The 144179-nt window shown below is 40.5% G+C and overlaps 2 protein-coding genes across 2 annotated transcripts; one reads left to right on the forward strand and one right to left on the reverse strand.

Moving 5' to 3' along the window:
• Nucleotides 1-2216: 2216 nt before the first annotated feature.
• On the forward strand, nucleotides 2217-102216 carry dock2 (dedicator of cytokinesis 2). The gene is made up of 51 exons (XM_008278326.1): nucleotides 2217-2366; nucleotides 4229-4312; nucleotides 4791-4831; nucleotides 5027-5082; nucleotides 5182-5278; nucleotides 5368-5516; nucleotides 5804-5939; nucleotides 6604-6761; nucleotides 8240-8321; nucleotides 8524-8659; nucleotides 9645-9720; nucleotides 9932-10008; nucleotides 11700-11950; nucleotides 12308-12406; nucleotides 12572-12644; nucleotides 12955-13058; nucleotides 14385-14586; nucleotides 17069-17166; nucleotides 17265-17354; nucleotides 17615-17715; nucleotides 22096-22230; nucleotides 26844-26952; nucleotides 27383-27453; nucleotides 29408-29514; nucleotides 45055-45197; nucleotides 50167-50262; nucleotides 83563-83661; nucleotides 83766-83860; nucleotides 85483-85561; nucleotides 85697-85797; nucleotides 86141-86199; nucleotides 86600-86748; nucleotides 87084-87169; nucleotides 87396-87552; nucleotides 89961-90001; nucleotides 92099-92189; nucleotides 93663-93773; nucleotides 94300-94389; nucleotides 95382-95486; nucleotides 96113-96254; nucleotides 96743-96824; nucleotides 96981-97065; nucleotides 97482-97568; nucleotides 97822-97998; nucleotides 98514-98597; nucleotides 98705-98842; nucleotides 99279-99406; nucleotides 99569-99776; nucleotides 99919-100024; nucleotides 100697-100845; nucleotides 101959-102216. The coding sequence occupies exons 1-51, from the start codon at nucleotides 2324-2326 to the stop codon at nucleotides 102019-102021; spliced, it is 5526 nt and encodes a 1841-aa protein (XP_008276548.1). The 5' UTR covers nucleotides 2217-2323; the 3' UTR covers nucleotides 102022-102216.
• insyn2b (inhibitory synaptic factor family member 2B) lies at nucleotides 51403-62659 on the reverse strand. Its single transcript, XM_008278325.1, has 3 exons — nucleotides 60389-62659; nucleotides 57091-57165; nucleotides 51403-52702 (listed from the first exon to the last, which is right to left on the reverse strand). The coding sequence occupies exons 1-3, from the start codon at nucleotides 61945-61947 to the stop codon at nucleotides 52519-52521; spliced, it is 1818 nt and encodes a 605-aa protein (XP_008276547.1). The 5' UTR covers nucleotides 61948-62659; the 3' UTR covers nucleotides 51403-52518.
• Nucleotides 102217-144179: the final 41963 nt, after the last annotated feature.

A 144179-nucleotide genomic window follows, 5' to 3' on the forward strand; every position in this document is an offset into this window, starting at 1 on the left:
TTGTGAGCCAACCTGCCAAGAAGCCTTTTATATGCTGAATCCCACACTAGGTGTCCTAGAAATAATACTGGCTGATTGAAAATGCTATGCATATAAAAGAACAGTCACATACAGTGCTTTTTGTTATTTTGCTGTTCTCTGGATTCTCCTGCTCATCCATATCTTTACTAATGGGGACTAGAACTGAAGTTAGACTGCAGTTAAAACTATTAAACAGTAAAAACTGTGTTGAAGAATTAACCTAATAGGTTTAAAGATTTGGTTAATTTGGGACTGTCATGCTGATGCTGAAGTTTTTAAGGTGTGAAGGATGATTAGATGATTCGTGTTTGAATGCTGAATCTTCCTCTCTGGTCTCAAATATGATAAATGAAAATGGACTATTTACTATTCTTAGAGTGTAGTTCATGATTAAAGTCAAGAGTAATATTCAGAAAGGTCTCATCTATCATAGATGATTGTTGCCACTTGCTGTGCTAAAGATGTTCGCTAGAAGGCGGATAGTTACCGTGGCAGCGTCAGGATGATGTAGGACGTTCAGGGAAAATACATATTTTGTGAGGGAGTAATTTGTTGTTTGAGGTTTACAAAGAAATGAAGAAACACCTACATCATTTTATGTCCCTCATTGTCTTTATACTTGTGGAAATACCAGCTGAGTGCCCAGAGCTGCCGGTGTGTTCCTGCATACTAAAAAGACAGAATCTTACCACACATAAATATTGGGTTGTCCTAAAATGATGACAGTTTGCTGCCTACAGGATCACAGCTGCAGTCCTTTATGTGTCTTTCAACTAGAGTTGCAACGATTAGTCAAAAAAAATGAATGTGCGATTATTTTCATAATCATCACCCTTCAGTAAAATCTGAAATAATTTGTTCGTCAACCTCCTCTAATGGGAAAATGTGCTGCTTTTCATTTTACTTGTCATTTTTGCAAATTAAACGAACTATCGGCGGAGTTTGAACCGTTCGGCCGAATAAAGGATGATGATAACATCACGGCGATGGGGCATTTTTCATATTTTTCTGATCTTATGAAGGCAAAACAAAATAAATGTTAATATAGAAATTACAAATACTGCACAGCTGCAGTGTGACTTGACATCTTAACAACAACAGCAAGACAGATTCTCAGCAGGGCCATCTCTAAAGTGCCCCATTTTCAAGACAAATATCTCTTTATAAGAAACTCAGATTTTAACCTACTGTACTTTGCTCTAAATATGTAGTCTTGGATAGACTATTAGCATGTAAAACTATTGCAGTGTGGGCCAGTCCAACATTGATAATCAGATGACAAACACAGTGCATTAGAGTTTCAGGATTTGACTTCTTTTCTTCTAACCAGACCACAAAGACACTTTAATTTACTATATCTACAGTAAGTTAAATGCAGTTTAATTATAATAGTGTTAAAACTTTTTTGTCATTTTAACCCTGTGTGTCATTGATGTAAGCATGTTATTTGAGGTATTTTGGGAAAAGTTCTGACATTGCCTTTTTTGAAACTGAAAATCGTAAAACATTAATGTCCCAATGTATTCCCTTGAATTCAAATTTTTCTGTTTCATCTTTCTCGTTCTTCGGACAGGAAAGATGGGGGTGAGCTACAGTCATCTAGAAATGACAGCCATTTCCTCTGATGCTTCGTCTTCTAAGTTTAAAACACTTCTGAGTTCACAAGCTTGAGGGTGACGCACCAAAGGGAGAAGGTGAGGGCACACTGAGTGTGAGATGACAGTGTGAGCTGTCACACTATCAATTTAAGTCATATATGGTTCACCGGCTGGATGCTGCTTTTGTGCAAACCAGGATATTTAGTTTTTTAGATTTGAGAAGAGATGAAAAATTTAACTTGGATTGTGGGTCATTTTATTGTACTTGTATTTAAAAACTTTAAATGTACAGGTCCAAATTGGAACCTATGAGAAAGAAATGCTGTGTTTTAGTTTTCTTAGCACTTCTGTAACTGACATATGTTATTGAGGTTTTATATTTAGTCAGAATATAGACACACTAAGTTTAAATAAACCACAGAAAAAAAAAAAAAAAAAAGAGGCGGCTTTGCACATTGCAAAGGCCTGCGGGCGCTGTAGGCCTCCACCTTGTTGTACTCACTCACTTCCTCTTAACCGCCTGAAGGCAGGAAGAGAGAAGAGACAGAAGAGGAAGAGCAGCAAAGGGGGCTGGCCTTATTGCTTTCATTTAAAGTTAAAAGAAAAATGCAGAAGTGAAAAGTTTAGGGAGAGAGGAAATATCGGAGGAGAATCAGAAAGACAAGACTCAGAGTAGAGGGTGGATTAAAGAGCAGCCTGCAATCATGGCTCCTTGGACGAGGACCACCACAGAGCGGTACGGTGTGGGTAAGTCAGCGTGTGCTCACTTGTGTCTTTGTGTATGTGGCCATGAACATACATGTCGCTATCTCTGTATGTATCTTCCGTATGATGGTGAACTATCCATGCAACGAACAATAATGAAAAAATGAGATGCCGATCACTTCCTGCTTGACAGGATGTGAGCAGGTGCTTTAGGAACTTTAGGATGCACACATCAGTTTTAATCCTAAAATCATAGTCATCTTTTCATTTAAAGGCAACAAAACTCACAAGAGCTGCAGTGGAACGAGAGAGAGAGAGAAACTCATGAGCAAAATTTACAGTCTGATGGAGAAATAAGCAGCAGTTAGTCTCCACGCGTGACTTGTGCAGCACGTAAATACAGAAGCTCGGAGACAAATTATTCCTGAAAATGACAGTTATGAGCGTGAAACATTGATTTTGGCCTGGAAACAAATCCTGACTGTGCAAGCGCAGCCTCTCAGTACAGTCTGCAGTTTATCTGCTGTGTGGGTTTAATATGGCGGCACTGATCAGTGTGTGCTGCCATTAGATATGCAGTGCAGTCACAAACTTGGCAAAGACCACAGATTCCTGACTTCCAATACAGACTGTTCAGAGGTTCACCGGCCTGTTGCAGCCTTTGTGTTTATTTATCAGTTAGTTGCAGTGAGTTGTGGAATTGTGCAGAATGAGTGGAGACAGTTGAAAGTGCTTCTCATCCCAGTAGCTCTACCAGCTTAAAGTTGTCAATGAAAGTGCCAGTGAATTCAAACTTGTGATTTAAAAGCAATTACTAACATAATCACCCAGGGAACTGTTGCATATCAATAGTATTGACAGTGACTGTCTTCCTCGTCTATGTAAGACTATAACACAGGAAGTGGGGGGAAGAAGGAAGTTTGTACGAGTCTGAAGCTGTGCGGCTGAATACTGTATAGAAATTATTGAAAAAAAAAGTAGACTACACATGTACACGTATTGTTTGAACACTTTTTGGCTAATGGTGTGCCACCCTTTACACAGTAGCAACAATGACTGCAATTACCTGCCATTTCTTAGCTGTAATTACTTGTTTGGAGTCCATAATATCTTTAAGCACAAACTGACCAAAGAAAGCCTGTAAGTCATTATCGGCAGACTAACTAATGTTCTGTTTACAACGCTCTGCCCACTGGTTTGCTCTGCATTGCAACTGCTGTTGTCCCTTTTTCCTGCAGCATGCATTGCTACAACTGCTGCGTTTACTCATAAACTATACACTAAAAGCATCCTCTGATTATTTAGACTAACCTATCAATAAATTAAATTCTGACATACAACTAACATCATTAGATTGCACATTTTGTCTGACTGTCAACCACCCCAAATCCCTAAAATACTGTTTAATGGCACATGATAAGTATAAGCAGCCAATTCTCACAACTGACAAGAAGGAACGAGACAATGACATAACACTTCTCGCCTTAAAAAGACTAATGTCGCCCACTGGAATACACCTTAGGTTCAGTAGAGAAGTTTAAGAAAAGGAAAGGAATAGTTGCTGCCTGCTACCGATGAAAATGTTAACCTGACGGTTTGTTTGTTCCATTGTCAGTCAGTAGTTGCTCAGATTGACAGCTGATCCAGGCCTCCCTTCTGCATAAGCTAAACTGTTTTTTATTTATTTTTCACCTAAAGATATTTAGCGTCTTTCTACCATTGAAAGACGGAGACTTCTCAGTTTTCTCCTTGGCTACATGTTTCTCTAGCTGTTGACCAAAATGTGAACATGGCAGCTGGACACCAATGACTACTGTTGGTTGTTGCTGCCATGGTTGTTTTATGTAACGATCTAATAAATGACTCCTACATCAGACCATAACTTTTTTTTTTTTCCTTTTTAGTGAAGTGGAATTTTGTTGGCAAAGGAGAGAAACATCTTTCCCTGGAGGTAGGAGACACGGTCCACATCCAGGAGGTCTGTGATGGTAAGACGGTCTAATTATTATCTTCAATTTGACATTACCTTTCAACATTGATTCATTATTAAGAAGAAAGTCTGTCTATTATGTTTTTCTCTCACTGATCTTCTCCCTTACAAATCTACCATCTGTTGTTGGTGCTAATAAATAATCATGTAATCCTGTTGAAATACATTAACATTTTGCATTGAAACAAAGTCATACTTTTCTTATTTTAGAAGCAAACAAGTCTGTTCTTGTTGCAAAAACATAAATTTGAACAGTTTGATAAACAATGCTTTTTCTCAGTTAAAAATGTTAGCTTCCTGTAAGTGTCGTTTTATTCTATGGAGTATTTCACAGAATTAAGTATTGAAAATCCATATACATGACAGATAACAACAATGTTGCACAACTGTTACTACTAAATAAAGATGATATGTAATTGTACTTTCCTCTCTAGGTTATAGTCTGATAGTAACATGTAAGCTGATTTGTGTTTCAGGGTGGTACAGAGGATACTTGGTTCGGAACAGAACCCAACAGGTAAGAGATCACACTTGAATAACATTATATTATTACAATATATTGATATAAAGAGAGGAGTAATAACACAAGCACAGCAGTCTGCCTTTATTCAACTGGGAGATTTCTGCACTAGTGTTGTGTTCTGAAATGTTGTGAGCTATGACTGAATTTCTTCCTGTATTCATCTCCCCCCCGCATTAATTCTTCTTAAAGGGAGTGTTCCCTGTCAGTTTTGTCCATCTTAAGGAGGCCATCGTTGAAAAACGAGGGTGAGTGGGGGAAAAAAACAGCTCTTCATCAGTCTTCAAAAGTTACACAAGTTCTTGAATTTGTTCCATTTTCAAGTGTGTGTGTTTGTGCGATTACAGAGATGAGGAGGTGGTGATGTCTGCAGAGATGCCCTTGGTGAAGGAGGTGACCACCACACTGAGGGAGTGGGGAAGCATATGGAAGCAGCTATTTGTGGTATGAACCAAGCAATCAAAACACAATATTTGTGTTGGCGAATGTGAGTTTGACTGAATATAACACAGTATGTCTATACTTCTGTCCAGGCCAATAAAGAGGTGCGTGTGAAGCAGGTTCAGAGGCTGATGTGGGAGCTGATGGAGTGGCGTTCTCAGCTCCTGTCTGGCACCCTGCCGACTGACGAATTCAAGGAGCTCAAGCAGAAAGTTACTTCCAAGATTGATTATGGCAACAAGTATGTCTGGACTGAAATCTTTCAATTTCATGTTCACACTTAAATACATATTGATACGTGCCCATTGTTAAGCCTCATCCATCAGCCAGCAAGCTGTAACTATTAATCACTTAGATTGATCTCCTTTGCAGAACTCTCTGCTCTTTTTCTAATTACTTTGTCTTCTCATCGCTTCTTTTACACCCTCCTCCTCAATATCATGTTTCACCTTCACTGACTGCGTTTCCTCTCCGCTCCTCTTTCACCTTTGTTCACCTTCCATCAATCTTCACAATACTCAACCCCAGGATCCTGGAGCTGGACCAGGTTGTTCGAGACGAGAACGGAAACATCTTGGACCCAGAGCGAGCGAGTGTCATCAGTCTCTTTCGGGCCCACGAGGAGGCCACAGCCAAGATCAATGAACGCATTAAAGAGGAGCAGGTACTGGACAGAATGTAGGAAGGAGAGGACCATCCGCAAAGTCTTTTAATTGAAAGTGGATGTGATGGCAGATATTGGAATCTTCACTGATTTATTTGGCCACTTTGACACATTGCTTTGGTTTGAGATTTGTCAGCACTCGATTTGGAATAATTCCTAAGAAACTTTTTGACGGGTTAATATCAGTATATAAAAACAGCTCCATGAGACATGGGTGGAATCACAATTTTGTCTTTCATTTAGTTTTTTTTCTTTTTGATAAGGAAGTCGTGAAATGAAACTTTGCAGGAAATGGATAATAAGTTTTACTTGCCAGTCATGTCTGCCAGCCAAGACTAATTAAGAATTCACGTCCTTACAAATTGGCTTAACATCACTTCAATTCCACGCAGCTCATTTTGCATTTCAACATCGATTCATCAGCAAGAAGAGATTCTATCTATTATTTTTTTTCTCACTCACTGATCTTCTTCTGCCTTACAAACCCGCCATCTGGATGCTGCAGCTGGTGCATTTCAGAATAAGTAACCATTAAATATACGATATTGTACCAGCCAACTGCATTTGTCAGGACCTTGCCAAAATGAATGCTTTTGGTTGGCATTTTATCTTGTTGAATCATCACCTCTACTTATCCTCCTGAAACTAATGTCCTCTCCTGCAGTCCAACGTCCAGACAGACCACAGTGGGATCTCAGCACGGATCCAGTCCTCCCCCACCCACAGCCTCTACGTCTTTGTCAGGAACTTCGTCTGTCGCATCGGAGAGGACTCGGAGCTCTTCATGTCCCTCTATGATCCCAACAAACAGTGCATCATCAGGTGACACTTGTCTTGTCCTTCGGGTTTAATTTTAGATGGTGGTCCAGTGTATGCACATGTTTTGAATGTGAATTCTTGTCAGGTAGATTTTAAGGATTTGAAGTCCCAGACTCCTCTGAAAGATGAAATGTCTGTTTAGACTTTAAATTATTTACTTATTGCTCTTGTTGAAGCCTGGCAGATTTCATTTTCCCCCTTTCCATTCATCTGAAATCAATTTTGTGGTATCGTGCTGAGTCAAAGAGACAGAGAAAGTCATAAAGATGAAACTAAGTTGTATGGAAAAAGCAGTATAGGTTATATTAATGTGACTTCTATGAGTTTGATTTTCTTGTGTCAAGAACTGAGATCATAAAACAAGTTAACTACATCTATAAATGCCATAAAAACACGGGAAAATTGAGATTAAGGAGGTTTATTCGCCTCTGAAACTCTCTCAGTGGCCATTTACTGTCTGAAATGAATAAAAAATAACTTGAATTGGTGTTTAGATCTTTTCACCTTCCCTCCATTCCTCAGCAGTCTGAAACATTTATGCACACACACGCTCCAGCTCAGGCACACTCTCCTACCTTTTCCACTATTTCCTCAAGTCTGTATACCTTTCCCCTTTTTCCTCTCTTCTATTGTGGAGACCAACTAAATTAGAGCAATGGTAAGCCAAAAATAAACATACATAAAATACAAATTATAGGGCAGCAGCAACTGACTGGCAGCACTACATGGTGCCTGACAGGGCTGATTTTAAGCTCTGTTGCTCACTGTCATACTGGATGTATCTATTTCTCTGCCAATGCAACTGCAAGTATGAAGATAGACTTCAACATATTCCCACCCTTATTAGATTTACTTTTTTTGCAGTTTGTCCTGATTTATAATTCTCTTTTGTCTGTTCTGCTTGTATTATGTTTGTCTGACTGGCTAAATGCTTGTCTCCACACCTTGTTAATCCGTCTGAAAAACAACTGGCAGATATTAGGATTTTTAAATATATTGTCATTATTGTAAGGAATTAACTTTTCCCCAGCTTTGATTTACCCTCAAGTACCCACCGACATTTACTGTATGTATGTGTCTATCTTGCTGTCTGTTTTTCTATTCATCCTTCCGTCAGTGTCTTGTTCATGCCCGTGTGTCGGGGAAATGCTTCTGGGAAAAGAAGGGTATTATGCAGATGCTCAGCGGTTCCATGTGCCTGTCAGAGGATGACTGAAACACTTGAACTGTAGTTTCCTTGACATCATTTAATGTCAAATCATTAAACTGCCCCCACTGTGCTCATGTTCAACAGCCAAACTGTTGTGTGCAGAATTTCCTTTTTGGCAGGCAGAGTGTCCCTGCAGAATTCAGTTATGAGGGATGAGATTCTTTGTATTGTTGCTGCCATTTCTGAACGTATGTTTGGTTGTGTGCTCAGTACTGTATTGATTAATAAGGTATGGTGCGTGCCTTTTAACTCTTTGCCATCCTTTGTGCAGTGAGAATTACTTGGTGCGCTGGGGCAGCAAAGGTTTCCCAAAAGAGATTGACATGCTCAACAACCTGAAGGTCGTCTTTACAGTAAGTGGCCACAGGAGGGCACTGTCACTCTGTCTCTAAGCTCTAACTACACTGGAATACAGGCCATTGGAATAAATGAGCTTATTTCATTTCAGAGAATCGCATTAAAATTACTTTGTTTTTCCCATTTTTCCCTCCAACTTCTCTGATGTCCACTCTCTATACATGTTTTACTCACTTTATCGCCGTCTTTGTCTGCCAGGACTTGGGGAACAAGGACCTGAGCAGAGAGAAGATTTATCTGATCTGTCAGATAGTGAGAGTGGGCAGGATGGACCTGAAAGAAACAAACAACAAGAAGTGCACTCAGGGCCTGAGGCGGCCATTTGGGGTGGCAGGTACTTCAAGAGAAGACAATGCCAATGTTTTTGGTCTAAAGTGCTGCTAAATTGCTAATCCAAGTGTCTAAGCGATGTATGGGGTAGCCATTGGGCTTACCAAACTGCTAATCAAAAAGATTTCTTTTCATTGTCTATGTATCTGCTACTACTGCCTTGATTAAAGGTTCCCTTAGGACTCCTATAAACTAAGGAGCAATCCCTGTGCTTCTAGCTTTGGGTGATGCTACGCACAGTTCAACAAATGGTTTCACACTTTCCCACTGATCAACAGATGGCAGTATATGTCAGGAAACACACTGAAGCACCAACATATGTAGTGAAGAACACTGCAAGCTTGTAGGTGTAAAATTTTTACCAAAAAAATTGGCTTTTGTAAATACTTCATGAGAAAGGAAATGAATTCAACATGGTGGACCTTAAGGGTACACAAAGTGTGTCTGTTTGAGTAGCACTAAAAAAGGAACTTTTTTTTGCTTGTTTACAAGAAAACTTTACAGGGCGCCTTTATTCTGGCTCTGAAAGCTGTAATGTATTTTTTGACAGAAAAGACTGTTGTCTCTCATTTCCCCAGTTTTGCCAACTATAATGACTTTTAGTACCCTTTCAGTCATTTTCGTTCCCTAAAGGTCAGAGTAATTCTGTTTGATTCGTCAGCTGCAGCTGCAGGTATTACTGCTCATATTTACACCAGGGAGCTGTGAGGTACAACCACAATCCTTTGCACGAACAAAACTAAAAAATTAATTGTGACCATCAACTACTTTTCCCTCCCTACCTTTTAGGCTATTGTTGGTCCCACTGGCTCAGAAAAGTGCCCTTTATCCTCATATAACCTCCCACAACAGCTATCAGGGAGTGCATTTAGGCCAGTTCTGCTGGTGTGTTCTCTGTTGTGCTGATGTGAATCCACATTGCAAATTACTGTGTAATACAGTCTTTGATTTTGTCCTCACAGACACATTTGTTTTTCTCTTCTTGGCAGTGATGGACATTAGTGATATCATCAAAGGGAAGATTGAATGTGACGAGGAGAAGCAGTTTTTCATCCCCTTCTTCCCGTATGTCCTATTTTCCTCCCGTGTTACTCCATCTCATCTGCCTCTCTCCCACCTGTTCTCTTTTATCAAACTTGTGAATTTTTTTCCTCCATATAATTAAATTAGCATGATTGCAGTTTTGTGTGTGTAATAGTTTCAGAATGTGCACAGTTTTAAGAATAAATGGTCCTTCTGGTGTTTTTCAAGTGTGCCTTTGTATGTTTGTCTCCAGGGTGGTTGCTGAGAACGACTTTCTCCACACCTTACTGAACAAAGTGACAGCGTCGCGAGGAGACAGTGGTGGCCAAGGTACTGTTTCACATTCTTTACTCTCCGTTTTCTAGCCACGCGACAATTCTTGCAAAAGTAAGTGGTCCTGCATGCACTGAAGGTTCCCACTGGACTGTGCATGCTGCAGTCATTTGTGGTCAGATAAAATGGCTATTTCTCATTGCATCCTCGCCTCTTCTCTCTGCACTGTAGGTGAGAACGAAGGACATTATCCTGATGGATAGCACCCGCCCTTGAGCCGATGTTTTCATATTACTTACCCTTTATTTCTCCCTCACCAGCCTCCAGTCTTGCTGCCCACTCCCTCATGTTTATGGCTGACTTTGACAACCCCAATGGGTGACACTGTCTTGTTTCACATAGAGTAACCCTGCATGTTGGACTGCACTGCCATATCGCTCAGCTTTTATCTTCCTTCTGCTCCTGAAGGCTCCGGGCGTAACCTAGATATGAAAGGTGCATCCGGACGAGCAGATATGGAAGGAGCACCTGAGGCCACCAGATGTCTGTTCTTAACATTACTCACCCCTAATCTCTCCTTCCTCTCACTTTGAGACGCTTTTCCCATTGTACACACATACACCCACACACACATATACACTGTCTTCCCTGTAGGTATGTGGTTAGTTTGAAAATGTGGGTTTGTGACACAGTCTACATTTCAGCTACCATGTATTTTCCCGAAATAGCTCACCTGCTTTTCCCTTTACCTGCCCATTCCTTTTCTCTGCTTTTTCCACATAATTTCTCTGAAAGCTGTAAGAGCCCATATTCTTTAGGAGACCATTTCTGTCTATTATAATAACACCTTTATGTTTTCTTTTTCTCCCTCGCTCCCCTGTTTTACACCCCTTTGCCAAATACAAACCCCCCCCCACCATTTTGTAGTATTGATTGCGGTCTATTTTGCAACAACAGCAGACATTTCCCCATCAGCAGAACATTTTAACATTATGTTTCCCATAACCACTCAAATTTTCCTCAAAGTGGAGCGTGCATTAAGTTCAGCCCTCAGGCCTCATGTTTCAGGGTTTCTGTGAGTCCTGAAAACATTTTAAAATTCAGTTGTAATACTTTAGGGCCTTGAAATTCTTTTCTCATTTATTTGGCTTTCATTTGAATTTACATCCCTGTGAGAGAAATCATCACTTGGTTGTTCATTTAAAATAAATTGAAGTGGCACCTTTTTCTCCAAATACATGTTCTGACAAAGTTCTGTGAAGCATTCAATTTAACTCTCTTATGCCCATAAACATACATAAGTTGTTGATTGAGCTATGTACAGATCCCATCTGTTCTATATGTCTCTCTTTTGGGCCTGTTTCATTTCACAGTAAAGTACGCAACATCTTTGGTTGTTATGAAGGAATGAAACAAGAATAAGCATGGAAGTAATCCTATTTAATACTGGATATGTTGTCGAGCCTTGTCGGTATGACAAAGGAAAACAATGATATTTTGTTTTTCTTTATTAATTCAAATGATCTGTTTGATGTAATAAACAATAAGAGAGAAAGAAACTAATTTGAAGACGGTACAATATGCTTTCACTCCACGAGGCTGCAGATTTGGTCCCATGATAGTATAGGATCTGTGTTGGCGGCTTTAGAAAGAATATGCCCAGAAAACTGTTTTGGAGAAAAAGAAATCTGCTTCCTTACAAAAATGAATATCTATTTTAATGCATTCCTCCTTCTCCAACCCTCCAGGTCTATGGGTCACTATGAAGGCCCTTGTTGGGGACATTGTCCAGATCCGGAAGGAGTATCCTCACCTGGTGGACCGCAGCACCGTGGTTGCCCGAAAGCTGGGCTTCCCAGAGATCATCATGCCAGGAGATGTGCGCAATGACATCTACCTCACCATACAGGCCGGCGACTTCGACAAATACAACAAAACAACACAGAAAAACGTGGAGGTCATCATGTGGGTGTGTGACGAGGAGGGCAAAGTCATACAGGTGAGCAGTGTGAAGACGTGAGAGGACAGGGGCATGACAGCGTATTTAAACAGGAGAGAAATTTGTATGAAAGGGGATTGGTGTGTGTGTGTGTGTGTGTGTTTGGGGTTAACTGTGCAGGTGCACAAGTATGTGTGGTGTTTTAAGAGATTGAGGTGTTCTGGGCCAGTGAGCAAGCACAGCACTGATCAAGCACTTACTCACCCTCTCATAGTCAGGGGCACATAGAAGCAGCTTTATCCCAGAATGAAAATCCATCTTAGGCATACATGGATGCACATGCGCTCATATATACACAAACATAAAGTCCTTCAAGTCCCTGTGACACACATTTTTCTCGCCCTCCCTTTTTCCTAGAACTCCATCTGTCTGGGAGCAGGGGATAAGGCGGTCAGCGAGTACAGGTCTGTCATCTACTACCAAATCAAACAGCCCCGCTGGATGGAGACATTTAAGGTGTGTGTGTCTTTACCAGTCTTTCACTTTCCTTAAAATGTCTGCTTATATGGCATTCCACATTTCAGCTAAATCTGTCAAGGAAAGGAACCACAGAAAATCCTGATATATTATCTTTAAAATATCTCTCATATTCTATATTCTATATCCAATAACATCCTTCAGGTGGCAGTCCCTCTGGAAGAGATGCACAGAATCCATTTACGCTTCATGTTCAGACACCGCTCTTCCCAGGAGTGTGAGTATCATCCTCTGCGCCTCTGCCTGCCTGTTTTCTCAATCGAGCCACACTTTCCTCTCCTCTTCTCTGAAACCCTGAGCCTAATGTGACACCGAAAGGACCGAATGATTGTAACCAATTTGGAAAATGACCCAAAGCATCATTACGCACACTTACTTATACAAAGGAGCAGTTTTTTCTCCTTCATGTCTGAATTCTCACCCTCCCTCCTCTCTCCTCTCTCCTTTCTCTCTTTCCCTGATGTGTTTTTTTTTCTTCCGCTGACTCTTCTGGTTCCCTCGTACACATCCTTCTCCTTCATCTCCAGCCAAGGACAAGAGCGAGAAGAACTTTGCTATGGCTTTTGTGCGCCTGATGAAGGAGGACGGGACGGTTCTGCAGGACGGACTGCACGACCTTGTGGTCTTCAAGGTCAGAACCAGTAATGGAGCTTTGAGCATAAAGAAAACAGACTCAGAAATGGATTCATTATCCTTTTTAAAGAAAAAATAGTCAAATTAACAATTACATGACACATAACCGTGCAACACTTTCATACTTAGAAACAAAAAACAATTATTGACGCATTTAACATCTTACGAGGTCATGGCTTCTGTTGCACCAAACAGTATTGGTATGAACAGCTGAACTATACTGAATAAGACATATTTTTTCATGAATTACGTCAAATCAAAGTGGCAACTTATCAAAATGTTAGACTTTACAAATATCTGCAGCACACAAAGTTATTTACGGATAGATGTCAAAAATATGTTAATACCAGGGAAAGAGTTTCACAGTGTCTGTTTCGTTGCAACAGTCATAAAAGCAGACCTTAACATATAGTGCGCTCCAATAGAAGATTATGACCACCCAGACAGGTTGAATGAAGCCAAATAGATTTCCTGCCAAATGAGCCAGAGCTAAGATTGAACCCACTTATTGATTAAATGCCAAACGCAATGAAGATTAATTACTCTTGATTCACTCAAAGACCAAATGGATTGTCCCCCTGTGCCCTCTCTCTCGATTATCTCTCGTTATCCCTGCATTCCTCTCGATTTCTGTGCCACTCACGGCTTCAATCTCTTACTCCCCCGATGTTTCCAGCCGCTCTCTGATTATTTACTGGTGTGGCATTAATGAGGGCAGAGTTGAAGTTTGTTCAGTTAAAATATGACTGCGGGGTGATAAATCTAAATCTGGAACAATGCACAGTAATTAAAGTTTGGTCACGTAAATACAACCACAAATCAAGATGCCAAGGGAAGACACTTTTCTCTTCTACCCTTTGTGTCCTACATTGAATTTGTCAGATCTTTTTAGCGCTTTTTAACTAAGAAGAAAAATGCTGTCCCAGTGGTTGGTGTTGTTTTTGTTTATGCCTTTATATTTCTAACCTGTGTGGCATGACGGTTTTTGAAGTTATGAGCTTACAAACTGAAGATGAGTCAGGCAGAAGCCGATGAGGCATAGCCATCACAAAAGATTACTGCTGTGGAGCAGGTGACTTCATTCATCGTTTGTCTTTTTTTTTTTCCCTTCAGAACCGGCCTGATAAATCACTGCACATGTAGCAATTCCCAGTGTCTCTTTGTTTTCTGCTCCCACATTTGCATCAAGACATTTTGACTAAACACAGGAAGTGTAATCCTTGTCCCAGTGCTGCTGAGACACCTGCCGAGCATCTGTGCTGCCTTTTCCAAACTTGCAGCATTGTCAGCAATATTGGAATAAAAATGAATTTTGTCCTTTCAGGGTGATAGCAAGCGCATGGAAGACGTGAGCTGCTACTTGTCTTTGCCATCATCCCGCAACCACCACGGTGACCAACACAAGGGGGCAACGGTGAGTCGCAGCTCCAGCAGCGTGTCCGGCAGTGGAGGAGGCCTGTCAGTCAGCTCCAGAGACAGCTTCAGCATCTCCACCCTGGTCTGCTCCACCAAACTCACCCAGAATGGTAGGTGCTAGGGTGTGTGTGTGTGCAGGGCAGGTGTTCCGAAATTAAAATACCATCTTTGTGACATTGTGTTGACATTACTACTCTGGAGACTTGGCAGAGGAAAAACATTTTTATTCAGAAACGCACACACACCCATACAGACACAAAAGTTGAAGAAAGGTCAGGGGGATGGTGTTTGAAAATTAAACCTGACACGTCAAAAAACATTAATTAACATCTTCTTTCAGCAGAGTAATAAGGCCAGGCCAAGACAATGAATCATCGGTTGGCTGTGAAATTGGTAGAGGACAAATCCACTGCTTAGAGGGTCTGTTAAAGTCTGAAAGTACTACTGTGTCCAACCATTTAACCCAAGGTAAAATGGCTGGAAACTTCAAATTTGTCTTTAGAAATTCCAAACATAGGGAGCATTTTTCTGACGCGATCAGGCCGTGTTCTTTTTAAGTTGAGGTTAGAAGTTAAGTTGAGGTGAGGTCAGGGGAAAGGAGACATCCAGCCCATTAACGGTGAGTCAACATTATGTTAATTACATTACCATTGCCAGAACTACAAGGGTGTTTATGTTATGAGTCATGGCATAGTAAGCAAAGGATGGAAGGTTGGCAGTGTGTATACATGGGTTTTATTAGTGGGCACTGTCATCATTCTGCCCTACACACTCAGATAGGCAGCCACACAAGCAAGAAACACACACGCTGAGGTGCACATCCTCATCTACAAATGCATAAACGCACGTACACTCCAGACAGTAAGGTGCATCAGACACAGGTGCAGTGCAACAGCTGTTACCGAGGAAGCCAGTCCATCACTATAATGAACATTATCCTGCTGTATTAATCAACTGTACCACATGCACACATATACACACACACACAGGCTCTCAGCCATGCATGGTCACAGTGTTGTTTAGGGCCACCCACCAGATGTGCAGCTTGGCCTGGTGAGTCAGAAATCATCGGACAGAGAAAGCAGTGAGCTTTAAGCGGGCTGCCCTACAGAGACTTGGAAATCTGCCCTGTGTCAAACTGTAGCAGAATTAATGACAGAAACAGTGGATTTGAGCGTTCAGTTGAAGTCTCACTAACCAGAAGTACAGCCGCTGTCTGCATGACAAATCAGCACTTGACAGATGACTGCTTTCTTGTTCTTGTCAGATATAGATTGAAAATACCAAATTGCATGCAATATTTTGTTCAGGGTTTTAGTATATGAATACATCCATTATATATACAGTGTACTGTGTACCAAAAAATGATTAGGGTCATTCCTTGTGAATCATCTAAATGTGAAAAAATGCCCACCTGACTCCCTTAGAATTAGCGGCTTTAAATGTACAATTACTTTACTTAGTATATCTAATTAAGTCGTGCAACATTTGACCTTCATGCTATCAATATTTTCTCAGTTACAGGTCCTTGAAGTACATAGAAGTGGGCAGAAATTTTGCTTTTTATCCATGTTAATGGAGCCCTAATAGCTTTATATGTATATGAATATATTAGAAATTTGTGTTGACATAACCATGGCCAGAAGATGAACCCTGACCAACCACATACACCACAAGGTGATATGATCCTTGAAAGTTTCCCCCAGTGGATTATCAGAAATCAAGATAACACATCCAGGGTACCAGTGCTTGTTTCTATGTCAGACAACAAACTGGTGCAGTTTTGCCTCTTAAACTATGATATACCCCAAGATAATGATGCTCAAAATTTGTTATATAAAAAAATTGTATTCAACAAAAATGAGATTTTAGCTGTCACCTGGAGTGGATGTAAAATTGATGTGGCTGCAGTTTTTAGCAAAGCTGAAATGTGTTTTTTGACCCTGAAAATTCATGTGGCTGTCTCCTTTACATATTAAGATATGCAGGCTCAAAATGCTGGAAAAGGTGGCTTGAACTAAAAAGTGCGAAATTAGAAAAGTACATTAAAGAAATCCACTGATTTGGAGGCGGTCAGACGAGAATTTTTGAGAGATTTCCTTGATTTTCTATTGATGGAGCTTAACACTGGGGCTTTGGATATACAGTATATTGTATATACTCTATGCTTGCATATACTAGACCGCTAAACAAAATTTTGCATTCAGTTCAGTATTTTCAATTTTACCTCTTTCTGGCATCAAAGTAGCAATTTGTCAAGTGATGATTTGTAAAGTGTCGATTTCTTTAACAAATTTATTGCTTTAGTTCTGATTTTATTACAGTGCAACAAATAATCAAAATCAAAATAAACAAAAGCTAATCTTTTCACCTTTTGCGTTGTGTTAAGGCTGATGTGTTATGACGCACTGTTTATATATGTATTCTGTGCGGCCCATGAAGACACACATTACAGTGAGGAAAAAGATAGAAAATGATGCTGCTAACAGAGAAGACGTTTATATTATACCAGCTCCGAGCACCGTCCGCTCCAAGACGATACGTGCACGTACCTGCATACATTTATATTCCCCGTACGTCTCCCCTCTTCAGTGGGCCTGTTGGGGCTTCTCAAGTGGAGGACTCGACCTGAACTTCTCAAAGGAAACCTGGAGAAACTCAAAATCATTGATGGAGAGGAGGTGGTCAAGGTCAGTGGTGTGTACAAGTGTGTCTTTGCATAAATGTGCAGACTGGCATGTGTGCACTCTCACTGGTCCTCTCCTTTTGTCTATATGCATGTGTGTAGTTTCTGCAGGACACTCTGGACGCCTTGTTCAACATCATGATGGAGCACTCTCAGACTGACGACTACGACATCCTTGTGTTCGATGCCTTGGTGAGTGTCTGTGTGTTTACCGGGGAAAATTTTTGTGGGTCTGACTCTTCGTGTTTACCTTCTCAACACATTGCAGCTGATTTCTTGACAGGCTGCCTCAAGTGTGTATCAAGTCTGACATCTTTGTGTCTACCTGTCCATCTTTTTCCTAAATAAACTCACCTGTCAGATAATTGTACATAACTTCTCATCTGCCTTGTAAATGTTTACAGCAACGTCACCAGCTCTATTTCTTCTTTCACCACCCTTCTGTCTGACAGATATACATCATAGGTCTGATCGCCGACAGAAAGTTCCAGCACTTCAACACAGTGCTGGAGGCCTACATCAAGCAGCATTTCAGTGCTACGCTGGCCTACAAGTAGGTTACTTCCTTATTTATAACTTTTAATGGTCCTTTCTGAAAGAGTAAAGGTTCAATTTCCGTTCAACCGCAAAATTAAAAAGGTGTTGGTTTCATGGACTGTGTAGGCATTTCCAAGTGCACCTGCTATTTTAGTTCCTACAGGTGCAGCAGCGCAGCTTAAACTGGAGGCCGTGGTGATTGATAATCAACTCTTAGCCAGTTACATCACTGAACTCTCTGCTCTCTTTGGTCTAAAACAGCCATACCAATCACAGTGACACACAACAACAACAGCTCAACAAATGGAAAGAAGCCTCTCCAGGAAATTTATGTTTTTGTCTAAATGATGCATTGGGACATTACGTGAGCACAAAACACTTCAAATCTGCAGCCAGAGGCAGATGGTGTGGGTTTTTGTTTAACTTGTATAATGACGGTGTTGATGAAGCCGTTTATATAATCACATCAGCCCGAGCTAATTAAGTTTATTTCTCATGTCATATATGGTCACATCAATATAAAATATGGCACAGCAGCATTTGTGCTGCTATGCATTTTAAAACATGAAATGTTTGCTCGGACTGAAAAGAAAGTTGTAAATGAGGCAACGACAGACAAGACTGATGGGATACTGTAATCCAGCTTCTCCCACATAAACAACAGAAGTCATAACGGACCAGGCTGATGCATGCAGTATTTATGGGAGTTATTTTGTAGCAGTCTAGCATGTATTTCAAGACAGATCAACATACTGTACTGAAGGAATCACTTACACCAATCAGCCACAGCATTAAAACATTAAAATTATTGTTGTTGTCTAGGTCCCCCTAATGTTGGTTAAACAGCTCCAGACATGGACATGGGATGTCTGGGGGAGTCCTGGTGTGTTTGGGATCTAGATGTTGGCAGCCAATCCTCTGGGTCCTGTGGGTTTTGGGGTGGAGCCTCCATAGATTGCTGCTTGTTCCTGTAGATCCCACAGTCGATGAGATTAGGAAAAGGCAGTGGTTCAAATGTTTTCTGTCAGGCCCCCCTTCAGAGGACAAAAAACTTTCGCGTCCCCCCTCACCTTAAATAGTTCTGAAATTTACTGAAATTAAAAATCATGAGCAGTCAAATAGTGCAGCAACAACTTGCTCAGTGATCAGTTCGAGCCTCATGAATGAAATGAAAAATACTTTATTTATCCCAGAAGGGAAATTCAATAATAATGAATAATAATTAATAATCAATAATAATAATAAATTCAATAACAATTCTCATCAGTTATTGTTGACACCATATCAAGAGCAGTAGGGAGTAGGAGATCTTCAGCGACTGGATGTGGTTTCTTGCACTTGGCGATTCTGTTACAGGGCTCCAGACTAACTTTTCCAGTGGTAGCATGGTGCTACCAACTTTCTTCATTGGTCGCACCAGTTAATGATTTGGTCGTCCCACTCCCTTATTTTGGTTCAGCATTGCCACAGCTATTAATGCACCATACATGCTGATGAATAGCTGCTTTTGCATAACTTAGTTATGTTGTAATGATTTTCAGTGATACAAGACAAAATATTTGTAAAATGTTTCAACCTTAAAATATATTTATTTTGTCACCAATCCTCTTCTAATATCAGTCATTAACTGGACACAGGCTAAACGATTGCTGAAAATGCCCGTGGGTAGATGCTACATTTTACCAATGTTCCCTAAACGCCTCACATGCTGTAGATGCTACCAGGTGTGTTCAGTGCAGCGTCTCTGACAGGTGAGCGACCAAACATTTGTTAGAAAACAGTGGAAAGCGCGTTCTACACTAATTTGCCATGGTTGAAAAATGTTCTATTAACAGAGTTTTTAGCAGTAAATCTGTCCCCAACAGGCACTGGAGGGGTAGCATATTCCAGCAGACCCCATTGCCAGAATATTCACCCCCCCAGTAAACCTGTCCCTGTTGGTCCCAGCATTTTCAACTTTTCAGAATATGCTCAGACCATGATCAGCAATAAATGCTGTGAATTTGGTGGCTGTAAGCCCTTTGGGGTCAGAAATAGAGGGGGGTGCATATTCTCGCAAACCCAATTAAGGGCAGTAAAGATGGGTACACGCCATCTACAGGCGAATGGCTGTCACTGCGCTCCTTGAGAGGGGGTGCTTTTCATGGCAGGGGTGCGGTTTTCGGCACAACACCTGCAGACCAGTGTCATCGTTTTCGTCACGTCTTTACTTGTCATTTGATAAAAAACAGAGATTTCGTTTTCATTTTTGTTGTCAGTACTTCTTAAATTTACATTCTCGTCACAAATTAGTCACGGAAAAATGGGTCGTCAACGAAAAGTTTTCCTTTAGGTTTTCATTGAGAAAATTAACACTGCCCCGGGGTCAGACGTGCCCCCACTATTTGAGAAACACTGGAATAAGGGGAGTTTGGAGGTTGCATCGGTGCTGTGAGCTCTTTGTCGTGCTTCTTGAATGATTCCTTAGCAGTTTCTGTGGCATGGCAGCGTGCATTGTCCAACCTGGGGAGGCCTCCAGTCGCAGGTGACCAGTATTATTTACCTCATTTGTAGGAGGTTTAATGTTTGGCTCATTGATGTCTTCTCATTTATAGATCAAGGCAGACTTATTTGCCTCGGTTTGTGCTTCAGTCGCAACAAATGCTGGTTTTCCACTCCGATTTAAACATATCCGCTGTCTGGGAAGTGATTAACTCAAATAGAAACTTCTGAAAATTGACATTTCAAGCATTATTCCACCATTTTCTCCAAGGCTTTAGTTTTGCTCTTGTTGATAAAAGTGGCAGCGGATTGTTGTTCGACTTAATGTCGGCAAACAGACAAAAACCACGCTTACCATGGGTATTAGCAGATTTTGCACTGTTCTTGTTTAAATATCCACACGGTCATCAAAGCATTTCATGAGACAACTCGCCCACTTATTTGGAGTTATGAAATCTTTTAAATGTCATCAGGTAATGTAAAAAGCAAACTGTTTTGCGATTCCTAGAAAGTTCAACAGGGCTGCCTAAAGCACAGTAATTAGACCGCATTAGTCATCTGAAGATCTGATGGTAAGTGACTAAATACTGCATTGTGTTCAGTCGCCACTGGAGGTCAGTGTGTGAGTTGGCCTTTCAGCACTTGACTGAATAAGATTAGAGTACGCTTCTTTTCTGAACCCTCAAGCTAGCCACACTTTTAACACCTCTGGTTGCTTTGTTCTCTTACTTAATTCACTTTACTTGATTCAGTTGGGCACTAGAGAACACATTTGATTGCTTTGCCAAGGCCTCAGTTAGGAAATTAAAAACATGTCTAAAGATATGGCTGACTCCACCCGCTCTCTTTTCCTCCTCTGCATCTTTTCTTGCTTCCCCAACTGCTTCTTCTCGTTCTCTTAACATCTTTTGCCCAATTATCCCCGCCACTCTCCTCCTCCTCTCCACTCTTCTTTCTTCTCTCTCCCCATCTATTCATCTGTCTCTCCGTCATCACTCCATCCCTCCCCTGCTAGTGTGTTCACCCTCTTTAAGAGGGTCACTGCAGCTTATCGCCTGTCAGCCCAGAGGCTGTTATGTAAAACTCTCTAACTCCCTCTCACTACATTTTAAACTACTCTCAAAAAGAATAAATCCTCCCATGCTTGGCTTTAAGCCGTGCACCAAAACAAAAACCAGGAAAGACTGATTTGTAATAACTTTGGTATTATTTCCAAGACCACCCTGATTGCAGTGGGGCCAGATTAGACTTCACTTTTTAAGGGGACTTTTTACTGTTTAAGAGGATTGGGTAGTTTTAAACCAGTTACTGTGTGATCCCTTGTTGCCACTTCTTGGAAGTGGAGTAGACACAAAGCCCAAAGTCTTGATCTTGACTCCCTGTAGATCGACTGTTTTACACGTTCTAAAGATGTTAGTATTGTAGACCACTGAGACAACGCAGAGAGAACTTGGGCAGGGAAATGCTGACGGGTCATAAACTTAGACTGAACTCTGTGCCTCCCACACCTCTCTCAACTGCTTTGACACACCAGAATATTTATGTGTGTCTAAAGATGCCTGTGGGGTGCGCATATGTTGGAGAATGATTTTTTCAGCATGCATCTGAGGGCAAATAAAAATGTCTGTAAGCTGTGTGAAAGGTACATCTGTTGAGGTGTGAAATACTATTTTACTATTTTTTTCCCCCACTTCCACCTCCCTGCCAGTCTTTCTCTCTTTCTCTCTCTCTGTCGTTCATTCACTCGCACTCTGTTGCACTCTCTCTTTCTGCTCTATGGAAGTGAAAAATGGAGTTGGTGATTAACTTTCCAACCTGTGGAACATCAGAAAAGAAATGACAATTCTGTCTGACTGATTTTGATTTCCTTCTCTCCTCTCTATCTCTCTCTTTTCTCCGTATCGCTTGCTCCCAGAAAGCTGATGTCGGTGTTGAAGAGGTATCTTGATGTGTCCAGCCGAGGAGAACAGTGTGAGCCCATCCTCCGAACCCTCAAAGCCCTCGAGTACATCTTCAAGTTCATCGTTCGTTCACGCATGCTCTACTCCCAGTAAGTGTGTGTGTGTGTGTGTGTTTGTTGGACTGATAATGACTTCAAATTTCTTTTTTGGATCCACAATTGGAAATTGTTGAGGTCACATACACACGCTCAGCACTCAGTGACTCTACATCGCCAAAGTAATCATTTGTGACAGCTCTGTAAGAAAAGCCTGCTGATTACAGCACTAATGTTGCTAATAAGCATTGATGATGAAGTGCAGCAACCAAATGGGAGCTAATGTCAGGGGCAGGACTGCTGAATGGGCAGCCAACATGGGCAGACAAAGTTCCAGCAGGAGAAACACCCACCATGATGAGTTCAAATCTGCAACATATGATAAGCTCAAGCAGCATTTTGTATACCTTCAGCGTTAGAGTTTAGATTGACAAATTGAAAGAGACATGATCTACTGCTGTGTTAAGCGTGCTGCCTGTTGTTGACTAGAGTGTGTGTGTGGGTCTATAGGACGCAATTGTCTAGAATTTATACATGCAAAGTTGTGATGCAGTGTATTAATTTTTATAGACTTTGTCAGTCTGTCAGTCCTTTCACCACTGCCAAGTCTGTCTTTTTAAATTTCCAGTAGTCTTGTAAAACTGATTTACATTTTTGGCAGTGACCACAGTGTACCTCAAAGGTCTGAATAAGACTATTTTACTACATGAGCTTTTTTTCCCGTTACAAATATCTGTTAACTGAATGAGAAATTTAAAATGAACTGTTTGTTCTGGCATTATTGAGAAATTATCACAGTATACCCGGCCAAATGAATTTCTAATCTGGGTACCAAGGTTTTTTAATTGCATTAAAGAGCTATTTTAGAGGAGATGTGATAGAGTGTAATTATGCTGTATATTAAACGTCCGGATTTCAACTTCAGTAAAGTTAAATTGGTAACTCGAGGCTGCACCGTAATCTTGAAGGTGTTGTCATATTGGTGGGAATTAATTTGCAGGTTCAGTGAGGTATAACAAAATATCATCGGCATAATGAGACACAGGTGGGGTGTGCTCACTTAGTCCAAACCTGACTCCCATAATATTAGGGGGAATATCAAATGGTAAGAGCCAAAGACTCAGCATCATGGTGTGTTTATCAATGAGCGCTGATTTGTTTGCATTGGCAAAGCTCCTCAAGTAGATTGGTGTTTGCTTTTGTGTGTGTGTATACACATATACATTTTGGTGTGCATCTTTGTGCATCACATTTTCCCTCTGCTACTCCTGGATTGACTGTGCTTCAGTCACCATCCTCCCCTGAGTATCTGTAAAGCAACAACTCTTGCACTCTTCTCTTGGTTACTCTCTCTCCTTCTCAATCTCTTGTCTTCCAACTACTTGCTGCCCGACAGTTTCAACTTCATGCGCATCTAAAGTTTTTCACGTCAAGTTTCGCCTCCGATGAGGCCTTGTCATGCCAATAGAGAATCAGGTATTCAAGGGAGCCACCAGCGCTGTAGGTGCATCTGTAAGGCTTCATTATCATCACCATGAACACTAGCAGTCATTAATAGTTAAATAGGTGGCATTGAAGATTTATTAGCTTGTCACACCAGCTTTGTGTTCATGTAAAATCTATTAGGAATGTGTGATGTTTACTTCAAAATTATGTAAGGCACGCACAGTACCAAATTTCACTCTTTCCTTCACCTTCTGTCTGTCCTTCATGCTCTACAGCTTTCATTTATTCTCTGTAGTTTAATTCATCAATTGTATCTGTTTCTTTTTTCCTTCCCTTGAGCACATGTTGTTCTGTGTTTCTCCTTTGTGTTGTCCTCTCATTGTCCCTCTTTCATTTTTACCCCTCATCTTCAAATTTTATTTTCTCCGTTGCTCTTTTCTGTGGATGCAGATTGCATTCATCCAATATAAATAACTGTTCTCATTAATGCGTTGAAGATCATCGCATTAGATTATCACATTGTTATGAGATCTTATACTAAGTAATCCTTTCTAATCATCACAGTGTCTTCTTTTGACAGGAAGTCATAGCGTCCGGGACTAAAAAAAACAGAAAAAAATAGTTGATAATAATACAGTGTTTACATCACAGCAGTGCACACTTGAGTGCTCTGTTACATCCATCAGACAGAAAAGTCCCAAGGTTTACAGACCAAACAATATTTTGATGAATTCCAGCCTTTTGGCAGTTATACGGGTTGGCTTAAGGGGTTTGGCTGCATGAATAAATACAAACACAAATAGGATTTGACACTACTTAAGGTAATTGTGTGCTTCACTGCACCATTCTTGCATTTTGACAAGTTTTACTGATTGGTCTAAGAGGAGCAGCGTTCTTAATCTGACCAACTTTTAAAACCGAGATACAGCTCAGCAGTTTTGGTCGGTGCACCTCCTATTTACTCATCCGTGTACTGTGCAAAATATCTGCATTTCAAATCTGACTAAACTTCAGGCTTCTCAATGGGAGCATTGGACTATTTCACTGATTGGTCCAAGGGGAGAACTGACATTATGAATCAAAACAAGATAACATTTGTAACTGATTTGCTTTGACAGGGGTTTCATAACTCATTGGGGACATGGTTAGTGGTGCCTTGCTGTTCTGCTTTTCTTTGCCTCTCACCCACAACTATATGCAACTAAACAGTCCTGCCTCTATCATTTCCGCAGACTTTTCCGCAGTGCCCTCCAGTCCTTTCCCTCCTCCCTGCTGATTGTCTTTCCTTTATACCTCTCCTTTCACCATCTGTCTCTTGTATTAGTTTGCTGAACAAGTATGACATACTTGCATTGTTTTGTGTGGCTGAATTTGAGTGTGCAATTGTAATTTTTACTTCCACATGCGTCATTTGAAAAAGGATTAAAGTGATCAGCCACTGAACCAAATACACAACTCTTCTAGTCAAATGTATACTGTATGTGTGTTGTACAACTGAGCACTGACACATCTCGATATCTCTGCACACACAGACAGGAACACACACTTATGCGCAGACAGGGCTGGTGGATTAAGCAGGACAATGCGTCTGTAATCATAACTGTACTCTGCAAAGAGCCCAGTGATAATACCTCTGTGTGTTACCGCCTAATCCCTCCCTCCACATGCTAAATTCGCTGTGTGCCACATGATAATCCTTCCCTCCAGCACTCGTAACTTCTATTGTAATTAACAACTGCGCAACTGAATCATGCAAGGATGGTGAAGGAAAGGGGGAAGAGAAGAGTTGAAGGGATGGATGAGAGTTTGCTTGGGGTGGAGGAAGTGAAACTGAAGGGATGGTAGATTTATGTGTGGGCGTTTGGATGCAATGTGATTTGCAGCAACAAACATAACCCAGTTTGTTTTTTTTTTTAAGTAAGGGGATGTTGTAATCACAGCAGTCAGTTCTTATCAATGTTTAGTTTTACCTTGGCAGCAAAATATCTTGTCAACATAATACTGCACTGGTTTTATGCATCACTATAATTGAATCTAGTGCCTTGAATTACAATTGCGTACTGAGTAGCTCGATCTCATTATTATTTAGGCAGTATGATACTTTTCCTGTGTGCATTACAGCTTCAAATTTAAAATGAAATATTGACTGAAGAGTTTAAATGTAATATATCGCCTACATGCTAAGGGCATTTTCAACCACATTAAAAAAAAAAAAAAAAAAGTAAAAAACTGCAGCAAATTCAGCTGATTTCCATAAAAACACAATAATTTAATTTCACTTGTTGCTAGATTACTCTTTATTAGTGCAGAAAAATGCTGGCTCGATGAAGACAACTTTAAAGACATTATCATTAGAAACCTTGAATCAATTTAAACTGTGAAGAAAAACAAATCCTGCAAAATAATTTGCACTCTGGTGAAGCGTCTGATTTTAGAAGTAACAGCACGTGGAATAATTCAGGAAATGAAAATCTATGAAGGGCATAAAATTGGTTAGTCACAGACACAGGTTTGTTATAGAGTTAGACAAGAGGTGACTTGTTATATGTCAGATTATCATATCTCATTATCATGTAGCATCCTACTGAATCTTCTCAGATATGATATACAACAAAGTAGCTGAAGTATAACCAGAAGAAGTTGGTAGTAGAATTTTTGATGTAATCTTAGATTGCCGTAAAGAGTACTTTATGAGACAGTAAGAGGCAGGGCTTAAATAAGTACATAATATAGGAAAAAATACCTAAATTCCTGTAAGCTATTGGATTCATCATAAGGATCATGTCATGGTTCAAGTGATGGAGGCAACAGATGGTAGAAATCAAGCATGCATATTGTCTACTAAATCCTAAAGACCTTTCAATCCATGTGTGTCCATCAAAGTTATTATTTCATGTTATTATACTTTAGTTAATAAACTCACTTGATTTTGCATATCACTTAACAATCTGTCCAGATTTGTGTTACTCAGAAAAAATATCAATAAGGCCTTTTCTGTTTCTAATTCTTTCTTTCCACGTACCACTCCCAGCTATTATTCACCACACCTGTTGTTCTCTGTCATGTCTTTTACTTCCTCAATCTGTTTTTCCTCTTTCATCTATCCCTTCCTCCCCTTTAATAATCACGTCACGTCATGGCCTCTGCCACTGCCCTCTTCTCTTTGTGCTCGTTGTTGTTTTTCCTGTTGCATTTCCATTAATTCCCTCCTGCCCTTCCAGGCTGTACGAGGGGAAGGAGCAGGCGGAGTTTGAGGAGTCACTGAGGAGCCTTTTTGAGTCCATCAACAACTTGATGCGGACAGACTACACCACCACGCTGCTGCTCAGGGTAATCATGTGCGCTCACCTTTACGCTCACAACTAGTAAACCTCTTTACACTCCTTCCACACTCTTCTCCTCTTTATGCTCACCCCCTCCCTCTTTCTCCTCCCTCTGTTTTTCTACATTTCCTGACTGACACGTCTCATCTTTTCCTCATGTTCCCACTCCTCTAATGTGATCTCTCAATCGGATTCCAACTGCATTAGTATTCTGCTGCTTCATGTCGTCCTCTTATTCTCAGTACTTACACAGAGGCAGACATACAAACAGATCCAGTCACAAAAAGTTAGACAGATAAGCGGCCCTGTGAAAAGTAATATTTTCTCACACATGTGCAGACAGCCTATTTGATGGCAAAGTCACCTTCCACAGGATTTCAAGGCGGTAATTTTAACAGTGTTTACTTGTTGTGTGTGTGGGTGTGTGTTGTCATCAGGTTGCAGCTCTGAAGTACCTGCCAACTGTCCTCCACGACGTTGAGAAAGTATTTGATGCCAAACTCCTCAGGTAAGCTTATCCTTAAACACACAGACATACGGACACACGTACTAACGCCTTATCTCTGGTCTCGTTTAGGCACACACACACACACACACAGGGGATTTTTTGGACCTGACTCAGACCAAGTTTGCCCTCTTGGTTTTGTTTAGTGACCCCCATTCTTCTGTCTCCCCCGCATCCCATCTAGGTCGAACCTTCCCTTCTTTTTTAGGTGATAAAAATCTCATCAAACGGACGTGGACACACAAGGACAAGCACTCCAACACACTCTGCAGCTCCAGCGCGTGCCCCTGAGTGAAATGACAATTTCACCAAAACCATCAAACAAAAGCCATTTTGAACCCCTTCTCTTTTATTCTCAGACTCCAGAAGAACAAAATGACTTGGAATGGCTTGCTTAACCTCTCCCTGACCCAGAATCAAACTTACAATAAACTGTTTAGCCCGGAAAATAACTTCAGGTGTACACGCTTTACCAGATGGTTGTTCTTACTTCAAACAACAAATCACAAACCCTTTATTTGTCTTCTAGCAATCCCATAGACAGGCTATACACGAAAGAGGATCTTAATTGATGATTTCTTTACTTTTTTCTCAAAGCTCTCTTTGTCATAATCCCTCTTTTTCACCTCTCTGTGACCTGTGTGCGTTTTTTGTGTGCCCATGTGTGTGTTATTGCGGATTATCTGCATCTGCCAGTTCAGTCCCTCTAGTGGCTCGATGTCAACACAGTTGTCGCAAAGGTGCTACCTTTAACACCTGCGTCACAGACACACACACATGCAAATAGACACGTACACTGGTAGAAAGGTGTGTGGGGAGGGGACAAAGTTGGCAGTCAGGACATATATTCTCATCAACTGTCATTCATTTTCCTCTCTTTCTCTCTTCCACGCATATTCACTCACCCTTTATTGTCGTCTTCTCCCTCCTTTTTTTTGCACGCAACAACATATCTGAGCGATCTCAACTTGAAAGTAAGGTCCCCACTGCATTCTTGATCAGAATTGCCTCGAGCAGACTTTTCCACAAGCAAGCTGTGTGAATTACAATCACCGTGCATGAGGTGGACATCAAAGCTTTGTCTCATCTCCTGTCTGGTTACACCCCTGCTCCTTGTAAACCCACCTGTAGTGTGATCTGTGGAGTGGTACCAGCACAGACATTGTCAGTTATGCATGTGTTTTGTTGGCTCGGTGTGTCCTCTGCATGTCCGTAGGGTATAGGCTGACATTTTGGATTTTAATTAGATTCAGTTTAGATGATTAGTGGGCATGATAAGTCCACTCTGAGCCTCGGTGCCCCGGCCTGTACTTGTGCCAGCCAAAGCACATCAAAAGTCACACAAACCTTTTTGTTATATTTGGGTTTGGGAGCAGAGGGTGTGCATTTCATTCATTTATATCATTATTGAAAGTGCTACTGCAGCCTACGTGATGTAATTTAAAGAGACAGAGACAAAGTGAGATACAGATGAAAAATGGAGATGGAGGGTTCACCATGCTCTGAACGTTCAATCTTTCTAAGTGGCACCAGGGCTTGCAACCAGCCTGTTTAATTATTCTAAAATGGAATTTGGGGCAGAGGATAAGTTAAACCTGTGTCTTCATTAAAGGGCGTTTTGGCTTCGGCTCATTTGTTTTCATGTAGCACAGACTGCTCCGCTTATATTTCCACAGCGATACGTCTGCTGCTTTTAGTAGCTGCACATTTTACAACTCCAAAGGTGAGATGTTTAAAGCTGGACTTGTTAATGGATGCTTTCGTTTTGATCTCTGAATCAGTTATATGGTGCAAACAACCAGAGCTTTGCCTTAAAATTCAGAACACGTACAATAATGTGTAGAAAATTGCTCTTGAATATTTATTGTGCTCATTTTCGAGAAAACAAACCTGTTGCTCTTCCCATGTAATGATGCTGCTGATTATTCATTCCACCTCCTATCGTTTCGCTCCCCAGTCAGTTGCTGCATGACTTCTATGCCTGCATCCCCCCTGAGAAACTCCAGAAACAGAAGGTGGCCTCCATGACTGAAATTGTCAGCAGCCAACTCTTCCAGAAACAAGGTGCGTCATTTTTCCCCCCCCACTAAACTGCTAGCCAACAGCAGACTTAACGCTGTGTGAAGGATTATATAGCGATAAATTCCAGTCCTGCAACAGGACTGGGCAGACAACTGCTCCCACTGCACTTTATGACTAGTAATAGTGCTCTTTGCTCTAAAGGTTTTATCTTGGTAATATGGAAAGGGTAATGTTCTGTTTCCTGTGGGACAAGCCAGTAAAACTCTGGATAAAAGCATCAGCCAAATGAGTAAAAAGGACATAATGGTGTGTATGCATATATATTTAATTTGGTGTACTGCAGTAAACACACACTTTAAGGTCGGGTTGATTATATTTACATAGTTTTTTCTTGGCTTGACATATTGCATAATTTCTATGGCAATTTTTTGAATGTTTAATATTTGACTGATTTACATAATTGTTTGTTAATAGTTTTTAAAAATAGATGGATAAGCATCTTGGGGTCTATTTTCTATTTAGATGAAGATGAAGACATGGATATTTGAAGCTGATGTTGTGCCATATAATTTCGGTGCCGCTATATTCGCCCCCACTGACATTACAATCATCGCTATGGACCCCAGTCAGACACCATCTTATTACAATCAACAGGAGTGGCACCTATTAATGTACTCCTCCACTGATGGTAAAGGTCACTTTAAGTCACTCTTGCTGAGATTAAACAGTCTTGAGGCTAAAATAACATTGACCTAGACGGATATTTGTTAGTCATTGTGAGTATCTGATGTGGGGGCTTTTTTGTCCTTGCGGCGTTGACATTCCCTCTCCACTCGGAATGGAAATGTCCATGAATGAGCTGAAATGAGTATACCGTTCACGCCTCGGTAGGTGTTGGTGGTGAATATAGAGAACGATGAGCGTTACCCATATTAATGTCACTGAGGATATCTGCTGAAAGATATCATCGGGTGTTTGAAGCAGGTAAGACAGAAAGCCTTTTCAGAAGCGTTTCACTGTCATTAACGTGTCACTTTTCACACCACGCCTCCTCCACTTGTGAATGATGTTCACTACATTTAGCATAATTGCCAGCGACACATTATTTTGTCTGCATTGTACCTCTAAAGTGCACTACACATCAGTGATCACACACACACTGCGCCAATCACAGTCCACCCCCTGCCACTGCTCAGCCCTATTATGTCTGTCTAATTTACTTGTAGTGGGTTGATAAGTGGTGGTTTCCCCTACAGAGGTCCACGCGATGATAGATTGAGTGATCTGACGCTGTGGTGATGTATAATGCAGACACGATATAGGGGCCCATTATTGGACTTCTGCCGTGCAAACTGAGGAATTGGAGGTAGACTGTGAGAGATTGTGGTCAACCAAATTCGGTCTGAAACCAAAATAAGTCTGAGTGACGCTGGGAAGGGTACACGCTTGACTGTGCAAGACAAATTCAGTCACAACAGAGACATTCCTCCATGTGTGCACACATGTATTCTCATTCACTACCCAGAATACATTTGTACTGTATTTGTTTCAGAGCAACTGATGACACTATTTCTGGATGTGAATGTATTTGTGCATCTCGGTGTTTGTGCAGTGGTGTATGCTAAATGGGTGTGTGCACTGCATTGGATGTTTGTTTTTTTTTTTTTCTTTGCCCGGTCAGTTGCTGTCAGCCAAGTTGGTAGCCAGTCCAGGATATGGCTCCTTGGTATTGATCCTGGCTCAGATGATTGATTCCCCAGGGGTTGAGGCGACAGGTTTGGCCCTCTGGCTCGCTGTCAACATGCTCAGAGTTACGCTCTGTCACCAGGAAAGGAGGGAGAGAGAGGAGAGAAGGCGATGAAAGTAACAGGAGAGGGAGTAAAGAGGATGATGGGTGGAAAAGGAGACAGCAAAATAAAGAGAAAAAGAGCAAGGGAATTTGGGGCATCATGCCAAAATGCCATATATCAATTCTGGCAAAGAACGTACTCCGAGTGCTTCCATTTTTGAGAGTGCAAATGTCTCTTTTTGGAATATATCAGTTCCGATGTAAAAATGTCTGAGATGGAGTCAGGCAGAGGTAGCGGAGAGACCAGGGAGATAAGATTCAACTGGAGAGGAGAGACTGGGGAAAAGGAAGATTCAGGGAGCGATTTGCAGAAGAGCAGGATAGACGAAGAGGAATCAAAGAATCTCTAAAGAAGAAAGGGGAATTGTAACTGGAAAGAAAGGAAATGAGATGATGATTGGTAAATGATGGACAGGAGCAGAGGGATAGTGAAGGAAACGGGAGGATAGATGACTGAGGAATGTGGAGAAAGCAAAGGCAGGCTGAGAAACAGGTAACAAGGGATTTGAAAGATAAAGAGAGAGGAGAGAGCGGGCGAATCGTATAGTGTTGATGGGGAAAAAATGGCTTGGGGACAGCGTAAAGATAAAGTTTGCGAGAAAGAGTGGCTTGACTTGTTTTGCTATTAAACAGTCAAGCAGTGATTAAAGTTTAAGGCCGGCTCACAGTCAATCTATCAGCAAATCTACAAGCTGTTGCTCGGTGACACCTGACTCCTCCTCTCCTCTCTTTTCCTCCGTCCTCCAGCATGGTGCTTTTATTTATTTGCTCATTTATGCATTGGTCCAATCCATCTCGATCCCTGCCTCGCCAAATGAGGGCTGACACTCCGTCTAATTGAGATGCATTTTAGCATTGGGATGCTAATCAGCAGGCTTGTATGCTGGGGTGCCATTCGTCCAGGAGGCTGAAATATGCAGCAGAACTGAATTATATATTTATAATGGTTAATGCCCCCCGGTGTCCTATCACTGCACTGCAATACATATTTAATAATCCTACCTGTCTGTCTAACTGTCTGTCTGAGCAGACCTGCCAAGCAGCTCCGTCTCCAGGGAAAAATGTCAAGCCACTGACACCACTCCAGTGTACTGTAGCAACGGTTATGATGGAAGAGGATTGTGTGTGTGTGTGTGTGTTTGTGTGTGAGTGTGTGTGTGAGAGAGAGAGACGGTCGATCAGATGCTTGTTCATGTTTGACAGAAGAGGGAATGAAAAATTTTAGGGATCCTTATTATTTATATTACAATATTTTTTACTATGTATAAAATATCTTTATTCATCGGCCTTTATTTTGAATGTTAAAATGATCAATAGCACAAAAAGCTTGGTGGTTGTAGGAATCCTTTAAGAAAAAAAACAACCTTAGGAGTGCCTTAATAAGCAGCACATTTGAGCTTTCTCCACGGTTCTCATGCTCACATCCGATTACGAAAGATTTTCTGAGATGCGGTCATTGTAGGAGCACATTGTTTACTGCAAACTACTTAGGGCAGCATCTTCTTGCAGAAAATACAAGAGCCTAAGGGTGTGCTGGGACTAAAACCTGGATGAAGATTGGTATAAATCAATGTGCTTTTTCAGGGTTAAAGTTGGGTAGAAATTAGCGAAAACCAGGATTCTATAAATCTTTAAATACTATACAGTATGTAAGGAATTTAAGAAGTTTTATGTAAGGTATGTTTTCTGACGTTATTCAGCAAGAGAGCAGTTGCTATTTTTGTAATGAGGCAGAGGCACATGTTCACATGTATTCATTTTTCTCCAACCCCAGTTTGAAATGAATATACGTGTGTGTGTACGCGTGTGCGTGTACGTGCACACAACATGCTGATTTTGTCGGTCCATGTGCTTGGCTTTCTCATGACTGGTTGCATCCATGGGCAGTGTTTGAAGGGATTGGGATTTTTTTTTTTCTCTCACTCAGAAATACTCCTCTGATTTATTCAGCATACGCTCCTGGGATTAAGGGTCTTGGCAAGCACATAGTGTATCTACACACAAACACACACAATGCGCACATACCCATGCTGGCGCACATGCATGGACAGACATGTGCATCCTGTCATATGGGTTAATCTGGTTTTGAGACAAAATTAAATTTACAGGGCGCATTATGGCTCAATTTAGGCAAATTATTATGCAGTCAGCCAGTCACTGTGACAGATTGAGAGCATCAGCACTGATAAGGGAGTGAAAAAAAAAGAACGCGAGATCAGGGAGAGCAAAGAGCAGAGGGACAGAGGGATGAGTCTGTCATTTTGTTTGCCCACTCATTTCCCAAAGCTGGTCAAAGTCCTTGATTCAATCCACTAACCCTGTATATTTTCTCAGCCAGGCCTCCGTTCCCCCTCCCTCCATCTGTACAGCTTGAGAAAAGACTTTAGTTATGTCATCCATCTTGTAGTGTATATTAAACAGATTAAAGGAAACCCATACATTTCAGTGTAATGCTCCTGTAAGAATAATTGTTGCTGCTGGGTGTAAAAATAACCCACAATGCAGAGAATCCAAAGAGCTGCCTGTGCTGTCTCCAGTGTATAAGTATGTATTTGTTAATTTCATCATATCAATCAACATAAACGGCAGCAATTTCATTACCTAAATTGCTTGCATTCTAGTGCCACACATTATACAGGGTTGTTGACATTGTTCACACCCATGTCTATATTTCCCCGCTGTGATTACTTAACAGATGCATGTCAGTGCTTGATGAATATGGATGAGTGATGTACTGTACAGTTATTATCGTCAGGATTTAATCAGTGCTGAGTGATCTCGGTTGTCCCCACATTCTCTACCTATCAGCATTAGTGACGGGTCACTTTGGGCTCCAGTTATAATGATGCTGAATGTGGTTTCCTATATCGGGCACCTAAGTGAGGTTTAGTAACAAAGTTATTACCATGTAACCAACCAAGCAGGATCTGGCTACAAATCTACATAGCCTAGAACTTCTGTAGTCCATGTGGTCAAAAGTAAAATTAGGCTTAAGGCTGTGTTAATGCTTCAACAAAATCTCCTTTTTAAAGCAAATGTACAAAGCCAGTCTTTTAATAGTGTAAAGATAGTACATAATATGTGTAAGCGGGTTAATCCGCAGGTGTTTGTACCTCAGGAGAGCGCCATTTATTGCTATGCATTTCTCTGAGCATTCTCAGAGCAGCCGGTTAAGCTATAATTTCAAAGCTGTCAGCTTTAGTGCTGCTCAGGGTGTGTGAGTGTGTGCGCATGTGTGTGTGTGTGTGTGTGTGTGTTGCTTGGTGGTCCGGTAAGCCCCCATGTGCCCATATGCTGTATCCTTAGTTATATAGACATATTAAGAGAAAGACATGTGAATCATAAAAACCGTAATAGTCATATGACTGTCCCCTCAGGCCGTCTCAAAGTGCTTCTCTCTACTCGGCTTCCCTCTGAGTCTTATGAACTGAAGTATCTCTGTTTACTGCGCACCTCTTCTCTTCTCTTCTCTTCTCTTCTCTTCTCTTCTCTTCTCTTCTCTTCTCTTCTCTTCTCTTCTCTTCTCTTCTCTTCCCTCACCTCCTCCTACCTCCTCCTGTGTCGTGCCCTAACATATTATTTTATGCTCTGTTCCATTACATTAGCCTTTGCTACATCACATTAAGGCTCACGTCATACCTTATTGTAACTACAATGAAATAATGCTCACAAACACCCAGCAGAAACAGACAGCCACACCTCCAGAGGATTATCAATGTAAACTGACCCAAAGAGTCCCACGGAGTGACTTGCAGGAGGATAAATGTGTCTCTTTGGGTGTTTGACAGCAAAGGAACCATCTGCCACTTGTGATTTTTAAATGTTGTTGTTCAGGCTGACCCAAAATAGCTGGCTTTAATATAGAGCTTTGAGTTGACGTCCCAGAAGGTTAATGAAAGTGAGAGGGGTGGTTTGCTGTCGCTCAATCGCTGCAGAGACTGCCGTTCGGTAAGTTGTGAATGAAAGACGGAAGCAAAGAGGGATGGATGATGCTTAATGGAGTAAAGTGAAAGCAGTTTAATCATTTCGGGAAATGCCTCTGTCTCACATTCTCCTGCCGTCTCATTTATATTCTGATGCTTGTGTCTGTGGGGCGATCTCATTGGAACGCAGACAAGGACAGTAGAGGGACACAGCGTATGAACACGCTTCCTGATGCTTGCAGATGTGAGCTTGCGTTAATGTTAAGTAGAGACGGGAGGAACCTGACAGAACAGCATGGCTTTCTATTTGTACTCCTAAGCAGGGCCAATTTCACAGGTTACCACAAAAAAATGATTTCTTGAAGTATTTAAAGCTTAATGATCCCCACTGGGATGCTGCATTATTGTACAGCAATAGCGATAACAGCCAAAGTGGATGACATTAAAGACAAATTGTTGCAGTGTCAGAGTAAATTGGAGATAGCATAATAATATAATATAGAAAGAGATTTAGAGGGTGTAAATTGTTGCCCCGTTAATCAATCTGAACAAACACAAAGCAGGATTTAAAAACCGAGATCAGATAGGCTTAGCCGGAGCCAGCGGCTTGGTAATTTATTGCTCTCCGATTAGAGGACACCGGGAATAAAACTGCCCATCAGTCAAAGCGGCGAGGTGGTTGACCGCGAGGCATTCGTCTGCCGTGATCCACCTTGGTCGAATTGATCAAAACGTTGTAGCAACTAATGCTACCAATAGAGTAATTGGTTGGCCAATTCAATATGGAAGATAGAGGAGGAAGGCTTAGATGAGTGGTGGCAATTAGCAGGTGACTCATAGAGGGTGACTAAGACAAGAGGAAAGGAAGAGAAGGATAATTCACACTCTGTTTAATACACAGGCTAAAAAAGATAAAAGCTGCATCCGAAAACAGCACTTAAGGGATTATCTGAACAGTATCAATGGGATCTAGTGCTTGTTATTCTTGCACCGAGTCCATGGTTGTGTGGTAAACATGGCAAACGCGCCCAGTTTCTGTCTGGACTAACAAGCAAATATCAACACATACACAGATGCAGCCTAAACTACACGCATACGTTGAGATCTTTTTGTGTGTGTGTGTATATGTACAAAAACATTAAGAATAGCAATCACACATGAAACAGCCCCCCTTACTGTGATTGTATTTATTTCAGTATTCCTGACAGCGTTTGCTCTGTGCCACGTGTTATCAGCATCATAGCCAAAAAAAAAATAAAAATCACGATGAAAAATGTACTTTCAGGCACGATCGCCAGTGTGTGTCACCGTCATTCATTAGTGCACTCTATCATCTGTAACTTATCGGCCTATAATTTCAGGAGAGCACTCATTCACACAAGCAAGACAATTTTATGCATCGCTTTGAGAAAAAAAAGTAAATTGTCGTACTAAAGCATTTTGAGCCAGCTTCTACAAATCATGCATGTCAAATATATTTTACCACCCCACCATATCGGGCCTGTGATTAAAAACAGGGAAATGCGAGCAATCCGAAATACAAACAGAGTAAACGTACGGCTCTAAATTCTAAATGGTGTTTAACGATGGAGCAGGAAAATGAATAAGAAAGGAGGGAGGAATACAAATGAAAGATGGCGGGAAAGTGGATGAGTGGAAACACCCACAGTGACATGAGAGAGACATTTAGTCATCACCAAGCCAGAAGACAGTTGGCTTGGTCCCAGCCCCCTCTCACCTTCGAAGATTTACTTGTCGTTGCGCCTCCAAACCTCCTCATTATCATCTTTTCTATCAATCTGTCTTCCTGAAGGCAAAGGACAAGCAGGAGGGAAGAGGAATGGATAGAGAGAAAGAGGGGAAAAAAGCTCTGATTTACATGCCTCTTAGAACCTGAGATTGCATCTCATTATCATCGGCTATAGTTTATTGTGTTTGGCTGTCAAATGGAAAAAAAATGGAATAGAGAAGGGATGAGCTAGCTGCTGAGCCATCAAAGCTGCTCTGTGTGTGGTGGCATGCCAGCACAGGCGGCTGTCTGCTCTCACGAACTTTGTAACCCAAACACATAACCACACTTTCACGCAGGCACAAAGAGATTCAAGCGCTAACACATCAAATAGTGATGAAGCACCAAATCAGACACAAAAAGGACAATTCACACTTGGGCACACAGACACACATTGGTATTAAAAGTCAAAGGCAGAGATTACGGCTAGAATAAACAGACATTTTGGGCTGAATATAGATGAGCACTTGAAGCTCTGTTGGTGTGCACCCTGAATATGTTGTGTGTTGTGTATCAGCACCTGTGTGCGTGTAGATGTCCGTGCACGGTGATGTGTGCATATGTGTACACACAATGGTGTGTCGGTACAAACGCGCACATTCTAATGAAAACGAGAAAAGGTTAAAATGCATCCCAATGTTTGCTGCAAGACCTTGATTTCCATTTGTTTGTCAGTGCCTGTTGGCAAAGCTTTCTTCCACAGCATGGCTGAATTGATTTGTTGCATTGTTGCACCGCAGGCAATACCTGCAACATGCAACTAAATCACAAAGGCAAGTGGAACATAGAAACACAGGTGTGTGTGTAGGAAAGTGCAACCGCTGCTGCATTCACTAATGTTAACTTTAGTCACGACTGTGTGTCAAACTGGGACTTTTCCGTTGTGAAACTGCTGGTAACTTTTATGTTTATCTTATTTTGTATGCCATATCAGCCTGCCTCAAATGTGGGTAAAACGCATCAACTGTAAAAATGCTGCATCAGTGTGAATTTCTTCTTTCTGCGGTGCCCTTTACACCTCGGCCGTTCCTCCACTCCGAGCCCCCCCCCTGCCACCACTCCTCTCACCCGTAGTTGAGCCTCCCAGGCAGCATCTCTTCTTAGGCTGCTTTGTTACAAAGAAGCAGCTCACAGGCCTCGGCAAAAATGGTTTAAGGTGTAAGGATTAAGGGTTAGACTCTGCCAATCCCACAGGAGGATGTGGAACAGCCCAGAAGGAAGTTTTTTTTTATGAGAGATTCAAGCCAGAGCAGATATAAAACACATAAGACACGTCGTAATGTTCTCCAGTGTTACCTGTGAATGTCTTAGGCACTAAAAAGAAAATGAAAATGCTTTCAAAGATAATCTTGTAAACAGTTTGTTTTTACCTCTTAGTTTTTAATTTCATTTAACTTCCACTCCCTCTCCTATGTACATTTGCACGCTGTTTTTTAAAGTACTTGACAGGTAGGTTGTTTCTAAGCAACTTGAAGAACAAGCTGCAGTTCATCTGTAGATTTAAGTTATCTCACATGCTTCTGTCTTGTGTAATTCCAGATTGACTCAGTCATGTTGAGATCAAGGCTCTGTGGGGGCTCTACCATCTGTTGCAGCACTCTGTGTTCTTCTTGTCTCTGAAGATAGTTCTTTATAATGTCATGTCTAATCTTTGTAGTAGTTGTTTATCACTGTATGTTTGGGGTTTGTTGTTATGCTGTGGAATGAATTTGGGACCAATCAGACACGTCCTGATGGTACTGACTGGACTGGATAAAAATCTAAAGCTCTGAAGTACTATATTGCACAAACATTACTGAGATCTTACAGATGGCTCATAGTAAAATAAAACTAGCCTGAAATGCTTTGCCAGAGAAATAGCAGCATAATGAAAAGAACATTGCTATAGGTTGCTGTGAGAGGAAAGGAAATAGAAATCCAGAGGCGACCGATTATTATGAGCCCGATCGGATCTGATATTCAGCATTTTACAATTATCTGTAATATTTTTGGGGAATTGTGACTGTTAGTAAAAATAAGATATTAGCTGTACTACTCTATTTGTAGTTGCTGTTATGTGGTCTCAAGAAATGTCCCACCCAGGATTGGAATTTATGCTGTTCTAAAGTTTATCAACATTTTTACTGTAGATATATGTCGCTTTTTTGGACTCCTTGATTACAAGTAGTGTGTATCGACCCTCAAAAAACCCCACATCTATTTGAACTTAAAATGGCATGTCGAGGATCAGTAAAGAAACAGAAAAACATGATGGAATGCAGCAGGCAAAAGACTAAACAGAGAAGGCACAGATTGTAATATACAAAAGGAGGGAACAGAAATAATAGATGAAGAAAGTGGCAAGAACACACACAAGAGGGACAGACACCAGGAGAAGTGAGGTCAGGATGTGCAGGCAAAAGCAGCATTAAGAATCTAAATATGCTTTTGAAGACTCATCAGATGTAGCCTTTGTGCTGAGGCATCAATTGTTCTCTTATCACTGCGCGACACTGACTTCCTCTATCTCAAATAAATGCAGCTTTATATGGATACTTAGGATACAGATTGACTCAGCCAATAAGTTAAATAAAAAATCCTACGACAATGATCGAAGGTGCCTTAAAAAAGTATAAATTTAGGAATCATCCATGACCTTTGATTGGACCACAGATAAGATTCCTACTAGTTGGAAAGGAAGGTTTTTATTTTTTATAGATATTTCACAACCTACACCATACGCAGAGGTGGAGGCAGAGTGAACGGTCAGTCATAGTGCAGTGACCCAGTTAAAGTGTTCTTTTAAATAGCATCATTTCAAATGCCCTCCTAAAGAATGACCCAGTCCTGGGAACTGCACACCACTCTAGCTGATGTTCTTGCAAGACTGAAAGCCCTCGAGGAACACATGGCAGTTCAAAGAAGTCTCTGAGAAAGCCACCGTTCAGGCCGCAGCATCCGATATTAAGATTCCTGATGTTATTCCAGGCCAGGCAAGGTAATAAGAAATACTTGAGAAGTTAAAGGCACTGTTCTGCATCAGTGATTGAAGGCTATCCACCACAGAGTCTGGAGGAACATTATCAAGGCAGCCTGTACTTCATTTTTGATGCTCATATTTAGGAGCGCGAGACGTGATTTGAAAGAAAAGCAGTACAATCAAAAGAGACAATACACAATCCGTCAAAGGATGCCGGAGATGAGCCATTAGGGTGCCTGAAGTGTACTAGTTTTGTGAATTTTAAGATGGGAAGCAGCTGCTGACTTAACTGAAAGTACTTCACTGTGCATGCACAAACTCAGCACAGGTTGTACAGAAAGTATTCTCAAGGCTTAGGCTGGAGACTGTGGTTGTTTGTCTTCATCACAGTTGAAATTGGTCAATCAGAGAGGCTTGTAGTGTCAGTGAACCCCGTAGACAGGTTAACCGGTGTCGCCATGTCTAAGAATTCCTGCTGCCCCACCCCGCTACCCTTCTATTTTGAAAGGGAACATTACAATTACATAAGAACTAACATTCCAGTTCTGTTTTTTATTTTTTTATATTGCCCAAACTCTTGCTGTTATGCACTTTTTGTTTCTCAAACTCATTTCTTTCCAAATAATATTTGCTTTGTGTTCTGGCTGAGAGGATAAACAGAGAAAGCGACGGAGATTATGCATAACCTAAGACCTTTACGATTTTCACAAAAAGCATGTGCACAATCTGCAGCTTGTAACGTGCATTTGAAACCCTAAACGCTGCCCGTCAAGCCTGTGAAGTATTTGCATGCATTATTGTTCGTTTATTTTAGATTTGACAAACTATCTAATTTGCAGTATGCAAGCGCTAATGCAAGTTAGTCAGTTAATTGATTGTTCCATCTTCCTGCACATTAGCAGTGGATCAGGGTGCAGCTGAAAACTTGCAAGATTAGTTAGTTTTTCATTATGCCTGGCCTTTGTCGCAGCAATAAAAAAAACCAAAACCTGATTGTATTATAGCACAGGTTACCCTTTTAACCCCCCCCCCCAAACCTTCTTGTTATTTCATGTTCTCTTCTGTGAACATGTTGCACCCAAAAATATCAACTGTAAAATCAATATAAATAAAGAAGCAGGTGGTTTTGTGGTTATTTCACCAGGGAATGGAGTTCACGGGTCCACAGGTTTTAATGGTACATTCAGCCCAGAAGGCAGATGGATTAATTCTCAAGCTTGCACACACAACAATACTGCTACAACACACAACCCATTGTTTTCTCTATCTGAAAGGACAAAAGATGATGAGTTTCTGCTTTGATGGATTAAACAGATTTAGCAGGGTTTCTACTTAATGCTGGCAGCATCTAAAACACCATTCTCTATCTCTCTAAAGGGCACAAACCAGGAGGCCTCACTGTTTGATGTTCTTTAATGCTGACAGAAAAACATTTTTATTTGAAATTTTATCCTTTACATAATAATAAACACACCAACCAGAAGTATAAATGCGGTGTGCAAGTGGTCTTCTATTCTGACGTTGAGAAAAATAAAATCTTATTTCTATTGTTAAAATTAACAAATATTGCACAAAAAGTTGCTAAACTGGTGACAATTTCTCTGCCAGTTTATTTTGGTCAGGTGTGGCTTTAAAAGACAATGATCAGACAGCATGACCAGCACCCAGACATTTCTTTGACAAGATGTCACTTTACAATTCCAACTTTGTACAAAAAACACAACTGAACAGACGACAAGAAAATGTCAAGACCAGGCTGTGGGTTTGTGGTTGCTGGTATGTCAGTAAGGGTAAAGTCAGACAGACAATCTGCCACATGCTGCTCTGGATGGACATGTGCATGATTCTGTTCTTCCAAAGTATCTTCTAACTTCACCAAGCTCTTCAGGAGGAGTGGGTCCATCATCGGTTATCATTAACTCCCTGCTTCTCAGATGTGTGACTTGTGATGCTTCTTCTATGACTTCACTGTCAGTCTGCCCATTGTCATTTCCAATATTGTCATTACTTGGTTGTTTCATGAAGCTCATTCTGTTGTAGACGCACTATTATTTATCCCCTCATGTTTAGAAGAATGGATAGGATTTTATAAACTATTACAAGCTGCACTTCTATTTTTGTCGATGAATGGTACTAAGATACTGCTTTAGTTTGTTATTTAATCTTTCCCAGTATTCAGACCTCCTCATCATCTCGTTGGATCTGCTCCACCTGTCCAGGCCCCTCCTCCGTCTCCTCCTCCTACTCCTCCCTTCGTTTCCGAGTCATTAAGGACATTCAGTGACTCATGCATTTCCCCTTGTCTCTCTCTCTGATCCCCTCCTTCCTGCCTTCATGTTTGTGTGATAGAGTGACTGTTGTGACGAGGGTCCACTCAGCAGGCGTACAGCCTTGGCTCAGTTAATAATGGAACTAACGAGCATCAGCCCAAATGAGCTTTTAATGGGCTCTGTCTACCTGCGGCTAGGAAGGGAGGGATGGAGCGGAGGAGATAGCAGGCAGAAAGATGGAGAAAGAAGAAGAAGAAGACAGGAAAGGGGGAGGTCAAGGTACTCAAGTGGCAAAAATAGGAAGGATCAGTTAATGTTGAAACCCATTGCAATGACAGATAAGATACAATAAGATAATCCTTTATTTCTCCCCACACCAGGGGAAGCTACATTGTTACAGCAACAACATTTTAAAAAATCACACAGCAGCACTAAACATATACAGATACATAATAATAACAATAATAATAATAATATGTACAATATATACAAAGGATGAAAAATGAAAATGAATTAATTCAGCATTAGTAAAAGTACAGTATTAGCAAAAATAGATTTCTTAATTTAAAAATACTGAATAGTACTTTTGTACATACCTATTGACAGTCAAAAGGCATTATGTCTAATAGGTTGCTTTGCTGACTTAAAAAAAAAAAAAAAAATACATATGGACTTTATAGTTGGATGTAACTAAGAGACCATTTCAGAAGTTTCTAGCAGCAGTCAGGCCAGTAAATCCTTTATGCTTCCAGCTTACATTTTGGGCCGACGGTTCATAATTAATGCAAGCGGCAGGGTAATTTTTCTTACCTTCTAGGGGATCATTGGTTTCAATTAATTTCAGTATGCTATCAAAATCAACTCACAGCCACTTGAAATTTGCTCAACATAGCTAATGCATCATAATGAAACAAGTGTCCGCACTGTTATTGTCGAAGTCACTCAATTTTGGAGTTTCATTAGAGATACAATCGCGGCATGACCTGTAAATCCTTTGTGTGGAGAAGTGAAGGTCTTCTTCCATTCAGCTGCCTCACAGCATTCTGCTCAGAAGCTGCGATGTTAAGAAGCTCAGACAATAATATAAACACTTACCAGATGTAGGTGTCATAAAAACATGCCGGAGTTTTGATTGAGTTATTTTGCTGACCTCAGACTGGAGGACAGTTTTCGCTACACAACAGCACATAAACACATCATTCCTCTACGTATAACTCTGTGCTCTCACCTCGCAGCAGAGGCGGAAAGTCTGCAAGCTAGTCTGCTTTTCGAGCACAATTACCGCAAGGTATTAGTGGGGATCTGTGTTTCAGAAGACAAAGCACAGAATTTTAAGGTGTTAAAGGTGACCATTTTAATTTAAAGTGTAGGAAATTCAGCCAAATATTACAGAAGCTAAAATATGACTAGATGTTGTGGAAAATGAGTGCCCCTGACAGCAGATGTGAGCATATTGTAGTAGTTAGTTGCAAATTTATGGGTAGAGTGAGTTAATAATCCATCATTTTAATATCTGTCACAACATTCTTGGTCAAATCACCCCATTAAAACATCAAATGGCAAAGAATGTGAGGTTTCTTCATGAGTACGACACAGCTCCTCAAAATGCACCCAAAAAAAAAAAAAAAATCCACCTTTGAATATTAGAAGAGTTCAGAAAATGATCCTGCTTTGTGAAAGGTGCCAAAGGCTCTCATATAATGCACATCCATTAATTTACTCACATCTCCTTTTACTTCACTTTCCATTAGAGTACTTTTGCGACTTCTGTGGTTTTCTATAAGTCCCAGATTGACTTTGGAAAAGCCCCCCAAAAAAGAGCTGTGAACATTTAACATTCTCTCGAGATTTACAGAGTGCCTAAGGACAGATGTGGATAACATAAAATATAAAGTTAGTTCATATGCAGTAGCTTCAATTATGTATATTGTAACAATAATGTACTTGTTTTCTCAATCATTTTTCATTTTGACAACTTTTTTGCTCACATAATTACTGATGATGTATTGCATGTATGACAAAATAAACTCATGAATTAAATACAGTTTTGGATTAATCAGAGAGAAAGGAAAGAAGAAGCGTTTGGCCTTGGTGATTGATGTGTTGACTGTCTATCTGACAGAGCAGCTGACATGCATTGAACTGTAAATAGACACTTGATTGATATCACTCCATTGTGCAGTCTGGGGTTAGATTTGAATTTCTTCTTCAGGGTCCAGTGGCATCATTACTCATAACTGTGTGGGTGCAGCTGTCTCCACAGGTGCTGCACCAATTTGATGTAAAGGCTCGGGTTTAGGGTTTGAAGGGATTCTCAAAGAGGAATAACATTAAAGTGAATCACGATGCTGTGCCATACTTTTGATGTTTGTTTCTAAACTTCTTAAGACCCAAAGAACTAACAAAAAAATAAAAAAAATTATCTCACGCTACGCAGTTTTTCCAAATGTCTTTTTTTTTTCTCTCTTTAGTTAAAGGTAGAGTGTGCGATTCTGGAGTAAGGTTGTTGAGGCTTAGCCAGGTAGCATTCATAAGAACCAACGTGCACAAGACATGAAGACATGCTTTTAAACGGTGTTGAGTGGATTGGTCCAAGCCACTTTGTTTGCTCCCCATTTCCTGAGCCAGGCTGTGTACAAACATCTGATTCAGATACGCATAGCTAGCAGACTGTGAGGATGTAGAAACTGTATTGGAATATTATGGCGCTCTCAGTCTTAACCTTTGCCTACTATTGCGCATGTGCTTATTAAACCTGCAGTCTTTTACCATGCATGCTTTTGTTTCCGCAGAGTGCCGTGACGTGTTGCTACCCATGATGCTGCGGGAGCTTAGCGGGGCGCTGGCCAGTATGGCTGATGGGCCTCATGATGAGAGAAGAAATAGCTTGGAGCTGCTCAACAACATTCTGGAGGTCCTCAGCAGGGACAACGTGGTGAGATACACAGCAACCATTTATATACCATACGGTTATACTTCTTATTTCATGATATATTGAGGTTTTAGACATGTAAGTGAATTTTTGCACATTGGATTTTTTTTTTTTTTTTAACATTATAGATTTCTAAGATGTTTGAAGGCTGCATATTTTCTATACTTTATACCTTGCACAAGTATTATTTTAATGCCTCATACAAAGTCTTCAGTGCATTTTGGTGCTTCTGTAAACAGGTCTCTGGCTGTGAATGTTTTATATTTAGTGTTAGATGTGCGTTCTTGACTTGGATCATAACTCGTGTAACTTATTGCAAAGGATCAAATATTGAATTTCCCTTCTGGGATAAGTAAAGTATTTTTCATTTCATTTCATTTCATCAGTAAAGTATCTACCTGTCATAATAAACCATAGTGTGACTACATCCAGTATGTACATATTAAGATCTGTCCTTTTGGATCACTTGTGGATATGATTATGTGGTTACAGTTAATTTATGAGGTGTAGTGGTAACATCTATACAGGAGATCTTCGATCACACTTGTTTCGTGTCACTGCATTTACCACAGCTGAGTCTTTTTTGTCTTCACTCCATACATTCTCATGTTACCTTTCCTTATCTTTCCTTGTAATTACTTTTGAGTGTTTCTGTTTCATTTTAGCCAGTGTGCAAATCATCATCTACAGTTTCCAGCAGCAGCAGCTGTATGGAAGAAATGTGTGTTCCTTCCATTTGCAGTTCCATTTTCTCACAGATACAATCAAAACTTAATGGGAAACAAAATCACATACCAAGTGGTCACTTGAGACGCAGCTCAAGTGACTCAGCCTGATCCCAGGAGCGAGCAGCTGCAACACTAAGAACAGTTATTGTAGTAACAATCTGCAAACATAAAAAGATCAAAATGGTATAAAATAAAATGAAATATTAAGCTCACCAACATAATAAACACTGCCGTAGGTGGTCGCAGTTGAGATAGACCAGTTAACAGTTTTTTCAGGGAAATGTGAGTGTAAAGATTATCCAGCCCACGAATTAGAAGACATTTCCTTTATCTTCTTCATTTGATCCTCCTCATCACTGGATGAATTTGATCTTCCCCTGAGCTCTGCACCAACCCAGCGGAATTTGTCTTCCAAAGAGGAGATAGCCTTAAGCTGTGTTGTCTTCAGTCATCCAGTCGTGCAATGAAGCAGGCCTTGACCAATTAGAATCTAATTGATTTTGTTTCACGCATGTTGCTGAATGTTAGTCTGTTGAAACAGAATCCAGTTGGCTTTTGAACTGAACACACAAGCGCACACAACAAATGCATCACTAGCATCCAGCTGAGGGCTTTTTAATTGCTTCTGCAAGTTGTTGACAACCTGCTGAGTCTTTGAAGTGAAGGTATGGCTTTTTTTTTCAGCTCTATTTATTTGAATGCACTAATGAAGCATGAGCCCAGAGAAGACAGTGAAAGGATGGAGCAGGAAGGGAGCGAATTGATGAATGTGCAGTGGAGGGGATTTGATTGGATGAATTTGTATTGGTTGAGATATACTGTAAAAACAAAAGCAGGTGGGGACAGAGTGTCAAGTGAACATGACGGGTGCAAACACAATTATGCACAGACCATGAAGCCAGTGACGCACAGCCTCGTAGAGTTTTTCTGTCAAACTAAACGAGGGAAAAAAAACGTCTGCAATTGGACGGCATATAGGCGTCAAACTGTAGATTAAAGTATTATTTACAGGAATGCGCACACAAACACACACACAGATTAGCCATGTGGATGAAAAAGCAAACTAGGTTGGATTCATTTTTAAAATGGCCCCAGGACAAATGAACAAGAGCAGGAAAGGCCAGAGAAACAAACATCGCTCATGGCTATGCAAATAGGAGGAAAAAGCTGCATGGGAAAGCAGAACCCGAGTTAACAGCTAAACAGACAGAGGCAAGAATGTTTATTTCATAGATAATATGGTGGAGGGATTTTGCAATAAGGCAATAGCAGGAGGAAGAGGAGGAGAGAGAAACCAGTCACAAGGAGAAGGAACAGCAGAAGTAGCGGAAGAACAGGTGATAGGAGACGATGTCGCCTCCTCTCCTCCACCTCTTGTTGTCTGCACCCTCCCTCCTTTGTTTTTCACCCTTCTCTTTTCCTCGCTCTGGGTGGTACCTGATTAAATTGTCACACCACAGATGTCTCCAAACCAGAGAGAGAGAGAGAGAGAGAGAGAGAGAGAGAGCGATTCAGAAAGAGAAACAGAGATAGAAGATGATGCGATAGGCAGATGCTCATGTCTGCGGGAGAGTTTCTGTTGAATTTATAAGTAACTCTGTTACTCTTGTGGGTGGGTGTGTGTGTGAGCTGTTGTGGGCATGTGTGTGATAAAGTGAGGATACTAACAGAGAAAGACAGAAACACATGGCTTGCCGGAGCTCTCCCATAGCCCCCACAACAATGTTTTTGTTTTTCTTGTTTATATCACGTTGCTCATAGAGATGATAAACCGGGCTGGCTACAGCATGGAATAAATGAACAGAGTGTAAACTTTGGGAGAGAGAGAGAGAAAGCACTGTGTCTCTCATCTCTTGTTCTTACTGCTCTGAGACGGCTGCCTGAGAAACTCTTTCCAGGAGACCAAAATACCTGCAGTGAGCCAGAAAGATTTAAGCTTATTTAGGATCAACAGCTGCGCCTCAACCTAACTTGTGAGTGTGAGGTGGTCTGAGATGGAAATGGTATACAGAATGACACGCACACGCTTTCTCAGTAGTTTATTTTGTCTGTGTCCTGTGGCTGTGAGTCAGTGTATTTAATGTGGTTTAATCATATCTACCTGATTCTCATCAGACCCTTCAAATCATCTGCTGTCAGGCCAGCGCACACACACACACACACACACACATACACACACACACACACACATACACACACACACACACATGCACACAGATGGGAAGAGGAGACGTGGTAAAAACTTTAAACTTGAGTCCTTTTTACCTACTTCTGTTATTTTTGGACCTTCAGTCTTTTCTTTTTATGCATTGCTGATCAGCTCACACAAGGACACACGTCCATATATTTAGGTCAGATTACACTAACAAGGTTGTACACAAACACACACACAGATGCACCCTGCAGCATTTGTGCTAAGGTGTGTTTGGATGTAGCATAGCAGATGCTTCAGTAGTGAGTTACTATCCCCAGGCAAATCTGAGTCAGCTTCCATTGACCGGCTTTACTGCAGCATAGTGTGTGTGTGTGTGTGTGGGTCTGTGTTTTTTCCATTGCACATGCCATGCCTCGCCTCTGTGATGTAACATATTTTACACATGCGTGTGTGCTTTTGAGACAGGCCTTTGTACTATGTCCTATGTCTGTCATTATTTAGCCCACATTTCTCTTCACTTGCAGTCTTCACAGGCCACAAAACATAGATGAACTTCTATTTTTGTCCTTAAGTCACCTTCCAGTATTTATTTATTTTATATACAATATTGCTAGTAGAATAGTTGTCATTAATGTTGTGATAAAAGAGTTTCCATCATCTGAAATTGGTTAATATAGAGATAAATCTGAACCGTCTTTTGCGAGTCTTGACGACTGATGGGATACGGTTATTCTGATTTATTTGAGTGCTCTAACTCAAAAGGATTGGTTAAAAAAAAAAAAAAAAAAAAAAAAAAAAAGCAGTAAATTGTCTAGTCTATTAGTGGGTCGTCATATTCATATATAAATTTATGTCCACAGTGTTGCCTAAAGCATTTCCACAATATACGGTGTAGTCATTCAATAATACTGATGTGTTTGGTTTAACATATCTACATTTTTACTATGAGTTTTAAATATGATTTTTGGCCTCAATTGAATTATTTGAAAACTCTATTAAGCTATTAAATTAGTTTGATAGAAGATCCATATCACCTAGTTAAAAAAATCTAATTACTGGAAGAGAGTTCGGTATTTCAATTTAGTGAATACTGTATAAAAGTGCGCTGTTAAACATTTTTCAAGCATTTTTTGAAATCGTATCGGGGTAAAGGGCATCGTCACCTCTTGGCTTCGAATTAAATGGATTTAAATGGAGTATGAAATGAAAGGTAGCAAGCACCTACTCAGATGAAACTCAGTGAGACTGACTAGCAGAGCGTACACTGCAAGTCCAGCCATGGTTAAATGCACTAAATGTGCTCAAGTATGAACACCCCCTGAAGGCAGTACACATGACATAGCATTCTGATATAACTAAAATCAGCTTAATGTTTCAGATTTATGTTTGTTTCTTCAAACCTGCAGACTCTCGCGAACCATGAAACAGTAATCTGGCCTGAGTCTGAGCACAAAGACTATTAATAACATCTTGTCCCCTTTGTTTCCTTCGGCACAAATGGAGGAAATGAAACATGGCAGAAAAGCAGCTTCAGAAGGGATGAGGGTATAGGAATAGGAAAGCTGGTCTGCACAGAAAATCCACATTCATGTGTCAAAAACCTTTTGCAGCTAATATATGTCCACGCTGAGGATGATTGAGTGAATGTTCTGGAGAGGCTCATTTTCTGAGAAGTGAAAAACTTCAGATTCAGAAAACTTTATTCTCTTTCTTGTATCGTTTGATCCGCCATTCATTTAGAACCAAAGTCAAGCTTTTAAGATTGTGCAAAGTTGGTCGTCTTCACACAGAGGACAGTTCACACGAGGGCAAAGCAAGTGCACAAATAAAACCCGATGAGTCTTAAGTTTTTGTAGAGGAAAAGTTCTGAGACATTTCTGGAACCAGCGCCAAAAGTTATTCCTGAGTGGACGCTGTTTGAACAGGGCAGGAGCTGTTCTGAATCTGTCTGTGTTTTGTGAGTTTAAGTACGCCTGAGAAAAACTAACAATCTCTTGTTTATCTTGTTTTTTTCCTCTTTATCTTCCTCTTTATCTCTTATTCTCTTTCTCCTCCTGCACCATACTTCTGTACACTATGTTTCTCCCAGGGGGAAACATTTCAACACATCCAGGACATTGTGGTGTCGCTGCTGAGAATCATAAACCGGACAGTCATCACGATGGGTCAAGAACATGCTCTGATTGTGAGTACATACAACCTAATGTTGAACTCTATTTAAGTGCACGAGTCTGTCTTGTGTCTTCAACATCATTGAGCTGCTAATACAGTGTTATTAAAAGTAAAAAAGCTCAGTCTACTCCTGTCTGCCATTTAGTTTCATCCTAAACACAAAGTATGTTGACAACAGCATATTTTGTTTAAAATACACATTTTTATTGCACATACAAGAGGAAGATCAGGAAGAGAGGGGCATTGTGGGAGCTCACACACTGTTAAGGGACAGCATATAAAAATACAGGGATGGGGCTTTTTTGGATATAGATTGGTTAATTAGTAAGTGTGGTGGTGTCATCCAGGATTCTAATTGGTGTCAACTTGTGAGCCAGAAGCAGCTGAAGTGAGCCCTCGTGAGATTAGTGTTTACACTCTGAACTGCCATCAGTGAAGCATTATGTAAATGCTGTGTCTGTATGTGCAAAAATAATGGTCTGGGTGTGCATTTGCAAAAGGGATAGACCCATACCAATTCTTTTACAGATTTGAGTTATGATTTTTGATAACAGCCATGTTTGCCAGGATGTAGCTTGTTATAAAAGGCTATTTTCCTCTACTAATTGTGTTTTTTTTTTTTCAAGGATGGTGTGTATTGATTGAAATTTCACTTTTACATGGGATAATGAACCTTGAGCTGTGACGTCTATTGAATTTTCTACATTTCGACACTGTGTTTCAACCTGAAGTGTATGTTTTCAGCGCAAATCCTGTTCAATTGTAGCTCAATTCACCAATTAGCAGTGGCAGTATGGTCCGAATGCTACAGAGCAAGCTCATAGGATATGGAAAAATGATTGCCTCTGGTATATTTATTGTGAACAAAAGGATGCTTGCTATCGTTAATACCAAAGAAGACTGGACTTTTTTGGTTTTTCTGTTTACTGTGTGTTGTCACTGTGAAGCTCTTCACATTGTAACATGTCAACAGAGATTTCTTCAGCACTAGTTGTGCGATGGTTAGATCAGGAAAACCTCCAGACATTAAAAGCTAGTTTTACCGTTATTCATACAGAAACCATTGGTGCCTTATTGGCTCAGATTTTACAAATATTATTATATATTCATACAACATTAATACAGGCCAATCAACCGTGAACTAAGAATGGTCTACCCCTAGTTTGCACTGGTTCACAAATGTACTGAATGTGTACTATAAGCATGTTTGCATGTGGGTTATGGTGGTTGCTTGTGTTTCAGTGAGTCTACTATATGTGTAAAGCAGTGCCTGCAAGTGTATGCCTCTTTGTGCACGTATTTGTTTGCACGTTTGTGTGAAAATCCTTGAAACAAGATTGAGCTTACAGCGAAACATTTCCATTTTGGACGGTAATAAAGGAGAGAATCAATCACTCTGTCAGTCAGCATTGACAGAATTCTTAATTGTCTGACACAGACTGTCAGTCTTTCATCAGCTGCCTATCACATTGTCTCTTAATGTAGTCTAAGTACAATCTCCACTTTGCTCTCCAAAATTCTGATGATCGAGTGAGCAATCTCCATGTTTCCAGAAGCTCATCAGCTTGTTTTTCCACCAATATCCCTCTTGTGCTCCAGCTGTTGCTACATTCATATTTCAGCTGTTAAGCCATCCAGAGACACAGTATTCCAATTTGTTGTTAAATTCCTTGGATTTTCAAGGAAGATTCGATCAAGGTTCCCCTGCTTATTGCTGTAATGAAGCCAGAATTGCTGTGAAGGTTCACTTCCAGCTCACACATCTGTCCATCTGTCTAGACAGCAACTGAGCCAAGTGAACAGTACACCTGTCTGATATCCAAAGTGTCAACGCTTCATCTGCCTGTTACAGATTTGTTCTGGAAACACAATGTCCTCACTTTCAGTCAAAAGCTGATCACAATTTTATCGCCAAAGACTGGCTCCCACAGAGAAAGAAAAGGGATGATCTTTCTCAGACTCCCTCCCGGGTGGCTCTGAGAAAAAAAATCAGCAGCTCCTTTGGTCCTCTTTTCTTTCCTTAGTGCGTTTCCTTTCTTTCTACCTGCTCACCAGTATATTTTATCAGAGCTCAGGATGGGTTGTGGTGGAAAATGTGCCATATACTGGGATGCCGCTCGGAAAAATGGACCCTCTGAATTTAGTAACACTAAGCACGCTGTGCACCCACATGAGATGCTTTACTCTTGAACATTTTGGGTCCCCTGAAATATAATCCACACCTGTATGCACTTGTCACCAAGAGAGGCTATTGTGGCTTATGCAAAGCTTAGAGCCACCAGAAACACTTCTTGCGCAGTTTCTTGACACGTGCCTTGGTGCTGGGACGACTGGAGGAAGAAGGAGCTGGCGTGGGCTTGGTCAGAGTCGATGCAGGCACATCATATTCCCCCTCAAGGGCCTCCATAACCCCCTGGAAGCGTCCCTCCTGCTGCCGAAAATCATGCTCCACACTGTAGAGGAGGGAGAATGAAAGAGCAGTGGAAGGGGAAGAAGACAAATATAAGGGAAAATCAGCAGGAGCATGATTTAGAGGTTGAAGTTGTGTAAAATCAAGTCATATTTATTTATGTAGCTCATTTCTCACAGAAAGATATTAAATGTGCGGGGTAGAAAGAGAGGAGGTGAGAGAGATGTAAGGACAAATGAAAGTCTGCTGAGCGGAAAGAGAGATTAGAAAGAGAGGGGTTGAGAGAAAGGTGAGCGAAGGAGTCCTAATAACATGAAAATCAAGTCACAAAATGCTGACAACACCTCAAAGAGAGGTTTTTATCTACGCACAATGCAGTTTTATATGGAGATTTAAAGTCATGTTGTGTTCTTAAATTAGAAATGTGCACCTTCAGCACACAGTCACACTCATACTTTCACACAGCGCTCAACTCAGCACCCTTTTCACGTCCATAGTATTCTTCTATACTTTATGCACCAGTACATCACAGGCTGGCGAGATGAGAGGAGTGGGAGGAGAATGAAAAAGGGAGTAGGGAAGGAGAGGAGCATTTGCACAATGGAGGAGCTAAAGGAAGGAGTAAGGGAGGAACTTTTTTGCTCCTCTGATATGTTCAAAGCAGACCCTCTTGGCTTTTCTTTTTCTATGCTCTCATTCCCCCTCCCCCCCTTCTCATCTCTCGTGCGCTCTCTTTCTCACCATCTCTCTGAAGTGTCCATCGCTGCAGGTCATAGTGTGGTAGACTTTGAGTTTCTCTCTTCTTTTTTGGGTAACTGTGTGTTTGTGTGTGACAGTATGTGTGTGTGTATGTGTGTGTGTTTGTGTGTTGAGTTGGATTATAGGGGTGGGGCTGCATAGGGCCTGGCATCTGGAGTTAATGAGGCACATGATGAGACAAGGAGAGCAGAGATAACTACCCATCCTCCCCCTCCTCCTCCTATATCCCAACAGACGTACACTCATAAACACACACACAATGCAAACACGAAATGAGCCCCCCCACCACCGTCCAACCTGTACATCTTCCACAACAAGGCCACAGTCGAGTGAGAACATACGGGGACGTACGGAAGGAAGGAAACTTTTGGGAGACGGAAGGATGGCTAAATTAAAGAAAGGCCACCTTTAATAAAAACCTGGCAGGGAGGTCAATGCAGAATGAAGGAGGGAAACAAAAAAAAAAAAAAGACAGGACAGGAGGACAGGATGAGTGCCAACAGAGATATGGAGAGGGGAGGGCAGAAAGGTATTGGCTCCTCAGGAAAGAGGGATGGAGGGAATGGACGAGGAAATAAAAGCTTTGGTGGGCATAGACGAATGGAGATGGCTGCAATGAATAAATGATCAAAAAGATGCACCCAGACTACATAGACAGATTGTTCACAAACACACAACTTACATATAAGAGGGATAAAGTGCTGCACCTGTCCCACATCCACTCAATTCACAGTCTGTCCTGTTTTGGGATGGGAGGATTTTCTTTCTCATGACTCTTTTAAGTTCCAACCTTCCCTTGTCTCCATCATTGGTAACTACCTCTCTCACCATTGTTCTCGAGATTATGGCACAGTGGGAAAAGCTGCTGCTTTTAATTCCTTCTGCAAGCTGTCACCTACAGTATCCCTGCCAGTGCGTGCATGACTGTGTGTTCTTGTCGTGGGTTAACATGAAGCAGACAGTTGGTGCGTGTATGGATGTGTTACAATTCATGAATGTCTATCAACAGGATGTATGTATGAGGAGAAGAAAGTGAGAGAATGCCTTCAGATGCTAGGTGTGTATACATGCCAGCATATGTTTCAGTATGCGTGTTTGAGCTGTTTAGGCTTTGGGAGAAAAACATAAGGGCTGTCAAAAGTTCCGCTCCCCCTTGTCTCTCAACATAAAGATTAATTAGAGCTGACAATGGCAAAACATCTTCAGGCAGCCAGCCCACGTCGAAACCTCTTTTTTTCACCACAAATCATTAGGATGGATGTTTCAGTCCCACGCGTAATTCATCCCCCTGCTTGTGTGTCTCCTTTTCCTATCTCCCCTCCTCTTTACCCAGAATCCTCTGGGATTTTGATATAGCCGTTACTGTCCAATCAAATAAATGGAGCTCTTTTACTTCGACGACTCCTGTGTGTGTTTGTCACAATAACACCACTGAAAATGTGATTTTCTGTATTTGTAAGAAATTGACATATGAGACGGAAAACGATTAGGAGGCAGATTCTGCATTTCTGTCCAAGTCATTATCATCCATCACATGGCGTGAAATATATTCATTTATTTGTTTGTCAGAATGTATGAGGTTGTGCATGCAAGTGTGCATATGAAATTCATGCACAGATGTACCTAATGAAAGCTGATTTCCTTTTTGCTGGATTAATTAGCTTGTGAGCATGTTTGAAGAAAGCAGAAAATGTCAAGGACTATAATGGTATGAGAAGTAACAAGCTAGTAACTGCCTCAGGTCCTCCAATATATGTAAAACCAAACTCAAACCCAATTTCAAGGACATTAATTATCAATATTACATGTAATAACTGGTGTCTTTACACAGCATGATCAATCTACTACAAAGGTGCATTTATAAAGTCAGAATATAATAACGCTTAATGTTCTGTAAACAGCAATGTCTTCTTATTTAAATTCTTACATGACTAAACTGTAGTTTAAAGGCATTCAGTGGCTTTTAAAAGCTTTTTTCCCCCCCTCAATTTTTCTTAAAGTTCAGCTCCATCAAATTCATCAACGTTTTTGGTCCGTGTGAAAATGCCTCTGGAAGTGCAGATTAAAATTACCCGGTTAATGTTTTTTGTGTGCATTTAAGGTCGCCTGCTTAAGTGAAATGTTGTGTAATGCAGGTTACAGTGCTGTCACTAACAATAATTTGCATTATGAATTAATCTGCCAATTCTAAAATGGCACTCACTGTTCTGCACAGCTGAAGTTGAATACAGTCCAAATACCTAAAAATACTCCACAGCAAATCCTCATGTTTGAGAGGCTGGAACAAGTGAATTTTTGGCACTTTTGCTTACAAAAAGCACTTACATGACCCTCAGATTAGCTGCTAAAAAATGTATTGTTTACTGACCAAGTGATTAAGCTGCTGAGTCTCAGGTCTAACCAGATGTAATACTGTATTCCACTGAATTGCACTGTGTTTGTGAATATGTGCATTCATACCACTGCACAAAATGGGGGAAGGTTTGTATATGTTTCACATGTGTATATGGATATGAGCATGTTGCCATGCAGAAGTCCTATCCCCTTGGTTCTCATTATTACTTACTGGGATAAGGATCCTGCTGTGTTAATTAAGATCAAGGGAGAAAAAGAATGAGAAGAGGGGAACGAGGGAGTTGATGAAGCGACCGAGGGATAGAAAGTAAAAGCACAAGAGAGGTGCAGAGGTGGGGCTGCTTTGAGGCGAGTGGGTTTGAGATTTAAAGAGAACTAGATAGTCAAAGGCCCTACAAAAAAGTGTCTTTTATCCTCTGAGGCCTGCAAGCGAGATTTGTATGTGATTGTGAACGACTACAATTAGCTTCAAGCCTAGCTTTGGTCTGTAAACATTTTTTGCTTTTAGTGTTATCCAACCTACATTTCCAGCTCATGTGAGCAGCGTAGACTTTTAGATGCTGGGGCACAGGTGACTGTACCTTTGGCAATTGAGAGACTGAAAGAGACATAAATGTACAGAGGAAACCAGTTTGATTGAAAATCAGAGATGACAGAGATTGTGCAGGCATGGGATGGAAAGATGGAATTATTTACATAATGAAAAAATGTGAAAAGGATTGTGACGGGAGGATTAAACTGCAGTATGCGGTATCAGATTGTGATGGTGCAGCTCTGTAAGTTGAGACGGATCTAAGAATGCAATTACTTATTTAGGTCACTCGCACAGGGGACGACTGGAACAGGAAAGACGGATCATTTAGGTGCTGAATTAATTTGCTTGTTTGCACAGAATATTCTTTTATGTGTAAATAACTTTCCTGGATAGAGCATCCTCTTCTAATCTGTGGAATACAGCATGTATTCATTTCAATATTGATGAGGGGGTGACTCTTAGTCTTGCATTTTTCATATAATAGGGATATATTGTTGTACAATTATCAGGGTGGGAGAAAAGGGCAGAGGCAGCAGGGTTTCAGGAAGAAAGGATAATGCAAATAAAAATCAAACAAGATGTGCTGAATAAGTGATAAAACCTGGATATGTTGGGGGGGCGGGAAGCAATAGGACAATAGGGATTGGAACATTTTCATGTTTACAATAGGAATACAGTTGTCTGGGAAGAAGTTTCAGGGCTGTTTGTTACGCTTCAGGTAAGAATGAGTTGGCAACAGTGGGTTATGTAATACAGTAAGCTCATTATCTTAATCAGGTTACCTGTAGATGATGCAGGCTGTCTTTTGGCAGGTGGGACAGTTGTTTATGTCCTGACCAGTTCTGTATGAGCTGCGACTGCAGAAACAACAGATGTAAAACATTCACACACATTTGCAAAATTAGTTTAATAGAACAAAGCTGTGCATGCTGATAGTAACCACATGTCTGATGCTACAAATACTGTTTCCTATTTCAACTAAATTGTATTTGCACATACATGTACTGTTTGTTATGCATGCTTAACGATTCATCACATATACGCTGATGTAACAGGAAAAGAATTGTTTTGCACTGACAAAAGGCCTCGCATATTATGACTGGAAAGAGTCTCACTGTCTTGACTGCTGATGTCACAATTGTTTTTGCTCTCTCTACCAACGCAAACTAAATGCAGCAGCATCAGACGTGTTCTCTGGGGGCTTCAAAGGGCACAAAATAGTTTGTGATGTGTAGTGTATACGCAGTACCCCAATAGAACTCTCCAGGACATTGCCTGAATTGTCCCAGTGGGTGAAAACCTGCCTGATTACGATTCCAGGCAGGCAAAAGCAGTGTTTGCAGCGACTGTCTAGGTAGATCTAGTTGGGAGCCAAACAATACAGGACACAAATATTATTAGCAGCAGGTTCACTGAATGTGATCTTATTGTCTTTCATTCTAGAAGGCTGCTGTGTTGAAGATTGCTTGGAATTACAAAAATATGATTACAAATGCCAACTGTGCTATCAAGGTTGAACAAGCCAACACAACTAAAGACGGTGCTGAATGTTTGAAAGAAAAAAAAAAACTAAACAAAACTGTCAAGCTCATGCTGGCTGCTGTGTAATTAAAACACTTAATGTTGCCAAGATATCTTGGCTGGCCTTTGACTGAACTCCTTCGATAAAAGAATAAGAGATTTATATTGATGAAATAGACATTTTAATTACATGGCGAGAGACCGTGTAACTGGCATTATTTTTTCTCCCCAAACAGTCTTCATCAAAGACAACAACAGCTGCAGATGACAAGTATTTGCTTCAGGAGAGAAAAGGCAACAAGGAGCTGAGCACAGCGACAACCTTTTAGCTCAGCCGACACTTTTATCACAGCGGCCCACTTAAAGTACTTTCATTTCTGGCACAGCTTCACGTACATGCAGTCCCTCTTACTTGCTGGTTCTTACTCGTTTTATGCCGCTCTATCATTCAATTGCCCTCTCTTTTTTTCTTACCCTCTCCCCTCTGTCTGCCTGTTTTCTTCACACACTTAGCATGAGACATAATCATCCTCACTACAAGCATATGAACACCCCCCAGAAGCATGAATGCAGGATATTATACAGTCCAACGACAGGGCAGGACAGCTTGTGCACTGACTTTAGGAGTCTTATTGCGAAGCTTAAACATTAATTGTAAGGTAATCTGATAGGGATTAGTCTGCAGCTAGAGACATCTGTTAACCCTGGACAGATAGAAGGAGGGATGAGAGGGAGTAGAAACGCGCAGCGAAGGAGTTTAGGTGGTGATGTAGAGTCTTTGTCGGTTTTAGGATGACTGGGAGGTGGAAAAAAAAGAAACGAGAGGGGCAAGTGAGTGAGAGGGGTGGAAATTTAGGGTGTGAAGGAAGAAATGCTTCTAAACTCAGAGAGAAGACGTTTTCACCGTAAAGCAGTGGTGGAATGTAATAAAGTAATTTACTCAAGTGCTGCACTTCAGTGTAAATTTGAGGTACTTGCACTTCACTTGCGTCTTTTCATTTCATGCCACCTTCAATTTCTTATCCAACCCAGAGATAAATATTGTACTTTCTGCGTCATTACATTTATCTGACAGCTTTAGTTTCTAGTATATACATTTAGATTTTTGCACCAAAACATAAAGAACTTGTAAAATATCTTGCTTTGCTGTATATTAAACTACCCCGCAGTTAATACAAATACAGTGGGAACATTTAGTTGATTAATCAGCTGCTTGCTTAAATTGGAATTGTGTTGAGAGTAGTATTTGGATAAGCATTTTTAATATTTTCAGGATTTTTTTTTTACTAACCAAACAATAAATCAATTGATAGTACGAAATGAGTTCAATCCAGTGGAACTAAAATGCTGCTTTTGAATGAATACATGAGTCAAAATAATCTAATGATATAATTATAACAGTATTATAGTCACAGGCACGTTTTCCTGTGACTTCTATACTTTTTTTGTGATAACACTTGCATATGTTTGCTTTAGTGGCGTTTACAAAGCAGAATTTTTACTTGTAACAGAGTTCTTTTACAGTGTGGCATTAGCACTTTTACTTAAATAAAGGACGTGTGAATATTTTCTTCTGTAAAGGTGAAACAGTGAAGGGAAGGAAGATAGGGAAGAGATGAAGGATGATGGGCAGTCAGAGGAGAAAACAAAACAGTGACAGTAAACATATGACAGCAGAGAAGACTGATAGACGGGTTGTCGGGGCAGAGAGAAGGAGAGAATAAAAGAAAAATAATGGCAAGAGGGCAGTGGAGTGATTCACAGTTGTTAGTTGCAGGCATGATTCATACGTGGAGGTGCAGAAAGAAAGATAGGGGGAGAGAAAAAGGTATTAATTAAGAATGGAGCAAAGAAAAGGTATGAGAGTGGAGGTGGAGATGGGGACGAATCGCTTGAAGCAGGTTAAAAAGCGGTGAAGAAAGACTGGGGGGAGGACAATGAAATTAAAGTGAGAACTGGCTCTGAAGTAAGAAGAGGAGAGAAGCAAAGGATATGTAGCATCAGAGGTGAAATTAAGAATAAAGTAATTAGATTAGGAGAGAGAAGGAGTAGTTTGATTCGTTTGCTGTGCTGGGAAGTACAGTGTCTCTTTGGGACTTTATATTCAAAAAGGCATATAAGATAAAAAAAAAGACTAAGCAGACGTAAGGACTGTAGGCTGTCAGGTCTCACTTATCCCCACAGGACTGGATCACACATGTGCACAGGCCTGACATTTAAAAATCAATTACACAGACTTGGAATGCCTGTCAGTATAAATGACTGTATAAAAACTCAAATACACTCTCCTCTCAGACTTGTGGACTCCCTTGACACTCTCTCGTCTCCCCGTCTTTGTTCTCTTTATCACTCCAGCTCACTCTTGCTTAAGCACTTGGTTTTACCTCTCTTATCTTTTCTCTCCATCTCTGTTTTCATCCTTTTCGTCACCTCTCGCTCTTTTTACTCTCTGTATTGGGATCTGAGCTCCTTCATTTCACACTTCAGTCTCCCTTTCTTCTAACCTTTTACCATTACCCCCATCTCCTATTTTCTCCTCCCTCAGTCTTTTTCTCTCACCCTTCGCTGAAGGCCTTGCTCTTCTCCAGGTCTTGAATCACGTTGAGAAGCACCTTGATCTTCTCCTGATTGGATAGTAGGTTCTCCTCCACACTCTGCAGCTGCCTCTCCAGCCCACGTGGTGCATTCACTGCGTGTCCGTCTAGCAGCCCTCCCGGAGCCCCGTTACATTGTGCTTTCAGATGAGTCTTACAAGGCAGGGTGTGGTCGTCGAATGATTTGCTCTTCTGTTTCGGGTAGTCCTTGAGTTTGATCCGTTCTGAGGATTGTTTGGAAATATCTGTGGTCTCCTGGTTTTTGGTTTGCGCTACAGGTGTGGCTGGTTTGGAAAGAGTGGATTTAGGGGAGTTTTTGGGTGGAAGAGGTGGCGTGCTGCTAGATTTTAAGTCACTGTGAGAGGAAGGAGTTGGAGGCTTTGAGTTGACTGATGAGTGTGCAGGTTCATCAGCGTGCTGGGTATGAGCCAGATCACGACTGTGTTTGTCAGCTGAATGTGGTTCTGTCACCTCTGCAGTTGGTGTGTGAGTTTGTTGTGAATGTGTGCTAGCAGTGGTCCTATCTGAGTTGTTGTGTGTGTCCGTTGTTTGCGTGGCTGAGTCCTTGTAATGACTGAAGTCTGCAGAATGTGGCCTTGTCGGCTGCTTTGAGTCTCTTGCTTTGTTCTGAGTGTGCGCCGTGTGGTTCGAATGTGAACTGTGTGTTTTCGGTATAGTGTGTGACAGCTGTGGTATTTGAGAGGTCTTTACTGATGTGTGCTGTTGTGTGTTGGCTGTGTCTGTGTTTTTGCTGTGAGAGTTCAGGGCAGCGGAGCCTTTTCTGGATGGGTTTGTCGCTACAGATGGTTTCCGTGGCGGATTAGGTAAAGTCTGGCTCGCTGTTATTTGATTGACTGCCCTCCTGCGACATGCACCTGTGCACGGTGTCATCTGCGATCGTCTCCTCCCACATGTTCCACAAAGTCGAGGTGGGGACGTCGCCATTATTCGACACGGCCGAGGCGGGGTGGCGTGCACAGTCGTACAAACACTGCCCGTCTTTAACACTGAGCGATGACCCTCACCTCGTAAGGACTGAACCCGCCTCCTCTCTTGGGCCGGCTCCTTCCCCTCTGTGGCCTCGCTGCAAACCCCTCCCACCACATCCGAGGCTACCACGCTGCCATTTGTATACCGAGCTGTCCTTTTACCTCTTGCGTCGTTGGGGTTTGTCCGTATGGTTTTGATCTGGCAGTAAACTCCACTGCCTGACCCCTGTGACCCCATGTCGTCCTGTGTCAGGCTGTTGATCTCGTTCTGAGATGTCTCCTTGGACACCGGCAGACTATTGCTGTCACTTCTGATAACTCCCCCTGTCTCCACTGCCGTTGTTTTGTCTGTTGCCATGGTGAGCGGCCGATGTGTGTTGGTTGGTTGACTGCTGTGTCGTTTGATGGAGGGGAGAGTCCGCAGTCTGGGAGATGTCTGCACCCCGACACTGCACAGTGGGCCCCATCGCCCCCCCGCCAGGGGAACTCCCAGTGCAGGCACCGGATTGGTTGGGTCAGCCACCCTTCTGCCCATGCTCCTCTGCAGGTTGGCTCAGCCCCCAGAGGAGCTGAAGGGGATGGAGGCAAGCAGTGACATCAGCCAGCGTCAGCAAGATTATATCCAACAGAAAGCCGTAATCGTTCCAGCTTTTGTTTACCCAAATGAATTTGTGTGTTTGGGGAGCAGCGTGAAAGAGTTTGTCTGTGGAAGTAGCAGATAGGAATTCAATGTCCAATAAGGCTATAAACTGTCAACGCTCCTCCATTAATGACCTCCTCACTAGTTTATCTACTTCCACTTGGACATTGCAGTCAAAGCTTTTCTCAGTTTGTGGCCAGCTGCCTGCAGATGATGACTTGGATGACTTCTCTGGACATTGTTGATTTGTTCTGGAAAGAGAAAGAAAGAGAGAGAGGCAATGAATGAGAGAAACAACAGAAGAAAGGACAGAAAACAGGCAATAAATGGTTGGACTGACAAGAAGACACAGACATTAGGCACGTAAAGCACCGTATAAAAGCTTTGACCTCGACTGAATGCACACACTGACCAGATCAATAGAAGTCTATCTACTTCTTATTACACCAACAGGTCGGTGGGAGCTAAAATGCCAAAACCTTCTTTCTCTCCAAGGTGAAGAAACATATAGACTAGAAATATCTTAAGGGTAACAGCATGTGCCTCCATACTGTTGCAAGTTGCACATGCTGCTCACCAGCTTGTCAATAGATTTTAAAAATTTAAGACTACAGATGTTGTTGCGGACTTTTATTACAAGATGAGACAGTATGACACATTTAAAGTGACGTTATGTCTGCCTCCCACGGCAGTATGTAAACTGATGATACATCATGTGTTGGCATTTATCATGGAAGCAGTTTGGAAATCTGTCCAGCAGCGTGATAAACTGCAACATTGGTCTGTCTTACTGTGTTTTTCAGTGGCGTAGCCAGGCGTGGAAGTCAGTGTTATCAGATGTTTTATTTTTTCTTTGGCTGTTCTGAGGCAGTAAATTTAATTTTATTGCACGATTAAATTATGTTAAACCTTATCTATTTATGTATTCTTATGCTTATTTAATTTTTTTTGGATTGATTGGGAGGGGAACAAAATGAGCTGTTTGATCTTAGTTCAGTTTTCTGAGATTTGACTCAGAGTACTTTAGTGCTGCACTATGACACTATGATTAGCTGATAAAATTGGGGCATGATATTATATTTGCTTTTTCCCTATCAGGAAATTGGGCCATTGCGGGAGCAAATACTGGCAGGGTACATCAAAGTAAAAAGAAAAAGAAAAGCCCCAGATAAGAGAGTAAATGAGGGTTATTTAAATATACATATGCAATTTGTACTGTATTGGAGAGCAGGGAAAAGTGGCTGGAGCTACATTTGTCGGGTTAAAAATTAGCTTTCATTTAAGATAATGGAATCACGTAATCACACACATTTGGCTCTTGAGAGTAATTGAAAGTGCAGTGCATTTGTTGGGTGACTCAGGCGTCAATCCATTTTGTACATGTTGTACTTCTCGGTCAGATATTTTAGCAAATTTCTATTTCACCACCTTCATATAAATCAAAACCTGTCCAATTGTGATTACACAGTGTGGCACATGAAGCCAGGATTCTGGTTGGTAAACAAAATAATTTGTCCATGAAATTAGACCAGTCCAAGGTGTTTGTTTGTACACTGAAATTGTCTTTATGCATTCATCAATATTTTTTTTTTCTCTTATCTTCTTGAGTGCTGGGTCTACATTGCGATGAGTGTGTGATGGTAAACCAGCTGGCATTCGCACTCACACACTCCAACATACAAAGAGAAAAGGGAAGAGCTTATTTTACGCCAGCTGGTGCAACATCAAAGCACAGATGCTTGTTGTACATGGTCAAGAATGGAACAGTGCAATATGCTTCAAAATAAATAAAATATGACTTCGTTCACCTATTAGTCTAAGAACTCGTGAGATTACTGGCAACACTTTCAGCTCAAGGTTTCGAGAAGTTTTAGAGGTCTGCCTGTCAGCAGCGGCCCTGCAGTCATTAAAAATATGTTCTCATCAGTGGACAGGTAACTCAGGCTGAATGTGATGAGCCTGACTGCTGCTCTAATAGTTCATATGTATTCAGAATCACAGTCGTGCACACAATCACTCATACCAATGGTCTGCCGTGACCCGTAGTGACTCATTTCGAAGCCCGATGTCCCACGCTGTTTTGACAGCATGAGTAGATTAGAAATTGACATTTTCGCCCTTTTATTTTCTTTTCCCTGACAGCAAGTGTAATTAATATTGTCAGACTCTTTGGAATTTCAGTTTTCATTTAAGACCATTAAATATTAAACCTGAATGAATATGCTTTGTTATGCTGGTGGGCCTGCCCATGAGCTGCAGGAGAGAATTGGGAACAGTTTAAATTTAGACTTCATTCTGCATCCTGCATCTGCAACTTTCTACACGAAGCCAAGAGAACAATAAGTGTCACACAGCGCTGTGCACTCATTGCTCAACAGTATGGCGTGAGAGATTTACTGATAGTGGTGCTTTGAAATGTAAGGTTTTTACATAAGGCGCTATAGATCAAAGGATTGCAGCTTTGGTGGCATATTGCTCCTATTTATATAAATATCTTGACAGTGAGTTTGGCTCAAGGACTGCAGCGTTGCTTCTGAGCAAGCAAGAGGGCACACGTAATTGACAGCCAACACTGCTTGTGATTAGTTATCACGTTGACTGGGGTGATCATTGTCCAGGAGTGGACCACAGAGGACGTGACCCAGAGTTCACACATCCCTCCAGATTTATGTGGTGTTTTCTTTTCTGGCCACAGCCAGACGGTGAATTAGAAAAGGTTTGAGAAGTGTTGCTTGGGAAGAGAAATTGCTGCTGCTGATGATATTTTTTTCTGGGGAGAAACAGACAGAAGGGAAAAGCAAAGCAAGAAGAGTGTTTTATTTTTTTTATGTGCAACGGAGAGAGTTAGGACTGCAGATGTGCATGCATATGTACCGGTGTGTGAGTGTGTTTGACTGTGTATATAAGTTGTCAAGCAGTTTGCCTTGGGATTCAGACTAAGTCAATTGAAGGTAATTTTACTGCAGCCCATTTCCAAGCATTTGTCTTTCCGTCTGGAGACGCACCAGACAGCAGAGCACCTGCTGCTACAAAATTTCCCCCTTTCTTGCTCCCTCCCTGCAGTCCTCTATGGTTGCGTGTGTGTGTGCGTGCGTGCGTGCGTGCCTGTGTGTGTATCTGAGACTTCAGAGGTACATGTACACACAAATACACACACTCTTCACCTCTGACCTGCAGGCTGCCAGGCAGAAAGTGACACCATATCCTCAGAAATCTGTTTCACACTCCTGTCCGTCTCAGCCTTTCTTTCACTCTGTCTTTCTCTCTTTCTTTTTACACACACACACACACGCACACACACACACACCTACACACACACACACACACACACGTTGTCTGTTCCTCCCTCTCTGACTTTCTCTTTAAAATCCTATTTGATCAAAACATCCTCCCGTCGCTCTTTCATTGTTACCTGTGTTTGTTGTTGCACTTTTCCACTAACCACCCCCCTTTCCATCTCTGTCATGCTGTCTTTGATTTGCTGTGTGTTTCTCTCTCCCCTCCCCATGCCTCTATATTTAATCATAGTCTCTCGTCCACATTGCACCTCTGGCTGTGCAAAATGAACGGGGAGGAGAAGGGGAGGAAACGCTGTCAGCAAGGGGGATGAAGGGGAGGCAACTAAAGAGGAGAACAGGGGGGGTGGAAGAACGGGGAGGCGCTGAAAGGTGGTAGAGGGAGAAGGGGAGAGAGAGAGAGAGAGAGAGAGCAGATGAAGGAGAGGAATCACAGACAAGATTAAAGTGATGTATGCGTGTTAGAGGAAAAGATGTAAAGACTTATTTTCCTACAGTAAGTTTAAACCTCGAAATGCGTCTGATAGAGTTTATTAAAGAGTAAAATGAGAAGACCAGAGGAGAGAGATCCATAAAGAGGCAGACATTAAAAGAAAGTAAGGAAAAGATCTGAGAAGCTGCACACATTGCTCGCTGGTAATCAATGCGCACTGCGAGTGTGCTCAAGCATCTGTCACCACGCACACAATCACACACACAAACAGCCTTTAAACACCACGGGGAGTTTCTTGACAGTGTGCAGCTTTTTATGAAATCTGTTTATACATGCAATGAGTTTAATTTACCAGTTGGTGGGTCTGGGCTGTTAAAGAATTGTCTACAGTGCAGGCACTCTCAGCGAGGCCTTGTGGGTCCATGTGTGTCCATGTCCATGTGTGTGCAGATGAGTGTGCATGCAAGCCTTTGCAGTGGTAACAGAGCACTGAATGCTCCAGCGAATCGAGTCCCCTGTCGTTTCAAGGTGAGCCTCATTTTTCAACTGCCGATTGACGGGCCCGAGTGTGTGTGTGTGGTTTAAGGGAGACCGAGACTTGCTTTGCTGCTCTGTAATCACACTGCTTTTCTCTGTTACTATCTCTCAGTCATTCACCGCCAGAAGAGAACAAACGCAGCACTTTATTGGCCCTTTGAGACAGGGCACATGCTGCATTTTGGACAGTGCGGTCATTTTTTTCTTTGTTGTCTGGGGTTCAAAGGAAGAAAAGCAAACTTTTCTATTTTACAGTTTGATTTTTAGATGTCAGCTAACTTTGTTTTCATAACACCATTTCTCAGATTTTACAAGTCTTTGAAATGTACACCAGAAGTTAGGAACTTTTGTCTCTCCCTTCTGGCAGCTAGAGTAATTGCACAAACACCGTTGACACGCATTTATGATATATGCCTCTCTCTTGTTTGCTTTTGCAGTTTCTTTTTCATCCGGAGCTTTATAAACTTTTTTTTTTTCCGAGCGTTCCTAGGTTTCAACTGCATTGACTCCGCCATACTACTAGTTGCTGTGGTCGAGTCTGTCTACATTGCTTGTTGCTCCCCTCTTCAGTTCTGGCAAACCAATCTAATGCTTCACCACTGGTGCAGCAGTGCGGGAATGTCAGAAACAAGATTAAAAACTCGGGTATACTGCAGAGGCTTAATCAACATTGTGTAGACTTGTTTTGCAATGGCTTGAATGTAATGGACGTTCAGCTATGTGTACAAGATCTGCACTCTGGCTTTAATTCCATGAGGGACATTTATGCCAAAAAATTCCAGACTATGTCTTATAACCATCATTTGTGGCAGAAAAAGACTTTGGTTTTGAAAGTAGTTCAAATCAATGAGCTTGTGAAAGTTTTTGGAATGTTGCATAACAAAAATACAACTCTCATATTTAGACAAATAGACATAATTTCAATGACCTTGCACAGACATATGTCAGGGACTAATTGGATGAAGAATTCAGAGTGACGTATACCCAGCTAACAAGAATCATCTCCGGAGTATGAATGGGAGTTGTTAGGTTATCAAGACCTTCTCTCTGACTTTCTTTTGGAGGTGATGATGATTGAAAGAGACTGGTGGTACAATCAGCAGACGAGCTGTCAGACAGGCCCGTTTGACTGATAAGCTCATTACAGATATGATAAAAGAGTTTCTAAATTACTGGATTGTTCCCCTGGTACTTAGAAAATAAAAGACAACTTATATCTTATACAGTAACGTACTACAATGTAGTGCTTTGCAAGTAATATCACAAGTCAGTTAACCTAATAAAAAAGCAGAAAACAGGAAAGATCTAATCAATACGTAGTGTCGGTGCCAATTACCATAAACACAATGCCAGTTGTCTTTGGTTCACATTTTTAAGGTAATTGCCAGGTTGGTTGTTCCAAACTTGCCACAGGTCTTTTAGATTTAGGCTTTCTCTGTGTATTCTGTTTCCTCATCTTTTTGCTGTTGCTGAAGATAGTTCTTTATGACTCTTGCTGCATATTAGCGATTCCTCTATGTGTGTGTATTAAGTACAGACCCTCTGAGAACAGGGTTTAGTGTTGTGACAATATTAGTCTCTGTGCTATACATTATTAGTTTATTTCTGTTTGTAAGTGAATGTTGTATGTCTGAATATATCAGTATTTGCAACCAATATTGCAGATACACAGCATGTATGCATTGGATGCCGTATCTCTGCTTTTGTCTCCATAATTGGTCAGTGATTCAGTCTTTTCTGAAATGTCATGGTATTTATCCCTAAACCTCATAGAAGGACAAATCCAGTAACAATCGTCAAAACAGCCAGGAAATCTGTTCAGCTATTTCTGCTGCCTGCTTTATGGTGCATTTTAATTGAGTGCAACTGTGTTTTTCAGGGATGGTGCACTTTAATCAGCATTTCAACTGAAGAGCCAGAAACCTCAAAGGCTAATGTTAATGTCACAAAAGCCAAACTTCTCCGCCAGCCCAGAATACAGTAAATCAGGTTAGGTTCTCATTAGTCTCACTTTGCCGGTCCATTCTGTAGAACACAATGGTGCGGCTACACCTCACTATCATTCTGCTTTAGGAGAAAAAAAAAACACTTTGGCTTGTTTGTATTTCTTTAAACACACAGTCGTTAATCACAGTCTTTGTGGGCGGAGCTAAAAGATGCGTGTTCGGCCTTTCCTCAAGACAGTGATGAAGGAATTGTTGTGGTGAAACATTTACATGCAGGGAGACGAGCTGTGTGAATAAAATGGAAAAAAAAAAGAAGTAGCAGAGCTGCCTGACTATGCATTGCAAAACCAAAACTTTGAGGCTCAGTTTCATTTTCACTGTGGTAGGTTGATGCTTGGAGCTTGTTCTTGTTGTTTCCCAGGGTGAAGAAAACTGTCACACACAGATAGCAGAAAGAATGCCGACTGAGATAATCGGCCAATGGCAAGCTTATACCCGCAACTTACGTCTAGTGAGTCAGACTGGGTTCTCTTTTAAATAAGAGCTTTAGAAACAACTGAAGATGACTGTGTTCTGCTTTGGTTACTGCGTGTTCATTGTACATTTACGTAAGACAAACCCTTCTGTGTAAACCAATCAATGACAACATTAAAACTTCCTGCCTGATATTATTATATTGTGTAGGTCCCCACAATATACCCAAAACCATCAACACGTGGATTCCTTCAGACCTCTAAAGGTGTTCTGTGGTTTCAGAAACCAAGATGTGAGCAACAGATCCTTTAAGTCCTAAAACTTGCAATGTAGGGGATCCATAGATTAGTCATGTTTTTTAATTGGATTGAGATCGGGGGAATTCGGAGGCAAAGTCAATACCTCAACCTCTTTGTCATGTAAACCATTCCTAAGCGATTTCTACGATTTGCCAGGGTGCATTGTCCTTGCTAAAAGGCCTCAGTGCAATCAGGGAATACCGCTGCCATTAAGGGTCTGTCTGCAGCAATGTTTAGGCCCATGTCAAAGTAAACATCCACATGAATGTCAGGTCACAAAGTTTCCCAGCAGAACATGGCTCAGAGCATCACACTGCCTTCACTGGCTTTCCTTCTTTCCATATTCCATTCTGCTGCCATCTCTTGTTCAGGTCCAGGGGGCACACACACTGCAGTGCACTGATTTGAAAGAAAATGTGATTTGTCAGACCAGAGCACCTTCTTCTATTGCTCTGTGGTTGAATTTTGATGCTCATGTCCCCACTGTAGGCACTTAGTGGTCGGGGGTCAACATGGGCACTTTGGTTTTCAGCAATTTGTGCTACAGCAGCTCTTCTGTTAGGCTGATCCACACATGCCAGCTTTATTCCCCGTGTAGTAAGCCTTGGGTGCCCATGAACCTGTTAACAGTGTTGTTGTCGTCCCTCCTCAGTTACTCACCACTGCATACAAGGAACACCTCACAGTCCTGCTGCGTTGGAGATGCTAGACCAAGTCGTCTAGCCATCACAATTTGACCCTTGTCAAAGTCACTCAGATCCTTATACTGCCCGTTTTTCCTGCTTCCAACACATCAACGTGAAGAACTGACTTCACCTGTCAGTGGTTTAATGTCATTGCTGACTGGCGTATAAGTGCTTTGTCATGTGGAGTTTGTTTTTGTGTGTGTTTGGAATCAGTGAAATTATACAACAGATAAACTGACCTCAGGTCCGCGAGCGTCTGAGTCTGTTCAGTTAAATTTTGCATACATGAACACCGTAAATGGAAAGATTCCCTTTCTGCATAGGAGAGAAAGAGAAAGAAATTTCTGACTGTAAATTGACTTTCACGGTTATTTGCACTTTCATACATCTAAATTAATTTCTCGTGGACGTGTTTAAACATGTCCAAGGTGAATAATTCCACAACCCCAATCAAAAGGCGTTGATGGCAAAAACTTTAAAAACCAAAACGCAGCTCCTAACAGTGGATTTTATGAAAGGCTTGTTGCCTTTTTAACCCTGTCTGCTCCTTTAGAAGACATTAAATAAGACATAATTCAAAGCTTTGTCCCATCACAAAGCTCTCAGAGACCAAAAAACACCCCAATCTGTTTGGTTTTATGGTGTAGGCTTATTTACAACCAGTTAGCCACCCTTAACAAGGAAACGGATGAATTATAGACAAAGAGCATATTATTGACAAATCCGTCTGCTGGGTTAATTCATTTGTTTTATTGTTGGCTAGAAGAATGTTTCTTGGTTGAGCAGCAGAGCAGAGAAATCAAACTAAAACTGAATATTTATAAGACATTTGCCACCAAATATTTGATTATAAGAGATAAACATGATAAAGTAGAAAAATAGATCCAGCATCTTAGCAGGGGAAAACAATGTGTCTGAGTTAGGGGAGGCACTGCAGATGCACGACCACACAAGCATGTTATCAGTGTGCCTAATAGGGTGTGATATCATCTGAGTTTTGCATTTTTGCTCCTACTGTGTTCTCTACCCTCTGTTGTTTAGCCTTTTCTTGCTGTCACCTCCTCTGTTTTTTTTTTTTTTATCCCTTCTTTTCACTTGTCCTCATCCTGATTACAGCCTTTTCTCTCTACACTCTTTCACGCTATCATCTCATCTTTCTCTTTTCTGCCATATCACTCATCCTGTCTGCATGTCCCATGCAATCTCTCCATCATTAACCCCCAGCCTATTTCTTCTACTCTCATCTCTCCATCCTGTTGCCCCTGCTACCCTCTCTCCCTCGCCCTCATCCATCTTCTGACTTTGTAGTCCTTTTGTCTTTCAGCGCATTTCATCTCTTTCTCATCACTTGTTCACAGTCTGTCTGGTTAGCAGAGCGGCTAAAGTGTCAGTGATGTGACGCATGCGCGTACACACACACACACACACACACACACACACAAATATGTGAGTGCACACGTTTTTTTGATTCTTCCCGTCTTCCCGTCACTCTCCTTTAACCTTTATTTCTCTTTCACTCCATCATCTGTCATTCACTGGAGATGCGGAATGTAATGAAAGTCAATGTGGTGTTATGTCATAACCTATTGATTATGTCTATCTAGTCTGTAATTTGCATGAGACCCCTTTAAATGATCTCTTTCTGTGCAGCAGTTGTTTCCAATATGTTATTGTGCATGCATTTATTACCAGACAAGTAAACAACTTTTAATTAGTTCTTACACAAAGTTTTAAAATGCTACCAGAGGAATCAAGTTTGTTTAGAACTCTAACAGCATTCCTGAATATATATAAAGAAAGCCATAACGTATTTCAAATAAATGAATTAATAAAGCACATTCTCAAATAAAAATGGAAGAGTCTTTGAGAAAAATGTGATCAGTAATGAATCAAATTCCTGCCATCGCACATCGTCCATGCATCATCTTTCATCCAAGAATTAAAACAGAGAAATCTGGAACATCACTAATAGCTACAGCAAACCCCTTGGACAGTTGTATGCATAAATTTGGGCACATTACAACTTAGATGTTTTGTGAAAAAGAAGCAAATACATTTCCTGCAGAAAATAGACAAAAGAGGCTTTCTTCAAAAGTTAATGAGCTGTTGTTCTTGTTTTTTCATGAACTTCAAAAATTCAAAACTGGATGCCATTCTACTTGTAGCGGTTCAAAATTTCATGAGTTCATTAAACTTAAGTTAACTTTTTTTTAAAAACCATAACTAGGAATGAGCCGATGATGATTCTAGAGCTTGGAAAGTTCTCTTACTTTTCAAATCCTGCAATAACACTTGACAACAGACTCCCCTAAGAAACTCACTGAGGATGTGAATATGTTGCTAATTGACACCTACAAAGCAGACAAAGGTTGTAAAATGATATCAAAGCGCTGCCAGCTTCCAATTTGCACTGTCTAAAATGTCATTAGGAAATGAAAAGAAAATCTGGAAGATCAAGAAAACTTCCGGATAACACTGCAAGTCTGCTGGAAAGAAAGGAAACACAACCCCACGTATGACAGCCAAAGACCTGCAGGGAGGTTTAGCTGGCACAGCAGTGGTGGAGCACCATTCCACTGTGCAGCTCTGACACACACACAGAATATCTACACTGAAAAAGGCGCCAGACGGAAGTCATACTTTCAAAGTCGTCGCAAAAGTTAACATCTCAAGTGTGTGGAGCAACATCTAAATAAGGCAGACTGATTCTGGAAGCAAGTGCTGTGGGCAGATTAAGTTCAAATTGAGCAGTCTGGCCGCTATCACTAAAGGTATATGTGGAGGGTGGGGGGAAAGCAGCATTTGATGAAAAGAACACCTTGCCATCTGTTAAGCATGTGGGTGGAAATGTTCTGTTTTGGGGTTTTGCAGCAGCCGGTGGCACAGGAAACACTGCACAGATAGAGGGACGAATGGATTCCACTTAATATTAGCAAATTTGTGATTAAAATGTCATGCAGTAAAAAGAAGAAATTGAAACTGAAAATGTACCTGGCTTTTACAGCAGAATAATGATTCACAATAGAGCTCAAACTTGTACAATCAATTTTTAAAGTGGCCTTCTTGGCCCTGTGACTTGAACATGGTTGAAAATATTTGGGTACACCTTGAACATTCTGTGCATACAAGGCAGCCTAAAATGTCTGCAAGCCTTTGTATGCAACAGTCAATACAACACTTCCTGCCTCACTGGCTATAGGTCTAACATTTTTCAGTGTTCATTATGCTATCAGTTATTTTTTATTTTTTTAGATATCTGGAAAAGCATCTTTAAATGGAAAGTCAGCCAAATGCTCCAAACAAACAGTGAAATGTGACGAAGAAAAGAAAAGACAAGCGTTATTTCCTTGCTCGGTTTTCAACTTGTTGATGTGTTTTTGCCAGGGAAAGACTGCGCTGTGTGGGAGTGTAATACACACACACACACACACACACACACATTCATGCAAATGCACAGGCTGTCGTCTTAACTTATATTCTTAACTGGCTGATGAGGTTATATAAATGTTAAGTGCACAGGTCACATATAGCCACACTGTTGTCGCTCCCTGTGTACACATTTGGTTGCCCTCATACATGCACACACAGATGCAGCATTAGTGTGGAAAAGAAGGGTTGTTGCAATATAATCCCATATTAAAGCTACACTTGCTGCCCTGATTGTTTCAGAGGCTCTTAACAGCAGTCGGACAACAGGCACACACACATGCACATAAACTGACAGAAACCTCTGGAATTTCTTTTTGAAAGCAAAAGTTGCCATTAATATTGCATGATAAAATAAAAGCACTCGTCGGCACACATACTGTACACAAACACACGTACAGATGTGTTCAAGTGCATCAGATCCTACTGTGTGACAGATGGATTGACATTGCTCACCTGCCACACATACATGCTGCATATCTGAGCTGAGTTTCGATGCTGTGATCACACTTCTTTAATAAAAATGCGCTCATGTAGACTTGCTTTACAGTAGAAATGTACACACTTTTGTCAAAGCAGCCGAATCTTTGGGAAACGAGACATCCACCCCAAGCCAGATGCTGTGGATTTTATTTATTTGTTTGGTTATTTGTGTAGTCCGGAGGTTTAACCTTAGAATTCTGCCTAGTTGTCCAGTTGACTCTCCAGTGTCTGCTTTCATACAATCACAGATGCCTCCCCTTCGAAATACTGGCCAGTGTTTTAAATCTTGAATGAGCTTCTTTGAAAAATAAACTATTAGCCGTGGGCTACCAGCCTGGAGATGGTCCTCAGAGGGTCATAATAGAGCAAGAGGAAGAAAACATTAGAAGCGTTTATTCATTTAGTCAGTCCCCCCCACACACACTCAACTGCACACACACACTCACTCTCAGTAATATTTTCTAACAACTGTCTTTGCTCTTGAATTTCTCAGCCACTTACCTTTCCTTCTCCTCCTCTGTGGTCCGCATGCTTCTCCTCTCCTTTGGTGTGTCTCTCTTGTGCCTGGTAGTCCTTTAGTCCTTAGTTGCGCTCTCCTCCGACTCTTTACCGCTTTCTATCTCTCTCTCCGTCTCATTCTGTCGCTGCTGATCCTCGCGAGCTCGCAGAGCCCAGTGATCCTCCCTCTCTCTCTCTCCCTCTCTCTCTCTCACTCTCTCTCTCCCTCCCTCCCTCTTTCTGCCTTTCCCTGATCGATCTCCATCTCTATTTCTACCTGATGCAATTTTCTCTTTAGCTCTCACGTATCTCTCTAAATACTGTCACCGTGTTGTTAAGTCCTCCACTGTCTCTCTCTTTGACTCACTCATTTTTCACCTCATTCCTGTCCTTTTTTTTTCTCTTCTTTTTTCTCATTGGTGTCTCATCCAGCGCCATGCCCTGGTTTCTGTGCCTGTGTTTGCGTATGTGCCTACATTGACCCTGGCATGGTGGTAGACCCGGAGAAACTTTGGCAGCACAGAAGTGTCTGCTCCTGGGAGTCGAGCCAGGACGCACACAGACACGCACTCTTGCACGCTCAGAAACACACACTCCCGCTTCTATCACTCACTTTATTTATATCTTTGTTTTTCTGTGAACACAGTCTGCTATTGCCCTGCCCAACCTCTCAGTCTGCTTTGTGCTGTTGCTTTCTCTCCCTGGCAGCTTCACCTCACTCTCCTCTTTGAGCTGCTCTGTCACCGTCCTCGCTCTTTTTTTTTTTGCCCCACTTTAGCCTCTACACGCTATTCTCTTCTTTTATCTTCATTTCTCACACTCACCTCTGCATTGGGCCGTCCCACCACCCATCCTCCTTTGATCTTATTGTCTTTCTTTCTCCACTCCCCATTCACAACAGTAGAGGATGACGCTGCTTTCTTCCTATTGGCATACCAGACAATTAAATAAATTGAAAAGAAAGTAAGATTAAACGCCATATGACATCGGGGTTTAATTATGCTTAATGATGAATGCTTTGTCTTCTGAGCATGGCAGAAATTGCGTGTTGCAAATTAATTTCCCTATTTGTCATGCGTCAGGAAAGACAAGATTGTTTCACCGCCGCTCGCTTCTTTTACAGGGAAGTTTTGAATTTAAGCTTAGGCATGGATCGAGTTAGGCTTAGCTTAGGAAAGTGTTTAGATAAGTGTTAATCTACACTAGTGATGTTGATTTGTGAATGTAATACACATAAAATATAGTGCGTTCTTTGTAGCGCTTGAGTAACTCCATTTTGAGTTATGGCAGTCAGTTAAATGTTTGATGAAATGTTTGTAAAACCTGTGAGATTGTGTCTTTCTTCCCTGAGCGGTTCCTGGATGTGAATGTCCCTCCTGGTCCCTCCTGCATCTGAAAATAACTGGTGATGTATGCGCCACTGCAAAGTGGTTGACTCACCTTGTGTTGTGTTTCAATTGACCTCTGGTGAGACGAGGAAAGCGGTGTATGCGCGCGTATGTGTGTACGGCATGCGTGCGACAGTGTAAATGTGTCCGTGGCACATTATGTAACTGGCCGGGACGCACTGCAACATACGGGGCTTTAAAGCATAAGACAAATGTGCACGGAACCACGCAAGGTTGAGAAATCGTGAGATAGTTGCGCTTAAAGCTCTGAGGTTGCAGTAATTTGATTTTGGAGTGGAGGATGAGAAGGGAAGCATGTCATTGTCAAGGAGGGAGGAGGGTGAGGAAGAGTACAGTGTGTGAGCTGGAGTTGGAGAAAGAGAAGAAACTTATCTGCTATTTTAAACTGTAAATATTTCATTTCATCTTCTCTTCTCCTATTGTTTCTTTGTCCTTGACCTCTCTTTCATCGCCATCCTTCCTCTTTCTTCTTTGTATCAGCTGACTGTGTGTCTTTGTACTTGACTAGGAAGTGGGAGGCTGAGGATGCATTGACACATTGATCTGTTTTCTGAATAGTCAACAGGCGTATGCTGAAATGCAAACATCCATTCATGCAGATAGACACCCATACCTCCGCTTTCTCTTTGTCTGCCTCAGACAAACACGCAGCCTGATCACCATGACACACACAACTCTAATTACACCTCCGCACGATCCATCTCTCTCTTTCATCCCCCCTCTACTTTTCACCTCAGCCCCCAGGTGTCGGAAAATAACATGAGTGTGTGTGTGTTTGTGTGTAATAGAGGGGGGTCAGAGATGAGCATGTGTCTGTGGCGGTACAGTGAGAAGCGCTGCAGGCTTCAGACCGTGTTTTTTAGATGTTCTATTTTAAAAAATGAAGAAAAATCACAGTTGAGAGCCGCGTAATGACTTCCCACCTGGGGGGATGCCACAAAAGGAACGACAGAGGAGGGGAAGAAAATAGGGGAAAGGTGGTGAGCACAGACAGGATATGGACCTAAATGAAGTGCTGTGAGAAGCATCGATGGGCCTGATGTGGAATTATTTGAATGGATTGCTGTTATCTTTTGCCATCTGGTTTAAATTGAAACTCATTCATTCATGTATTTGGTTCTGTTTTTGCTGCCTAATGACTTCCTATCTGTTTATTTAACTAGGCTTCAAAATAGGTTAAATGTCTTGGGTATTTGACATTTAGAATGTGAGAGCGTTAAAGTAGATGCCAAAATCTTCAGTGTTGCACCTGGTGGATTACCTGATCCAACGTTCCACTCTATTGATCGTCACTTCTGTCCATGTCAGAAACATTTCTTTGTGTTAATTTAACAGATTAAATCCGAACACTTTAAGTATTTAAATTAGGGCTGTCACAGTTAATGCTTTAATGCTCTGTCTTAATTTAAAATTAATGATATGTTAATTATATTTAATTGCATCAATCGTGTTTCGCTGTTTATCCTGCTGGGCATCTCTTGGGGTTACGGAACTTTAAACAGGGAATTTAAACTATGTGACATGAAGTGGTCTTTTGAAACATTGCTTTTACAAATAATAAGTTACATGTACGAGCTATGAAGTGAACTCTTGCTCTGTTCAGTGAAGAGAGTATTTGCTGCTGCAGCCTTACGTTGACCGATTGCTTGTGATTCAGCAAAACAGGTGTTTCTACATTACTGATGTCATGGCTGTTCTCTGTTTGTGATCCTGCTGCAGTATGTTGTTACATGTTATAGAATTAGTGGTTTGTATCACTGATGATTTTTTTGTGTGTAGTGACCTCACTCAAACATACAGCACTGTGATATATGACGTGATTTTATTTTATTCTTGAGGACTTCCTTTACCAAAACCACATTGACTGTACTGCGCTGTAGTCAGCTACATCAAAATCCATAATCCTCTGCTACATAAAATTAATGTCACTTAATAAATCTCCATTAAATCCTCCTGTTTGTATTTCGAGCAGCATGCTCACAGTGGACCAACCACTTAACACCGGTGTGCGTCTGTGTCTGATCTCCTACTCGCTGGGTTAGGTACTCACTTTATGTGCTTCCTGGCCGAAATTCCACTTTTAAAAATTCATGTTTCAAATTTATGTCTGCTGATTACAGTGCAGATTATATATTGCAGGTTTGTCTTTTTAAATAACCATAAGCTGGCAGGTAATACCAGCTGGGTTTAATTACTGATTCAAACTATAGTCATTTGAGACTCAGAAGCGTCTTCATTTACATGAGGTAATATCATCTGCTGAAAGGGGTGATTGCTGACTGTGATTTTCACAAATATTTCTGCCTTGACTGTCAGTGAAAGCACTTAATTTGATTTTACCACCACAGTAATGGCAGCATTGAACGACACATTATCAGACGGCTGATGATATGCTGTGAAAGTTATCTCCAGACTGCTTCTCAAGGTGCTGAACCCTTTTGATTCTGATTTCACCAACCCCCGAGGACAAACTGTGTACTTTTAATGCTGCAACTGGTAAGATTGTACCAATAGCAAAATATTCCTTGTATCTTTTCGTGTAGTGGAGCACATTTGTTCCATGGAGTTTAATGAACATTGCAGCTTCCGTGGTTTCCTACAGTAGCAAGGCTTGGATTAGATTTATTTCATATCTTGCAGGTGCTTTTTTTCAGGTAACTGGAGGTAATTTTGGAGAAATTACAGCCTCATTAACAAGAGTGGCTCTAGTGAGAGAATGAATGGATAAATAGAATGGGAAAGTGAAGCAAGGAGAAGGAAAGGAGAGAAATCCCAGACCTTGCCAGCATCTGTGCCCTGTTTTGTCAGTAATCTCTTCACTGTTGTGTAAGGCCTTTGCCTCAACAAGCCCTGATTTCTTTCTCTCTCTCTCTCTCTCTCTCTCTCTCTCTGTCACACAGTTGTCAGTAGTTTTTATTAATATACACACAGCAAATTTGCCTTCCATATGTCTTCACACGTCACACAATGTGTTGATGAACCACATCCCCTGTTTTATGGACACAAACAGTTGATGGGTGGATATTTGGCCCTTTGAGCGTTTGTGTTGTGTTTCGGTAGTGTTAGAGGAGATTGAGAGCATAGGTCCTCAGAGAACACCAATTACAGGGAAGTAGGGCAATATGACACGTGACCTACACTTCAAGGCACAAACACACACACACACATACACAAACGCAGCGAATATAAAACCAGGAAAGTACTGAGCTGTAGAGCAGTTTTGGTAAGCGAGTGAGTGTGTGCGTGTTCTTAATCCTATTACTGATCAGCCACTGCGCACTAAAGAGTAAAAGTAGGAGGAGAGAGAGGGTGAGATGAGGAAAAAAAAAGAGTTAACGGTGCTGTTTATGTCCTACCTGGAGGATGGGAGCGAGTGGTTTCTGTCCATTTTCTGTGATAAATGACATAAATTAGTATAATTGTATAATTTAAATGATTGCTCCCATGTCAGCAAACTTTCAATTACACTGTTGTTCCACACTAAAGTTCACCTTCAATGATAGAAATGAATTGCAGTGACTCTAAGACAAATACATTATTTAAGGACGAGCTAAATGTCATTCCCTTATTTTAGCAACTGTTACTTCCAGCGTTTACTCGTTACTTAGGTGTCACACTAAGTTGATCTCCCAGCACTTTTAAAGGGGGAAACATGAGTGGGAAGAGAGAAGTAGGGGGGAAAAAAAAGAAAGATTAAAGAAGGGAGTGTGCTGACGGGGTCTCTGGTGTCGCTACACTGCAGAAAGTTGGGTGGAGGATGGGGGTGGTTATGCACCGAGCTCAAACACATACATCTAAGAACGTACAGTGCTCGTCCCCAGCCAGATATTTATTTTAATGAAGTCTTAAGTGCAGCTGAAAACACTTCATCAATGTGCGTCCGTGTGCTTGTGTCTGCCTTTATATTTCCTCTAAAACCGTACTCGATGAAAATATGTTTTTGTTTGCATACATGACTGAAAAGCATCTTCTACTATTATTCTACAAGCAATCACAAACACACACCCTCCCCATTTTGATCAGATGAAAGCTGTCACCACATTAGACGCCATACATCTTTCATCTTCAATTAGTCATCCATCATCGCTCATCACTGTCTCGGGTTTCCCTTCTCTGCCATCTGGAGGATAACTTCACCCAAGCCCTGTTTGCAGAAATACCTGTACATCTGCTTTGTTTTACAGATCTGTGAAGACAAGGATCAGGAAACAGTGATGTAGAACAAACTTTACAGCTGCCAACCCTCAAAATATTGATGCCAGAGACTCGCAACACCCAATATAGTTGTAGATGGTTGGTTTAAAAAAATGTTTTTAGTCAAACCTTTATTTCACCAGGATGTCCTTTGAAATTAAAATCTTCTTTGTCAGGGAGACCTAGTCAAGAAGGCACACTGTTACACAACTTCATAAAATCGAGCATGAAAACTACTGACGTGGGACAAAAAAAAAAAAAAGAAAAAAGAAAGAGCACATTAAATCAACCCAGGGACTAATGATACACAAAACAAAATCCAGCTTAGGAATAGCAATTGCACATCTTTTGATCAGAGCTTTGAACTCTCTTAGGGAGACAAATTCATTAAGCTGTAGTGTGTTCTGACGGTTATTTTGTGACCAGGATAGGAGACGGCCGTTCCACAAAGTTCAGAGCAAATCCTAGGCACCCTGTAGAGCACCCATTTAGATGAGTGAGAATTATGACAGCTGTTGGTAGGTGATAGAATATTGCTTTGTAAAAAGAAATATATCAATGCTTCTGCCTCTTTAGGCTTAATGAAGGCCAAGAAACCAGATCTTTAAGTGTACAGTGATGTGTACTGGACAATGAGTTGGATTTAAACTTGAAGAGCCGTAATACAGAGTCTAGACAGCAAAGAGTCGAGGCAGCAGCATGCATATAAATAATGTCCTCATGGTCTGAACCACTTGAGAACGTAATCTGTGTGAGCATCCACCTCAATACTAAATTATGACAGGCCCTATTTAATAAAAAAAAATAGAATAAAAACCAAGCCTTGTGCAAAAAAATGTTTTCCCCTCTATCTGTTCTGTATGCACGCTGAAAGAGAGCCTATTATCTACCCAGATACCAAAGTAACTGTTGGAAGATGCATGTTCAATTAAGTCCCCACCTAAAGAGTGAATGTAGGCAATAGCAGAGATCTGGAAGTGAGCTCTGAAAAAGATCATACATTTAGATTTCTTAGCATTCAGAGCCAACTTTAGAAAATGCAATGAGCCCTGCAACTGTTAAAAGGCAGTCTGGAGCTAAGAGCCAGCTGAATAGACTGCTGTGTCATCTGCATAAAGATGCACTTTATCTGTAGACATGCACTTCCTAATGCTATTTAAAAAAACAGAGAATTAGACTGGAGTTAAAACTGAGGCTTGTAGGACTCCTGTAGAGATTCCCATTAAGTTTGACTTGTGTCCATCTGCATACATACACTGAATTCTGTCTGCAAAGTTGTTCCTGAACTCCACCATAGCTTCATCGAACATAGCAATGCCACTGCGTCCAGTCAGAAGTAGCTCTTGGTTAATGCCTTTGACAGATCAACAAACAGGGCAGCACATTGGTGTCCGTCCAAGGCACTGGTGTGGTACAATGACCTGTTCTAAAGCTGACAGAGTTTCACTTCAGATACTATTATCAGTCAGGAATTCCACCAATTACAAATTTACTCGAGATTCTAAAATTTTTGCAAGTGTAAGAAGTTTGGGTATAGAATTATAATCATACAAACATTGTACATAGCTGTGCACATGCTCCAAAAAGGCTATCTAAGAACAGGCATAAAAACAGCACAACAGTGTAACGACATGGTTTTATTTTATTGTAATTTAATAAAAGCTAGCAGCAAAATGATTCATCATAATCTGTAGTACTGGGTAAATATAACAGCAGACTCACAGATTTTTTGTTTTGTAACCATTAAACTATGCTTTTCCAATTGTTTTTAGATATCTTTTTTTTTGTATTATTTCCGGAAATCTTCTCCAAATCAGTGTCTCGCCATCCCCCAGGGGGTCCAGCTCCCACTCTGGGAACCACTGATGTAGAAGAAGAAAGCAATCAAAAGCTAGACACAAGCCAAAACATGCTGCTGCGCGTTGGACATTAACAACACTGTGCTCTTTATTTGTCCGACTCCTTCTCATGTCCAAATGATGCCTCGACCCCTTTCAGGCTCACTGGTGTGATGATCGTCTCTTGTTATTTACAGACAACCCAAGAAACAAAAATGAATCTAGCAGACAGACAAGAGGGGAGGGGAAAATGACAGAGAAACAAAAACATAAGGAAAAAAGTCCATTCAGCTTTTCCAGTTCATTTTCTATTTTCAATATTTTTTTTAATTGTCTCCCTTTTCCAGTTAAACTTTCAATGTAAACCTTCCCATGTTCCATTTTAGTTTAATGGACTATACATAATACACAAAGCACAGGAACATTCACAGAATAAAATGAAAGAGAAAAAAAAATATCAGTGGTGGAGTATATGAAGAGGGGACTTGAGGGTAGATGACCAGAGTTTGACTTGACTGATCAAGTGACATGTCAACAAATGACGTGTCTGTAATATGTGTAAACTAGTATTCCTTTTTATTTATGCCACTAATAATTTATGTTCTCTTCAGATCAGTGCAGTTCAGTTTTTGTCCTTTTCTTCTCTGTTTTCTTCCCCTTCTTTGACCACAAACCCCTCTCAGCTCCTGGTTGTCGAAAGATTTGCACAAAACTTTCCATGAATTTTGTTCTTTAATCCAGCTCAAAGAGTTTCTCTCCGCATAAATAGTTTTCACACAGATTTAAAACTTGAAACTTGTTTCATACTTCTTTTTTTTTGCCTAGCCTCATTTTTAATTTTTGTCTTACTTTCACAGTCATAGCAGTGCTTGTTCCTTCTTCCACCTCTTCCGTCTCTTGACTCGTTTTCTCTTTCATCTCCTGTGTGCTTTTGTGTACTCACCTTGGGCCATATTCAGAGTTTAAGTGCGCTTAATGAGGACTTAATACCTCATTAAAAACTAAATACTAAAAAAAAACCTGCAGTACGTACAGTAAATTTGGCATTCAAGTTGTAATCTGATCTGTTATCTTAATCTTTTAGTTATGTTAGGAGCTTTACATCTCAGGGCCAGACATGATATATTTATTATTTGATTTATTAAAATAGTGTTTGTGTATATTATCAGACTTTGTGGAATGTCTGCCCCTTCGTGGTGATATTGAAATTGATCACATTTTGCATTTGACAGCATCACATGATTGAAGAGGGTCTTGCTGTTTGTCAGAATAATCTGAGTTTTCAAACCGTTCTCTTTGCTTTTGCAGGTTTTTGTTTTGTTTCTTGTTTATAAGGTTGTCTTCTCTTCTTCTTTTCAGATAGTAAATTAAATAAGGCATGCTAAAAGGAATTTTGCTGAAGTCCCCCATACCTTTTACCTCTTGCTGTTAACAGAAACTCTAAGAGCTTTTATTCTATTTTTTTATATTGGTGCGATACAGCAATTCAGAATCTATTTTTTTAAATCTTACCTTGTGGCAGAGTGCCACAATGTAAACTATAGAATGTAATTTAGAAATCGCAGAGGCTGCCACTTTTCCTTGCAACGGTTAGGTTTGTTTATAGTCATTATGCTACTTTGTGAACAACATTGTGGTAACAACTTGTTGACGCATAAAGCATCTTTAAAAATAGCACTAAAAATACCCATTTGTCTCGCGTAGGGTGCTGCCCTTTTGTTCCGGATCCTGTGGGCAGTATGTGATGATTCTGTTTGGACCGGTGTAGTAATGGCAGAATTTACTAAGTGACAGAGCTTGGTCTGAGGGTCTCTTTAGCCATACTTAGACATGGTGCAGCAAAGAAATTTCCTTAAGCAATTTAAAAGTCTTTGGCTTCAGATGTATAGCACTCAGTTTAAGAGCAGCTGCACAGTGCCCAAAAAGTAATGGTGCGTCTCCTTCTTTCTCCCTATTTCTCTGACACTTATACTTTGCCTCTTTTCCTCCAGTCTAGGGTTGTTGCCTGCATGACGGCTATCCTCAGTCAGATGGATGATCGTCACTATGACACATACATAGAAACCTTCGCTGGGTCACGTGATCTTGTGGTAAGTGCACACAAGCGCCTCTGTTATTTATGCACTGATGAAAAGATACAAAAAATATATTGCATGAGCATATAGTTGCATACTTACTTTCTTCTCTGTGGCAGGACTTCCTGATGGAGTCGTTCCTGCTTTTCAAGGCCCTGATTGGGAAACATGTGTATCCCTCTGACTGGATGGCCATGATCATGGTACAGAACAGGTAACATACTACACAAGGACCAACTATTCACTTACACGGTTCTGTTTCTGTGCCTGAATGTATGTGACAGCTGCCTCAGGAGGGACCTGCTAGTGGGCCCACGAGGCTTGGGTGTTCATTTTAAAGGATTGTCGACATCCACAGTGACTTGTTCATCCGCAAAAACCCACACAGGGATAAGTTAGAGATAGTAAAGCCGGGATCAAGGCTGCGATGATGAAAATGGCTGATGTGACAAATGTGTGTGTGTGTGTGTGTGATTGTGTGTGTGTGAGAGAGAGAGCTGAGTGGAGTGAAAGCTATCAGTGTATTTTTGTGATGGGAGCAAGAGGAAAGGCTAAAGCTGTGTCAGAGGAAAAGGCAAATGAGTAAAAGTGGAAGTGAAGTAGAAGAAAAGACAGGTTGATAAGGAGTCTGCAGACTTGGGTCGGGGGAGAGATGTGCAGATATAATGAGAAACTTGCTCTTAAAGGAAGAGGAAAGAAAGAGGGGAATGAGAGGCAACGGCATTTGGCTCAGGATAATGATGACGGATAGACAGTGTTGGAGCAGAAAGAGACTGGGAGCAGTTTTGCTACTTAACTTCGGAAATGCATAAGGGCATATTTCACTGATATACCTGCACACAGTGTTAAGTCGCTATCATGATCCATCACTGTGACAGAAAGTTTGAATCTGAAGCAACAGTACAGCCTCGTATGAAATAGCAGTTTAAAGGTAGAAGCTTGAGTAGCTGTCAAAGATGAAGTTCTTTGATAAAATTCCAAATAACTGACATCTGTAATAACGTACAGACTTCCCCTCATACACATCGTTTACATTGTTTTTTCATCTTTTTTTTTTCATTATTTGATTAATGTGATTCATTGGCTGTAGAAAAAAAGGAGGAGACTCTGTTGTATTTTGGCAGCTAGAGTGCCCCAAAACGTTTTTTTTAGTCTTTATTTTGCTTTAGATCATGTGTATTTTTGGCTCTTTAATCTTTAAGGAAGGATATTTACACGTGTGAAAATCATGAAATTCCTCACAATAATAATAATAATAGTAATAGTAATAATAACAAGATAGATTACTTGTACTTGTAGGTATTATGCAAAAACATATTTATATTACATTTTATGTGAAAACTTCTGGAAATATATATCTCTCATTGAGAAAGCGAGTCTATGTGAAATGTTTGTCAGTGATTGTGTCAAATTGTATATATTTTAAAGTATTAAGTTGAACATTTTCATCTATTAATTGGAAAGGACATACTTGTGAAACTACAATAAACATGTAAACGTGAATGTCTTCTTATACTTTAAAAAAATGTCAATTTTCTTTATTTAAAAATAAAAAGAAGTTTTACAGGTATTCACAGTTACAGGTTTCTGATGACATTCCACTTTAGACATTTAAAATCACAGTCTGTTTTTGTATTTTTCTTGCTATTTTGTGGGTATTTCAGAATCATAGAAAATATACAGGAAATTGCAAATGTTTTTTTAAATTTTATTTATTTATTTTACGTTTCTTAGTGATCAACTGCCGCCGTGAGAGTTGAGTTGAGTCATGAATTGGACGTTGTTGACACACTTTGACTTGTATTTACAATACGTGCACATGTGTGTGTCCATTAGAGTGTTCCTGAGAGCCATCAACACATACGCCGACACAATGAACCACAAGTTCCTCAATAACGATGACTTTGAAGTGCAGGTAGGTATTTGTGTGTGCAGTATTTTTTATTTCTATCAATTGCGTTGATGTTATTGTTCCTGCGCCGCTTTTAACCTGGAACTTAATTGTCTCTTCCTACATCCTGTCTCTCCTTCACTCTTCCTCCCTGTCTAGTTGTGGAATAACTATTTCCACTTGGCGGTGGCTTTTATTACCCAGGAGTCTCTGCAGCTTCAGCATTTCTCTCCAACCAAGAGGAACAAGATTCTAGCCAAGTGAGAGTAGAACCATTTAATTTCCCTATTTACCACACCTACCCTCTCTGCACTAATGAAACACTCAGTGATTTGCGATCTATTTCGGAGTCTGCATTTACGGTTTGTACTCCCACTACCTATTAAACCCTTGTGTTACCTGTAGATAGACATTCAATTTATTTCACGTTGAGACAGAGTAGTGCAGCATTATCTTTCCCACTGGGTTTTTTGGTTTCTGTAGGTGAAAACAACAGTATTGATTAAGACATTGTTTCTAAACTCAGGGGCTGATTTCTCCTTCTGTCTGTGTTTCTGTGTTTTCCCTCTCCTACTCTCTCCCTCTCAAACACTTTTATTTCAGATATGGCGATATGAGAAGCCTCATTGGCTTCGCTATTCGAGACATCTGGTACAAACTAGGTAAGAAAATCGAGTTTATAGTGTAAAGTGTGATTGCATTGCTGCTTTTGGGTATGATTGCACTCCATGACACAAGCAGGACTCTGTGGAATTTGTGTTCTCCATGCAGCATGGTAGCAGAGGTTCACTATGCCAGCATCATTTCACAGAGATAGACATCAATATAACACTATATGTGTCTCTATGAATAAAATGTAGTGTTCATTTGTACTCAGAGAAAATGGCATGTACAGAAATGTAGTGGTTTATGCTATAAACAGGAAGCAGAGTTGAAAGTCCTTATTGCAGACGAAAAATGACTTATCAGATTTGGTGGACAAAAACCTGTTGAATTAGTGTGCCAAGAGGTCACATGCAATTTTACCTGTTATTTTAAAGTACATGTATGTATGTCTTTCAGGCAGTCACAAGATCTGCTTCATCCCTGGTATGGTGGGTCCCATCCTGGAGATGACTCTGATCCCTGAGGAAGAGTTGAGGAGGGCCACTATTCCCATCTTCTTTGACATGATCACCTGTGAACATGCTCAGTATGGAAACTTCCAAAAGGTACATCCATGCATACAGGACTGCAATATGCATGTGAATATAGTTGAGATCCTGAAAGACATCCACAGACAATAACATATGGCATTTACATCTGGGGACATTAGCACAAACGCAAAACAAATCACTTCACAAAATCCACACTCACACAGAAACACTGGGACATACATATTGTCCTCCATTGATTTCCTGTGAAGCTGCACATAAAAGTAAAGGAGACACCTTAATTATGCTTGCATAATTGATTTCTTCTTCCATTGCTCTTCTCTTTTGCTTCCTCAACTCCCTTTTGTCTCCATCTTCACTTTCTCTCCCCCTCTCTCTCTTCTCTTCTGCAGTTTGAGAATGAGATCATTCTGAAGTTGGATCACGAGGTGGAGGGTGGAGGAGGAGACGAACGTTACATGCAACTACTGGAGACCATGTAGGCCTTAGTATAACAATATATGAACTTATAACATAGTACAAAATGGTACAAATAAAAATGTTATATCCATTGCCTTGCTATATTCTCAGCATAACTTCCTGGAGTGGATTTCCTGCCTGCCCTGGAGAATGTAACTTTTAACGCCTGTCATAGGTTTCCGAATAACAAGGCAAAACCCTTTCAGACGTCTCTGATGATTAACTTGTGCATGCTTGTCTGCCAGCTTGTTGGACTGTGCTGCCCAGAAACCCACGCTGAAGCCCCAGGTGCAGCACTTTGTCTCCTTGGTGAAGGGACTCCTCATTCGTCTCCTTGACTACCGCACCGTGATGAGCGATGACAGCCGCAACAACCGCATGAGCTGCACTGTCAATCTTCTGGTGAGTCCCGCCTTCTTTTGAAATCAGGAATAAGCAGGCAGACTTGCCCTTTGCCTTGCTTTTTAAAAGTCTTGTTGCAATCACGAGCATGAAAGGTGTCACTCCGATATGCAAAATGTGTTCAAGTAGGCTTCCTAAGAGGGCAGTTACTTACCCATAAAGAAACTGGACTTATTTACAAAGTTGGGTCTTAGAATTTCACCGTATTGGTGTGAGCATTTCCTCCATGAGAATTTCATCATTTTTTGTTTTCTACTTGTTTCACTGATGCTTGCTGAATCTTTCAAAATCTCCCTTATGCTGGGAGTCTGGCACACATTATCAAGCATTTGCATTTATTGACACTAACCTTGTGATTCTTGTTGTGTACTTTGTAGTTGTAGCATTGAACCTCACAGCAAAGAGCTGCTGATCTCAGACAAACACACATCAATAAACCCATCATTAACTGAAAGACTAATGTCAGAAGATATTAGTAAGTGAGTTTGTTCCATTCACATCTCACTCAGTGATATCTATACCAAAGCAGCCAAACTGATTGAGGAGCTTATTACCAAACACTGATTCTGTGCCTTGTCTCACATGCCAAAGTCTTTCTTTTCCTTTTCCACATTTAATTTGTGTGCTGATTGATCTGAAGGAATAGATTCATCTATGTGTCTGGTCTTCAGCTGTTTGCAACGGGTTGCATCAGCTCCTGTCTGTTCCACATCCTTTCTCTTATGTGATCTCCTAATCACATTCTCCCCCACGGTATTCTCAGGTTTAGTAATGGATCCCTTCTATTCACCTTATGATCATCTCCGCAGCAGATTAAGTCACATGGCTCCTCCTCTAAACTCCTTCTTTCTTTTTCCTTGAAATCTTTGACATTTCTGAGATGCAAACCTTCATGAGGATGGATGTAATGTGGGCCGCAAGGTGGCTCGGTGGTTAGTACTGTCACCTCGCAGCTAGAAGATCCCCGATTAGGATGCCCGGGATCTTTTTGTGTCGAGTTTGCGTGTTCTCCACGGGCAGCGTGGGTTCTCTCCAGGTTCTCCGGCTTCCTCCCACAGTCCAAAAAACATGCTTGGTTAATTGGTGATGCTAAATTGTCCATAGGTGTGAATGTGAGTGTGCTTGGTTGTGTCTGTCTGTGTAGCCCTGTGATAGACTGGTGACCTGTCCAGGGTGTCCCCTGCCTTCACCCTGAGTCAGCTGGGATAGACCCAAGTGAGGATTAAGCGGTAATAGATAACGGATGGATGGATGGATGTAATGTGGCTCTATATTATGTATTTGTTTCCCTAAGAAAGAGGCTCCTGGTACAGAGCAGATGTGCTTTGCTTGTAGCCTGTAGCAGATGCCCATTAGCTTTTCTATTTTATTTGTTTGGCCAGCTGAAAAATCCTTTCTGCAGGCGAGCAAGGACTAGTGCATTCTCCTGTCCATGCCCCTCCAGGCTAACTTCACTCAGGGATTACACACACACACACACACACACACACACACACACCTACACACACACACACGTGCACGCGCGGACAGTCACACACTTGCTTCTTCATACACATGCACCTTCAAAGAAACACAAATTTGCTTGTACACATTAAAACACACAGAATGCTCCGACTAAAGTATATATACATGCTTGGTTAACCTTGACTTGAAGGGTTTCCAGGACAATTTGTGATTCCAAGGTCAGTGTCATCTGCTCACAAGAGAATGTCTGTATTGCTGATGTGCACATATTTGGAGATTTTTAAACAGTTGCCTCTTCATAGTTCTGCTGTAGGTCACGCTGTTGTCTGTTTAAAAGGCTTATCAGCTGCTGCGGGTAACGACATCTGACCTTCCTGTTGATGGTCAGCCTACAACATGAACATGGCTTATTGAATTTAAAACGCATCAGTGCAATCAATTATGTATTTTACACTTGCTTCAATAAAGGAAATACATATAACTATGCACACTGTATGATTTGGCTTCCCAACATCTCCCGTTATAATGGAGCTTGATTTTTTTATTTGCATATTTCTATTTGTGTGTATATGTGTGTGCGTATGTGTGTGTTCTTGTTTATTATTTGTACTGGTGATGGGAGGTGGGGTTACATCACTTTGTTCCACTCCTCTGTTCTCTGTAGATGTCATTAAACTTCATTAAACTGGGAGTTTGTGCATTTTAACGAGCAAGTGTTCATGCACGCACTCCCACACATTAACACACACGGGCAATCAGAAGTATATAGAGTAAACATGCATAACGGACACATACAGCCATGTGGGCAAACACTCAGCCACACAAATACAAAATTAGAAACTTACAGCTGCTGCAGTGCTTTGGAATAATTTTTAAAAATCTCTCTCTGTCACGCAGACACACTCTCACAAACACTAACCCTTCCTCTGCTTTTGTGTTTGCAGAACTTTTACAAGGACATCAATCGTGAAGGGATGTACATCAGGTATTTACATCCTGGCTTTGACATGAATTATATTTGAATGGTGTATGTTTGTGCTGCATGTGTATGCATGTATATGCATGTCTGGATGTGTGCACGTAAGTGCGTGTGTGTGGCTCCATAATCTGACAAGGGATTATATGAGTTCTACTGAATTAATGTCAAAATCCACAGGATCAGCCCTTGGTCTGACTGGAGGGAGAACAGAGAGAAAGAGAGACATGATGAACACGAGGGAGGGAGAGGTGGAGAGACAGAGAAAGACAGGATGTTTGCAGGAGAGAGAGAGAGAGAGAGAGAGAGAGAGAGAGAGGGAAAGAGAGGAATACTGATCCCGTCAGGTCCCATGGTGCATTTCTGGCAATGGCTTTTAGACACTAGTTATCTGCATGTGTGAATATAAGACTAAGTCAGCAGCTGATAAACTGCCTCAGTCAGCTCTGTGGAGAATACAGTAACAGTTGGCTGGCTAGCTAGTCAGTGTTAGCCAACAAACGTTTTTAATGCAAATGTCCATTTCCCGCTGTGTTATATAATCAGAATGTGATATTATAGTGCAGTTATGCAACAGTGGATAATGAAATCCTGAACTAATTATGTTATGGCTCACTGTGTGAGTTATGGAACATTTGCAGACTAATTACTTGCCTATATACTGAAGATAATACTTAACTTAATGCACATATCCCTATGTGTGTACATCGATACGTGATGAAACTTGTGAATTAGTGCTAATAATTGTTCGTACAGAACTCTGCATCATCATTGCAGATTTGGTCAAAAATTGTTTCCCAGGTGACCCTAGAACCAAGTGGTTATGCATACCATATGGGCACATACGCCCTGAGCAGCAGACCCCTAATTTGATTCTGGCCTGCCAGACCATTGGCTGCATTTAACTTCCCTTCACTCTGTCCTGCAATTCTCGTCTGTCTACATTGTATTATTGAATAAAGGCAAAAAGCCCCACAAAATAAATTTAAAAATAAATATTCATTTGGTGGAATCCAAAAAAAAAAAGAAAAAAAAAGTAAAATAGGAAAGTTCACTTGGGTTTGCATTGGCTCGATTTAGTAATATCTTTTCTCCAAATTGTCTCTGAGGACAGAAATGTGAAAACTGTGAAAACATTGTATTACTGTGCATAACTCCATGTCATTAAGTGCTACATACTAATCACTATAGCATCCTTCTTTTTGCAATTCACATATAGCAAACTTCTGGATACTTCTGCCAAATAAATATTTTGTTGTATGTTTTGTTTTGTAAAATCTTTGGGCAGTTTTCTCGACACTCACTCTATTCGCACATCGCCCATTGTTTCTAGAAAATGGTATACTTCAAAAAGGTGTGCACTAAAACAGCATAATATTCATGAACAACATTTTTAGCTTGCGTACTAATTGTTGGTTATTTTGTCACTTTTTTTGACATCCTAGATTTATGCAGAATTGGGTCACTGCTCATGTCATGCCCACTCAAGGTGAAATGGCATAATTTTCAACGAGTCATTGACTGTACACCAGCCTTTACACTTAATTATAGGGCAACATTCAATTCATTTAAAATTAGTCGTTGAATTATGCAAACGTAAATGTACTGTGCAATATGTTTCTGGTTCGCGTGGAGTACAGAAGAATGAATGTCTGCCGCTTTCTAAATTTGGCTCATGAAAACCATGTCAGTTGTGAAGAGACTGGGGTCCAGGCAGAGAGAAGGAGGACAGAAGTGTCAGCTGGGTGAAGAGGGACAAGGTGGGGAAGAACAGAAAGCCACAGAAGGATGGAGAGTGGATGAAACTAAAAGACAACAGTGTAGGGTTAGATTTAGATATGCACAACATCGATGAAAATGAAAGAGGGGCTAAAAGTGTTGTGTTTTTTTTTTCCACTCACAAAGTCATACGCAGCAACTAGACTGTGACAACTAACAGACCAGAAAAACAAAGAACAAGGGAAAGTGAGGCAGGCTGATTCAGTGCCACATTTGCGATTAATCCTTCATTTAGAGGTCTTGGGGTTGCCCAACAGTGGCATCTAGTGGAGTGATGTTTAAGTCACTTATAAAATGACTTCTGTAATTGTGTTTGTGTGTGTTCAGGTACCTCTACAAACTGAGGGACCTTCACCTGGAGGGTGAAAACTACACGGAGGCAGCTTATACCCTGCTGCTGCACTCTCGTCTGCTCAAGGTAAAGCAAACACACATACATGCACACACACACGAGTGTAAAGACATATTTTGTTGGTACATGCTGGTCCCAGTGTTTTGCTCTGCCTAATCACTAGCCTGCCACAAATGAGGTAGTTTTTTTTTTTATTAGCTGATAAATGGTTGCTATGTCGCTGGCCTCCAAATGATGAAGCTCCAAGGTTAGTTTATGGCATAGTGTCAGGCACTGCAGCTAGATCACTATGGTGATTGATGCAGTGCACTTGCACAGGCAGTTTGTGTGTAATTGCGCGCGTGTGCGTGTGTGTAGGTTTGTGTGCGAGAGGATGTGCATGCATGTGTCTGGGTGTGTTTGACCTCTTTTGTCTCTTCATCTCTTTTATGGGAAACTTAGTGGCTCACGTAGGGGGACAGAGGAATAGGGGCGTCTCTCGCTCTTTATCTCCTCTCTCTGTCTTGTATCATTACATCAAAGCAGTTGAACTCTACAGCCTTTTTTTTTTATATTCTCCATTCATCTGCTGTGTCAGACCTGTCATCCCTGTTTCACTTTATTGGAAAGAGCCGACTGCACCACACGCGACATGCTATAATCGTCTTCCTCACCATCCTAAGCAGATTAGACAGATCTGGGAATCATGATGTACTTTTTTTTGTTTGCTTTCTAAATTAAATTTCAGTGTAATTTCTGTAATAGAAGATAAACTATTGTCCCATTTATATTATAAATGAGCATTGCGCTTGTGTCTTTGTGCACACTGTGGCTCTGGACTAATCTTCATTTATTGCAAATGAAAAAGCTCTAAGCTTTAAGTTCTTCTTCTCTCTTATTTCTTTGTTCAGTGGAGATAGTCTTGACAACATAGGAGGGTACTTCAAAGTTCTCAGCCTCACAGGAGAAATATTGTTCTTGCATTTATTTTTATTTTTTATCATAGTCACCTATAACTTTAATGCACTTGCTCCACCAATGTTCAAGCTTCACTACCCCTTCATGGAACAAGGTAACATCTTGACCCTCCAGATACTCCTCAACATCACAAATATCTTCATCATTACTTTTAAAATGGTGACCACGCAAGTGGGGTTTCAGTTTGGTAAACAGATAGAATCCAGACGGTGCAGGCTGGCTGAGTAAGGTTCATGAAGCAACAGTTCAAAGCCACATTTTTGGCAGCTTCTGCCACCTGTGCTGTGTGGATTGTGCATTGTCCTGAAGCAGCAGCAGCACACCAGCTTAAAGCTTTCCACTCCTTTTTTCTTTAATTGCTGAAAACAGTTGAGTTTTTGTGGACTGTGATATGAGGCTTTATAGGACACTGTCATGCCCCTAAATGGGAATTACACCTCCTTGTTTCTGGGTGAGGCGGAGAACTTATTGAAGAACCTCATATAATGTCTGCTCTAATGTTTGCTTCTGCTCGTGAAATAATCACTCATTATTTTTGGCTTCTCTTCCGTGCCTCTGTCTTTGTGACTGTCTCTGTCCCAGTGGTCAGATGACATGTGTAGCCCCCAGTTTGAACTCCATGGCTCCCAAACCCAGCGGCAGCTCAAAGAAACGCTCTACGACACCATCATCGACTACTTTGATAAGGGCAAGGTGAGGATTGTTTTAGATGATTTCACCTTCCTTTTTAACTGTTGAATTTTTAACTCTTGACAATTTCGCCAGAGAGTAATTTGAATATTAAAAAAACGAAATAAATAAACCATTAATCAAAAATCAGTTGTTGTAAAATATCTTTTAAATGCCTTCAGCGTTCATCTTTTCTGTTGTTCATTTAACTTTTGGGATTCCTTTCACTAAAGGTAAAAAGATTGCAATGCTATTTTGTAAAATGCTTCTCTCATACCTTTTGTGAGAGTGAAACACTGTTGCAATCACAGAGTCATCTATGCAGTATGTTGGCGTCACATTCATTCTGTATTCTCCATGAGTGTGTCATGTTCTCTGAAGCTGAGATAGAGACTTCCCTCCACTCTACAGGGACCAGGAGACAGAGATTTGCATGAGATGAATTCCCACCACAACACCTGCTACTGATGTATAAGCAGGTGGTGTAATGAAGGACACTGTTTCTGCTTCTTTTCTTGATGTATGTGTATGTGTGTGTGTTTGTGTTTAGATGTGGGAAGAGGCCATCACTCTGTGTAAGGAACTAGCAGAGCAGTATGAAAATGAGATCTTCGACTACGAGTTGCTCAGCAAGAGACTGGTAATACTGTACAATCTCAAACTTTCCTGTCTTCTGTGCAGCAGTCGCAATCACATATTTCTTGCCATTTTTCTTGCCTCAAAAACGATCCTCTGAATTCTCTTTATAGATGTTTTTGATGTTCTTGGGTTTAACAGGGCGTTTGTGGGAAAGAAAGAGATGTTAGGTTTTTTATTTCTTTTTTTTTTTTTATAGCCGCAGTTACACAACTCAATTAAATACTTCAGTGATATAAATAAAATATGTAGGATATTCAAATAGATGGATTTGGTTTTTGGCAAGCTGTCCAACAGTCTGTGTTCAAGTTGTAAATTGCACTGATAACCTCTGAACATACTGTTTCAATAAGCAGTTTTCGTTCCCCCATGTTCATCATGTAACATTACCAACATCCATCCATGTTTAAATTATACTTGATACTTCAAATCCTCCTTTAAATCAATCTTTTTCTGAAGAGCTCTAGTTTGGGTTCCACTAATTACCATATGACCCCAAAAATGTGATTCCACACTGTCAGTCTTCAACTACTTCAAACCCCTCGTAGCCCTTCTTGCTTTGTCCTCAGTCAGCTTCCTTCCTTCATCCTTTGCTTTGACACCACAGCAGAAGTGATTCCCTCCATACCAAAATCCTGACTTGAGGTTTAGCACCACCTTCCCCTCTGTCTCCCCTTCACTTAACTCATCTTTTCCCCTCCCCAAAGAAAATTACACTTTTCCCAACAATGGAAAAACCTCTGTCTCTCTTTATATGACTGCGGCAGTAGCTCTCTGAGCTAATGCTGAATTTATGTGGTTATATAAATGACAGACATTGCCCTTGGATGGTGTGCACTTTTTTTCTGCATCTATCACCCTCACAGGCCCAGCATTCTGCTGAGGGTAGCTTTGTCATTGGCGTGAGCTGATAAAACTGCCCCAGCTGCACCCGGTGCACATCTGAGACTCTCCCCTGAACACATCCTCTGTCTCTCTCTTTGTCTCTCTCTGCAGGAGAAACAAGCCAGGTTCTATGAGAATATCATGAAGATCTTGAGGCCTAAGCCGGACTACTTTGCAGTGGGATACTATGGACAGGGCTACCCTCCATTCCTCAGGGTTTGCATTTATGTCACTGTTCATACAAATAAACATTATAGCACTATATATGAGCCTTTTGTGTTTTATAGACATAAAGTATATCGTTTTTATTATCCAAAAGAATATTTGTGTTCTTTAGAAGCAGAGATTCACACTGTTCCCAAAGTAACACTGATGGCTTCTTTTGTAGAAAAGGATCAAAAACTTTTTTTCCCCTATTATCAGCACTGAAGCTTAGCTATTTAAAATTGCAGGAGTGGACAAGTTTTTATAAACACCAGCAAGATGTTTAACAGAATGGGACATAAGGTACCTTCAGGGAACATTGAGGATCTGTGGATTTCAGCAAACTGTAGAAATAAAATATTGCGGTGTTTATTGCTCCTTTATTCATTAGATGTGTTAATCTGCTGTGGTAAGGAGTATGACAAAGTCAAGGACTCAGTTTTTAGAAGGGCAGTGAAAGGAGACAAGGCACAGGCGCACTTCTGTGCTTTTGAGAAAGAATTGGGGTGTTTGCCAACTCTCTAGATGGAAGAATATTATAATATATGTTATGTATAATATAAAAGATTGCAGGATAAATGTAATGTTAATCTTTTCATTATCCTTATTAACACCAGTTCATTTCCCCCTGGCTTCAGAACAAGGTGTTCATCCACCGTGGTAAGGAGTATGAGCGCAGAGAGGACTTCCAGAATCACCTCATGAGTCAGTTCCCCAGTTCTGTTCGCCTCAACACGACCACCATGCCAGGAGAGGATATCAGGAACTCTCCACTTCAGTGTATCCTTTAGGCAGCACAGAAACGCACATGTGCATAGAAAGTAGAAAATATAAATGCTTTCAATAGTCTACAGCCTTCACAGGTGCAGTGATACAGAAATGCAAATCGTAAATACACAATAGTTCAGCAGTACCTTTACGATTTATATGTAGTTCAGTCACTAAAGAAATCTGAAAGTAAACAATGAGATCAGCGTAAATCCAGTGTTTTCTGTACGATAATGTCAGGAAAGTTTTGGGGGGTTTTTTTGCCAAGAAACACAATTAAATTTAACCAGAGATCAGATCTATTTGTGTTAAATATTTTCATTCATAAGGTTTGGTCTCAATCAAAATGTCATGTTTTGTTATGCCTGTTGGTGCACCTCTGTATATGAAACCCCAGCACAGCTCAGAAACATACCCCAACTGTCAGTTTGTGCACTCAGGATTACTAAGATGTCGTCTATCATGTAGTGATGCATTAATTTCTGAGCCATCTGATCCAGATATGCAGTGTTTCACAGTGCAGCCCGTCCTCGAGATCCCTCCTCGCTTGAAGAACAAACCTGTTCCTGACCAGATCATCAAGTCAGTACAGTTGGATAATAATTACAAGCCAAGATTAAAAGGAAACTGGCACTTCTATGGACATGGGCAACATTTTCCTCACTTGTAAATGGTTTCTTTAATTTTCTTTGTTGAACTCTTTCCTATCCTCTGTGTCTATCTTCCTGCACAATCTAGCTTCTACAAGTCTAACTACGTGCAGCGATTCCACTATTCCAGACCTGTGAGGAAAGGACCTGTGGACCCAAACAATGAGTTTGCTGTAAGTTTTGTTTTTGTTATTTATTTTGTTAAATTAAAAGATTTATCGCCACGGGGACCATAAAAGCATTTCAGTAGGTATTGTATTCTTGTTATAAGTCTGAAAAGAGGAGTTCCTGTTCTGTAAAATAATAGGATATTATTTGACAGCAGGTTATAGTGCAATTATACGATAAGACATCCGTTTACGCTTCGGTTTCAGATGAGCACTCGAGATGCAGCATCAGATTCAGGTATTACTGTGGTGTATGATTGGATTAGATGAAATCTAAATGAAATTGTGCAGCAAGTGTCTGGTACGAGTTCAGTCTTTAATACAAGACACAACATTGGGTTATAAGTATGCATGAGTGGCAGAGATTCATGTGACAGCTTTATTATTTTTCTTCTCTCCCTTGTTTTTTTTTTTTGTTTTAGTCCATGTGGATTGAGCGCACAACCTTCACCACTGTGTATAAGCTGCCTGGGATCCTGCGCTGGTTTGAGGCTACTGACATGAAACATGTAAGCCAGCAGGGCTTCCATGTTTGACTTGTATGTTTGCTGTGAGATATTTGTCTCCAGTGTAACGTGCTCTCCATCTCACCACCACTGATTAAATTCATTTTCTTTCTTCTTTTTTGCTAAATTTTTTATTGTACATCTCCCACACTTGATTCTGTAAAAACCCTCCATCTTTATTTCATCTGTGCCTTTCCTCTTCCCTCAATTCTTTTCCCCCCCTATCCTCCTTCTACCACACCGCCTCCCTTCCCAGACTACCTTGTCTCCACTGGAGAATGCCATAGAGACCATGGAGTCCACAAATGAGAAGATTCTGACCATGATTAACCAGTACCAGGCTGACTGGAGCCTTCCCATCAACCCTCTCTCCATGCTGCTCAATGGCATCGTGGATCCAGCTGTAATGGGCGGCTTTGCCAAGTATGAGAAGGTAACTTGTTAAACTGTCAAGGATCAGCACCAGTACTCAAAGCCTCACCCAGATAATATTATCTAGGTCAGTTATTGACCATTCTCCTACTAAATAGTGTTACATCTGAGATTTATGCTTGATGAGTCTTTGTTATCTGTTGTAAAAGATGTGTTATGACTAAGCAGGACAATTATTCACCATGTCTGAGTAAGTCCTTAAAAAGTTATGAAAGACTGCGTCAGTGAAAGACTCATCTGTCATAATGCATTGACTTAAATGTATTTAGTATAAAAAATCTGTATCACCTCCTGAGGCTCTGAATATGATCAAAGTTAAATTTTGCGGTCCAAAAAGCATTAAATTAACTATACTTATTAGAGTGTGGTGTATTCATAGCTCAAAATGTCTTTGGTATTCACCTTCAAACAGCATTCTGTATTATAATATCCCACATAAAATGATTACCCATGTCGGTGGAAAAGTCAGGTGTTCATTTAAAAACTGTCTCAATCTTGAACATTTCTCTGCATCAGGCATTCTTTACCGAAGAATACAACCAGCAGCACCCGGAGGACAGAGACAAACTGCTGCGGCTCAAAGACCTCATCGCCTGGCAGGTGCTGAACATGTTAACGCACATTTTAAAATACAAGTACAAAGCACATATAGTTGGGTTTCTTTCATGTGGTTCCTCCAAGTGATGCTATATTATTTCTATCTATAGATCCCATTACTAGGTGGAGGAATCTCCCTCCATGGAAAGAGAGTGACAGATGACCTGCGTCCTTTCCATGACCGCATGGAAGAATGTTTCAAACAGCTAAAGAAGAAAGTGGAGAAAGAATACGGAGTGAGAGAGCTGGTAAGACCTGGGGGGGGGGAGTGACAGGAGGCGGAGAAGAGAGGGAAAAAAAAGTAGGATAATGAGAGCCTTTTCAGTGAAACTTGGTGTTTCTGTAAACCAAAACATCTAATTTTGTGCAAAGCCAGAGTAGCTGTGGCAGTGCTGCACTAATTGAGCTGCAAATTAGCTGAACCAGGCAAATTCAAAGATCAAAATACTCACAAAACCCGTGAGTGGAGTGTTAATATAGGATTTGTACCTTTAAATTTGGATGAATTAAATTGGAGCAAATATGGTTATTAACTTCCAAATTGGCTCTGCCGTTCAGGAGGAATTAAACTAATGATAGGCGGAGTGATGATACAGTGTTTTCACTGTCTTTTGCTTTTCTTTTGTCTCTAAAGATGTGCTTTTGCATTGTGTCACTGCCACAACTTTCTATCTCTCTCTCCAGCCCGATTTGGATGAGAGAAAGTCCACTCGTCCTCGCTCCATGCTGCGCTCCATTCGTCAGTCCATCATCTCCATTTCCTCTCTGCAAGGATCTGAATGTGGGACTCCAACCAAGACCCATGCAGACAGGTAGCATGCATGTTTGTGACCTTAGGGTCTCAAAAGACTCCCCCAAGAATTAATCTGCATCTATGTGATTAATGTATATATGTGTCCAATTTCAACAGAGATTTAAAAATCTGCTTTTAACTCCTTTAATTCACTACTGACACCGTTCCTGCCTCCGAACAGGGACCTCCCTCCTGAGTCTCCGAACTCCTGGACCTCCAGCCTGCAGCGTTCCAGCGGCAGTGTTAGTGTAAGTACGGTGGAGGAGGGAGTGGTGACGGTGGGCGATGCAGAGGTCAAAATGAGGAAGAGTAAGAAGAAGAAGAAAAGGAGCAGCATGATCTTCATCTCAGAGGAAAGAGAAAGGACAAATACGCTGGACTGCAAACGGGTGAGATTCAGCAGTAATTGAATAAAAGAGGGGAAAATGTGAAAGAGAGAAGAGAGGAGCTGATAAGGTTACATGTAAGGCATTTAACTCATGAAATGTTGGTTTCATTGCTGAGCTTTGTGTGATCTCTGTCTCCCTCTAGCTGTCCAAGAAACAGGAGTTCCGCAGTGACACCAACTTGTCTGAGCCAAATGAAGGAAATGTGTTGCTGACCAATGCCAATTCCAGATCCCTGCCTGCCATCACCGGTGACAAACACACACAAATCCACCTAGTGCTGAGTGAATAGCGCACTGTAGCTGAGTTGCAGCTGTAAAATAAGGGCCCACAAAGTCATGACCTGAGAAGAAGCGCAGTTTTTTATTTTTTGTCTGGTCTAGAAAGCTGACTGTGAGAAAAAAATAAAAAAGCAAGGTCATTACAGTCAAGTGTATATAGAAACAAATTGGCAAGCTGGGCAATGTAGCAGTAACAACCTGACCTAACACAGAGGCGGCAAATTATCGAATCAGTCATGTCGTAATTTTGTAATTTTAATGCAGCATCATTCAGTTAATATTTAATTGTTTTAGTGATGTAACCCTGCACTTAGAAGCAGTGCATCTGACCTCAGTTCACTGATTCTTCACTGGCGTCCTTCCATGATCGGACCAGCTGAGCCAGCATTGACTGTGGTGTTAATACACTATCTCTGATTAGCACCGCTAACTACAAGCTGTGCTGCCTGACTGAACATACACACAGCGCCACCAGTGTTGCCAGAGCACACAGTGCATCAGCAGAACAGCTGCAAGAGTGCAATTAGTTACCACAAAAAAAAAAAAAAAAAATGTCTGGCTGCAGGAAGAGGCAAAGGTTCTGTTGTAAGCTTGTAATCAGTGAGACACAAACACTAAATCCGCAGTTGTTCCTGCCTGCAGGTCTGTCCTTGGCAGTGATTGGAGGGACCGAGGAGGTGGACACCTCCAGGGCCAGGAGAGACAGTAAGAGCATGTCTGTCTGTGGGACCTCTGACCGGACAGCAGACAGACGTTCAAAGGGCGTCATTAATCTGCTCTTCAAGTCCAAGGTACATCGAGGAGGAGACCAACATTTATCCACTGATTAATTGTCTATACACCACCTATCCCAGCTGATTTTAGGGCAAAAGGCACGGTACACCCTGGACAGATTGTCAGTCCATCACAGGGCCAAAACTGAAAGACAGACAACTAAGCACACTCACATTAACACCAAGTGTTTTGTGTTTATAGCAGACATTAGGTTGACATTCAGGATTTTCTGTTTTTTACAGTTAAAAGAGTCAGTCAGCATGTTTTGGAAATGTGCCTTTTTATTTTCATAATTCGAGTGAGAGGAGAAGATTGATACCACTCTCCTCTCTATAGAAAGCTATTGCAAGGATTGTTTATCCAAAGGTTAAAAAAGAAGAAGAAAAATACACCAGCCTGCATGTCTAAAGTTCACATGTTAATTCTCTATACGTCTTCACTGCACCTACTTCCAGTCTTTATGCCAAGTGAAGTACAGCCGTTCCTGAACATAGACTGTTGATAAAGATGGACGAACTTTCCACCAAGTCATCTATAAGTTTCTTGAACAGCGGTTTTAAATTCAGTTCGGCAAGTTTGGCATTGCCCAACTCCTCCACATTTACACTGGAGATAAAGCGGTCTTTTGGTCATGGACTGTCCTGTGACCGCACCAAGCTGCCACTCAGAGCTGCTACAATCTCCAACTTTAATCATTAGCACTGGAAATTAGCTGTTGAAGCCAAAACCGTGTTTTGGTACCACGCTGTCATCGTGTTAATTTCTGCTGTAAAGTTTGATGCTTTAACTTTTAACAAATCACAGTGGGGAGTGATTCGTTTTTGTAGCCAGCCTCAAGTGGCCATTCGAGGAGCAGCACTGGCCTCATGTGTGTTGTACTGACATGAGAATGATATGAAACTTTTATATCTTTCTTTCATTAAGAAGGCAGATAAGTGTAATTCACGTTTCAAACCTTGTCTTTAATCGGGGTATTGTTGCATATTTATCACCATCATTATTAAAATTATGCAAAGCAACGTTGACATCTGAAAGCTCAAAATCTACTTATGTATGTGTTGTTCTGAAACATATCTAAAGTAGCTGTTGCAGTATTCATAAAATAATGCATGTTTTGTTTGTTTCAACAGAGCTCCAAATCAGAGGATACAAAGCACAGCGATCCAGCCAAAGACAGTGGCAATCATTTCTGAAGTACCTTATTTTAACCTCCTATTTCCTTCACTGATTTAAAGGAATTTTAGTTTTTTTGTTTTTTTATACAAAAAGACCTAAACCTGCCACCAAAACCAAAATAAATCACTCAGTCTGCTTGTGAGTCTCAGTATTGCTGTTGCCTTAATATAATTGATTTTACCTATCAATAAAGGCTATTTTTGTTGAGTGACCTTTTTTCCTGGTAATTTAAATGATTCCTAGTGAAGCTAAATGCCATCTTACAGCTTTTCAATCAATTCTGCTTCTACAAGAACGAGCAAACACAAACCATCCCGCCGACGCGCTTGATTAAAAAGCTTCTTATTATACGGTTTTGAGCATTGTTGTGACTGAAGTTAATGAGAAAATAATACTTCGATAAAGCACAAAGGTTACCGTGTCCTCCCGGAGGACTTTAAACAGGAAGCTGCTGCCAAAAAGCTTTGGCACTGATACAACAAACAAGAAAGTCTAATAAATTCAAATAGAGTCAACAAACTGTGGAGCCTTTGCTACAAATGCAACACCACAGTTGTGTGTACAGAGCTTGTACCGCAATGTTTAGTATGTTTTTGTTTTTTTTCCAGCTGAATCATATTGATTTTTATGCAGGAATTGATGATTATTTATTGAAAACACAAGGCTTAAATTAATATTGATTTAGTACCACTCTCTTGTCTGTATATTAAATAAGAAGCTACAGCCAGGGGGCATTATCAACATATTTTATCTTGTTTGTTTCATCTATAAACAACATCTTATATCTTCTCAGGAGGATATGTGCTGAAAGGGTTTCTTGGCAAAGAATAGGATGTTCAGAAAGTCACTACTCAGTCATAAACAGTTTTGGAGTTTCGGCACACAACGTAAACCAACAGCTTGTCCTTTTTAAGTTTGGATTTTTGCACAGATTAAACAAAGTGCCTTAAAGTTTTTGACACAGCCCCGCTAGCTGTTTCTCAGGCTTTTAGGTTTCATGCTAAGCTAAACTAATTGCCTCCTGGCTCTAGCTTCATGAAGCCAACAGAGGTCTATCTGTCTTTTCATCTAGCTCCAACAGAGACTTGAATAACGTCATACTGTAGATGCTGGTTTGTCTTATCTGAGTCACCACAATGTGGTTAGTAGAGTATAAGAGGTACAAATATATAGAACACTGTGTAATTTATATTCTGTGTTGCTGCTGCAAGATTCCAGTACCTCCCTGAGAATTTGTTCTGAGTGAGAGAGGAGTGTGAATAATGAACGAACTGCTCGGGATAGACCAGTCAGTAAGGACAGTGTCTGTACAGCATCACAGGTCTGAAGAACTGAAGTGGTCCAGAGGACAAAGCAAACTGTTAGGATGGTGAGCACATTCCCTCTTCTCTCCTACAGCAGAAAGATGAATTCGAGGGAGGAGAACATTGTAGCCTCCAGGCCTGTACTGGAGCTTCAGCTTGTGATTTCTGTCACCTGCGGGTCCATCCTGGCTTATTCTGAATCCATTTAACTAAACCTTGCAAAGTCCTGACAATGAGCGAGTAAGTGAGGTAGGCAGGACATCAGCCCAAGTCTTACTTTGTTCATTGACCTTAGTAAAATTTTAATAAAGACTTAAAGATTAATTGTTAAAAGAGCAGACAAGCTTCTGCATTTGATGAATATAAATTAGTAGCCACTGTAGTCCAATAGGGAGTTAATGACTCACCTATATTGGCAAAAGGTCATCATGTTTGAAAATATAATTTCAAATTAGGCTGTTTTAATGATTCGTAGATGTGGATGAATATCTCACATTTGTCCCGATGGAGGTTTTAATTCCTCTTGGTTCTCACTTAGCTGTGGGAGTGCAGACAGTCAGAAGGTGATTAAGAGCAATAGGGACATTTCTCTTCTTCCTTATTAATACTGCTATTATCTGATGCCACACTGACCACCAGGGTTCTCCACAGCCAATTTAAAGTTGCAGACTTGCCTTTTAAACGCTCATGCAAAGCCCTGTACTGCAATACTTCAGTCTGGAGTGTGAATTTTCTGATTAAACCGTTGCTCCGTGACCACCAAGCGATTTGGGCTCACAGACATTTATCTGAATTCTGCAAAAAAAAGGATAGATTCGGTCGGTGGGGGAAGTTAAATGATATGCTGTAGATTCTCATTGGGAATGAAGGTGCAGCATTGCTTGGCTGATCAACAGACTAATTCCCATCAGAAATACCAGGACTGTCCCGGAAAATGTGTAAATTTACAGAAGTAGCGGTGGATAAAATCTAAAATGTGTCTAAATGGCGACATGTGGAAAATATTGCCCTTTAAGATATAGAAGCCTAAAAGGCATGCTCACCAAGCTATCAAAGATTTATTTAAAAACAGATTCAAAACTGTGACTCATTATAAATGGCTCGAGGCGTTACTCATCACATTCAAATCAAATTTAATGATCCTGCTCTGTGGTTTCTTTAGTTTCTCCAGATGGAAAACCCTTCAAAAAAAAACTCAGCTCACGACTCCTGCAGTTTTAATAAGTGTTGCCTCTGAAGACACGTCAAATTATTGCCGTTATGGTTGAAGCTTTTATGAGAGATGTCGTTTTGATTGGTGCTAATGCTTGCACGTCATATTAATTGGTAAAAGTTATGTCTTGCTGGCTGCGGTGGTGTTTTGTTTTTGAGTGATACTTATTTTAACCTTAATGATTTTTTTTTTGTTTTTTGAGTGTCAAAAAAAGAAGATGACTAAATGACTCAGGCTTTAAAAACAGACTCTCCTTGTTTGACGCATCCAAATCTACTGCAACTTTAGAACAGCTAACCATCTTCACGCCAAATGATCACACAATTTAACTGCACGTGGAGGATTGCAGGCCTAATTAGCCAGAATCATGTCTGTTACAAATGCAGTTTATCATCTCACACTGCACTTGACCTGTGCCTGTTTAAATCTTGTCAGTATATCAGCTTAGTTGTACAAAGAGCATTTTCAGCATCCTGAGTCGTCACTGTTTGTGTTGCCTTTTGCAATTATGAAGATCTCATTATCAATCACAGCTGGGAATTGAATGAGGACATTTATTTGAAAAACATGAATTCTTGCAGTACCACCCCGTTGAAGGATTTGTTCAACTGTGTGCAATTGATTTTACATGTGCAACAACAACCTTTCATCTGCAAAGCCCCGGCGGGTACAATTGTTTTATATTAAAGTTGTGTTTTAATCAGCTCAGAAGAAAGTTTCAGGCACTTCTCCTAACAATAGGGAGGAAAGTACAACTTCTGTTGGTTCATGTTTGATGTATTTCTATTGATCAATACTTAAAAAAAAAAAAAATTCAGCTGAGAAGGATTTCTATCCACAAAAAAAACCCAATCATCAGCTACAGTAAACCATTTGAAAAACAATCGGGTTTTCCAACCTCATGTGGTACAGTATGGGAAAACCTTTGCTATGTTCAGATTTTACCAAAGGCAAAGTGTTCCAGTGATGAGTCTAGTGTTGTTTTCCAGGATTAATCAGTTCTATTGGTGGTATTTTATGTGATGCTGGGAAAAATGTGCTGCTGCTTTTTAAAATATAAAATGTTAATTCAAATCAAATATGTACATTTTGCTTACATTTTGAATGTAAGATCTAAATGTGTCATTGGTCAAAAGACACGTGGACAGACAGGAGGTCGAGATATGCATTTTATAAAACATGCCTACCAAGAGACAAACAGTTCTGAGAGAGCTGAAACCATGAAGTATATGCATTATTCGAAAGCCATTACTCTCAGAGGATATGATTAAAGCACGGTTGAACATGAAAAGGTCTTTAATTTATTTAGAATGGCATAAAATGGCCATTAAATTATAGATGCTCTATGGGCTCTTCAATATCTCTCCACGCTGAGAGCAGCTGTACAAATCACCCCTGGACCTGAGATCTGCAGGCTGTTCAGCCCCGCTGCAGCTCTAATATCAGCCTGACTGGAGAGTGATGGACATGGCTGAGCAGCTCCACTCTGTCAGAATACATAATGAATTGGCAGTTGATGGCAAAGTAATGAAGGTGATAATATGGAAACGGTGATAATAACATCTGATGCAGTGGCAGCGGGCTCATTTACAGGTAATTTCAAGCAAATTATACGTCAAACAATTTCTTTCTAAACGTTGCTGTCACTGCTGTTGAAATTGTGGCAGTGCAGACTGTACAGTGTCACACAACCCAAGCTTGTCAAGTTGCAGCATTAGGATGGGAGGTGCGGTGAGAAAATCTCTCCACTGGGGGGCAGTAAAACATTGTTCTCAGGTTTGAAAGGCACGGGAAGAATTGCACAAGCCAACAGGCATCCTTGTTGTTAATCCTCAGGGGAAATGAGACCAAAAAAAAATTAGAATCATTTTTGTACAAGGCTTAGCTTTCCTGGCAGCTCTGTTCAGGTGTAAAAGAAGAAGAGGTGAAGGGGTTGACTTTTCTGTCCAGACAGGTTGAGTGTTTTCTCACATTAAAGAGGCAAGCTGTCCCTTTGGGAATAACGGCTTCAGTGAAACTCTGCTTCTCACTTCTGCCGGTGATTTCAGCCAGTTTAAACATGGTGTCACTGCTGCAGGGCCTTTCTGAGTGTCCCACTCTCAAGCCAGCATCTTTCTCACCAAGATGGCAGCCAAACAGCCAAAAACATGAAAGGTAACTTATGATTATGGAACTGCTGATGTAAGGCATACTGTTGTACGTTTCTTCTTTGTTTAGCAGAGTAATGAGCTGAGCCGCAGAACCCTTGTCTAATGTATACCCTGCAAGGGATGGTAGCTGCATGTGATGTAGCTTGAAGTTAAGGGAAGATCCAAAGGTGCTGTGTCTTGTCCAAATGTTTTTCTCTCTCTTTGTGTGTGTTGCAGCTTCAACTTACTGGTTTGAATGAGGTCTGAGATCCTTGCTTTTCCCACTACAAAGTTAAACTCATGCACAAGGACAGTTTTTCATCCCGGCAGTTAAGCTTTGGTCAGCAGTTTTGTGATCTACGTTTTCCTTGTTTCAGCAAGGTCTTAAACTTTAATCCAGTAGTCTTCAGTTTGTGTTTGTGTGCATTTAAAGGATAGTTGGGGTCAGTGGACTCTATGAATATTTGACACATTCTAGAATATGCCCTTGGTGGCTGGTAGCAATATCAAAGGCACAGCCATTGTAGTAAAAATATTACAGCTGTATGTGAAGTGAAGCCTTTAATCCCTGGCAGGCTTTTTCTCTGCACGATTTTTCTGTATATGGTGATGCTATTTACTGGGTAGTTGGCCACACAGAGCCTGGATGAGATTTTGTGTGACTTCGTGTTGGAATATAAGCGCAGTTTCATTTCAACCTCAAGCTTCAACCATCTTTTGTCCAACTGCTATTTTCAGCTGCTATCGCAGAATGTGGATGGTGTAGCATCTCAGCTTGATATTATTTGACAAAATTGCTGCTTGTAATTATTTACAAGTTTACTTTTATCAGTTATTCCAGAATATATCAAATAATTTTTTGGGATTTTTCAAGGTCCCTAAATTTTAGCCTGTATTTATAAATTTCTTTCTTTCTTTCTCTGTTTGTTATTTTCTTAGGTATGCAATTCCCACTTCAGCCTGTAGAGGGCAGTATTGAAATGTACCAGCAGTGGGGTTCCCCCACTGTGGTTTGTGAAGGAAGCTGATGTGTTAGGAACATAAGCTTTTGAATTGCCTACACAACTCCGTAAATCAGAGCTGATAACATGTCACTTATCAGCTGTCCTTCTCCTCCTCTCTTCGACTGTCAATTCCCTTTCCTCCCTCTGCCTCTTTGTAATTGCCTCGCTCTTACTTTACCGACACTTTCTTCCTCTCCTCACTCATTCCAGCCCATTTTGCCCTCCCTCTGATACTCCTGATACTCGCTCCGTCTCTCTGACAGGTTTCGCAAACAGCTGATGGGAGAGCAGAAAGTGGATCAGTGCTGTGAGTTTTAATGGGGCTCCCTGATAATCCTTAATCTGACAGCTCAGCAAAGGGAAGCATGCTGCTCACATTCCCTCTTTTGGGCATCATTCAGCAGTTTGCATGGGAGTGTAGTGTGCCACAGTAATCTGTGCCTGCAGCCTTGTGAGTACGGCCTATGTACATGCATAATGTAGCACATTTACTGTTTAATATACTGCTGCACAGGGTTCTTACTAAAATTGTAGATGGTAGGGTGCTGGAATATGGACTGGAAAGCGGTGAAAGGTATTATATTATTTGCAGGACAAATTACATATTTCAGTGCACAGCTTGGTTTTAGATTCTATAATGACCGCCTGCAGACATTTATGTGACCACTCTTTCACTTATAACTCCATATGTCATTTCACTGTTTTGTTATGGGTGCAAATAGACTTCTATAGCTGTGTCAGGTTAATGTTGTCCACAGTACAGGAACATTAACTGAGAAGAAATGGAAATATAGATTTTATTTCATTGCAAATCTTTGGTCCAGGTGGCTCCCTGTGAAGGGGTAATTTCAGGCAAGAGGAGAAATCAATGCAAACCACCAAATTACATTAAGCACTGAGTCAGATGCTGAATACATTCCCATCGATGGAGCACCTACCACATGACCCTGCTAATATGTCACATGGTGTCACGTAAGTGAAGATATGATGGCAGAACTTTTGGATCTGATGTGTTCATTGCAGACACAGTGTAGGAGACCTTCAGTATGCTGATCAGAGAAATATAGACTCATTACTTTCATGAAAACCATTTGGAATGCGGGATCATTGATTAAACATATAATAGTTAGACATTTTGTGAAGTACACTTTGTGAATATACATGCCGCTAAAGGTTAGATGAAAAGATTGACATCACTCTCATATATATAACCAAAACAAAAGGTTGAATTCAGGAGAAGCTTATTTTAGCTTAGCTTAGCATAGTACAAAGACTGGAAACTGGGAAACAGCCAGCCTGGCTCTGTCCAAAGGTAAAACAAATGTATTTGGCAGCACTTCTAAAGCACACTAATTAACATAACATATCTTGTTGGTTAATTAAGGTAAGATTTTAAAGGGATTTGTGCCCTTAACTTGGCTGCATTTCCTGCCTTGTTATACGCAGCATTTTAGTTCAGGCATTGTATGATGATGAAGACACGCTGCATGAATTGTAGATCATCATATTTCATGAATATATGTGATGTGTGATTCAATAGGTAAATGCTTTATCTAAATGCAATGAAGTAAAAAGTAGAATATTTCTAGCCATAAGTTCAGGATTTAGGGCTGTGTCACAATGTGGCTTTTATGGCTGTGAGAAAAAGACAAAAACTAAAAAGCATGATTTATTCAACAAAAGTGACAGAATTATTTACAGAACAAGTGTACCTACCAGATAAAGAGGTGTGTGAATGCTGTAAGGTGCATAAATGAATAAAAGAATCTAATGTTGCCACCAAAGTCAAAGAAGGGCAAAGAAAATGAGTGAGAGAGTTTAGATTTATAAACTGGGAACAGCAGGCTGGGTGTTACATGGATCTCACTGTTACCAAACAATGAGATGAAACATTGGAACCCTGGTGAAAAGACAACAGCAGGGGTCCCTGCAGGAGGCAGCAGCTCTTGGCTGACTGCAGTGCTCTCACCACATCAACACTATTTAAAGTCTTAATGAGTGAGGTTTAAAGGTGCTGGTAGATGCTAGCAGTATGGCTTTAAAGCAGGTGTTGCACACTTTTCTTGATGTGTAGTGGACTCAAGAATCAACGCTCCTTTCCTGTCATGTTTTTTTTTAACACATAAATATTATCTATATTATATTATATTCTTAGTGTATCTCCCCTTCAGTAAATGAATGTAAACATAAGCTCTGCACAGACCTCATTTTGCACAGTACTCAACACAAACTCTTGAATATTTTAGCTTCACTGACTGGAGAGACAATTAAGTATTCACAGAAGACAACATATCTACATTAAAATAAGTTATTTTGTTTATTTCCCCTCCTGAGGAAAGCGAGTCCTAATTGCTTCTTGAGTTGTTTTTTTTTTTTTTTGCAACTTTGCCTACATGACCACAAAAATGTCCAGTAATGTCAATACATAATCCTTCAAAACCAATGAATTTTACAGACACTAGACAGCAACCAGGTATTTTCCACTATATTCCTGCCAGTGTACCGTGTAGAGAAATCATTGTGCAAATTCGTATGCAGCTGTGATTTAGGTCGCAAGCATCTCAAGGGTCCCTTTGTTTTGTGTTTCATTGACCGCAATGTTTTTCTTTGGACAAGCACCAATGTGTCATTTCCAAAATGTGCCTCTTTTTTTTAGAGGAATTAAGCCATACTAAAGGGCACGGTAAATGAGCAAACACTAGTTGACTGGCATTTATAAAAACCTAACTTAGCTGTAAATACACAGATTGCAAACATTGAAACATTCATTTCAAGCAAAAATTAGGTTTACTTCCTCGCTAGAAAATGTCATGTAAACCACATGACCTCTTGTTCAAAATAAGGTGGTTTATGGTGTATTGAGGCATATATGTCTGACTAAAACTACCAAAACTGTAACAGATTTCATGACCCAACCTGCCAGACCTGTACAAGATAATGTCTACTGGAAAAAAAAAGCTATGGGGCCAGTAGCTTCTTCTCAGTTTGTGTCACTGCTGCTTGAAATTAAAGTTTGGTTATTTACGTCCTGCTGCGACACGCTTTAGAGAAGTGAGACTAACAAGCATGACATTCACAGGTAGCAGAAGGGCACCAGTAGCAGAGAATGATGAGTGAGCTTGACATCTGAAATCGACCATCTGTTCCGTGGATGCAATGTGCGATGCCACACCATTTGTGTGTGCGCTTGTGTGGTACCAAATTTGCTATCCGATATCTCCTTAGTCTAATGACTGTCACAGACACAGTGGCTGCAGAGGAGAGGAAACAGAGCAAGAGGAAAATGGAGGGAGACAGGAGAGGATGTCATCTGTTATCTTGTGCGGAGAACTTTAGACTTGGATTACATTTTGATAAACACAATGGAAAGTAAATAAATATGCTTCAACTTACTTTGTTCGGTGTGCTTAGAAACTGCGTGCATACATGAAATATCTTCAAGGACAGAAACACTGAAAGTTTCTCTATCACTCGTCTTTCTTATATAGACACCTGACACGTGTATATGTGATGTTACATTTGTTTTCCAGCCATGTATGTGGAATGCAGCAGTGTTTTGTGTCTGCAAATTGCCTGTCATTTAGATGCTGTGACCTCTGATCCACCCTGTGCCAGGAAACATGGTCACCACGGCCACAGGCTCAGCTCATACTACATGCCCTGAAAACCTAGCAACAGCAGTTATAATCACTTCAGTTTGCCAAATGAAAATCCCTCAAGGGCCTATACCAGAGTGGAGCTAACAGCCCTTTTCAGTCAATCAAACTCCATAATTCCTACCTGTCAGAATTTAGAATTACTATGAGCATTTTTTCATTCTTAAGGTAAATACTTTAAAATGCTTCTCTTGGTGTGCCTATGCTGTCAGCTGATTGGTGTTCTTAGGTGTTAAACTGCCCGCCTCTGATTAACTGCCTATTTTCCACCAGTTACAATCAAAGGCTTCTATTGACCCAGTGACTGCTGCCAAGGAGGTGTGAGTGTGATTTGTACCGGACTGCACGCTGGGAATTAGAAACAAGAAAAACATATAAAGTAAAAACTGCATGGTAAAGACGCCACTTTGATAAGTTGAGCTTTAACAGTACTAAAGGGAACTATAGGTTGTCTGTTGCTTTGATTTCTTTGGACATGTCCTCTCGCTCCAAAACACCCAACATCAGTCACTTTTACTTTATTCATGTGACACAGATAACATTTCATAGCAATAATGAAATACCAAAGTGAAGATTACCAAGATTAGTAGAAACAAAACGCATAGACAGTAGTTTAATTCTATCTAGTACTCTCTGTCGCTGGTATAGGTTTTCCCATCGCACATTATCAGACGCAACAATCATTTCTTGCCGTTATCACTTTTCTTAGAAATAATATGACTGGATAGGGTTGTGAGTTTTTATGCACCCCAAGAAAGCAACAACATTCTATACTGTAGACATGTTCTATCTGATTTGTGTGGCCAAATTTTCAACATCTTTCCTAAAAGAAAACAAATGATTCCAAAACATGCTGTACACATGAAATGTCCTGTTTCTACTTTACATATTAGAGTGAACTGAGTGACATTTCTCAGTGAATCTCCTGCATCTTCAATGGAAGTCCTCTCACAGCCATTCTTTCTTGTTATCTTTTTTTTTTTTTAACTGTACGCGTGTGTACAGTATATGTATTAAAACACCTTGGCGTCAAGGGACTATAAGAAAAGTGGGTTCTGATCATATTTGAAAAAGAAAAAAAAAAAGTTTCTGTGTTCATTAATGTAAAGTAGTTCCCGCGATCCACTGGTGAAATGAGCTTACGTCTCGGGGGAATCACCCTGGGTATCTGACTGTCCACCCACTGATTAGGCAGTTGTCATCAGAGACCTTGTTGCCGAGGTAACCATCCTCTGTCACCTCCCGTCCTCGCTTGCTTCCTGCTGCTGCTGCTCTCCACTCTCTGCTGCTCTCCTACACTCTCCTTGTCTTTTTCTTTTCAAAGGGCAAGTGCGCGCAAAACTTCTTGTGTGTGTGTGTTTCCGCGTTCGTCCGTGGGTGCGAATAACTGTACGCCTGCTTGTGTGTGTGTGTATGTGTGTGTGTAGGTAACAGCGTGTTTGTGTTATCAGTCACGCAGAGTGGCCACTGTCTCCCCTGGTGATGGACTGTGATGCCAATCTGTTGCAGCAGCTCACAACAAGTCTGTCAGTACTGAGCTGGAAAGACAGAGAGAGAAAGAGTTGTTCTCAGTTTACCCAAACTATGCCTTCCTTCTTTATTTTTCTTCATTCCCTGCTTCATTCACTTCCCACTGTCCTTCTTTCCTTTTCTACCTATCTTTCTTTCTTCATCTGTTTTTCCTTGTGCCTACTTGCCTTTGCATTTTTTCACCCTTACATTCCATTTTTACCCCATTATTTTCCCCATCTTTTGCTCTTTGCCTCAGAGAGTCTGTCCTGCTTGTTTTGTCCTTCATTTTCTTCTGCTTACCCCCTTTCCTTACATCCTTCTTCGACCTCCTTGCCCTCATTATTTACTTCCTTTTTGCCCTTCTTTCTTTTCGTTCCTTATTTGTCTTCATCCTCCATGCCTCTCTTTGTCTTTCCTCTTCGCTGTTGCTGTTCTGTCAAATTGGGTAGGGAAAAAAAAAAAACATGTGGTACTGAGTGTGGAATAATGAGAACTTTTACTTGGACTTTGGCACCAGTCAAAGCCGGAGCTGGAGGATAATGGTAAGATAACATACAGTATGTGCAAGACCTGGGAGCATAATCCTCAGGTGCTAATGGGAATTATAGCAGATGTAATTTTTAAAAAATTACTAGGTTGAAAGGAAATCACTGATTTGATTTTGAGATGCATTTTGTGACAGCCAAGGACTCAAAATTGAAACTGCTGTAACTGTTTTTGAAAATGCTCTGAGAGAGTCCCTTAAATTCAAAGCTGAAGTGCACCAGAGAAACAATTAAAGATCCGCGGACCAGGGCACAGATGGATAGCTGGCCTGCATGTGGAGATGAGAGTGAGATTGCTTTTGATAGAGTGACATACACTGCTGCGTATGATCGCGACCTGGGGAGAGATGAAGAATGGAGAAGGAGAGAGGAAGTATGTGTCACAGTGTGAGTTCAGAGTCGCACCTTATCAAAAAGCTCGAGGACATCTAGATCCAGGAGCGCCGGCCCCTGAGCCTCAGAGACACCCCCCTCCATCTGTGCGTGCTTGGCTGCCAGATGGATGCGGCGCTCTGCCTGTCCTGTATCAGAGCAATGCAGACCTTAACTCACGGCTACCCACCTGGAAATGTGTGTGCTGCAGACTACAGTATATCTCTGCTCTCCAGGGTTCAGATGTTTACTGTTGTTTGTTTTATCATCTTATTCAAATATATGTGATGCTTGCAGAGTTATGCTCTAAGTTACAACTGCAACAATATGAATTCGTAAATGTACTGAGAGCAAAATTATGAGGAAAATGGCTTTAAATCAGGGGATCTTGTGAATGTAAAGCATGTGCCCTGCCAGCATATACCTGCTTTCCACAATCCTCATTGTTCTCTCTTCCTATTTCCATGTTCTTCTATCAGCAGAATGGTAATTGGTCTAAGAGTTTATGAAGGACTGGCAGTTCCCACAGGACGTCCAGTCCTCTGTATGAGTCTAATTAAACACAGCTTTCCCCTCCCTCTACTCATCCTCTTGGTTCTTCTCCTCCCTCTAACGTGCCTGTGAAGCACAGTGGGCTTATTAATTACTCTGGAGTGTACAGATCAGCAGGCTCTGTCTCAATGTCATCCAATGTAAGAACATACAAACGCACGTGGAGCTGTTCTGTAGACAGTAGCACCGACGCTCTGTTTGCTTTGCTATTAATGTCTAAGCTATTGTACATTTTTGTGTTTTTCTTTCTACCCAGATGGTTCTCTCTTGCGTTTTCCCATAAATGGCAGTGTGCCTGTAGGCCACTTTGATGTGAAGTGTGGAAAGGTGCAGTCACTTTCCTGGCTCTTTTACACTGAGACACAAGTGCACCGCCGTCTCTCATCGCCCAGACTGATATCTGACAACCAGGAAGATAAAAGGAGGAAGATGGAGAATCATAAAGAAACAGACACCGACGAAAGGTAGATATAGCTGAAAGCATGACTATGAAACACTTAAGACTGAGTCATGATTTTATGTGCTACAAAGAAACACAAGGGGGAAAAGAACCTGCAAGAAAAACCTTCAAATTTTAATAACCATGACTTTTATTAGATTAAAAGGGAACATTTTCACCTTTCCAGTAACTTAACAGTTTCTGGTTTGAACCTTTTCTACTTATAAAAGTTTTTGGAAAATTAAATTAGATTAAAGCAGAAAAAGCTGTTTCGCTATATGTTTGCATTGTGTTTTCAGAAAAACTGGGAAAAAGTTCAGTCCTGTTTCCAACTCGTTGAAATATGTAAAACTATAAATTGTATCGTGACAGCACCGGTGTAGCAGAAAAACACAGACGTAATCAATAGAAGTAACAATGGCTGCATTATATACTGATTAGCTGTTTCTAAGCTCAGGGTGGTGTGCACTGGGATGTCTTGTTCTTACCTGTAACTGGCTTTAGTTACACCTGAGTTATCTCTCCCTATGGCAAAAAAAAAAAAAAAAAAAAATGTCAGGCAAAAGGTCATAAAGCTGCAGCACACAATACAGGAAAGACTGCAGGATAGAAGAAGAAAAGGAAAGTCTGAAGTCATGTGTCACAGGAAGAGTTTTAGAAAGCTGTGAGGGAGAAAGTGATATGGAAATGTGTATCTGAGTGCCAGAGAGAAAGGCTGCAAGCAGGAATGAACAAAAAGATGTAAAAGACAAGCGACAGTGTGTGAGAGAATGAAACAAAAAGCTGCAAGTTCAGGGATAAATGTGTGTGTGTGTGTCCTAGCTGAAGTGGCTGAGCAACGTAGAATCAGGCAGGCAGAGAAATTGCAGGTGTGTGTATGTGCATGGTAAGCAGGGACGTATGGCAGGACACTGGCCTCTTGGAAAGCAATTATCCTTGGAGCAGGTGTTGTCAGATTGATGACAAGATTTGCCGCTCCTCGCTAGGACATTTCAGAAACAGGCGATCGAATATCTGATCTAAAAATGCTCTTCAGTTTCAGGCCCCAATAAATAAAAATAATGCCACTGCCACAAATAATGTAATAAAACCAGTATCAGAGGCAAAGAGAGCAGGTGTTAGAGTGCCTTGTGGTCATTCAGAAAGAAAGTAAGGGAACAGAAAGCTTGAATGAAAGATGGAAAAAACACATGGCGAATGACCAACGGACAGCTCGATGAAACTTTGATCATTTTGGGATTATCCACTGTCCACGTTTGAGTTGGAGACTGGTGATGGCAGAGAAATGTTTTTGTCTAGAATAGTGCTTGAAAAATATCTGGCTATTGACTATTTATGTACAATAAATGTGGATGTGCATGCTTCTTATGTGTGATGCGTCCAGTGTGTACTTAAGGATTCAGTTGGTGTGCAGTAAATGATACAGCTCACAGCAACAAGGCCGGCTGTGTGTCGCATTTAAATCCTCGTCACACCCACTTCATACATGTGTCCTTGGAAACAAGAGAGCTTTTGCGATGTGGGGACTTCTCAAATGTGAGTTAATGAGCTAACAGCCAGTAACACATTACTGTTAGTAAAGCACAATAGCCCAAGGGCTTCCTTCTATTCTCAGCACCATGCTGTATACTACCCCCTGGTGTTTTGCAACAAAGCTAGCAGGTGAGCGAGTAAATGAGCCTATGAACCCAAAAAAAAAAGTCTGTACACTCCCTCTAATCAGGCAAAATAACTGAAATAACCTTCACCCTTGTGTAACCAAGCAAGGAAGTGGTGCATATAAGGTCGTTTGGAAAATTGTCTTTACTTGTAAGCTTGCTAATTTCTTGTCATCCATCATTCACTGTGTCTGCTGGAGCTAGTTCGAGCCAAAAATGTTTAACCCAGTTTGATCTACATGGTTCTTGTTACTTGTTTTGCAGCTGCAGTGGAGACAAATTGATGAAGAGTGGAAGGTGTGTCCTGACTTCTGTATGATAGAAAATAATGAGACAAGAAATATGGTGCCACAGACTGTCAAATAATGGTAAGTAGGAAATACACAGTCTTGCTCATGTTAGAATACAGTTGGAGAAAGGTCTGACACGTAACCAGGGCTTGAGTACATGAAAAAAAAAAAAAAATAGAAAGAAGGTTTGCCTGTAGCAGAGTCTTGTTACTGGAAGGTAGTTGTTGAATTCACCAAAAATAATTGTGTCTACATTTTTAAAACAGAACTTAAAAAGACCAGGCTACTTGTTGGTTACTGTTACTTTTTAATTCAACTTTAAATCCAACTATTTGTTTTTTTAGGCATTCTGTTTTTATTTAAATGTCATGAATGTAGAGTTGCTTATGTGTCATATGTTTTCTGAAGAGTATTACTTTATTCAAAAGCATACAAAAGTGCTGCACAAGATTGGGTTGACCAATTTTTGAAAACTACAATTTCTGTTCTCACTTTCAGATTTTTTAAAACTTTTGATCACAAATATACCATGCTACTGGTTAGAATGAGTCTGAATATAACTACTGCATTTAAGTTTTAAATTAGTTTAAGCTGAGACAAATCTTATGGATGTTAGTACCTTGGTGGCTAATGCAAGCAGGTATTGTAATTTAGTTGAGATGGCAGAAAAAAATCAATTTGTGTGAAACATACAGCCTAGTTGTACAACCTAAAGTAATGATACTCTTAGTCATGAATGCAATTTCAGTGAGGGTTTTAGTGTTTTCAACACAAGAGCGCTCATGTAGACAGTTTCACACAAAACAATGTGTTGCTCTGAGATAGACAAAGTCAATACTTGAAAAGTGGCTGAATCTTTCAGCATAATAAGATCAATAACTAATTAGGTTCAAGAATGTACATCCCAACCATTAGATGTAGAGTGTATACTGACTACGCTTATAGCAAAGTAGGGGAAAACAATTAAAAGCACTTTGATTAAATGTCACATGCCCCGAAGACACAAAATTAGCTAAATTGATTCATTCATGCATTTAATTTAATTTTTTTTTTTTTTAAAGGATAATTCAAAATCAAAGCATAAAACTTTCCATCACCAACCATTTTCAAGACCATCCTCACCAAACCTTTTATCTTTCATTATTAGAAATTGTCAGGATGAGTTAAGGCAGTAACATCAGCATCTGCAGATGAGACTGTGCATCCTCTGTAGATCAGATACCAACCACGCTGTGCTGCACATCAATAGAGCTGACGTTCATATCCACTAGTTGATCTGAACTGCTGTGACAGTGGGAGGAGATGGAGACAGATTGCATCATTCCCTCTCCCAACTCCTTATCACAACAAGCACACTTATCTGGTCCCTGTGGAATGATGTTATTACAAGTCTGAGTGAGCGTGAGGACGAGGAAGAAATGAGTGGAGATGCGGAGAAGGGGGAAACTATGAGACCTTAATAGCTAAAAGTTCAGAGGCAAAGTCATGAATCAGGGATTAAGGAGAGATTATCGTGAATGAGATTTAGTATAAAAACCCATTACTGACTCTAACAATAGCAGGTTTGTCGAATGAATCAGCCAGGAGGACCAAAGGGTGACAGAAATCCTATCAGCATTACTTGTGTAATAGTATATTAGAGTAAAGTTCTGACCCTCCAGCCTTCTTTTTCTTCTTCTTTATTCCCTCAATTGAAGCTCCATCCAGAGGTTTTTGGTACACGAATGAACATCCATCCATCCATCCATTATCTATGCACCGCTTAATCCTCACGAGGGTCGCAGGGGGGGCTGGAGCCGGAGAACCGGGAGAGAACCCACACTGCACAGGGAGAACATGCAAACTCCACACAGATTCCGGTGCCCCCACCGGGACGCAAACCGGCAACCGAGGCAACAGCGCTAACCAACTGCGCCACCTTGCAGCCCACGAATGAACAAATGTTTAGTAAATAATCTTGATTCAGAATCACCACTGTCTTTGACCGAATCAGAAGTTTTTAGCAGTGGTGCTCCCGTTACTGGTGTCTGACTACAATTTTTTACAGTTTTTACAAATTTTCAGGTTAACAGCTCACTTCAAGACTGCAAAAGTATTTTATAGTTGACTGCTGAGCTATTAACAGAAAATATATTGTTTGTATAAGCCTTGCCTACCATTTTCCTGACCCCAGGTGTGAAAGCAAAAACATCAGCAGGCTCAGGTTAAAAGTGAAGTCGATCAGAAACAGCATGGACTCAGAATCGCTTACACTTCACCCTACGTAGCCTGGGCATCTTTGATTTTGTATCTTTGAACAGAGCTAAATAAAAATAATAAGAAACAGCAAATAATTTGTAATGCAGTCATGCAAATACATATGTATTCCAAAAAAATCCTTTTTGACCATATGTTAGGAAAAAAAGTTACTTCAAAAGCACCTTATACCACAATTGCAATGCCCCTACTGTAGTTCATTGTGATGCCATTTGCTGTTATCGCTTCCAAATGAAGTAAAAAAAAAAAAAACAAACCAAAAAAAAAGTCCTAAAATGCTTAAAATGATATCACCGAGGGCTACAACTAAAAATTGCAAAATGGGCATTTATTTTTTCTTTTGAAAAATTGATTGTTGTGTTCACATAATTGTTGATAATGTCCTAAAAGAATATTGGACAGAGTTTAAATCTAAGCTCAGCATTTTTAATCTATGAGTAATCATGACACATCTGTCCCAGAGTTCTTAAAAGCTCCCTCTATCACTGAGGTTCTCACTCTTTAAAATCCCAGATTATGGAAGTGGATTTGGGAATAGCCATAGCGTGTGAAGGTGGGGGAGATGCCGTACATCTTCTCCCCCTTCTATACACTATGTGGTGTCAAGAAAGTAATTTTAAAGTTTTGAAGTTCTTTTGCGGTAGATGCTCTCCCTCAGAGCTTTTTTTTTTTTTTTTTTAAAGTGTTTTGAAAGCTTCAGTGAGAGTTGTAGTTGTGTGTGATTTTACAGCCAACTGTCATCTCACCAGAGGATTGTTCTCAGCGGTCTTACAAATAAAACTTGTGTGGTTTCCATAATTGGAATGCAACTGCAGCAGCGCAAGTGCACATGTGGGTTCTGTATTTTTAATGATTTTCCTCTAGTACTGAAAAGACTTTCAAACTGCAGCAGATTGTGAGTGTGCTGCTCTTTAAGTTTGTGTATGTGTGTAATGTTTGTGAGAGATTGTATGTGAGAGTGTGATCAGAGGGACCCAGCATCCCTTTTGTTAATGCAAATTATATTCATCCTCTATGTTTTCCAAAGTAATAACAAAGTAAAACACTTCTGCCGAGTCAAATAGGAAGCTTGTATGTGTGTATTAAATAGGTGTGCACCTGGAGACTGTGTGTGTCTTCAGCTGCTGTATTCCTGCTGATGCCAAAGGCTTGTCAGTCATGAGCCAGGAGGTACACAGCAGAGTTGTACATTCATTTTTCTCGCTGTCAGCTTTTTAACAGAGTGGGAGGGTTGTGACAATGGAAATCTCATCAATCCAACAAAGACAACACCCACTTTACAATATCCCATTTATCCACACAAAACATGGCCACGCAAAGAACACAGTTCACTGCATCCTGAGGGAGTGTTTGCGTTTCTGTCCCCCGTGAAGGTCACAAAGGAGAGGAAGATGAAGAAAACCCTCACGAAATGGGAATGTTCCGCATGGTTGTAAATTAGAATGAGTTGTTGAACTGTGTTGTTTTATTGGGATTCTCCAGGAAGCCACAGTAAACTGGTTCAGCACATGACTGTAGTGCTGGTAGGATCTTTGGATCATTTAATTAAACTCTCAGCATGAGAGGAAATTAGCATGTTTTCAAAAAAGGCAAGCTATCCTTTTAACATTTAAGAAGTTTGTCTTCTTTTGTCGAAAAGAAAAATTCTAGAGGAAAAAAGAAGTTGTTTTTTTTTAGATATTTTAAATCAAGGCATCACATTGTTTTTGTTTTGCCTCTCAAATTTAGGCATTGCAGTTGCAGACAAGTGACCACACTATCACACAGTGCCACAGGCCTCTGCTGTGATGAAGACAGTCCAGACTCCAAGTATTTAGACATTTTCACATTTTTTGATCATATTTAATTAGAAATAAAGTCATGGATACTAAATTGACGGGTCTCAGCTTTGGCTTGTGTTAAATCCATATAGAAAAAAATGTATGCGAGATATTATGCATGGAGTTGGTGAGGAATTTGACAGACTCACAGGAGGTCAAACAGTTTGCAGGCACTGAAGCAAACCTGTCTCCTGTTATGCTGCTACACAACAAAACTGCATTCCTAATTATGTTTTCAGGGAAACACATTTTCGGCTGGATTACATTTATTTCTGACACATTACAAAAACTTTTCTAATCAATATAGTATTGCCATTTATTTTTGCTGTAGCTCCTTTTCAGCCAATTAATCATGTATTGGATGGGGCCGGACTCGTCACTGTAATAATTCAGAAAATGGACGAGAAGCTTCAAACATGAAAGATTTCCATTTAAACCCAAGGCGGGTTTGGCTAATTTCCTAAACCTAACCAAATAATTTTAGTGCCTAAACTTAGCCAAACAGCAAGTGAAACGCCAAAGTAAATGATAAAATGAAAATGGTCTCACGTGAGTCACAAGTGTCGGTCACCTGGCTGAGGGTCCTGTTATTGGCTCATGCCATCATTCTCCCCTCTTGCTGCCTTATGTGGACTTTGTGGCTTTGTTCAACTAGAAGCCTTTCCTACCATGTCAGTCTTACCTTTTCTTTTGCTGACTCTGAGCACCCACAGTGCTCTAGCTTGCCCCTTCATTTATCTTATTGCTGCCATCAGCTGTGAAATCACTGAGTGCCAGCGTAGCCGCTACACCGGCAGCCATACGTTCACAAACCCATAACAGAACCAATTCTGAGGCTTGTGAGGGATTTTTGCATCTAGTGGTGAATCCCCCTGAGGTTACGGTCAAGAAGTGCTTTTTCTTCACCATACAAATGATTTCCTGCTCATCCGCAAGACTTATGTTCCTCGTTTCACCTCGTTGGTGCGGTCATAAACTGCCATGTATGCACAGGCTGAACTATGCGAGTAATGTGATGTAGTAACCATTATTTTATTTCTAAATTGAATAGGTTCAAAGTGCAGAGCCAGGGGACAGCAACATTTTTTATCTGTCAGAACCCTTATGGTACAGAATGTCTACATTATGCTGGTTGAAATTTTAACAAATATATATAAATGTATTTTTTTTAATTGCAGAGGAATAAGAGCTGCCTATTTCAACTGCTTTATACTTAAATTCTGCAAACAAACTCAGTATCCAAGTAATGATGGGAGTATAAATCTTTGTTTGAAAATTATGGTTGCAGACTTTACTTCCTATTTGGTAACAACCTGACACTAATATACTGAGGTGCCCTTATGTGTGTGCCTTCCCTATTAAACTGATATTTGCAAGAGAAATGTCAAGGGAAGACGGATGCATGGTTGTGTGTGTGTGTGTGTGTGTGTGTGTGTGTGTGTGTGTGTGTGTGTGTGTGTATACATGTGCTTGTGCATGTTGGCCACCTGACAGTGATAATGGCTGCCATAAATTACTAGTAGGTCTTCTTAGGGCCTGATAACTGGCTGTTATATTCCTACCCAGGGGGTTTATGAGCATTTACAAATTATTATTTCAGTTTGGTGTGTGCGCCTGTGCGTGTGTGTGTGTGTGTGTGCTCATTTGTGTTTGTACGCACTGACCTGCTGTGCAACTGTTCTATACAGCAGCAATGACTGCATATGCTTCTGAGTAAATGCGCATTACGTGTTAACATTCATATCCTGAATGCATTTGTGCAATGTCTCGGTTCCCTAACGATTTCACGGTTAATTAGTTCCTACTTATATTTCCTTACAACCAACTGCTTTCTCTCCGTTTTCCTCTCAGTGAATAATGAGGTTATCAGCACCCTTCATTGTGTCACATGCTCATAGACTGCCGTTTTTGATGTTATTTATTTATGACTAACCATTTGAAACCATGTGGATATACTGTAGCAATATTTAGTGCTGAATATTCGATGTCCTGTAAGCAAGGCCAGGTTTCCACATCCAGCAAGTACTACAATCTGTTTTACTGTGCTCATTGAGCCATTCATCCTGTTTGTTTATGTGTAGACTCTGCTTATAGGGTATCCTTGTATACACAATAGACTGTAATCATGCATTGTTGTTTGTCTGGTCATATCTGGCAAGTCTCTTCTTTGCCTTTGCCCATAATTACTGCATGCCAGTAGGATTGACGAGCTCCTGTTTACAGTTTGCATTTCCCTGACTTTGCACAGTATGTTTGTGTGTTTGCATCCTTCCCTCACTTGTTGTTGAATGTGTGCTGTTCTCTTGTTTTTTGTTTTTGACTGCAAACACACCGACGGGACACATAAATACAAAGAGAGAACAAAAGTGATATTTGATAAGATTATTTGTGGACAAAAAGTAAATAGTGAAAGAGAAAGCGAGTGGCACAGTTACAAAAGCATACAGTGGCTTGATCTGTGTTCTGTGGGAGTTTAAATTTCAGACTTCCACATATGTTTCCACTGCGTGCACTGTGAGTCATAGTGCCATGACAGACTTTATGCGTCTGCAATAAACTAATGAGGAGCCGACCTAACAGCAGCCATGGCGCCCTGACTACAGAGCTGAGCTGACATTTAGATGTTTTTGCTGTCTAATCAGTTGATAGTTTACCAATATTTTGCTTTCATATTTCTCCCTCTGGGATCTTAAATCATTGCGAGAGCATACAAGGGGGGAATGTAGCTTGTAGTTCACAATGAATACTGATTTGTTATGGTGACCAGTTACATTGGAATACATACAGGAAATCCTCAAATATTTATACAGTGCATGTGTTGGTGCACAAAATGATAATAAAATGCACAAACACTAACAAACGAAGACTCGATCATATTTTGTCTGTATATAGATATAATTTATCAGAGTGATTGCTTGCAAATACTTGAACTCATTATACATAAAAGTGCGTGCCTGTACGCACACACAGGCGACAGATTCATCTTCATTAGGACTGTGATTAGGAAATGAGGCCTGGGGGTGTTATTGCTAGTACTGATGCTGCTCTCTGATGTCTCTCACTCTGTCTCTTTCAAATCAGGAGATACACTCCTTTCATCTTCGCTGCTAAACTGTATCTGCTCCTTGTTTCTCATGTCTAATTAATACTAAAATCACATTAAAGCTAGCTGACATCAGACCAGATAGACAAAGCTCTGGGTTTCACTGGGACAGTTGTGTAAGGACTATCCATCATAGAAAATCTGTTTCTATTGTGTTTTGTGCTCGTTTAGATGCATTCAAGCTGAAACCTGTATGTGTCAGTGTCTTGATGCCCCTTACAGTAAAGACATTATTGGCAGGGTAGTGATCGGAAGGATTTGAGAAACTCTGTGGTGCATCTGTCACATTTGATTGTTGCAGGATATTTAATGATATTTCTTCAGCCTACAGCCAAGAGCTTTATGCTTTGTTCTTGGCGCTGGCTTCGCATAACAACTGGCAGCAAGGGAAAGCAGCTGGTTTGTGTCCGCACATAACCAAAATGTGTCTACTGATACCTCTAAAATTCACAGACGACTCTTAACAAAATCCAGAGCATAAAAGTAACAAGTCAGGATGTTACATAGAGGATGATTTCTTGGGCCACTTGCTGAAGTTCCCGCTGGTTGCATAGCAACCTAATGACAACACCAGAAAATTCAGTCTGGTTCTAATTTTTGTAAGGCCCCAAATCAGTTGGTGACCACAGTCTGGTGTCCATACATGAAAACAACATCAAACAGGTAACCTCTTTTAAGTACCTAGGTGTGCACATTGATAGCGGCCTCAGCTGGCACACACAGGTGGCAAGTGTCTGTGCAGAATCCATCAGCACCTCCACTTTCTCAGACAACTCAGGCTTTTTGGTGTCTGTAGAGAAATCGTGTTGATTTTTTACTCTGCCACAATCGAGTCCACACTTAGGTACGGGATCACTTGCTGGTTTGGGGCTCTCACGGTTAAATTGAAAACACAGATTCATAACCTGGTGAAGATGGCAAGCAAGATCATGGGTACCCCTGCTCCACTCATGCCACAAGACTTTTATACAGGCCACCATCAGGCAGGCAAACAACATTCTCTCCACCTCATCACATGTCCTGTTCACAGAGTATGAACTGCTGAACTCAGGCAGGAGGTACAGAGCCCTGCTGTGCAGGCTCAACCATTTTAAAAACTCTTTTATCCCCTTCTCAATCCAGCTCATTAATGAGCAGTTAGGTGCAGCTACCAAAGGGAGATAGCATATGTTATGCACATAGGGATCTGTGATATGTATGTGCCCCCACTATGTGTGTATTTTAGTTTTTTTCTTTATATTATTTTAACTTATTTATTATATGTCATGTATCTTGTATGTTTTTAGTAGTATGTGTTCTGTTTCATGTGTCGCTGCGCAGCTTGCTTTTGCCATTTATCTAAAACAAATGTCTCCCACGGGAGACAATAAAGTAAACCTTAATCTTGGCCTTGATCTAATTGCTATTCTAAATGTAGCTTCAACTAGGAGTCCAGATAGGAACTAGGACTTGTGGGTTTGACGTGAACTTTTTTTTCCTCACCTGTAAAGTCCTAGAAGCACAAGCTTTAATGTGCTGAGTTCTTTTGTCAAAGAAATGCTGCCATTTTTCTAACTGTTGATAGTTTTGTAACTATGGTTTTTCTTTGTGACTTCTTTAGAAGTTGTTGTAGCTTGTATATTTTTTTTCATTAACAAGAGTAAGAAAAAACAAATGAAAGCATCTGAAAGTGGACTTCTAACTATGGGTCGGTTATCCTCGTCTGTCTCTATGGAAGCAGGGAGCCTCAAAGGAAATGCATGTTAAACTCACAGGGTACCATGGAGATTTGGGTAACAGCTCTTTTCATGTAGATGTGTTTTTTAATGGTCTGGCAAGCACACTTGTCTGTTATCGAGTTAAGCAGAAACCCACACACATAGACACGCATACATAAACACTGACAAACACACAGAGTAACTATGGCCACCAGCTTTCCTGTACATAGTGATTTCTCCTCTGGTTAATCTCTCTCTCTGTTTCTCCTCCCCTTTGACCAGGCTTTCTTCCCATCTATAAACTTGTTTTTAATATGAATGCACTTTTGCTTTGTTTGTACAGCCCGGCCCAATTTCCCATTCATATTTGATGACTCTTCTAGCTTAAATGATAAAGGTAATTGTGCCTGCCAGCTAGTTTGGCTCCGGTTCAGCAGCACGACTGTGGGAGCCTGCAGCAAACAAACACTGCAGCTCTACCAAAAAAATGTGAGATAAAAGCATGTCTGACCCATCAGCATATAACACAGTCTTTGCTCCGTTCACTTCGTGGGTTTGTTTCATCATATAACCTTTGATGAAAATTAAATTCTCAGGGTAATATGCTTGAACATGTGTTTCACACTGCTTCAGCTGATGCAAAGTCTCTGCTCGGACTGTATATGCCTCGCTTACAAAAAAAGAACACAGAAAAGTGCAGAAAATTACAGTCAGTCACAATGTTCCCGTGAAGGTGTTATTGTGTTTGCTAGTAATGATGTAAAGAAAAGGGAGAGGAGCCATATATCATTGTAATTGCTCTAATTTCACCAAAATGTACACACAGTTTTACACTCCAGTCCATTCGAGATAAATTTAATGGTGCACCGCATCTATTAATGTTGATGTCGGAGTGTCTCAGCTAAGTAAAGAGGTATTAAGATGTATGAATAAATAATAAGACAAGCTGTCTTAATGTATCACTTTTCTTTCCTGTTTTAAACTGAAAAAGAAAAAATGATACGCATATCAAATCCAATACCCTCGCAGTGATTTACTTCACCCTAAATACTTTTCTTTTTTTTTAAAAATGTAAGCGGATAATCTGTCAGTACTCAGTAATGGATCTACATAGAATTAAACCCTACTCCTAGTGTAGCGCTTTGGTGGTTTCAGGTATTTACAGTGTTTGTTGTATTTCTGTATAAAAAGTTCTCCAGAATTAGTCCAGTTACATTAAACTACAGTCACCTGTCTATCTAAAATTAATTTTACTCACAATGGAAAATGAATATAGAAATGGATGACTTGGTTCTGTACAGTTGAAGTAAAGATGGACTCGTTTTCATGGAACATTTGGCCGTTATATTAAGTGCATACTGGATGTGGTATCACTGGATTCTAGTCGATTCTTGTCATGATTGTTCACAGCTTTCATCGGTCTATAAAACAATATTTTTTAATGGGGGGATTTTATCTGCCCTGTTTGCTTTGTTTTTGAAGCGACATTGCATATTTGCCATTAAATGCACAATCTATTGCTGCAGGGGGGTTAAGTGAATGACGGCTGAATTCAATAAGTGTTGGCAATACAAACATGAGATGAGTTTTTAATGGGAAGGTGCTCCGGAGACAGATTTCGGTTACTACCAACCTAAGAGCTGTTGTGGAACTCTATTATTGCACACATATATAGCGCTATTCATCACAGAGGAAGGCTGTGATTGTGGCGTATGGATTCTTTGCTTCTCGCGTGTTTCCTGACTGTCTTGTTCAGATGGTTTCCGTACCACCGTCCTCAGAGGGATGGTGCTATATTTAAATGGCAGCCACTTGTCTCTTGTCCATTCTCACCGAATGTGTTCTTGAGTGTGGGGGCACCCACACAAACTATAAACTGCCACGTCTCTGTCTTCTCCCATGAGAGAGAGGTGGTGCTTTTCTACTTGTTAATTACGAAAAGATGTGTGTGTGTGTGTGTGTGTGTTGGGGTGACGGTGAAACAAGAGAGTGAATTTGAGTGGAAAAGAGGATAGGACAGGTTGTGAGCGGCTGTGAATCACAAGTCTGTGATGAGGGCTAATGAAAAATAATTACAGCTGAAAATAAGATTGGACAGTAGACAAGACACTGCAAGCGCCTGTCTTATCCTCTACTGCTTTTGTCATTCCTCTCTCGTGCTCCTCTCCTCTCACTTCCTTCCTCCCATTATCGTAAAGTCCTTCCATTTCTCTCTCCCCCCCTCTCTCTCTCTCTCTCTGTTTCTCTTTGAAGGCCAAAAGCAGATAATGGGGAAAGTAGAGGCAAGCAAGAATTGAGGGTTTCCTAATAGCTCTGAATGTGTTATTATATTTATCAGGCCTGGAGACCAAGCTTGGCAAATTTAATTAACTGTGAGGAAAGACCCTTTTATTACTTAGTATAAATACCTTGAATACTATTTTTTCTCTGTTTGCAGAGAGAAGCTGCACTCCACTTCCTCCTTTGATGTGGTTTAAAATCCCCTCTTTGTTTCTCAAAGGTACATTGTTGCATTAAGTAACAGCGATAATTCAGAATGATAAAGTCTTCCATGCTGGTGACTCCTGTTGGCGGTGCAAGAATGAAGGGTCTGGAGTGGTGAGTGGAAGGACTGTGTATCTATGTAGTACATTTAAACACCTTATAGTGTGTGTCTTTGACAGCAGTCAGGTATATTTTCCTAAACATAAGACGGACAACTTTGGTCAGAGGTCTTTTTGGTTTAAGCTTTGTCCCTAATTCATTCTTATTTTCTCACCACCTAACATCACTCATTTCAGATGTTAGCAAGAAACACTGGACTATTGATCTACCAGGGACATATCACTGATTCTGTTGGCATGTTGATCAGCTAGCTTAATATGCCAAGTTTTGTTCAGAAAGCTTCACCTCGTTTAGAGTGATTCTAAATTGTCTGTAGGTGTGAATAAGAGTTTGCTTGGTTGTCTGTCTGTAAGTGTAGCCCTGTGATAGACTGGTGACCTGTCCAGGGTGTCCCCTGCCTTCGCCCTAAGTCAGCTGGGACAGACTCCAGCCCCCTGTGACCCCAGTGAGGATAAAGCGGTGTATAGAAAATAATGGATGGATTGTCATAGCACAACCAAAACAATCATATACTACACTGTAAGAAAATATTAGTTAGTTTTTTTGTTTGTTTTTTGCAGTTAACTGTAGTTTTAAAAAAAAGAACCCAACTAACTCTATTTTTCAGTTTCCTATATTTAGGAAATTGTAAATAATATCTAGTAAAATCAAAGAAAAAAATATGAATGTACATTTTGACTGTAAAAGAAAAGTGAACAAAATTTACATAATGTCAACATCAAAAATCTCTTTCAGTAACATTAATTTGTACGTTTACATTGTATGGCCCCATAATGACTTTATTCTACTGTATTTTGGAAGGCAAATATATAATGATTTTACATATATTCACTGTTATTTTCAGGGTTTTTGTGTCATTTATTTATATTCATTTATTTATTTTTACAGATTTTGAACATTATTTTATCAGCACATTGCTGCCAGTTTTCACTATTATTCATTTCTTTATTTTATTCTTTTAAAACATCGTACATAACAAACTGATCCCCATTCAGGGATGAAATGATAGACTTATGAGTGTACCTACTACTAACTCCAAGGTCAAGACTGACGTTTAATGCTCACTAGGTTCTGTTTTTCAGTTTTTGTAAAGTCAACTTCACTGCCGATTTAAGGAAATACAGAATAATTAGAAAACACAATGATAGATTTATGATGGAAGTGCTGTAAGACATGATGTACCCTGAACAATACTAGTTTACGTCAGCCTGCGGAGCAAACACTCCCTGCACTCAGTCCCTGCACAAAGAATTAGCACTGGATGACGCATGTTGGCTGTTCTGGGTATTTACCGGAGAAGCTAATTTGAGAAGTCAGGTAGTTCCCAGTGCACAAGTAAATAGACATAAGAAGCAATTCATTATCCCTTATGTGCTCTTGTTATTGTAGTTTACCTGGTGATCTCATACAGACCCTGGGTCCTAATCGACAGACCCCATAAACAAAGTGTAATCTTCACACGTTTCCTTGCACTGATGCCATAAAGATAACAGATATGTGTTGGTTCTCCTGCTAAATTTCCCCCCAAGGCTCTTATGTAACTTTAAAGTGTGTTAAACTAATTTCAATAAGAGTAAGGCACGAGATGCACACGATTAGCTGTCGTATTCACTCTCTTTCTCCTCCCTATGTTAGACAAGACTGGAACATTGAGGACTATAATGCATAAGCTTGACTATGAGAAGACAAAAGGGGAAGTGGTGAAAAAGTTTAATTTCCCAGCTTAGCAGGGGCAAACCAAGTTAATTAAACTTTGTATCTTGTATAAGACTGTTTAAATAATTTATTAAGGCTATTAGAGAAGAGAGAAGGAGAGAGGGGAAAAAAGTTCTCCTTCATTTTATCTTCCCAAGAGTCATTTGATATTTTTTTATTTCCTCCAATCAAGAGCAAATTCTGTAAAATTAACAGAGAACATGCGGCAATGCTCTGAATTCACAGGAAAATCTAATATAGCTTTAGGATGGAGACTTGTCTTTTTTGGCTCTTTGGAGGGTGGTAGATAAAAAAAAAAAAGTCTAAAGTATTTGGTTGCATTCTTTCTTTATATAATCAAAGATAACTTTTATTTCAAATTCAGCTGTTGCATTCTCACATTCATTAGTACCTGCAGCATGATGGTAGTTACATTAAATCATTGGTCTCAATGTGTCATAGAGGTGCAATTGAAAAAACTTTTGGGCTTTAATCACACGGTCTAAATGCTCAAAATGTCCATTTAATAACTGAACGAGTCTTTTATCAAGCTGAAAAACCTGTTTCCTGTTTCCTGGACTTACTGATGACAAAGTGTATGTCTTTTCAGAAACTGTTTTCATTTGTCTGTAACATTGACTGGTTTGTTTTTGTGTTTTGGAAGGCAGGAACAGTTTGTCCCCAATAACTGCTGCTGTGTAATGCAGAAGATTAAATGATCCCGGTTCTCTAAGAGAAAAGACAGCGTGAATGCTCATGTTTTTGTTCACACTCTGCGTATCTGGAAACTAAGCTTTTCTCTCTTAAAATGTCAGAGGTTGGATGTCCTACAGCGTCAACCTGTAGAGTCATTATTGCTTGACTGCTGCCTTCTCCGTAAATCAATGCAACATTTGAAAATATATAACATGGATGTTTTTAAACCCCAAGTCATGTACTTTGCTCTCCTTCCTGCCTTCTTCTACTCACTTGAGAAGGTATCACTTGTGCTAACTGTGTCTAATGTCTAAGTCTTTTCATGTGTCCAAGGAAATTATGCAACACAAGCATGTCAAATTACAGAATGATGCTTTGTTTGGGTGCAATTAGTTTTGTGTGTGTGTTATGAAACAGTTGCAAGCTTTTAATTGATGTGTTTTGATTCATTTTTTTAGTGAGTGTGTACATTTATACCTGTCTGAAAATGTACCAAGCCCTTAGTGATGTTGAGCAACACTATGAAAATAATTAGTTTTGGTAGTAGCTGTTCAGCTGGACACAAACCACACCTGCCTCTCTCCCCCCCAACCTTGGTCATTCAGTTTGCAAATGAGGTGAAGTGTCACTGAAAAACTGTGATAAGAGATTCATAAAGGAGAAGACAGAAAGAGAGAGAGACACTGTAAGACCCAGAGAAACAAAGAGAGAGAGAGACAATGTGACACAGACAAGTGGCTGCTCTGCACCCTGATAGATAAGCCAGGCAATTCTTAGGCAGCTCCTCGTATCTCCTCTTATGCTTGATTGTGAGGACAGAGTAACCTTTCAGGAACACCCCACCCATCCTCGCTTCTCCTCCGTCTCCAATTTAGACTTGAATACTGATTCTTTTAATACACTGGATCAAATTCCTCATACCTTGCTCTTCAGTGCTGTCCCCAATCACCTTTTTTTTTTTTTTCTCCGTTCCTTGCATTGACTTCACTATCGGTGAGTTCAGCTAAATTGCTAACAACGTTTGAAGCAATCTCACCCTCAAGAACCTTGGGGAGAATTAGGGTCGTTGTGGGATCGCGGTGGCCGGGCAGCAGAGGAGAGGAGATGAGTTTTGTAATTTATTGCAGGGTATTCTTCTACCATTAGTATGTTGGCGCAGTTTGCTCCTCCCCTGTTGGCGTAGAGGAAAATAAGATTGAGTGGAGAGAGCGGATGAAGGGAAAAAAGTCAATTGGATACGATTTCATTTGGGAAAACGCCTCCCTGCTTCTATTACCTTTGAATAAAATGTTTCGTCACTATGAGATTATTGGTTATCAATACAATCAATGTGGTTTTCATTCTGTTCTATTTAGTCTTTTGTCTACAGAAAAGCAAGTTTTGTGCCTGTTTAGTCTGTCCATCTCCTTTCCTTTCCGTGACCTCGCTTTCACTACTCAGCCAAAAGATCACAGTATGTGTTGTCTGCTGCAAGAAGGAAGTCTAATATTCTTAGGTTGTTATTTTCTCCCTTGTCTTCCCTCCTGCGAGCCTCCGCCTCCCTGTGTGACGTTGGAGCTCAAATAGACTAAACCTTCACAGTGCAATCTCATCCATATTTTACAAAAACACCCTGCCTTTGTCCATCACTGTCTTTTCTCTCTCTCTCTCTCCAGACTCTCTCCTTTTAGTCTGGGGACACACTGAGGAGAGTAGGGAAGAGGAGGAGAAAGAACAGACTGTATGCTTTTTGAATGCGATAGACAGAGGAGGCGTACAGGGGAAGCACAAGGGAAGCTGGAGGAAAAGGCGGAAGAGGTGGAGGCAACATGTAAAGCTTGTGTGTTTGTGTTTGCTTTTCCTTAATGTGAGTGGAGAGAGAAAATTGGTGCCTCGCTCCATCAGTGACCACCTGCGCCTTAATTACTCGCACAAACCATCATTTCCCATTTGCCTGTGAGGGAGATACGCCCACATACCGGTATTTCTTTCCACTCACTGCAAACATGGTAAATATTTTCTGGGAACATCTATAGCATTACAGCACTTCATTTTCCTCTACCAGCTAATTAGCATTTTGTCACTTTCAGGTAAAAAGCGAACAAACAAGCAAAAACTGGAGTTAGGCGATCCCTTCCCTCCTGAAGCTGATTCCACTCAATCAAATCAGGATGTCTGTTGAGTAACAAGTACCAATCCAATGTGAGGACTCTCATGTCTGAGTCAAAAGCGTTTGAATGCTTTTTTAGTAAGATGCCATGAGGCCAAGTCTTTGCTGCGACTCTAAAAACTGAGCCGACAACCCGTCGTGATTGAACGAATGTAACTGAAATTAATGTGCATCAGTCACTTCATAGCAAATACCTGCTCCGCTTAACAAGGTTGCACCCGATCCCTGCTTCAAGTTCAGTTTAATGCTTTCAGAGCCCAGCTCACCTAACTTTACAAAGGTCTTTTTTAAGTTTCGGGAGACTTGTTCGGGCTTTTCTTCTGACGGCAGCAATTAGCAAGTGGGAGTCTGCTCTTGTGTTTTGCTCCAGTGGTACACCTACCGTACAAAGACATACACACACAGTCCCCTTTAACGAGCAGAATCCTCAGCTGAGCAGCAAGTTGGCAGGATAAACGATGCCTGTGTTTCATGGGGAGATGTTTCCTTTGCTAAAGCACATTTAACACACTGTGGATACTGTGCTTTTACTCCCTCAGACACAGGAGTGTTCATCGTGAACTTTCACACTGTGCTCATAAAATCAGACAAGTGGACACAGCGCCGGCTGACATAGACCTCTTCAGGCATACAGTCTGAATTCTCCCTTTCCCCTTGTTGTTGCCCATCACTTGTATTGCAGAAACAAATCCCTTATACAGCCCAAGAACCTAACCTCTGTGTAGTCGAAGGAATACAGCTGTTTCTGAAAAATATATGTACTCTCCTTGCACCTTTTTATTCTCCAAATGTCTGTTATTATATTCCTTCAAAATCTTTTTGTCGATAAAAATTGCAGCTACCTTCTCTCTGCTGTGAATAGCATTTGTTTATGTGGAAACCTCACAAAAAAACTCAGTTGTTAAAATAATCTCCAGAATAATGTTGCTGTCAAATGAAAATCTGGCCTCTTGAAACTGTCAACACTTGAGAATGTTTGTCTGATGGGGATTTTAAGGGTTATTACAGCTTATTTAACACATTGACTGGGATGTTATTTTTTAAAATGCAAAAAACATTAAACATTGCACTAAGACAGAGTCTTGCTGGCATCAGTTGAGTGGCATCAGTGATTTGAAAATGCAGTATCTTTTTTTGCCAAATCTAACAAGATCAGTCTTTTATATAAATAATCAGTTCTTCAGTTATATGTACATGAATCAGCCACAACATTATAGCCGATGACAGGTCAAGTGTATAACATTGATTATGCAGTAGTCTGCTGGGATACCTTGGCTCCTGACATTCATGTGGCTATTACCTTGACACACATTGTTACAGTCCCCTGAGGAATATGACAGAAAGTGCAAATTCTTGGCCCAGCGTCTGGATGCACAGATCACAATCACCCTCTTGATGTGTCCGAACTCCTATGAGCCATGGTACCCCACCCAATGGCTCTCCTTTGTTATGGTAGGTATTGTTTGAATGTTGTCCTTGATCAATATATGTCTCATGTATAATGTACTAAACAATTAGGGAAGTGTGTTCTTACAAACTCAAATTCCAGCATTCTTAAACAAGCATGTATAATTTTGCCTTTACACTTGTGCAGATGTTCAGTTATTTTTTGACAGAAAGGTCTCTCCGCATTTTCAGGAAGCAATCCTAAGAATCCAATAAGCCTGTTCCAAAGGAGTCCACTGGGAGCACTAAATGCTTGCCAAGTAAACATATAGAGCCATCAAAGACTGGATTTAGATAACTTCGTCAAACCGTCATCATCACGAAATTGCAGAAATATTTGAACAAAACTCCAGAGGTATTATGGGGGAGCTGCAGCAATCACTGCTGTTTGTGAAAGGATGAGAACAGGGACTGTGCAAAAGAAAATACAAAGGGTGCCTTTTCACATTGCTTTGAATGTGTCCAGTTGTTCCCTGTCAGATAATAGAATTCGCTGATGTTGCACATGATCTATGCTGATGCCAACAAGCTTGAAGAAGTAACTGAGAGCCAATCATGTGTGAGAAACATCAGTATTGTGTTGTAAGGGGTGGTAATCCCAAAAACATGAGCATGATTTAAAATGTTAACCTTCTGTGCTCTGAGGTGACCTGTTTACAAATTAGATCTTGATCATATTATCCAGTCATTAAAGAGTTTAAACTAAACCTGTATCACACAGAAACATGTTCCCAATATAATGAGCCAGTATGCTCCATGGTGTCAGTGTTTGCATGTATCATTCTTTTTACAGCATAGACCTTTGCTCTCTTTCATTAAATGCCTCAGGTTACTGATATGAGCATTAGCCAACACCAATATTTCATTACATTTTAATGCCTGGGAAAAAAAATAGAGATCTCATTCGAATTTGAGCAGTCACTGCAAGCTAGTTTCTCTCTCTGCCACATAGGCAGTGGTGCATTGATTCATGCGGCCTGGCCAGTAGGTCTGTGTAGGTGAAATCATTATTGAAGCTTGACATAATAATGGGGTCTTCTTCTGAGAATCTTGGCCCTGCAGACTTTTTTTTTTCTCCACAGTATTGATGCATTTAAATTTGTGGTTCTGTGTGTGCAATAGCTGCTTCAAATATGCTGTGCCATTGAATTTGAATATATATATGTATTTAAGATTTAAACCCCTTTAGAAAATTCAATTATTTAGATTGATTTGATTGTGTGCCCATGTATGACGTTCTAGTTGATACCTTGAAATAACAATTGATATGCATGACTGAGATTTCTGAGGATAGAACTGACCTGTTTTATATGCTAATTAAAAACTTCTAAATACCAAGTCATCACAGATGAAGCATGCTAATGTAACCGGTGGCTTCTCTACTGCGTTGTGTGATGAGCCGAAATACAGATCTCTTTAGAGGTGATCTCCGTTTATTGGAACTTGACAGACGAAAAAGACATGCACAAAATCTGCTGTCAGTTCTCGACTTGTACAGCTCTCTCACAGAATACATGAACAAAAGGGGCCCGCGTGAGGTGGGAAACATATAATACAATACATACAGTGAGTACAGTACAAGCCCAAATACATGCCTTGACAGACGATAAAAAAACATACACAAAATCCGTTGTCAGTTCTCAACTTGTACAGCTACAGAAATTAAATGATAGAACAACATATTAATACCAGGAAAGTAAACGTATAAGTGAAATTATGTCCATTCGACAACACACAGATAACAGCAGCACAGTCTCGCTTACCTCTCCCACAGAATATGTGAACAAAAGCGGAGAGGTAAGGAGGAAAAACCCATTTATAGGGCACGATGGGCGACCAAAAACATATGTGGGGTACTGGGACCCCCAAGTGAAGGTTCCACACCATAACCAAAGGGCAGATCAGATTTTGTTAATTCTAATAATGAAAGTATTAAAACTAAAATAACAGTAAATTAAAATATATACAATAAATTATGTGTAACTAATAAAACCATACATATATATTTAATAGAAAACTGCTGCTGCACCACTGACCCTGTTACACTAAAATAAATGCTAAATAGAGGATCACATCCAGCCAAATATGCAGTCTGTCGTAAACTGATGAGCCAACACATTATACCAGGTGCAGATAATGTGGATTATCTTGTAACAATGACATACTCCAACATCTGGGACATATTATACATTCATTGAGCAGTAAATTTTTATGTGCGTTGGATGTAGCGCAAATGAGCAGATGTAAAGCGATGTGGTTTGAGGACTGTATCGGAGTATCTACAAACCAGCTGCAGATTGTGCTGGAACAAGTCTGATCCACATCAAAAATTAAGACCTCTACTGAAAATATATAATAATATTAGTATCTACAAGGATTTGTGAAGCCAGACGTCTTGTAGAATCCAGCCTTGGTGGCTCAGAGCTATTCTGGTGGCCCACAAAGGACCAAAAATATATTAGATAGGGGTGTTTGGCTCATTGGTGCACTTTAAACCGTCCAGTATCATGGTTAGGGAAAGACAAAACCTATTAGCTGTGCTAATAAAAATACTTTTTCTAGAAGGAAGACCTCGACTTAAGATCAACCTTTTTCATTTTCAGAGGGATCTGATGTAATTATGATGAATGATTGCTTTTCATAAGCTCCATGTTTGCGGAAGATATTATCCCCCTTATCTAGTGAGGGAGCTGGAAACTATTACAAGTGATGCTCTGTGCAGTTTTCTGACAGGTGTATGCAGAACCTGTTTGCAGTTCGCTGTGCAAGCTGAAGCCCTTGTAGGGGTCATCCACAGTAGCTACAGTAAATATCAACGAACAGATGCCAGTCAGGGATTGATTGTTTCTGTTTGCTTAGATGAACCACATACCGATTTTTTATTTTTTTATTTTTTTATTTTTTTACCTTGAGGAAAGCTGAGCATCACTTTTCATTCGTTTTGAAAGATATCTAAAAAAGTTTTCAACTGATTGTAGATATTTTAGAGCACTTTGTATAAGGATCAATATGTTCCTTTTTTGGGGGCGAGAGGGTAAACTATTGGTAATCAATGAGACTGATAACCAATGTTTGGTTGTTTGGAATACATTCGATGGTAAATATTAACAGCATGGGATAGAAAGGAACCTGCCATTCATAACTAGATTTTGTCATTAATAAGGATTATTGTACCTGAATACGTACACATGTACATGCATGTTACATATTAAAACCATGTGATAGCAGGGAACTTGTCAGTCATACACTTTACATAATGAGAATCACTTCAATGGAATACATACAACAGCAATAGAAACAAAGGTGTCAGAGCATCAAATGACACAAAGGCGCTCTCCTCTGTTTACAGTGACATCAATAACTGTTTCCTCTTTTCCTACAGTTACAGCTGCTATTCTTCTCTGTTTTCTTAATCTTCTGCAGTTCAATGATTTTTAAAGCTCACTAAGGTCCATGTCATGAAGCATGATGGGATATTGTTTTCCAGACACTGTTTTGGGAGTAATCTGTTCCATTCTAACTTAGCCACCAGCTGTTAGCGTAAACGTAGCCACACTGAAAGTAGCTAATGTTCAGATTTATGAGGTGTGGTTTGTGCTTTTTGTTCAATTTCTGGAAGTTGTGTATCTGCTGGAGGAACGTGTTTGTCAATTAGAACAGAGTATTAAAGTTAATCTGACTTTGGAAAGATGTTACAGGAACTCCAGATAGCATCAGAACAGCAAGTCTCTCAGTGAGCAGAGCATCGTCTGCAGAATAAGTTCCAGTTGAACCAACACCAAAAAATTCATTATTTATTAGTGTATTTTCAGTGTAACAGGGATACTGTGTATGCTTGTGTAAGGCTATGGTGTTTATTCCAACTTTGGCAATATCTGATACCTTTCCTTTAAAACGCAGAAAAGGGTTGAACAATTACTGGCTGCTTGACCAGGCCAGTAATTGTTCAATCACTTTTCTGGAACCTTGAAGTGATTAAAATGTCTCATTGTGGTTGTAAACCTTTGTCACCCCACTCCTTCCATGTGTTTCTCAAGTCTGTACTGTAAAAAAATGAAGATTTCTTACAAATTTTGGCAAATAAATTGCAAATTTGTGTGTAAAGCACAAATCCACAGACCCCTGGAAACACCGCCTCCAAGGAATTGTGATTACATACAACTAATATGTAACATCTGAGTTTTGAAAAGAATATAATGCCAACTGAGCTTGAAAATATAAAACTTCCTTGTGGTGACTACAGTATAATGAAATGTTTTATAAGCAGATGTAACAGGGGGTCTGCAATGACTTAAGACACAACACACGTTTTTTAACATTTACCCAAACCATATCTAAGGGCATTCCCTTTCCATTACATCTTAGTGAATAGTGATTCATTCACTTAAAAAACAGAGGCCTTTGAATGTAATTACATTTGTCACCACAACATAACAGGGCAAAACAATTAAGAACTTTCTTAAAGACAGGGTTCCCATTGGTCAGGGACATCTTCACTCCCAATGCAGGCAGTTCATTGTCTCAAATTGTATTGTACATTCATGTATAGATTGCATGTTTCTTGGTTACAGGGTATTTCTGGCAATGTTTTGTTTGCATAGTATCAACAAATCCCCTCTATAGAGACATGAATGAACAATACATTCATCCAAAATCCAGTTATTGTCTGTGTAACCACAGCCGTATAGCTTATGCATCCATGCCTCAGGACCTTAGTGATGTCCAAAAAAACATAAAACAGACAAAAAAGCCAATCTGTTAGACTTGGATAACATCTTCCTTATTCCACGGTCTGAATCAGCTCTGCAGATGCATAAAATGTCTGGGAGTAGCTCTGTGTCTCCATGTCTACCACTATCAGGGTTCAGAACAAATGAAATAGAAATGCCAGATATTGAGTTTGGAATTTAGTTTTTTGTTTTTTTTGTGGTTTTATATTGTCTACTTTCCGTGTTTCTTATTTATCAATTAAATGCATTTCATGGGTTGTCTTTTTTTTTTTTGCAAGCAGCACTGGCTGTCAGGGGAAAGTTCTCCCTCCTCTCACAGCCTTGTGTCACTTTTACTTCTTAGTTCAACAGTGTGAAAAGGGAAATGTAGCCTGCCACTTCATCCTCTGAGGACCTTTTTCAATTTACAGCATGGATTTCCTGTGGTTGTCAAAGCTGGGTGAGACCGAGATGAAGGGTTTTGGCAAAGAAGCCTGATATGGAGCAAGCTGCTGGTAAGACTTTTGTTGGTTCATGATAGAGGCTTTTTTTTTGGAGTCATTTACAGTTCAGACGGAAATCGTGTGTTGCCGTAGGTGAGATTTGTTGTGGGGAGACAAGGAACCTGGGTGTGAGCCATAAGGCCTGTTACTCACCGCCCCAAGTGCCCCCAGAGTTTATGAGTTTAATTCTTGTTGACTGTAATGGATTGAAGCTGTGACAAGTTTTCACTGTGCAACCAAAGAAGCTTTGTGACGAATGAATAAGGACCTGGCTGAGTTTTTTTGTTTTGTTTTGTTATTGAATCAGTTGGGATGAAAGATTATTCAATCAGTGTGTGTGTGTGTGTGTGTGGGTGTGTGTGTGTAGGTGTGTGCGTGTGCGTGTGTGTGTGTGTGTGTGTTTGTAGGTATACATCTGGGCCTCCTGTGGGATTTGAATACCATTACCTGAGTCATTTACTCCACTACTCTCCACTGGCATTCAGGAGAAGAGGCAGACCATTCTCCTAGGAATTGCAGTACACTACTTCTCATCTCATATTAACATATTTATAGGAAACCGTAGCACCACTCATTATGTTCTTTTTAAAAATCAGAATACTACCCAAATATTGTAAACATGCTTGCTGGCAATGCTTTAGCAGTGCTAACTATAGTTTTAGATGTTTTTCTTTTTTCATATTATATTTGGAGATACATTGTAAAGCTCCGTATTCGAGAAATGATTAACTTAGCTTCTATTTTGCCTCAGTTTTATTTGCTCTATGACAGACATTTAGAATTTAAGAGGAGTTGTGCCTTCTTATCAACTGTTCCAGTCTTGCACACAGAGCCTTTTTAGCCCGTCTTGCTGTGCAGTCAATAATGATTTGGAAATTAGATTTTCCTTCAAGTAGAAATCGGTGCATATTCATTTAGGTTCAGCCCAGGTGATTTGTTTACTTAGTAGGGGGCCCTCTCACTCAAGGCTTCATAGTGGGAACATCCAGTGCTCCAGCTGTTTAGCCGAAGGAGCAGCTTCATTGCCGGAGACGGTGTTAATCCTGCCAGCATAGGTCACTGGTGGGGATAATTGATGGCAGGCTCTGCATGAGGGGAAACTCCCTTCCCTACTTTACGTGGACTTCTAGTTGGAGTTTGATGCAACTCCCAACCCCAAAGTACACACGATGTACAAAACAGGTGCACAATTTAATCATTTCTACTCTCATTATCAGTAATTGGAAAAACTGACTGTTTTCAACCAATCACTTCACCTTAGCTTTAAGACCAAGGAAATTCAACTGTACTTGTGTCGTCTCATTGTTAGGTCTGGTGAGTTTAGGTCTGTTTTGTGGCTCGCCAATGCCAGGACCTTCTCAACTGAATCAAGAAGTCCCACCATGAATATGCATGGACAGCACAAGGTTTGTTTGGTTATTAGGCCAATCAAGGAATATAATAAGTCATCATTTTGTCCTTGGTCATCTCGGGGTAGTGTTTGCTGGGCTGGACAGAGAACATTTTCATTTATGATGCCACCATCCAGTTTAGCCATTAGAAGGCTCTGTTTCTGTTAATTCCTGTCTTTTGGTCTCACTCCACTGGCTATCAGTCGAGCTGAAGATTCATTTAAATTTTTTACATTTTTTTTTAAAACTTTTAAATCTCTTAATGGCCCTGCTCTGCCACACCTTTAAGATCTGCTGCTCCCCTACACACCATCCCATTCTCTCAGGTTGGCCGACCACCTGCTGCTCCTGAGTGTCCCAAAAAATAAGCTTAAACACAGGAGGAGGGAGTCACGCCTTTGCTGTGGCTGCTCCTGGCCTCCTCCTTTACATCAGACAGTTTTCAACACTTTCTGTTTTTAAATCTCATCTTGAACCCTATTTCGTTTTCTTTACTGTTGACACCATGTAGGATGTCATTTTATTCTATTTTACTACTTTACTTTTAATTCTTAATGCTGGGCGTTTGTTTGTCTCTTGTTTTAATTTTCCTAACATTTGTTCTTTTTTCAATCTTATTGCTGTTCTTATTACTTTCATCGTGTTTTTATCTGTTTTATTTGTTAGTTGTGTTTTGGCTTGTGTGCTATGTGTTCTTATATTTTCATTATATTTTCTTCTTTGTGCAGCACTTTGGTCTGTCTTGGAATTTTAAAGCACTTTATAAATGAAATTGGATTGGATTGGATTTTCCTGCAACTTCCCTTTGAATTCCTCCATCTACTGAATTTGACCCCTCCAAGGCCATGCACTTACACACACACACACCTACACACACACACACACACACACACACACGCACACACACTGCAAAACACAGTGCTTGCTGTCACTTTCCATAATAGCCTGGAGTCATACATCAAGGTAGGAACGTATTGAATGCACTGAAGCAAGTAGAAATGCATGTTGATGTCTTTTTTTATATATATACCGAAGTGCATTATTTGTAAAGCTCAATTGGTGGTGAATAAATATATATGCAAGCTAGCTGTGAATGGGTTGCATTCTGATGTTACTGCAGGGCGTTATGCATATGGCCACTGATGATTGTGTTTATGGGTAAATAAGAAATTGCAGGGAGTGCACACTGTATGGAGAGTTTAAGCAATTCAGGCCACTCAAGATGTTTTTCGTGCATCACAAGTGGCGGTGACTATATTTATGTAATAACATGAGAGAGAAGAGTAAAAAAAAAAAATGGTCATAACATTTATCTGCATGAATTTGCATCGTTGTGTGTGTGCAGTGTGCACAGAATAGCCTGTGTGTACACCTGTGTTTCAGACACACACACACAGACACACACAGACACACACAGACACACGCACACACAGCGTCTGACATCTCTAATAAAGGCTAGTCAACAGAATACCTTATTAAATGCTCTGTCACAAGTCATTCATCAAACCCTGGCAAGCAGACGTTATAAAAGTTTTAAACATTTCAGTGCCTCTACCGTCGCTCTGTACCAATGAAATATGCATAGAGTGTGTATTGACTCCAATAGCTGCCTGTTATTACAATCTCCACTGTAAGAGATTTCACGAGTTAGGGGAGAGAGAGAGAGAAAAGTAAATATCCAGACTGAACTTGAGAACAAATCTGTGTTCCTCCGGGAAATGGTGCCCCCAATGTGGAATGACATGCCATTGATTAAATGACCAATAAAATTATCATGATGTCAACGGAGAGTGTGAGTGATTGGCTTACGTGCCCGTCCTCCGCTGACACATTAACACCGATTGGCCTGTTGAAATCAGATGGATAAGAAGCCACGTTGCTCTGTGGCCCCTATTTACCCATGACAGACTGTACCAGTGTCCTTCAACAATTCTTAGTCACTGTGTTTCCACCTTTTTCCTCACAGAAGCCATGATGTTGAAGTCAGAAATAGTGAACCAGCCTGAGTGATCTTTGTGTCTCATGCATTATTTAAAAAAAAAAAACACATACTTTCCTCTTTTACTTTTTCATTCTGTATTTAATCGGCTTTCCATTTCCAATAGTCTCCACTACAATGTCACCCTAAAGCACCTCCACAATAAAAAATGAAGAAAATAAAAAAACAGGCGAATATACTTGCTTTGAAAATAAACTATGCAAATCTGAAATGAAACGGTCCATAATCCTATCAAATATTTTAGGTTTTGTGAAGCATGTGACCAAAACTTGTGCCTCCAGACCGGATGAAATGTGTCTAGATTACGTGCCTGTAACTAAACAAAAGGAGCTGAGGGTGAGACAATGTTTGACAGCGAGGCAATGAGTAGAGGACGGGGTGTGAAAAACAAGGGGACATACAGTGTATGGAGATGAAAAAAAAATTCTCAGAAGACTCTGGGACCCAAGGAATGATTGATATTTGTCATCTTTTTTTCCTCTGTTTAATTTTCTCTCTGTCATTTCAACTCTGCAACCCTGTCTTCTTAAAAAAATATGCTTACACGCATCCAATTTGCATAAGCAAATACTTTTAGCTGCAAACATAATGGAAGCAAGATTACGCTTTTAACCAAAATAACAAATATTCACATTGAATGCATCTTCAAACTGACTGCCAGTGCATAGTGTTTAGACTGGCTGCCAATGCAAAACTTTGTCAACGGATTTCATTTGTTTTCCCTACAATATCCTGTTCTGCAATGATTAATGCTCCACTGGTGATGTTCTGGGCATCTCAAAGCGCTTTGTCATACTTGGGGAAGGAGTCTGGTCTTGAATGCATATTAAGGAATTCAGTACTGACTCAAATGATAAGAGGGATGCCTTGACTTGTAATGCATTACCCAGACTTTAAGCAAGTGCTTCACATGCCTATAAGCATGTGGGATGGAGGAGACAAACTCAGGCGTCCAGGGAAACAGTCAAATTCTTTTTTATAGCATGTGCTGTTTAGTAAATACTTACATGTGCACTCATGTTTGTCACTTGTTTGCTTTGTCTGTGTGCATTTTGTGGGTGAATATAAGGCTGAACGATTTGGGGAAGGTATGTAAATGCGATTTTCCTTTGTTACTGTTCAATTTTCTCTGTATAATAAATGTAAAATGTGAAATGAAGCATGCCATGGAACAAGGAACAGTATTCTTACTTTATGCACTTTAGTTTTGGGATTTTCATTTTTTCTACATAACTATGATCTAAAACCAGCATTGTTTTTTCTTATCTCAAAAATGTACCTTGGGTAACTCCGTTTTAAAACAGGTGATACACAACAAAGGCATTCAATTATTAAAATGGACAGGCAGAAAATAGATATTCATTAAAATATAGCAGGCTTTAGGAGCATGGAGGTTACTACAGGTGCAGTAACATAGAGGGCTGCTGCCCTCT

Source organism: Stegastes partitus, unplaced genomic scaffold (assembly GCF_000690725.1).
Source record: "Stegastes partitus isolate 25-593 unplaced genomic scaffold, Stegastes_partitus-1.0.2 Scaffold120, whole genome shotgun sequence".
Lineage (NCBI taxonomy): Eukaryota > Metazoa > Chordata > Actinopteri > Pomacentridae > Stegastes > Stegastes partitus.

Coding starts and splice junctions, on each gene's coding strand:
- dock2 (XM_008278326.1), top strand. CDS start 2,324: ATGGCTCCTTGGACGAGGACCACCACAGAGCGGTACGGTGTGG. Junction 12,407..12,571: donor GCTGGATGGAGACATTTAAG/GTGTGTGTGTCT, acceptor AACATCCTTCAG/GTGGCAGTCCCTCTGGAAGA. Junction 95,487..96,112: donor GCTACCCTCCATTCCTCAGG/GTTTGCATTTAT, acceptor CCCTGGCTTCAG/AACAAGGTGTTCATCCACCG.
- insyn2b (XM_008278325.1), bottom strand. CDS start 61,947: ATGGGCAGAAGGGTGGCTGACCCAACCAATCCGGTGCCTGCACTGGGA. Junction 57,166..60,388: donor AGCAAGGCCTTCAGCGAAGG/GTGAGAGAAAAA, acceptor TTGTTTCTGCAG/TCGCAGCTCATACAGAACTG. Junction 52,703..57,090: donor ACAGCCTGCATCATCTACAG/GTAACCTGATTA, acceptor CCTCCTCTACAG/TGTGGAGCATGATTTTCGGC.